At 53.7% G+C, this 136225-nt stretch overlaps 6 protein-coding genes and 1 long non-coding RNA gene across 13 annotated transcripts in view; 6 read left to right on the top strand and 1 right to left on the bottom strand.

Moving 5' to 3' along the window:
* SLC43A3 (solute carrier family 43 member 3) overlaps positions 1 to 18134 on the top strand; it is a 22145-nt gene extending 4011 nt beyond the window's left edge. For both annotated transcript variants that reach the window (XM_072790849.1, XM_072790850.1), the window contains exons 4-13: positions 4600 to 4646; positions 5787 to 5863; positions 6084 to 6176; positions 8498 to 8637; positions 9916 to 10013; positions 10986 to 11159; positions 11376 to 11495; positions 15763 to 15949; positions 16560 to 16683; positions 17486 to 18134. In XM_072790849.1, the coding sequence (XP_072646950.1) occupies positions 4600 to 4646; positions 5787 to 5863; positions 6084 to 6176; positions 8498 to 8637; positions 9916 to 10013; positions 10986 to 11159; positions 11376 to 11495; positions 15763 to 15949; positions 16560 to 16683; positions 17486 to 17587 (1162 nt within the window). In that variant the 3' untranslated portion in view covers positions 17588 to 18134. The remainder of the gene's footprint in view (positions 1 to 4599; positions 4647 to 5786; positions 5864 to 6083; positions 6177 to 8497; positions 8638 to 9915; positions 10014 to 10985; positions 11160 to 11375; positions 11496 to 15762; positions 15950 to 16559; positions 16684 to 17485) is intronic.
* A 12547-nt stretch (positions 18135 to 30681) lies between these two features.
* Positions 30682 to 33789, top strand: PRG2 (proteoglycan 2, pro eosinophil major basic protein). The gene is made up of 6 exons (XM_072790846.1): positions 30682 to 30791; positions 31317 to 31386; positions 32010 to 32326; positions 32649 to 32780; positions 33272 to 33383; positions 33620 to 33789. The coding sequence occupies exons 2-6, from the start codon at positions 31329 to 31331 to the stop codon at positions 33676 to 33678; spliced, it is 678 nt and encodes a 225-aa protein (XP_072646947.1). The 5' UTR covers positions 30682 to 30791; positions 31317 to 31328; the 3' UTR covers positions 33679 to 33789.
* Positions 33790 to 39116: 5327 nt separating this feature from the next.
* LOC140612776 (proteoglycan 3-like) lies at positions 39117 to 42799 on the top strand. The gene is made up of 5 exons (XM_072790847.1): positions 39117 to 39247; positions 39695 to 40008; positions 40663 to 40794; positions 41864 to 41975; positions 42741 to 42799. The coding sequence occupies exons 1-5, from the start codon at positions 39187 to 39189 to the stop codon at positions 42797 to 42799; spliced, it is 678 nt and encodes a 225-aa protein (XP_072646948.1). The 5' UTR covers positions 39117 to 39186.
* A 2553-nt stretch (positions 42800 to 45352) lies between these two features.
* On the bottom strand, positions 45353 to 74491 carry P2RX3 (purinergic receptor P2X 3). 3 transcript variants are annotated; one of them, XR_012013917.1, is made up of 13 exons: positions 74322 to 74491; positions 65983 to 66118; positions 65476 to 65547; positions 65194 to 65257; positions 64392 to 64485; positions 64011 to 64088; positions 63047 to 63188; positions 62427 to 62563; positions 48968 to 49061; positions 48661 to 48726; positions 47961 to 48038; positions 46824 to 47513; positions 45353 to 45704 (listed from the first exon to the last, which is right to left on the bottom strand). XR_012013917.1 is itself a non-coding variant. In XM_072790844.1 (12 exons), exons 1-12 carry the CDS (start codon positions 74456 to 74458, stop codon positions 47400 to 47402), a joined length of 1212 nt encoding a protein of 403 aa, XP_072646945.1. In that variant the 5' UTR covers positions 74459 to 74491; the 3' UTR covers positions 46802 to 47399. The 3 variants fall into 3 exon arrangements, 2 of the variants coding, with proteins under 2 accessions (XP_072646945.1, XP_072646946.1); XM_072790844.1 differs by lacking the exon at positions 45353 to 45704 and having other exon boundaries at positions 46802 to 47513; XM_072790845.1 differs by lacking the exons at positions 45353 to 45704; positions 74322 to 74491 and adding an exon at positions 73041 to 74236 and having other exon boundaries at positions 46802 to 47513.
* A 782-nt stretch (positions 74492 to 75273) lies between these two features.
* On the top strand, positions 75274 to 85151 carry SSRP1 (structure specific recognition protein 1). 3 transcript variants are annotated; one of them, XM_072790841.1, is made up of 17 exons: positions 75274 to 75438; positions 75933 to 76068; positions 77001 to 77186; positions 77739 to 77844; positions 78103 to 78293; positions 78406 to 78636; positions 78770 to 78873; positions 78976 to 79104; positions 79377 to 79598; positions 80320 to 80392; positions 80804 to 80942; positions 81074 to 81119; positions 82764 to 82893; positions 83276 to 83446; positions 83614 to 83702; positions 84221 to 84407; positions 84659 to 85151. In XM_072790841.1, exons 2-17 carry the CDS (start codon positions 76015 to 76017, stop codon positions 84728 to 84730), a joined length of 2130 nt encoding a protein of 709 aa, XP_072646942.1. In that variant the 5' UTR covers positions 75274 to 75438; positions 75933 to 76014; the 3' UTR covers positions 84731 to 85151. The 3 variants fall into 3 exon arrangements, with proteins under 3 accessions (XP_072646942.1, XP_072646943.1, XP_072646944.1); XM_072790842.1 differs by lacking the exon at positions 75274 to 75438 and adding an exon at positions 75581 to 75830; XM_072790843.1 differs by lacking the exon at positions 75274 to 75438 and adding an exon at positions 75608 to 75721.
* Positions 85152 to 86180: 1029 nt separating this feature from the next.
* TNKS1BP1 (tankyrase 1 binding protein 1) lies at positions 86181 to 110672 on the top strand. Of its 2 annotated transcripts, none has more exons than XM_072790840.1 (12): positions 86181 to 86289; positions 89250 to 89358; positions 90425 to 91061; positions 92406 to 92475; positions 96612 to 98015; positions 99972 to 102106; positions 107651 to 108017; positions 108252 to 108402; positions 108498 to 108634; positions 109392 to 109549; positions 109644 to 109716; positions 110233 to 110672. In XM_072790840.1, exons 2-11 carry the CDS (start codon positions 89265 to 89267, stop codon positions 109702 to 109704), a joined length of 5214 nt encoding a protein of 1737 aa, XP_072646941.1. In that variant the 5' UTR covers positions 86181 to 86289; positions 89250 to 89264; the 3' UTR covers positions 109705 to 109716; positions 110233 to 110672. The 2 variants fall into 2 exon arrangements, with proteins under 2 accessions (XP_072646941.1, XP_072646939.1); XM_072790838.1 differs by lacking the exon at positions 86181 to 86289 and adding an exon at positions 88784 to 88924.
* Positions 110673 to 127074: 16402 nt separating this feature from the next.
* Positions 127075 to 132312, top strand: LOC140613441 (uncharacterized). The gene is made up of 3 exons (XR_012014478.1): positions 127075 to 127157; positions 130976 to 131123; positions 131240 to 132312. It is a non-coding gene; the product is annotated as an uncharacterized lncRNA (long non-coding RNA).
* Positions 132313 to 136225: the final 3913 nt, after the last annotated feature.

Below are 136225 nucleotides of genomic sequence, written 5' to 3'. Positions count from 1 at the left end.
CAGTCCATTCAGCCCCCTGAGCTGATCTGTTTTTAACTTTCTGGATCAGCGTGGTGGCCTTCCAAACAGGGTGGTGGTGTCCACTCGCCTTGGAGGATGGCCAAGGAGCTCTGTATTGGTCAATCGAGGATTCCTTATAGGGACGCTGTCCAAGTGACGGTAGAATTCCAGAGTCAGTCCTAGGGGATGAAAGCCTCCCCATTCATGGTGTCTCCTCCTTGCAACCCCCACCCCTCCCCGCAACATGATCCTGTCTAACCATTGCTATTTTTAGCATGGAATTCTTCTGGGGATTGCCATCGCCATTAGAGCATTTCTCCGATATCATCCTAGACATTGTGAGTCTTTCATGTTTGAAGATCATTTTATGTACTTCAGTTATCTGTGTGGATTCAATTAATGTCCAATAGCAAGACAGTAAATGCCCCGGAAATGGGAATGGTCTTGTCCAGGCTACCTGCAGTTGCTGGGAGGTGACTGCAAACTTTTGCCATAAGGCCCAGTTTGGGCTCCCCAGAGGGTTATGGTGCCGAGAGTTCGTCCCTTACCAGCATTCTGGCTTCTTTTCCACTTTGCCTGGGCTCACTGGTCTCCCTGGTCTCACTGGCTCCCATTTCACAAGTCCAGTTGACACGCAGGGCAGATTTACCCGCCTCCTGTCCCACAGTGCTAGCTGGGAGGTGTCCATCCCCATACAGAGTTGTGCAGCCAAGAGGCAGCCCCCTCCCACGGCCTCTTCAATTGTACCAGTTCTCCTATAAACGTTTCCCTTTCTTCCAGTAACCCTGACCTTCCTTTTTTTTTTTTTTAAGATTTTTATTTATTAGAGAGAGAGAGAGAGAGAGAGCGAGCAAGGGGCAGGGGGATGGGCAGAGGGAGAGGGACGAGCAGACTCCCCGCTGAGCAGGGAGCCAGAGGACATGGGGCTCGATCCTGGGACCCTGAGATCATGATCTGAGCTGAAGGCAGAGGCCTAACTGGCTGAGCCCCCTGGGCGCCCCCACCCTGACCCTCATACCAGCAGCCTCCTCAGGAGTGGGCAGCAAGGGGTTTCTACCATCAGGGGAAGTGTTCTGGGCCAGACGGGGTGTCTAGTTTCATGAAACATCAGGGGAAGGAGACAACTTCTTTCTGGGGAGCTTGTCTCAATCTTCCGGCTTCCAAAAACCAGGAAGATTCATCCTGCCTGAAGCCAGCGTCTGGGCTATTCCAGGGAGTTTGGTCCCCTGGTCAAGGAGCCCTGGAAACTTCGCCACCTGCTGCCCGTTTTGCCCACTCCGGTGCAGAAGGCTCTGGGCCAAGGTGAGGGGTAGTGTCAAGGGAGCCCAGCCTCCTGGCAGCCTCAAAGCTGATGAATCTGCCCAACTGCTGGCCCCAGCAATTGCTGGTTGGGTTTCTCATTGTGATCTCTCTGTCTTCTGGCTTTTAACTTTTTTTTTTTTTTTTTTTAAATGGGGACAAACAGACTGGGTTTGGTTGCTAGCACTTTAATGCTGTGGGTGGGCAGGTGTCCCCTTGGCCCACCCAGCCTTCGGCAGTGCTGTATTTAACACTTTTTTATTTTTTTAATAAACCCGATAGCTGTCCATTTCATTTATCCCACATCTCTATAACCATCTGGAGATTTCTACCCAGTGGGGATGAACCCTCCACTCTCCTCTGTTTCCTCTCTGTTCCGCTCCCATCAATAGTTATTCACCTTGTTCTTTAATAACCATTGAAAAGTTTCTACCCTCCTGAGACCAGTCTCTTGCCTGTCCCCATTCTTTTGTTAATTAACATAATATAATTATTAGCATCTCTAAGACCCAGGAGGGGAAACTGAGCCAGCAAATTCAGTAAGCCTTCCCAAACTGTTTTTTTCCCTTTTGTGGCAGTGGGTTTTAATGGGGTGCCTGCATGTAAGGGCCCCCTTCGCCACAGCATCTCCTGTGACCTGGGCGCAGGTCGGCGTCAAGCCGGGTGCACAGGGCTGGTGTGCAAAGCGTCCAGGCTGCTCCACCTGGGAAGTTCCCTTTGGAGGGGGACGTGGACCTTACAGTGGCTGCAGTCCAGGCCAAGTGTAACCTGTGTGTGTGTGTGTGTGGATCACGCGCGGCCATGTGTGACTGTTGCATAGTGAGCTCCAGGTCCTGCATCAACCCAGATGAGCTCGGCACTCCGCAGCGTTCAGAACCCGAGACACAGCCCCCAAAGTGGCCACTGTCCCCCTCTGTCACAGGAAGGGTTCTCTGGGAAGCTGAGGATATCCATTCACAAAACCAAAATGTAGCAGCACCTCACCATCCACCCCCGCCGTCCCCGGGTTCAGTTTCATCCTCCCACACTGACTACCTCCTTGGGGACCAGAAGTCTTAGAGACACTTTCTGTTGCTCCTGCCTGTTTTCCCCTTGGGGGTGACTTCGAGGGTAATGGCCAAAGCCCAGACTAACCCAGGTCTGACCTTGGTCTAGCATGCATGTCTGACCCGGCGCTCTCTTTTATTTTATTTTATTTTATTTTATTTATTTTATTTTATTTTATTTTATTTTATTTTTTTATTTTTTTTAATTTATTTTTTATTGGTGTTCAATTTACTAACATACAGAATAACCCCCAGTGCCCGTCACCCATTTACTCCCACCCCCCGCCCTCCTCCCCTTCCACCACCCCTAGTTCGTTTCCCAGAGTTAGGAGTCTTTATGTTCTGTCTCCCTTTCTGATATTTCCCACACATTTCTTCCCCCTTCCCTTATATTCCCTTTCACTATTATTTATATTCCCCAAATGAATGAGAACATATAATGTTTGTCCTTCTCCGACTGACTCACTTCACTCAGCATAATACCCTCCAGTTCCATCCACGTTGAAGCAAATGGTGGGTATTTGTCATTTCTAATAGCTGAGTAATCGCGGTGACCTTGAGCTTGTATCTTTTGGCATTTGCTTATTAGTTTGCACTTCTGTGGATCCCCTGGACCCACTTCCTGGGAGGTGGATCCATTTCTGATTTCCAAACCGGTGACTTTTCCCTCTAGTGGATGGTGGCCGTGCACCTGCTGCCCCACCCGATGGGTCACCACATGGCCACCCAGGAGCCAGGGGCTCTTCATCCCCTTTCTCTTCTCGAAGCACATGCCTCTTTGAGCCTGAGCCATTCTAGCAAATCCCACTTTACTGACTCCAACAATATTGGGAAATCCTACATATCTCCTCTTGCAGTTCTCCTTGACTTTCTTTAAAAAATTTTTTTATTCCTTTTAAAAATAATTTTTTTTTTTTTTTAATAATTTTTAATTTATTTATTCATGAGAGATAGAGAGAGACAGAGACAGAGACACAGGCAGAAGGAGAAGTAGGCTCCATGCAGGGAGCCCAACATGGGACTCGATCCCAGGTCTCCAGGATCATGCTGTGGGTTGAAGGCAGCGCTAAACCGCTGAGCCACCTGGGCTGCCCTCTCCTTGAGGGCAGAAGACTGCCCTCAAGTAGAGAAGACTCTACTTCTGACATATCCACTCGCCACATGTGCGTGGAGTCTCCCCACCCCACGCAGTTCTGTGACACCAGCTGGGTGTCCCGCAGTGCAACTCAGTTCTGATGCCTTCTACCAGGAGAGAGATCTCAGATCCTACAGGTTGAGGGCTGGATCCCATGAGACGGCCCCCACTTCAGATGCCAGTCACAGGTGGTAGGTCCTCAGGTTACCCACAACTTTGGTCTGGCTTGGCTACAAACCTGAAGTTCCCATGACCTCCTTTCCCTTGGATTGGATTATTTTCTAGAACAACTCACAGAACTCAAGGAAACATTTGCTTGTGTTTACCAGTCTGTTAAAGGATATGATAAAGGATACAGATAAGTAGCCAGATGAGGAGATATGTAGAGTGAAGTCTGGGAAGGGTCAGTGCATAGGACTAAACCTTTTGTCCTGGTGGCGTCTGGGGTATATCATCCTCCTGGTATGTGGTTGTATACACCAGCCTGGAAGCTGTCCTCAGGTAGGCTTGATCAGTTATTAACCATTTCCAGCCTCTTTCCCTTTTGCAAAAGTGGGGGTGGGTGGGCTGGAAATTCCAAGTTTCTAATTGTGGCTAGGTCTTTCTGGTGATGGGCCTAATCAGGAGCCATCCAGGAGCCCAGAGTCACCTGATCAGAACAAAGATGCTCTTAGTGCTCTTATCACTGAAGACTTTACAGGAGTTTCAGGAGCCTTCTGTCAGGCACTGGGGACAAGGGGCAAACAGATATTTCCTATTATAAATCAGAATATCACACTTGGGCACTGCTTCTATTACCCCATGCCTTGGGAGATTCCCAAACTGTTAAGAGGTCCCCATAACCTTGGAATTGCAGTCCTGACATCACAGCACCCTGGGATTTCTACATCTGTCCAATCATTTCCTTTTCTAGAAAAGGCTGCCAAGGCCCAGAGAAGGGCAGTGCCTTACCCGAGGCCACACAGCGAGGATGAATTAGAACTCAAAGCTTTGCTTTGTAGACCAGGCACTAATCCCTTTCTCCAAGGAATTGGCTGTTGGGACCCCAAGTGGGAGCGCCTTGGCTCTATCTGCTCTGCCCTTTTGACAACATTTTCCATCTCCCGTTGTATGTTTCAGATTTCTGTACACCACCGCCACACTCACCATAGCCTTCACCTCCGCAGGTGAGTGCTGTCAGGTGGGTGGGAGGGACACAAGGCAGGGGCACCTGGTAGTGAGGCAGGTGCAGAGGTGATGGGCAGGACACCCTGACCCCCACCATTGTTCAGAGATCCCCAGGCTTTGAGCTTGAGAGAATCTTTGGGGGAGTTGTTGCTAGTCGGTGAAACCAGTGTAGTTACTGAGAAATGCAAAAAATGACAGTGAAGGGGTTGCTTCAGAGAGAATTTATTCAAAAGCTTACATCCTTCCTTTTGTATGTGTTAACGTGTTCTCTTTTTAAAAATTTTTTTTATGTGTTCTCTTTTTAAAAGCAGAATCATAGTATGAAGGATGGTTGTTTTTGAAACTATACTCAATTAGTGGGGCAAAAGTCGACAGTCCTATTGCAGTCGAAAGTTTTCGTTTCAAATATTACTGGTTCATGAACGTGGAAATCTCTCAAAGTCTGGGAATTTCAGCCCGGTTCATTCTCCTCCTTCCATTGTGTAGAGAAGACGGGCGGGAGGAGATGCCTTGCCAAGACCCACAGTGGGGAGCGTTCTTTCCTGGTGTCTTGGTTCCACTGGCCAAGCATGGTTCCTGGCACAGAGGAGGTGCTCTGAGTTTAATGGACCAGGGAAACACAATCCATGGCTGTTTCTTGCTCGGATCTCACAGCACCCCATGAGATAGGAAGAGCAAGGACTGTTATTCCCATTTAACAGACGAGGTGACCGAGTCACAGACTCAGAATCCAGCTCAAAGTCCTGCAGTGCTTGGGGCGGAAGCCAGGCTTCCCTCCCAGACGGTGTCAAGCATGAACGGAGGGGCTGCTTGTGGTTTAGTGAGGAGAGGCAGCAGTGGCTTCACTTTGAGTCTTGCCTCTCCCTGTGGACATGCAGGCCTGCTGTGGACCGAGGAGCGCCTATGGGGGGGAGGAAGGTGGTTCAGGAGACTTCTGTAGGGTCCCCCTGCAGGGACATTTGGCGTAGCCCTGACTACTCTCTTAAGGTCCTCAAAGGATGCTAGAAGGCTGGCGAGAACTGGGGCCAGATAGAATCCCAGGATTGTTGGAATTTGGGAGCCGGTGGGAGCCAGAGTGTGGGGCTCCGTGTTTGGGTTCCACTAGGACTCCACCCCTTCTCTGTCTCTGATTGTCCCAGACTCGGCCCTGCTGCTCTTCCTGGCCATGCCCATGCTCACCGTCGGAGGCATCCTGTTTCTCATCACCAATCTGCAGGTAGGAGCCCACCCTGACCCCAGGCACCAGGCTGGAGGTAGGGGCGGGTGGAGGGAGGGAGAAGCACTGCTCTGCATCGGCTACCTCCAGTGGGGCTGGCTTGAGCCAGGGCCGCAGCTCCTCGGATGAGGTGGGTCTGCGTACAATGAGGGCCCGGCCCATGCCCCGTGGACAGGAAGTACTGTCTCAGGAAGAAGTGAATGACTCCTGTGTTCTCCAGGTTGGGAACCTCTTTGGCAAACACCGCTCGACCATCATCACCCTCTACAACGGGGCGTTTGACTCCTCCTCGGCGGTCTTCCTTGTCATCAAGGTAAGAAACACCAGCGAGCAGCATTTATCACCCGCTTCTGTGTGGCAGGCACTTGTCTTGTGAACTTCGCCTGATTTCTTTCCTTTAGCCCTCCTGCAGCTAGTAAACATGACACTTGAACTTGAGCCCAGGCCTGTCTGGCTCTGGAGCCTCTCCTGGTAGTGATGAAGCTCTTTACTTCTAAGTAGGATTTTTGGGGAGAGGTTGTGATGCCCTCAGGCCAGTGTTGGGCGGAGGCTGGGAGCCCCTTGGGGTGGAGTGTTTGTGCCTGTGAGCTTCTGGTCTGGACAGGAAGGTGAGAGGTGGCCAGTGGGAGCAACAGAAGCAGACACAGAGGCCTCTCCAGCTCTCCTCAGGGCTGATGTGGGGGGTGAGGGTCCCAGTGCTATTAGTGGCCACCTGACAGCCATTCCACCTTCTTTGTTGCTCATCATTCCATCTGGAGGTGCTCAGCCCAGAGGATGAATCTTGAATGATCTAAGCCAACTGGGGCAATCCCTGCCCCCTTTGTTAGTGATGGGTAAAGGTGGTCATGTTATTCAGTCCTTGTTAATGAGATGAAAAGGGGATCCCTGGGTGGCGCAGCGGTTTGGCGCCTGTCTTTGGCCCAGGGCGTGATCCTGGAGACCCGGGATCGAATCCCACATCAGGCTCCCGGTGCATGGAGCCTGCTTCTCCCTCTGCCTGTCTCTCTGAGCCTCTCTCTCTCTCTCTGTGTGACTATCACAAAAAAAAAAAAATGAGATGAAAGGTGTGTATCCTAGAAGAGTTCAGGGAACATTTTTCCCTCCCTGATAGAAGGTGAGAACAGAGCAGAAAGAAAGCCTTTCTCCTTGTTCCCCCTTCCCATTTTTTTCTTTTTGAATGTTGTGGTGGGAAGATGTGATAGTTGGAGTCATGGTAGCCATGCTGTGATTATGAGGCCACCAGCTGCAGGACACTAAGGATGACTGTGGAAGGAATGAAGAGAGTATGGGTCCTTGACACCCGAAGGTGCCCAACTTGGGACTTCCCTCCAGGCTTTGTGTTAGGTCAGAGGAGGCTGGCACAGCCCATGGGCTATGGGGGGGAGAAGAGGATCTCTGGGAGTCACTACCAGACCTGAGACTAGCTAGCTTAGTCCCATAAACACCTTGGCTTAAAGGGCCATCCCGAGACTGAGCCCCAGGGGTACTTACTAAGCCTCTCTACCACTGATACCAGAGCCCCTTTCCTGGTTCCCTCTCCTTCCCCTGGATATGCCTCCCTTTCTCTCTTGTCTCCTTAGTGTTGGAAAGAGTGACAGTGTCAGAGCAGAATCTTAGTTCTTAGTTTATTCCGACTTTTCTGCTGCTGACCCTGACCTTGAGCAGTTGGTTGCATGTCTCTGGACCTCACTTTGATCCTCTGTAAAAGGAGGAGGTAGGCTAGATCAATGGTTTTCAAACTGGGTGTCAAGGAACCTTGAGGGGTTCTCTGGGGTATTATGTTGGTCCCCAAAGAGAATGAGAGGGAAGATGACTGGGTCGCTCCCTGCTGATGTGTTTCATAGGCTGAATTTCTGTGTGAAGTTTTGTTTGAGAAGAAGGCCTTGGCTGCTGTTAAAAAAAAATAAGATGAAAAAGCAGTGGGCTGGCAGGTCTCGGAGAAGCCACATGAGGAGAGTCTATAAGGCTGGGGGGATGGGTGACACGATGCTCACCTCCCCCTCCCCGCACCCCCCTGTCCATTGCTGACTGAGCTGTGGGGTGAGCTTGAACGTGTGTGTGTCAGGAATCCTTGATCAGCGTTCAGGATGGAGGGCGGGAGCCTGTCACAGGCTGGGGGGTCCAGTCCCTGCTTCTTACACAGACTTTTCTGTTGGGTAAAATACAGAGAACATAAAATTTACCATCTGAACTACTTTTAAGGGTACAGTTTAGTGGATTAAGGTCCTTCACATTGTTGTGCAACCATGACCCCTATCCATCTCCAGGACTGTTTACAACCTCGCAAAACAGAAACTCAGTGCCCATTAAACAGTGACTTCCTGTCCCCCCACCCCAGCCCCCCGCAAGCACTGTTCTGTTTTCTGTTTCTATGACTTGGACTGCTCTGCAGAAGCGTGCAGTGTTGATCCCTTCGTGCCTGGCTAATGTCCTCAAATTTATCCCTGTCATAACCTGTGCAGGACTCCCCTCCTCTCTCAGGAATGGCATCCCATTGCCCCAGTTCATTTCCCCATTTATCTGCAAATGGACCTTTGGTTTGCTTCTGCCTTTTGGATGTTGGGAATCATGTTGCCACAAACAGGGCTGTTGTGCTGAGGTTTTTGTTTTTGTTTTTCCCTCCTCCTCCCACAGCTACTTTATGAACAGGGTGTCAGCCTCCGGGCTTCTTTCATCTTCATTTCGGTCTGCAGTGCCTGGCATGTTGGGCGCACTTTCCTCCTGATGCCCCGAGGCCACATCCCCTATCCGTTGCCCCCCAACTACAGTTATGGGTAAGGACTGGGATCTGGTGACTGTGAACCAGAGCCCTCCACCTGACATGTGGTGGGAAGCCAGGGGTGGGACATATGCTGTGCTAGCAGAGCAGAGGAAACCCATCACAGGGCGGGAGGACCAGGCTGTGGGTGTATCAGCTAGCTGTTGCTGCGTAACAAACAACCCCAAAAGTCAGTGGTCAGAAACATGAACCATTTATTGTTTTTCATGAGTCTGTGGGTAGCTGGCTGGTTCTGCTGATCAGGGATGGGTTTGGAGGGCGTGGCCAGGGCTCTCCTGCCTCTGGTTGTCTGCTGAGCTGGTGTGGGCTGGCTACGGCAGGGGCTGGCTGGTGAGGATGGCATCCCTCACATGGGGTGTGTCTGGCAGTCACTCAGGGTGACAAAGATATCTGAGTCACAGGGCTCTTGTCCTCCAGTAGGCTAGCACCGGGGCTCTAAGAAGCGGTGCAGATGTGCACAGTGTTTCTCAGAATTGGCCCAGTTCTGCTGCGTTGTCCTGGCAGAAACAGCTCACAAGCTAGCCCAGATGCAGGGGTGGGAGGACCGGTCAGAGCTGCAGGATCCCATTGCAGAGGTTGGAGAACAGGGGAGGTGAAGCAATGTGACCGGTTTTGCAGTCAGCACCATGGGGGGTGGGGAGGCATTGATGTGTTGCTCGCTTACTGTTTGGCCGTGTGCCCTCTGATTTCATTGCACAATTATCCTCTCAGATGAATATCCTTGTCTCTGTTTTCCAAATGAGAAAAAGAGGCTCAGCAGGGCTCAGTCTGAGCCATGTCTCCATAGCTAGGGGGAGGCAGAGCTGGGATGCGAACCTGGGCCTGGCCAACTCTTCCCACGTTTCTGGTGGTTCCCAAACTTTGCTGCATAAAAGAATCACTAGAGAGCTTTAAAGAATATGGAAGCTTGGTCGGGGGGAGGCACCTGGGTGTCTCAGATGGTTGGGCGTCTGACTCTTGATTTCGGCTCAGGTCATGAGATGAAGCTCCGTGTCGGGCTCTCTGCTCAGCGAGGAGTCTCCTTCTCCCGCTGCCCCTCCCCCTGCTCCTGTTCTCTCTCTAAAATAAATAAATCTTAAAAAATATATATATAGAAGCCTGGCTCCTGTGCCCAGACATTCTGATTTCACTGGTCTGGGCTGTGGCCTGGGCATGAGGGCTGTTGAAAGGTGTCTCCAGGTGACCTCTGGGAGCCCCTGTGCTGTCCCCTGTGGCCTGCATCTCGGACTCAGCTCACAGTGCTCGGCTTGGGCTGGGGGCTTTTTGTCCATAGCCTGTGCTCCGGGAAGGACACCACGGCGAGAGAGAACAGCACAGCCGAGTCCGAGAAGCTGGAGATGGGGTCCAAGGAGGTGCCTCCAGCAAAGGAAGGTGAGCCCCGCTAGCTTCCCCATCCACCCTTCAGCGTCTGACTTCTCCCCGAACCGCCCCCTAGAGTCCAGGTTCTCTGCCACCGCAGCTGCCCTGGGGATGCAGAGTCAGGCAAAGGCCATCGGAGGACCCACAGGGTCTCCTCGACCCCCTACCCACCCTTTTCTGGAGGGTCCACAGAGGGTCGGGACTTCTGTATCTTCACTCTCCGTCCCTCCTTTTTCTCTCCTCGGCTTATCATACCCGCTCCCCATGCCCTGCCTCCTTTCCCTCCTCTGTCTGTTCTGGGTCTGTGGTTACACATGTCACAAACCCACTGCTGGCAAGGTCCAAGCAAGAACAGGGTTCTGGGAAGCTCACAAAAATCAAAGGAAACATGCACTTGCTGGGCCCCAGGAAAGAGAAGGACCTGGATGCCTCAGGGGACCCCAGACTAGACATAACAGCCGGTCTGTGTCCCAGGGAATGTGATCAAACCGGTCAGCCCTGGATGAGGAACAGGACATGTCATTCACGTCCCACCTGGACTCTGAGCAAGGAGTCAGGCTGCGGTTTCTAGAACCGACTCAGGATCCTGGTATGGACGGCAAGGGACGGGGCGTGGAGCAGCTGAGACAGTGAGCGGGCTGCACTAACACTCCCCTCACCTCCAACGTCCGCATTCTCTTCTCCTTGTCCTTCTCTCCACCGTCCTGGTTGAGAAAGTGCTGCTACAAGCAGTGTCACTGAGTCCAAGCTGTGAAAGACAGATGGGGTGTCAGCAGACAGGAGGACCTGGGTCCTTCAGGCTGGTGGGGCCGCGTAACCAAGCTGTAGAGGTAGGACAAGCTGGGTACAGGCAGCTCTGAGAACACACCATATGCGGTCTGGGAGGCAAGAGGAGGTGAGCTCGCTCCATAGAGGACGGTCCTGTGAGCCTTCTACACTCCCCTACTTCTTGGTACTCACGCCCAGATCCTTCCTCCCCATCAGAGACCCCAGGACCAGAGCAGCAGCAGGAGCCCCGCTCTTTCTGGAGCTATGCCCTTTCACAGCGCTTTGCCTGGCACCTGGTGTGGCTGTCCCTGATACAGTTGTGGCACTACCTCTTCATCGGCACCCTCAACTCTCTGCTCACCAACCTGGCCGGGGGTGACAGAGCACTAGGTATGTGGTGGGGCGGCCTACCTTTGCATCCCAGCTGGGCACTCGGAACCATGAGGCCGGGGTTCTGAGCGCAGCAGGGCTGTGTGGTCTGGAGGAAGGTCTGAGCAGAGGTTCGGGGAGGAGAGACAGGCAGGGCAAGGGCGGGCTGGGAGAGTCCTCCCCTGGAAGGCAGTGCTGGAAATTTCTTACCACCTAGCTCCCCTTTGCCCTCTGCAGTCAGCACCTACACAAATGCCTTCGCCATCACTCAGTTCTTTGGGGTGCTGTGTGCGCCCTGGAATGGCCTGCTCATGGACCGGCTCAAGCAGAAGTACCAGAAGGAAGCGAAAAGCACAGGTGAGGCCTGGGGCACAGAGGGTTGGGGGACCAGGAGGGGAGGAACCTTCATTCACAGCCAGAGCCACTTTCTCTTTTGTTCTTGATCCATTCTATGTGCATCCATCCACCCATCCACCCATCCACCCACCCAACCATCCACCCACCTGTCTACCCATTCACCCACCTGTCCACCCACCTGGCCACCCATCTGTCCACCCGTCTACCCATCTGTCCACCCATCCACCCATCTATTCACCCACCCATCCATCCATCCACCCATCCATCCACTCACCCGTCCACCAGTCCACCCACCTGTCCACCCATTCACCCATCTACTCATCCACCTAGCCGTCCACCTATTCATCCTTCCACCTATCCACCAATCCATCCACCATCCATCCACCATTCATCCACCCATCCACCCACCCGTCCACTCACCTGTCCATCCACCATCCACCTACCCGTCCACCCACCTGTCCCTGTCCACCTGTCCATCCATCCATCCATCCATCCACCATCCACCCACCCATCCCTTCATCCATCCATCCATCCATCCATTCATCCACCCACCCGTCTACCCATCCATCCACTGTCCATCCACCTGTCCACCCATCCGTCCACATGTCCATCCATCCATCTGTCCATCCATCTGTCCATCCATTCATCCATCCATCCACTCATCCACCTATCCTCCATCCATCCATCCATCCATCCATCCATCCATCCATCCACTAGTCACTGAGTGTCAGTTACGTGCCAGCCATAGTTCCAGACTCCACCATGGACCGGACGGCTAGGTCCTTGCTCTCACACCTTTCTCAGTCTAGAGAACAGAGAAGGACAAGTCATCAGGCATCACCATCTGCGAAGTCAGCTCACAGGGGGTGATGGGGACACAAAAAAAGGGGCATTTCACCTTTTTTTTGGTGAGGATGGCCTTGATGTTCTGGAAGGCTTCCTGGAGGAAGTGGCTTCAAAGTGGAGGCCTGAGGGATGAGCAAGAAGTGGGGAGATGAAGAGGAGGGCCCAAGAATATAGTGGGGTCAGGGTGGTGAGGAGCGAGCTAGAGTGAGGAATCTGAGGAATCCCAGACAGGAATTTGGGCTGGACTGGGGTGCAGAGGAGACAGTGCTGAAGTGGGGAGAGGAGGGAAGGGGCAGAGGCAGCCGTGCCTGTGCCTCGGAGAGTGGACATGACCCTCGGACCTGCCTGGTTGAACAGAGGGGCCCTGAGGTCGCCCCTTCCCCGGCGCTGCTGCTCCTACCCCTACTGGGGTATTTTAAGACAGATTGCAGGCATCAGACAATTTCATCTGTAAATACTTCAGTCTGTGTCTCTCACAAATAAGGCCCTTCTTATTTAAACATCACCATCATATCATTATCACCCCAAAAACCAGTAATTTCTTTTTTTAAAGAGATTTTATTTATTTATTCATGAGAGACACACAGAGAGAGGCAGAGACACAGGCAGAAGGAGGAGCAGGCTCCCTGTGGGGAGCCTGATAGGGGACTCCATCCCAGCACCCCAGGATCACGCTCTGAGCCAAAGGCAGAAGCTCAAACACTAAGCCACCCAGGTGTCCTCAAAACCAGTAATTTCCTAATACCGTCTAACCTGCCGTTCAGATTTCCCCAGTTGTCTCAGAAACTACTTTTCATGGTGAGTCTGTTCCCACGAGGATGCACACAGGGTCTACACTGTGGATTTGACTGCGGGCCTTCCTAGATCTTCAATCTCTGTGTCCCTTCTCCTCCCCCCTACCTTTTGTTTTTCTGGTGGTTTATTTGTTGAAGAAACTGGGTCATTTGTTCTGTCAGATTTCTCCCAGATTGGGTTTGACATCCTTGGGTGTCACTTAAAAATGTTTCTGATTGGGTATTTCCCGTAAACAGGCAGATTGGAGGCTTGAGGAGACGCAGTTGAGTATTTTTTGGCGAGCGCGCCTCGGAGGTGGAGCGGCGGGCGTCCTCTGGCTCTGGGCGGTGGGGCCCCCGGCACCAGCTGTCCCTGTGCTTACGATGTTAGGATTGATTAGTGGGTCCAGACGCTGTCAGTCTGATCCACTCGGTACAGAGTTTCCCATCAGCTGCACGGGTAATGATTTTAGTAGCTCTGGGTGATCACTGCTGGGATCCATTATTTCATTAGGGTTGCAAAATGGACATTTGTCTCTTTCTGTCTTTCCTTCTGCTTTTAATTGCTAGAGTTCCTCTAGAAAGAAAAGCTTTCCCTCATTGACTACCTTATGCCCTGAAATAAGTGCTTGGTTTTTTTCTTTCTTTTTTTTTTTTTTTTTTTGTTTTTTTTCTTCCATGTGCCAGTTTCAGAATGACTCGGTGCTTTAGCAACCTCCAGGGGGGATGACTTGTCGTTTTTCTTTTACTTAATTTAATTGATTTACTTTTTCATGTCGTTTCTCTTTATTGTTATTCTTTTTGCTGTTTTAAGATTTATTTATTTTAGAGAGGGAGGCAGCATGTGAGTGTGGGGAGGGGAGGGTGGAGAGAGGGGGAGAGAGAGAGAGTCTCAAGCAGACTCCACGCTGAGTGTAGAGTCCCTCGGCCTGGATCTCATGACCCCAAGATCATCATGATCTGAGCAGAAACCCAAGAGTTAGACAATTAACAGACTGAACCACCCTGGTGTCCCCTCACGTTGTTTCTCTTTTAAAGTCTCATTATATATATATTTGATGGGTTCCAATCCATTTCCATCTCGAATCTTCTATGTGCTCAAATCAATCCATCTTTGGTTATTGGGAACTTTACTGATGGAGAATTGGCGTGCTTTAACACAACGCCATCAAGTTTAGAGAATGTCTTATTTGTCTCATTTTCCAGCACAGTGAGATGTTCGGGGCTGTTTCAAGGGGTATATTTCCTGCCCTGGAACAGCTGTTTCTCCAAGTAATCCTGGGCCTTTAAGTCAGAAATGGTATTTAAAGACTGCAATCTTGGGATGCCTGGGTGGCTCAGTGGTTGAGCGTCTGCCTTTCACTCAGGGCATGAACCCGCAGTCCCAGGATCGAGTCCTGCATCAGGCTCCCTGCATGAAGCCTGCTTCTCCCTCTGCCTGTGTCTCTGTGTCTCTCATGAATAAATAAATAAAATCTTAAAAAAAATAAAGACTGCAATCTGGATGCCAGGGTGTCTAATTCTCTTGGGTCATCTCTGCTTTTAGGCCTTGGATAGAGGTAAGATTACTGGTATTTTATTTTATTAAGATTTTTATGTATTTGAGAGAGAGAGCACAAGCCAGGGGAGTAGCATAGGGAGAGGGAGAAGCAGACTCCAAGGAGCAGGGAGCCTGATGTGGGGCTTCATCCCAAGACCTGGGATCATGACCTGAGCTGAAGGCAGACCTAAGCAATTGAGCCCAAGATGTACTGATTTTTCTTTTCTTTTCTTTATTTTATTTTTAAAAGATTTAATTTATTTATTCATGAGAGAGAGAGAGAGAGAGAGAGAGAGGCAGGCAGAAACACAGGCAGAGAGAGAAGCAGGCTCCATGCAGGGAGCCCAACGTGAGACTAGATCCTGGGTCTCCAGGATCAGGCCCTCGGCTGAAGGCGACGCTAAACGGCTGAGCCGCCTGGGCTGCCCTGTACTGATATTTTAAATCCGAGTTTATTTCCTTGGCTTTATATCTGTGTCTCCTTTCCTCTGAAGATAGTAGTCCCTAACAGTGCTGTATACACACGCTGTGTGTAGGTATGCTATATGCCGCACACGATGTACACGTACAGGTATCTAGTATTTTAAAAATGTATTTACTGCAGGATGTCTGGCTTCCAGTATTGATACTATTAGTAACAATGTTATTGCTGCAGGCCACAGTGAAGGCTGGCTGTCCTTCCCTCCCTTCCTCTTTGGTGTGGCTGCAGATCCATGTTGGTGCAGCTTGGCCTGAGTGGCGGCTGGTTGGGGGCTGTTTGCGGTCTCCTGCCCCCCCCCCCCCACCTCCAGCGCTCCGCAGCATACCTGGCTGCGGGCTGGAGGGGCCAGAGCATGTGGCCAGTGGTAGGAGGCCATTGTCACACATTGTCACAACCCAGGCGTGCACTGGTGGAGACCTGCGGCTGGCTGAGTGGGGAGGGTGGAGAGCGGTGGATGCATTTGAATGGCATTTAGGGGGTAGATGATCCACCGTTTGGTGCGGATAGGAGATGAGCGTGTGGGAGGCTGGGATTCTGCTGGGAGGGTCGGTGGACGGTGGCTCAGCCCCTTCTATCTGCCCTCCGCCGTGCTCGCCTCCACGCAGCCCCTTCTTCCCTTTGGACCAGGGTCCTCGGCCATGACGGTGGCCCTCCGCTCGGCGGTGCCTTCTCTGGCCCTGACGTCCCTGCTGTGCCTGGGCTTCGCCCTCTGTGCCTCGGTGCCCGTGCTGCCCCTCCAGTACGTCACGTTCATCCTGCAAGTGATCAGCCGCTCCTTCCTGTACGGGGGCAATGCTGCCTTCCTCACCCTCGCGTAAGTGGGCCTGGGCTGCCTGACCCCACCGGGGACACGCTGGCACGAAGGGACGTGCACGGGAGGTAAAGAAGTCAGGAGGTGAGGATGGGCCTGCAGTGCTCCAGTGAGGGAGGCAGGGTCCTGGAGCAGGTGTAGACAGTGAGGTAGAGGCAGAGGCTGGCGGGAGGGATAGAACATTCACCAACTTGAGGCTTCGTAGGGGCCCTCCTCTCGGCCTCTCCTATCTCCCTGGTGAACTCCTATTCAGCCTCCAAGGCCCACTTCTGGTTCAGCTGTCCCAGGGAGAGCCAGAAAGAGTCTTCCTTCTTTGTGCTCTCGGCGCTCTGTTCTTGCTTCCGTTTGCTGTGTCCTCATGGTCCAGCACAGTGATTGGCTCATTGTCCGTCTTTTCTTTGAGACCTCTCCAGGCCCACCTGTGTCGGGGTCTCCGCACAGTGCCTTCTCTGTACTCTGTGGCTCGAGCAAAGGTGGAGGGGGAAGGGCTGTGTGGGAGGGTGAAGCCAGGCCTAGGATGGGGGACCTGGGAGCAAGGGGCTGACACAGGCCCTCCATGGCCGGGCCCCTCCTGGAGGGAGCTCACTGGAACCCGGTTTGCCTCTCTCCCCAGTTTCCCTTCGGAGCACTTTGGGAAGCTCTTTGGGCTGGTGATGGCCTTATCAGCCATTGTCTCTCTGCTCCAGTTCCCTATCTTCACCTTCATCAAGGGTCCCCTGCAGAATGACCCGCTTTACGTGAGTACTTGGGTGCTGGGGGTGTGGCCCTGGCCTTGGACCAGAGAGGACATCCGGATTGGGGTGGCTCAGTGGGGCCCCAGCAGGGGGCGCCCCAAATCTGGCTGAGATGGTTCCTGCAGGACTATTTCTGCACCTGGGTACATCCTTGGTCTGATTTCTCAAACTGGGGTAAGCAGAGTACCCTGCGTAATGGCCAGGGTACTCGAAACTGCAGGACTAGCATGGCATGGCTTCCAAGAGAGTCCACAGGATTAGAGGTTCGGGGAGAAAATATTTATATATAAATATATATATTTTTGTTGTTGTTGTTAAGGATTTTATTTATTCACGAGAGACAGAGAGAGAGAGAGAGAGAGAGACATAGGCAGAAGGAGAAGCAGGTCCTCAATCCCAAGACCCTAGGGTCACACCCTGAGCCAAAGGCAGATGCTCAACCACTGAGCCATCCAGGCGCCCCAGGGAGAAAATATTTATTATGTGTGTGGAAACAAATGGACATCCTCTGGAGGAGGATGTAAAATTCTCACAAATTCCAAAGGAGAATCTAAGACTTTAAAGACGTTTCCTGCCTGCAGTGAGTGCTCTCAAGACCTCTGTTTCTTCATCTAGGAAATGGGCACAGTACTCCTCTCCTGCCCTGCTCTGCAGGGCAGAATGAACAATAACTGAGGTGTTGCCCCGGGGCACTCTGAGTGTCTGAGGAGAAAGTAGAGGCCACTCCTGGTGGAATTCTGGCCGCTTTGTGGGTGGTGGCTGCGGTTCAGAGTTCTGGACCTCACCTGCCCCCTCCCACCCTCAGGTGAACGTGACGCTGGTGCTTGCCACTGTCTTGACCTTCGTCCATCCCTTTATGGTGTACTGGGAGTGCCGGCGGGAAAGGAGCCCTCGTGCAACTGCCTAGCTCAGAAGCTCTGCTTTCCAGCCGAGAGGACGCTGTCTTTGCTCATCCTTCCCCACCCGTGAGGACCCCACATCCAGGAGCACTTGGCCTGCCTGGGCTTCTTGTATTAATTAGCCATTACTTTTTCTTTTCTTTGAAAAAAAAAAAAAAAGACCTAGTTAACAGCTAGGTGACACTTGGGTTAGCAAGAAAAGACGCTCAGGTGCCACGATCATTGCTGTCATATAGACCCGGAGCAAAGGCCCGTGGAGGGTCTTAGTTTCGGAGCAGGAAACACGTGACATTGGTAGACACTTGGTTTCAGGGGAGGTGATGTGATGAGGGGGGAAGTATGTCACCTACTTCTTTGGACCTCTTTGGCTGTGATGCCTGTGTGTGCTGAGCCCCTCGTGCCGGGTAAGCTTCCAGGTGAAGAGTGGGGTTGTCATGACCTTGGCTATGACGCCCAGCATTTCGAGGTGGCTCCCTCTATTCTTTACTTTGGGCATCATAGAAAACGTGTCTCTGGGGGATTAATCTTAGAGAAAAATAAAGCCTTTCTGCTGAAGGTGTGGCTCTCTAGGCTTTGGGCTGTGTGTATGCGTGTGCCTGTGTGCGTGCCTGAGTGTGTGCGCGCACACGCCTGAGTGTATGTGTGCACGTGTGCGCAAGTACGTGTGTGTGCCTGTGCACATGCCTAAGTGTGTGTGTGCATGCACATGCACCTGAACGTGTGTGTGCATGCTTTGAGTGTGTGTGCGTGCATATGCCTGAGTGTGTACGTGCACACGCCTGAGTGTGTCTGTGCATGTAGGTATGTGTGTGCCTGTACACTCATCTGAGTGTGTGTGTGTGTGTGTGTGCATGCTTGTACATCCCTGAGGGTGCTCCAGCCTGGGAGTGGATGTGGGAGCGGAGCGGAGAAATCTGGCTGTAGCACCCTGGGTGTGGCTGCTGGACCCAGAGAGGGAGCAGGAGCCCTCAGACCTGTATCTGCTCACCTGGTCCCAGGCCAGGGGCTCGAGACCACCCCCCTCCCTCCATTCCTGTGCCACCTCTTCCTCCCTGCACCCCCCACTTCAACCCCCATCTGAGAGCCCTGCAAGGAATCAGAAGGCCCCTGTGAGTCTCAGGTCTGCCTCTCAGCAGCTGGGCAGGTCCCGTAACCCCCATGAATCACAATTTCCTCACCTGCAAAGTGCAGTTCATCATTTCTATCCCTGAGAGCAGTTGTGAGAATTTAAAGTAATTGCTGCTAAAAATAAAAAAATAAAGTAATTGCTGCTGCCTAGCACCTGGTGAGAATGCATGAGCATTTGTTCCGTTATTTACTCATGACCAGAAAGGAGAGGGGTAGCAAGGGTGGAGGTGATGGGCTGGGAGGGAGACAGGGTAGGTGGGCGAGACGGGAGAGTTTGGAACACACTAGCTGTATTGTTCCACTGAGCCAGGAGAGGCCAGGGAGGGGGAGGGCTGGCCGGCAGATGGATTGCTTGGTTCGTTCGTTCATTCATTCATTCATTCATTCATTCATTCATTCATTCATTCAACAAATGTTTCTTTAATGGCTGCGGTGCATCAGGCTGTATCCTAGGTGCTGGGGATACAAAGATGCATAAGAGTCTAAAGCCAGCTCTGCTGTAAACAGCAGAAGGATAATTTCCAGGGGCCTGGGAACCTGGGTCTGAAGACAGACACCACAGTGCTACTGGATGGCTTTTACCTTGTTATCTTGCTCAGAACTTTCCATGGCTTCTGCTGCCCACAGGACACAGCTCAGACTCCAGCCCGGTGTGTAGGCTCCCGCTGTGTGATTCTACTGTCTCCCCCTGTTCTTCCCCTGCCACGTTTAGGAGGACAGAACTCATCCCCGTGACCCAGGTGCCTGGTCTCTGGGTCTGTGAGCACACCAGTTCCTCTGCGTAGGCTTGCCTCATCTCTGCCAGGGCCATCTGCCTGGTCCCCTGGGGTCCTGCTCAAAATATCGTCTCTTTTGAAAATCTTATCTTGGGACACCTGGGTGGCTCAGCAGTTGAGCGCCTGCCTTTGGGCCAGGGCATGGTTCTGGGGACCCAGGATAGAGTCCCACATCGGGCTCCCTGCATGGAGCCTGCTTCTCCCTCTGCTTCTCTCTCTCTCTCTCTCTGTCTCTCATGAATAAATACATGAAATCTTATAAAAATTAAAAAAAAATAAAAATCTTTCCTTGGGCTCTCCAGCAGCCCTGTGTTCCCAGCACTGGATTGTACCCTTCCTGGTGACAAGCACCTGTCTCCTTGCATGATGACCTCTCATCACCTGGGCAATGAGCCCCACACGGTGGCCACCCAGCTCGTTGACTAATGCATGGCCCAAGCCAGCTATGGCTTGTTCAGTGAACCGTCACTGAAGGAGAGGATTCTTTCTTCTCCTGGCCTCAGAGCCAACTGGAAGGAGAGAGCAGAGCACATGGGTTTAGGGAGAAGCTGTGGTGTGGTGGGAAGATCGTGGATGGGTGGGTGGGGGGCTAGGCCAACCCATTTTTAATTCTTGCTCTGTCACCAGTGGGACTTTGGATGAGCCACTTCACCTCTACATCTTGGTGTGTTTATCAGTGTGATGGGAGAAACAGCTCTGCCTCCCTGCGCTGTCGTAAGGGTTAGAAATTAGGTCAAGTGCCTAGCATGTGGCAGGCGCTCAACGATCACTGCTATCGTTACAGGACTATATTAAATTCAGGAAGGATGCCTGGTGTCCATCACCGGTGAATGGAAAAATAAAATGTGGTATATGCATATAATGGAATATTGCTCATCATTAAAGAGGAATGAAACAGATACACACTTCAACCATGAAAACAAAAGAACCGGTCTCAGGAGACCCGCAGAGCATGACCCCCATTCGTATGTGAAATGTCCCAATAGGCGAGTCTATAGAGGCAGAAAGTGGATTGGTGAGTGCTTAGGGCTGGGCGAAGAGTAGTGACTGCCAGCGGCTGAGGGGGTTCTTCTAAGGGAGGTGACAGTTTTCTAAAATTGATAGTGGTGATGGTTGTACAGCTCTGAATATACTGAAAACAGTTGAGTTGTACACTTTAAATAGGTGATTTATGCGGTATGTGCGTTTTATCTCCAGCTGTTATTAAAAAAAAAAAAAGGTGTCTGGATTCCCAGGACATGCAGAGAACATTTCTATCCAGAGAGAGTCAGAGACGATTTCTGGGGAAAATGAGTAAGTGGGAGAAGCGGCCTAAGGGCACAGCCTCAAAGTTCTGTAGCTGTTGCCCCCTTCCCGCAACTTCTTCCTCAAATGGGACCAACCGCTCTTTCAAAGGAAGAAGTGAGCAACCCAGGGGTTTCACAAGTTTTGATTTCACTCAGCCACAGGCTCCTGGGGCCACCCGGCTTCAGGGGAGAGGGGCTGAGGCACACGTGCCCTGACCTCGGGCTGTGGCACCGAGCCTGGGGCAGGGGGCACCTCCGTTAGGAGAGCACCTGCCGTGCACAGAACAGCCGACGGCGTGGGTTAGGAACCTTCTCCTTTCACTGGCCCCGTTTGACAAACGAGGAACGTCAGGCTCTACCGAGTGGCCAGTCGTGTCCAAGGTCATTCAAACGAGCACATCGTGGAGCGGGTATTTAAATCCAGATCTGACCCCTAAGGTCACGTTCACTTTAGATGTTGCCTTTCCTTTACATCCCTTCTTACGTAGGAAACATCCAGCGGGTGTAAGACAGATCAGAACAGGGGATCCCTGGGTGGCTCAGTGATTTAGCACCTGCCTTTGGCCCAGGGCGTGATCCTGGAGTCCCAGGACCGAGTCCCGCATCAGACTCCCTGCAAGGAGCCTGCTTCTCCCCGTGCCTGTGTGTCTGCCCCCCGCCCCCTCTCTGTGTGTGTCTCTCACTGATAAATAAACTCTTAAAAAAAAAAAAAAAGATCGGAATATAAAGCGCCTGAGAAAGGTATTGTGAACTGCACGACTCAAGAATGGCACGGCTAGCGTCCCCAGCACGTGACTATGTACGTGCGTGCCCCTTTTGTGGCTGTGTCGCATCTTAGTTATCGCCCGCCCACCCGGTCCTGGACGGTTGTGCCTCACTCTCCCCCTCTGCTGCCTGAGCCGGGGTCTCAATGGCAGTGAACCACGACAGCAGCCCAGGTCAGCAGACAGAGGTTGGAAGTAATAGTAGAGCTCAGGGCCAGATGTCACTTTGGGAGTTTCTAAAGAGTGACACCACCTCCGTTCCTCGTTGTCCATCAACCTGGTGCCAACTGTTCTTTAGCTAAAGGCGTTGGCTGCCAGCTTCTCTGGATGAGAAGCTCGGAGCCATGACCCCTCTTCCTGCCAGCCCCCAGGGGGAGGATGCTTCCCAAACGCCCTGGGCGGGACTCCAGGAGACAGTGTCTTTCCTCTAATGTCTCTGGGATGACACTTCCATCTGGGTTTCAAGGCACACAGTCCTTGTTTGACGACAACAAGGAGTCCAGAGGTGGGACGCGCCTGATGGCTCACGCACCTGCCACAGGCTGCATCCTACTGGCCACCATGAGTCACGCAGGACCAGCTGCCGCCTGGCTAAGCCCAGGACCACAGCTTTTGGTCATGCTGGCTGCTCTCCACAGCTTTTGATTTTTTTTTTCTAACCCCAAGCATGTGCTCATGGGTCCCTCATCATTCTGTTTCCTGGGCCCAGTGTTCCCTCCCAGGCCCCAGGTGGACTTGTGTGGTGGGCACATGGGAAAGGCTCTGGGCCTCCCAGGCACTGGCTAGCCGTGAGACCTTGAAGATCCTAAACCCTGCAGACCCTCAGTTCCCCACCTGCAGTGGAGACGGGAAGCACCGGGGCGCCTGTGGGAGGCCTGGAGGGAACATGGGGGATAATAGAAGGCATAGGCTTGGCCTCTGCTGTTTGGACTGTCCACGACCAGCTTCCAGCCCCTCCCCACACGAGCTCTGGGACTTAGATTCATGATGCCTCAATTTCTTCATCTGTAAAATGAGGTAACAATGGGACTATATCACCGAGTTGTAAGGATTATGTGGGTTCATGAATGCAAACCGTCTAGCATGCAGCAGGGCTGCCTGGCTAGCTTCAGGTGCCGCTGGTAACGCCTGTGAGTGCCGGTGGGGGACGGGGGGTATGGGGAGGGCAGAGCAAGGAGGATCCGGGGTTCATTCCTGCTGGGGTCAGCCTGTCACCAGCCGTGGTTCAGGACAGGAAACGCCCTGCGAGCCTTTGCCCAGGCCGGTGTCTGCCTCACAAAACAATACAGATTTCCTTGTATTGTGTAGAATGAGATTTCAGAGACAAAAAAAAAAAAAAAGACTATCCCATTATCCAAAATCTTAAGCCAAAGTCAATGAAAAATATTAATCTTTATGTTCAATGTTTGCAATAGACGTTATTCCTCCAGCAGTGAGGGCAAAAATGCCAGCTGCCAGGGGCGGAGCTGTGTATTTCTTCCTGAGCCTGGGGACTCGGGGCCAGAGACGGTGGGGGCCAGGGGAGAGTGTGGACAGACAGCGTGCACCCTTCCCGCAGTGCCAGGCAGGGTGCCTGAGCCGGGCCCAGCCTCTCATGCCTGTTTCCTCACTGCAACGGGGCTCTAGTGCCCACCCCAGGGAGTGGTGAGGACCCACGAGGTTCCATGAGAGAAGTCCTTGGCCCCAGCACACAATAGGTCTTCATAAACAGCTGCTGTTAATTCTTATATTAAGTGCAAAGTCATGCTAAAAGCTGAGGGTACTGTTTATTTAGTTATTTATTTATTTTTTAGAGAGGGAGAGAGCAGGGGAGGAGGGGGCAGAGGGAGAGGGAGAGACAGAGTCTGAAGCAGGCTCCACGCCCAGGGCAGAGCCTGATGCAGGGCTCCATCCCACGGCCCTGAGATCATGACCTGAGCCGAAATCAAGACTGGGATGCTTAACCAATGGAGCCCCCAGGTGCCCCCGCCGACATGCACTATTTTAAAACCAAAATGGTGGGGTGTCTGGGGGCTCCATCGGTTAAGCATCTGCCCTCGGCTTAGGTCAGGATCCCAGAATCCTGGTATCGAGCCCCACATTGGGCTCTCTGTTCAGCACGGAGTCTCTTTCTCCCTCTGCTGCTCCTCCTGCTTATGCTCTCTCTCTCTTTCTCTGTTGAATAAATAAATCAAATCTTAAAAAACAACAAAACGATTTAATTCTCCTTGTTTGGAGCGAGTGCAACCCAACCACAGTTAGCTCCACAGTTTACTGCTCTGCTGGCTCAGCTCCACCTGCCTTCCTCTCCAGCAGGTGACCTCGACAGGGCTGCACGGTACCAGGCGCCTGGCCCGCCCAGAGCTCCCCACGGCTGCAATGCAACACGTGGACTAAAAAGAGAATTAACTGGGAACTCCGTGCGGGCAGAAAGTGTACCTTGTAATGTCCACTGTAACCCCGGGGCTTTGCACCCTACCCTGCTGTAGGATGGGAACTCAAGAAATACCAGATATATATGAAAGAGTGAAAGAGACACGCAGACAGGGGAGAGACACACCGACAGGGACAGAGAAAGACACACGTGCACATATGCATGCACAGACCGGGAGGGAGAGCAAGAAGGAAGGACGGAAGGAGCTGCCTCCACCTCCCAGACTCAGACTCTGTCCCCACTCACGGGGACTTGCTTGCAGAAGCTGTAGGATAACTTGAACCAGGAGGCCTCGGAGAGGTGTGGGGTGATTTCTGGGGCTGTTGTATTGGGGGAGGGAAGGAGAGGCGGACAGGTGGAGTCAGAATGTGGTCCCCTTTCTGCTGGCCGGGAGAGGATGGCCTATCTTGGAGGAAAGCCTGAGGCCCGCTGCTCCCTTCCCCTGCTGTTGCCTCGTTTGTCTCCAGGAGTTGACGGCAGGAGCTGCTGCTGAGATACTGGGTGTGTGGCCAGCCTGGTGCAAGACCAGTAAACCTGAAAGCTGCGGGCAATGGCCTCTCCCATTCGTGGCCTCCTGCCGGGTGAGCACTCTGGACAGACCCGCCTCCCTCGTTGTGTCTGGGAAGGCACCCCGTCTTCCACCCCCAGGCCCTTCCCACCCAATGAACTTCAATCACAATCACCATCTCTATCTTAGGTCTGAGCTCCCAGCTGGAGAGAGAGCGAAGCTGCTGTTTGGGGTTCCAGGTGCTCTTGGCTTGGGTCCTCTTGGTGGGCTGTGTGTCTGTCCCACACAGTGAGGAGCACACGAAAGATGCTCAGAAAGCTCTCCTTGAGGATGGCGGGAGACTTAGACTTCCTTTTCAAGCTGCCATCATTTGCTACCACGTGAAATTTGGGCCATCCTTTCACCTTTCCAAGACTGTCTTTCTCGGTCCCTAAAATGAGGATACTGTTTAGGGTTGCTGTTCATTGAGGACCTAGCAGGTGCCAGGCACCTCCTGGACTCTTGCACGACCACCTTCCTGGTTAGGCTTCTCCAGACCCCGTAAGGTTGTCATCCCTAACTTAGCTCACGGATGAGCAAATGGAGATGGGGGAAATGAGGAATCTGCTTGTCCAGGGAGCACACCCCCATCCTTCCCGTCTCCTCACCTGCCCCACTCACAACCTTACAGGGCTGCCTTGAGCACCGTGCACACTGGGGAATGAGCGGGCGTGCTTTGAGGTAGTTGCTCACTGCCACAGAGGCTGAGTATGGATGGGAGGAGTGCAGGCTCTCTGCTCAAATCCTGTTTTTGTTTTTAAGATTTTATTTATTTATTCATGAAAGACACACAGAGAGAGAGGCAGAGACACAGGCAGAGGGAGAAGCAGGCTCCATGCAGGGAGCCCCATGCAGGACTGGATCCTGGGTCTCCAGGATCAGGCCCTGGGCCGAAGGCGGCACCAAACCGCTGAGCCACCCAGGCGTCCCTCAAATCCTTGTTTTTATGCTTACCTGAGAAGTACCCATTCTGAGCCTCAGTCTTTTTGTCTATGATTTATGGATGACGGTGGTGTCTGCCTCACAGGATCGTAGATGAGATTAAATGACAGCGAGTGCATAACACCTGTAGCCCATGGGAAGTGCCTCCTGACTTAGCTGGTGCCGTTGTAATGGTTATTAGAATTCCTGCCTAGGGTCTTGTTTCAAGGAGTCTGTGCCCTGCTCAGTCTGTGGAGATCTTAAACAAGAATTGCTTTCCTTCACTCATTCACCTCGCTGGAAAATACGAATTGAGCCCCCAGCACGTGTCCATATAACTGCACAGGTACCAGAGATACGCAGGTGAGCGTGCCTTGGTCTGCTGAGGAAACAAAGCAAGATGAGAGTTGCAGTGAGATGGGATGGGGCTGGGATACAAAGAGATTGAGCCCCATTAGGCTCCCTTCTACCTCTTCCTGGGAGAATCAGGGCAGGCTTCATAGGGGAGGCAATCCTTGGTCTAAAGGTAGACAACAAGTAGGGGAGGCACAGTGGTTAGGGAGGAACAGGCATTCTTGGATGCAAAAGTCTGACGCCAGAGAGATCACATGTGACAGGGAAACACCAGGGAGCCTCTGGACAGTGTATCAGGGGCAGGGAGAGGTGGTAAGGCTGGGGGCAGGGAAAGTAATTTGGAGCCATTGAAACAATCCAGGTGAAAAATGGTTAGTAGGTGATTGGGAGAGTGGCAGATGGGGCAGACGGGTGGTGCTGAGGTTTGATGAGACGCTGAAGAAAGAGATGGCCCACGCTGGGTCCTAGCCTGGGGGTCTGGATGCAAGGGGGTGGTTTCTCCTGAGAAAGTGACCACGGGGGAGGGGCAGGGTTGTGTGTGTGTGTGTGTGTGTGTGTGGCGGGGGGTGAATTCATTCTGGCATGTGTTGAATTTGCGATGCTTATGAGACATTCAGGTCAGGAACTCGTTGGGTGGCCATATATGTGAATCTGTGGCAGTGGCCAGACCTGGTGAGGAGCAGGGCTGGAGCTGGAGTGCTCGGTGCATATTTGATAGCTTGAGACAGGGACATAGATGAGATAGCCCATGGAAAGTGTGTAGAGTTAGAAAAGAAGGCAAACATTGCCAATATTTAACTTTCTGGGAGAGGGAGAGGAGCCCACCAGCAGAAACTGGGAAGGAAAGTTGCTAAGACAGTTTTTGAGAAGAAGAAAGTGGAGCGGTGTCATGTACCATAGAGGCCAAGTGGGATAAGAACCTCTTCCAGGATGCCCTCTCTGCCCACCCTCCGGTAGCACTGAACATGTGTAACTCCCAGTTTGTGTAAGTTCTGTGCTTCTAAGTGTCTTGCTTTATTGACTAATAGGCTCAACACAGTGTTTTGTTTTATTAACTAATAGGCTCATTCTGTTTGTCTTGCTGTCTTAGCTACATTAAGCCAGAGATGATCTCTGAGTATTTGGTGAATAAATGAGTGTGAGTGAACGAATGAATACATACACGAATGTCACAGAACACAGAGCCTGGCTCAGGGTTGTGCCCATGGCAGGTAGAGGTCAGAATGTTAGGTATACACGGAGCAGAATCCAACTGGACTTTCTCCATGTGTAAAGTTCAAGTTGATGGATTAATGGGACGTGTAATTGGAAAACTCCTTCCATGATCTGAGTAGAGTTCTAGGCAGTAAATGAGAAAGACAAAGTCCCTGTTCTTGTGGAACTTACTTCCTACTGGAGGAGACAGACCATAGACAAGAAACCAAGAGAGAAGCAAGATCGTGTGATTTTGGTAAATGCTTAGATGGCAATAATGGAACAATGTGGAACGAAATAACTTGAGGTGAAAGTAGGATGGGGGAGAGTGTTTCTTTAGAAAGCATTCTCGAGGAGGCTTCTCCGGGGAGATGGCCCTTGAGCTGAGGCCTGATAGACAGAAGGAGCCAGTGTGAGGCCTCAAACTTGGCTGATGGAGCAGAAACCAGCATGACAAGGGTCTCTCACACCAGTGAGGTCGGGCAGGTAGACAAGAGCCACACCACCACTTGCAGGCAGTGGGAATGAGTTTGGATTCATTGTTAGTGCAGAAGGAGGACACAGAACAGGGATCATTGGAATGCCGGGCTCTTGTGTATGTCATCCAACGTGGTGGCATGGGCTAGGGTGGTGAGCAGCAGACATGGAGGGATGTAGGTGGACTAGTGAGATCCTGAAGAGTGGCGAGTGGAGTGGAGGAGCCATGCAGCCTACCCTGCAGCAAGTGTCTAGAAGGGGAGGTGCCTGGAGGGGATGGAGGGGAGTCTCTTGAGGGAGCAGGAAGAGCAATGAATCTGGGAATGGGGACATCTGAGCCCAACCTGGGGCACTCCCCGTGGCTGAGACGTGGACACTGGACTGGGTCATTGCCAAGGGCCCTTTCGGCTCTAGCATTCTTGGTCCCTGTCAATCACTGGGACATCCAAACAGGGAAGTGTCAGAGCAGCTGCTGTTGAGGCTGATTTCACAGAGCAACGGCCTGGGTCCCTATCTCCCGGGTGCTCAGCCCTGGGACGATGTTATAGACCTATCTCCATCTCTTATCTGCCCCACAGGGATGTTGGCCAAGCCCAGTTATCAGGCAGTTGGTTAGCCCAAGAGGTCTAGCTCCTGGAGGACATCACTCCTGTGGGGGCAGAGCTTCGAACAAACTAGAAGGGACTTCCCAGCCTGTTATGGTTTAAAGGGAGAAGTGCGGGGGGGACCTCCGGCCTGGACTGAACCTCTCTTTCTGTGTCCATATTTCCTGACCTGCTGACCCTGGATTCTTTTCCAGGAGGTCCTCAAGCCCATTCCTTTAGGACACCCCCCTGTGCCAACCCCCGACCACCAATGGCACTAACTGTAAATTTCATCTTGGGAAGGAGTGGGTCTTGATGCTCCACAACATCTTCTTATTACTCTTCTATGCTGTATGACAAATTGACACAAATTTAGCAACATTTGTAGCTTGCGAGGCAGGGGGAGAATGCACTGGTCAGAAGGCCCTAAGTGGGCCTCATGTGGGTTCAGGTCAACCTAAATTATGTCATTGGCACCAAATATGGACACTGGTCTCTTGAGAGTTTGATTAATGTGGGTCAGTCCCAAAGACCTGCATCACTTCTAGACCTAGTAACGCGAGTAGCTGTCATTTATTGAGCAGTGACTAAATGCCAGTTCCTGTGCTAAATGCTGCATTAGTCAGGGCTCTTCATGGCAGGCAGACATACCTCTCCCTGGCTGATCTGAGCAGAAAAATGAGTTTATTAAAAGGGAACGAGTTAGCTCATACAATTAAAGGAAAGGCTAGAGAACCAGAGCCAAAACCAGGCCACAAGATGGGTGTGGAGAGGCGCCGGCTGCTGCTGCTGCTGCTGCTGTGATTCAGGCTCTGTGGCTGGCAGTGTAGTGCCTGGACCCTGGATCCCTCTTCCAGTGCTGCCACCCCAGGAACTGGGTCTCACCATTGCACCACGAGGGAGAGGTCTTCTTGGTCATGAGCTCCAGATTCGAAGTCGTGGCTGGGTGGTCCCATTCGATAGAGCCTAGTCATATGCCTGAGCTGCAAAGGAGGCTGGGAATCTATCTGGCACTTTCTTTTCAAGAATGAGAGGCTTGCCCCCTCCCCCAAGATTCACAGGAAGTGGAATTCTAGAAACCAGGAGGCAGTGAGGGGGCTGGGTAGCTCGCAGCATGTCTGCGACACATACACACTACCTCATTTGTTCCTTCTGACTACCCTGTAAGGTAGATATAGTTACCCCCACTTTATAAACAATGATCATGAGGTATACAGAGAAGTTAAGGAACGTGTCCAGGGTCGCACAGCTATGGAACGGCAGACCCTAGATTCGTACTTGGACTGACTCCAGCACCCACAACCCCATCCACTGCTCTAACCCCTCACTGGATGTTGATGAAATGGAATTTCTAGGGTCACTAAGCTGTGGATTTCAGGCCCCGGATTGTGTGACCCAAAGGAGAGACTTCCCTCTCAGTTGAGGTACCTGAGCAGCAACTGGCCTCCAAGAATCGGCTCGATCCTGTCATCGTCTCACTCTAATAGCCTTGTCCAACATGTGAAGTGGCCTTGCAGGGAGGGCCTGGGGCTGGGGGTGAGCAGAATGCAGCTCAAAGCTCCTTGATAGGCTGTTTTTGAGTTATTTCCTGACTCCTGCATTCTATTCCCTTAAGTCAGTGGACATGGTGGGAAGGATATCTCCATTTTTTGGCTCAAGGTGGGATGTACTCAGGGCACCTGGGTGGCCCAGTCGGTCAAATGACTTGATTTGGGCTCTAGTTGTGATCTTGGGGTCCTGGGATTGAGCCTCGTGTTGGGCTCCGTGCTCAGTGGGGAGTCTGCTTCTCTCCCTCTGCCCGTTCCTCTGCTCTTACGTACACAAATAAAATAAATCTTAAAAAAAAAAAAAGATAGGTTGTGCTCCTCCATGTTTTCCTCACCCCTTTCCAATGTGTACTCTGTTAACTTTAGTTGTGCAAGAGAGGACACTGTCCCCAGCTTAGGCCAAGGTCATTCTATCGCCACACCTTTGCTCATGTCCAGAACACTCTGTGTCCTTCCCTTTTGTTCACCATCCATCTATCCGGAAGAGAGTCAGCTCCTTGTTTTCATGGAGATTTTTGTTTCTAAAAATGGCAAAGTGGGACGCCTGGGTGGCTTAGCAGTTGAACATCTGCCTTCGGCCCAGGGCATGATCCTGGAGACCCTGGGGTCGAGTCCCACATTGGGCTCCCTGCATGGAGCCTGCTTCTCCCTCTGCCTGTGTCTCTGCCTGCCTCTCTCTGTGTCTCTCATGAATAAATAAATAAAATCTAAAAAAAAATGGCAAAGTGATACACAATCTTGTAAAAATATTCTTACTTATAGGTGCTTTTATTTCCAAAGGAGAGTCTCCAAAGAGTGAAATTGAGCAAGTGATATATGCACCTTTAATCTTAATAGAAATTGACAGATTTATTTCCCAAATGTCTGCAGCAGTTCACATTCCCATGGGTGAAGCAGGAGAGCTGTGCATTTTGGAAAAGCTCCCAGGGAGATTCTGAAGTGCAGCCCAGGTAAGAACCCCCCAGTTCAGAGCAGTCCCACAGTGGCCCCCAGGCTCCTGAAAGGGGTGTCAGAAGAGAATCTGGAAGTGAATGAGTGGGCTCTCTAGGGAAGTGAGGAAACACTTCTTATCAGCCCTCTCATATCCCTCGGGCTGGGGCAAACCCTCCTGTCTCTGGGGAACTTCCTCCAAGACTCTTCTATAAAATGTAACTATGATATGGAGCAAAGGAGAGTCTGAGCTTTGTGAATTTCTCAGGACCCAGGAGGACCTCTGAGTGGGTAAGTGCTTTCCCTGTTGCAGTGGAGCTGACTTTGGGTAAGTGTTCACTCTCTGGGGAGACAAGTGGTCTAGGCTGAGAAGTTAGGGAGGGCTAGCTGGGACTGTGTGTGGCTTCCAGGAGTCAGCAGGGATGAGACTTCCCATCCCTGCCTTTCATACTCCTTCTGAGGCATGTGAAAGCTCTCCCTGGCTGGGGAAAGCATGGCAGTGTGTGTGACTTTCAGAGCTTTGAGCAAGGGACATGCTCCCTAAGCACTATGTGCTCCTGGAAAGGCCAACCAACACTGATTCTCAGTTCTCTCTTGTTTCACAGACTCTGAAGGGCCTGTTAAGTATAAACATATAAAGTTAGTACTCCCTTCTTCATGTGAGGCCCATAGGAAAACCAGCCTTGGCTACGTGTCCATTCAGAAAGGGTCCCAGCATCCTGGGGCTTCAGGGGCTTCTTGTCATGCCTTCTCTTTCTCTACCCCACTCCCAAGGTGTGTGACTATGTGTGTGACACACTGTATTCTTCATTGCAGGACAAAGCCAAGATGAAAGTCCCCCTACTTCTGGCTCTTCTATTTGGGGTAGTTTCAACTCTTCATCTGAGTAAGTCTCTTTGGCCTTCAGTCTTTGTCTGCTTTGCTCTTTCCTAGGGTAGATGGGGCTAGAGACATAGAGCCACTTCCTTCTGTGGCCTTCCCCTACATCAAGATCTTTGCACACCTAGAGAAGAGAAGCAGAGGCTCTAGAGCCAGGAGCTGAAGGGACTCCTCAGGACATCTGTGTCTACGGTCTCAATTCCATCATGACATTCTCATTGTTGTCCTTTCTGTGTAATACCAATGATGAATATAATCATAGCTTCCTTCTACTTTGAGCTCACTGAGTGTGTCATGCTGAGTATTTTCTATACATTATCGCCTTTAAACATCATAGCATCCCCCTGAGGTATATGGTATCATGTACCCATATCAGACACGAAAATATAAACCTCGTAGGTGATGGGCCCAGTACCCAAACCCACAGCTGCCTGAATCCTTGCTCTTAACACCGTGACCTCTTGTGGGTGTTTTGTGTGGGGGAGGTGTCTCCTGTTGGATGGGTTCCAGGTTCCTCTCTTTCCAGGAGTGAATGCTCTGCCGCCTGGGGCCAGGCGGACGCTGTCCGTGGTGCTGGGGAGGAACAGGGGTAGATGTGAGGAGGGCACTTTAGGCCTTTCTCCCTGCTAGGGACTGTGAAATCTAACTCTGAGAGCTTCTTGGGAGATGAGATCACGCCTCAGGATGGGGAGATGCCAGAAAATGAGCCAAAGGAGGCCCCTACGGGGGAGCTGACGCTGCTGGAGGAAAAAGAGGAGGGGTACTCTGGAACGGAAGATGACCCTGAGGAGGAGGGAGCTGTAGAGTGTGACTCAGCCCTGGATAAGGAGGAGGACTTTCAGTGCCCTAAAGAAGAGGACATAGTGAGACTGGAGGGCCGCCCTGGGTGCAAAAACTGTCCACGTTTCCTCCTGGTGAGGCATTTCAGGACATTTAATCAAGCTCAGGTGAGTGGTCTGAGGCTGAAGCTGGGGGTGGGGTTGGGGATGATGTCTCCAGCCTCTGCATCACTATTTGCCTCACTGAAGAGCCCCAGCGGGGGAGGGGGGGTATTGGGGAGGGGGGCTGGGGCCCGCACAGGTGTCAAGGTAAGAGGGGAGAGGCATGTAGAAACAGAAGTGGCATTTTGACCTCCAGCCTTGAAATGGCCGTGGAGGTGGGCATGGGGGTGGAGAAGATGAATTTTGGTGGTTTAGAGACCCGAGACTAAGGTCACATGAATTCCTTTGAGGGGGCACTCCATTCTTTCTCTTTTATCCTGCCCTGCAGCATGTTTGCCAGAGGTGCTACAGAGGCAACCTCGCCTCCATCCACAGTGCCAGCTCAAATTGCCAGATTCAGAACACAGTCAGATGTCTCAACCAGGGCCAAGTCTGGATTGGAGGCACGGTCAGAGGCTGGGTAAGAGGTGTTCTAGCTCTAAGTGGGGAGCACTCTTAACCCCAGCCAGTGCTCACCTTGCTGCAGATCTGTCTGTGCTTCCCCTCCGATCCTCCAAAGAACTGGGGACAGACAGACAGCTCGGGCAAGACACCCAGGAGGCTGCCTAGGCCCTGGGAGGAGCCAAGGATTTGGGGCCAAGTTCTGCTCAGCCTCTGACTCACACCCTATATGACTTGGGTGAGACCATGAGCCTGGCTCCGCCTCTCTAGGCTGGGGCTGGAGGTCCTTCTTGCTTCTTGTTAAAGCCAGAAGGATGTGCGTGTCCCTGCCATGCATAGAATGTGATGATGAAGATCACTGTGGAACAGCACTGCAGTTGACCAGGACAGTGTCCATCATGGCCCAATAGTCAAAGGCATATGCCTGGTGGGATAGTTTTAGCTCCGCCTATCTACTTTCCCTTTGCCACCAGCACCCCTCTCTTGCCCCGACCACCTCTTCTGCTCTAGGGTCCCTTCAGACGATTCTTCTGGGTTGATGGCAGTGGCTGGAACTATGCAACCTGGGCTGCTGGCCAACCTTCATTCTGTGGTGGCAGATGTGTGTCCTTCTGTACCCAAGGTGAGGTGGGAGTGAGGATGAGGGATGGGAAGGCTGGGTGGGAGGGGGCCCTAGGAGGGCCTCATGGAAGGGGTGCTTGGAGGGGACTGCACCCCCATGGGAAGGGCCTGCTGAGTCTTGAGACTCCTCGCTGGAGGCAGGAGTGGGTTGGGGTGGGGTAGGGGTTGGGGGAGGCCTTTCTGTGGCTGAGTCAAGGGGAACCAGAGGCTTAAGTCCCCTTCTTGTTGTCTTCACAGGAGGCCGCTGGCGTATAAATAGATGTGGAAGGCGGCTCCCCTTCATCTGTGCCTACTAAACTGGACCCAGCCAGGAGTCCAGAGCACCGGCTCCTGGGTAGCTGCCTCCTCTCCCCACGTGCTGTCCCTGCTTCTAGCCCCCAGCAATAAAACTGCTTTCCTGAAACTGACTTCTTTTTTCCTCTGGTCATCACTTTCTCTGCTTAGCCCCACCCATGAACTTTCTGCCCTACGATGACCGCCCCTCCCCACTCCACTGTCTCTCAGAACAAGGAGGCTGGAACATGGGGTGGGATCCATGGGGCCTTCCTGAGGATGGAAGAATGGATTCACTTAGCTCTTTTTACACAACATCCAATTACTGGCGCCTGCATAGCAGGTGCTATCAGGACCCCACCAGTTCCTTCATTGCAGGTGGACTCTCTATGTCCCCCATGCTTGCACTGCCACACCTAAGGGCCTTTTTTCCTTCCCACAGACTGTGGCTGCCTGAATGAGCCAGAGAAGTAACATGTCCCTGGAATAGCCCACAACTCACAGGAGTGGGAGTAAGAGTGCCTCAGTCCCCTGCCCTCACAATGAACTAATCCTAAGGCATGTATTGGGCATTGTTTCCAAGGGTTTCCCAGTGGGATTAACTTCTAGTTGTCCGCTGAGGCAGCTGGCTTTGTAGCACCCATGTTTTGGGCTGTTTTTCTCATCCATCTGAATTCTCCTCTTCCTTACAAATGTCCTTGCACCTCCCAAATAAGTTACTTGCACTCAAATCTTTGTCTCAGGGCCTATATCTGGGGAAACTCAGTATAAGACAACATGCTATTTGTCCAACTCTATATAAAGACGTGGACACATAAGACACAGGTTCCTGCCATTCAGGAACATATGGTTGTTTATAATTGAAGCACAACAGCAGCTACTAATTTTTACTGCTTATTGCACACTCACCAGGTACCCCCTGCTGTGGCAGGCACTTTAGAGAGATGACCTTGTGTGATCAAGAATTATTACCCCAGGGCAGCCCGGGTGGCTCAGTGGTTTAGTGCCGCTGTCAGTCCAGGACCTGATCCTGGAGACCCAGCGTCGAGTCCCATGTTGGGCTCCCTGCATGGAGCCTGCTTCTCCCTCTGCCTGTGTTTCTGCCTCTCTCTCTCTCTCTCTCTCTCTCTCTCTCTCTCTCTCCCTGTGTCTCTCATGAATAAATAAATAAAATCTTAAAAAAAAAGAATTATTACCCCATTTTACAAAACCAGGCTCAGAGAAATAATGGCTGATGCAAAGATTTGCCCAAACATCCGAATGTGGCTGATGTTGTGACTTGGCTATCTGTTCCAGAGAGTGCTCTTTCAATCATTAGGATCCTGTGGCTGGTAGCACTGGCTGCTTCCAGGACATGGTGGTCTAGGGATGGAGCATAGTGGAGAGGCAAGACACACTCCCTTACCCCTGGGTTCATCTTGAAGCATAGGACTCCAACCCAGCTGGACATGAGGGAATCCCAATCGGAAGTGGCATTCCGAATCCTTGCTCCACCAAGGAGGTGAGCAGAAAGTAAGGAGTCAATGCCCTAAAGCCCCCATTCCTCCTGGATTCCTCATATACAGAGAATTACAGGTGGCTCTAGAGTCCTAGAGGAAAATCAAGAACCTTAATATGTTTTGAGAGTGGCCCAGATTGGAGAAGCCATTTGCTCAAGGTTACACAGCTAATGGAGAAAGACAAATCCAGCTGAAGCCCACTGTAACTGCTGTTCTATGACAGTCTGCTGACTTCAAAGATGGTGGAATTCTGGAAACAGTCTTCCAGGTTCAGCCTTGGGCCGGGTGCTCTGGCCGATGCTACTGAAGTAGAACTTTCACTTCTTGTCCTCATCAACTATATTCTGCTGTGGGAAGGCATGGCTTCCCCTTATTCCAAAATATGTAATAAAGAGTAACAGTCTTTCCCATTTATTAAGCATTTACTAAGTGCCAGGCTTTATGCTAAGTGGTAAGTGGACTTTGTCTTGTTCCTCGTAAGTCTCTTCTGTTGGGGCTGTGTGTTGTGACAGAAGCAGGTCTTCTAGTCCACAGAGATCCTCTGTAGGGGGATTAATGTCAAGAAAGAGCCATGAAAGAGCCTTTGGGTGCCTGGAAACATTCTGTGTCTTGACCTGGGCATGATCCCACGGGTATATTCACTCTGTAAAAGTCCCCTGAGCACTCCACTCTCTAGTACACTTTATTGGATGCATGTTATATGTCCACAAGGAGAGTTTTTAAAAAGTAAAAATAAAATAAGAGGACTGGCTTTACATCCCCAAATATGGATTTGTGTGTCATTTTCCATCTTCAACAAGATGCTAACTCAGCTCTGTAAAGCTAACTTGCATCATTTGAGAATCCCTGGAGTTCCTTGTACTGTGCAAAGCATAGAGCAGGAGCTCAATCAACATTCAGTGCTTATCTGTTGGTTGGGGTCACATTTCCAGTCCTGGTTTCCTGATAAGCGCCACCTCCCAACTCCATATGCCAGGCCCTGTTCTGGGAGTTTTATTCATTAGATAGAGGTGCTGTCATGAGCCTTCGCTTTCAGATGAGAAAACAGAGCCACGGAAGGGCTGGCTTTGGGCTCATGATTCCATGACACACCACACTAAACTGCCCTTCAAGAGAGAGAGACCCACCCTCTGCACAATGTGGAACTGGGCTGAATCTTGAGATGAGAGGCAGTGTCTGAAACCCCTGTGAATATAAATGCAAACAGTAAGGCAGAGGATTAGAGCCTCATGGATGCTGAACACGTTGGCACCACTGGCTAGAATGTCTGAGGCTAATCCAGTTGGGCATATCAAAGAAAGCAAGGATGTGGGAGTCAGACAAGGGTCACACATGCCAATCCTTGCCAGTTGCGTCTACTTGGGCAAGTCATTCAACCTCTCTGAGCTCATGCAGTAGATATATAGACTAGAGATGACAATACCTAATTTGCAGGATGATTTTAAGACTTAAGTAAGTAGAATCGCGGGTATAAAAGCCTTGAGGAAATGCAGTGTTTTGTTCATGGTGGACAAAATATTATTTTTTAACAAGGCAAACCTCACTGTGGTCACTGAAGAGGTAATTGAAGTCAATGGACTGTCTGCCCAGGGTTTGTATGTAAAGAAAATGGGGGAGAACACAGAGAGGGGCGAGTTGTAGAGAAGGGAGGTCCGAGAGAGGAAGCAGAGGGAAGGCAGCTATGGGACACAGCTAAGAAGCTGGAAGACCTTGGGTTTAGGCTTGTCTCTCACTTGCTATATCTCAAGCCCTCTGAGCCGTCATTCCTTCAGCTATGTTGGTTAAAGGTGCTAGCTGACTTTACTGGTCACCCCAAAGGGTGCAATGATATCTCTGGCTGGGCCCTGGGATGGGCAAGAAAAATGGGGAGGGGGTCCAGCCCTTCCACTGAAGAGATCACAAGTTCAAAATCTGGAGATGGGGTTTTGGGAGCTTGGAACTGGCCCAGCCCCCAGGCCCCGAATTAGGAAGAGAAGCTAAGAGTCAAGTCTGTTGGGCCAGGGAGATAATGGGCAGGGCTGTTACTCTGCAATCGGGTGCAGAAATGAACCCTCAGACACTTCTCCATTTGCGGGTATTCTTGAGACAGCAGAGGAGGGGAGGGCCCAGGCCTTTTCACCTTCTGGGCTACCTGTTCCTGGTGCTCTGTGTACTGGAGGGCTGGACTGGAATCTGAGAATCAAATATGCACACTCATGAGGATGTGGCTAGGATGGCACAGAGTTGAAACACCCACCCCGACAAGTCCTCTAGCCCTTGGTGGTGATATCCAGCAAAATCAGGGCTCAGCACTTGCTGGTCTCTCCTTGGATTGCAGTGAATTTGGCCAGAGCTTGATTGATTAAAATTTTGCTATTTTGTTCATCATGGGGTTTTGCATTTATTTTGATTTTTAAGAGAGATTACATTAAAATACTGTTTCTCTTGACTATTGTTTCTCTTGACTACTCTTGCCCTCTTAAATTTTACAACTGAGACAAATGCCTTGCTCATATCCTCCCAGTCCCGACCCTGGTGGTGGTAGAGAGCTGGTAGGAGATAGGGAGTAAGGATGGGTTGAAGGGTGGCCCAGAGTGTCTGCATCCTTCATGACTCTGCATGAAGTTTCCCATTCCAGCTGCTGCCTCCTGGCCAGAAGATATGCCTTGAGATTGGAAACAAATGGCATGTTCTAGATCAGTGATCCTCAGCTGGGGCAATTTAGCTCCCCAGAAGACATGTGGGAATGTGGGAAGACGTTTTTGATCATCATGACTGGGGGAGGTGCTACTGACATCTAGTGGGTAGTGGCCAGGGAGGCTGCTAAACTTATTACAATGCACAGGACAGCCTCCCCCACAGCAAAGATTATTTCACTCCAAATAGCAACAGCGCAAAAGTTGAGAACCTTGATCTAGATCCACAGCATAAAAGAATGAGCATAATTTTTTACATATTAGAGATGAGAAAGAGAGGGAGAGAAGGCAAGAAAGTGAAGGAGAGAGAGAGACAGAGATGGAGAGTCAGAGAGAGAGAAGAGTTTTGAGCCAAAAAGACTTAGAAATACCCGTTCTCCTAATTCCTGTGCAACCTTGGCAAGCTGTTTTCCCTCTCTAAATCTCATTTTTTCCCATCTGTGAAGTAAGGATAACCATACCTTCTCATGGTATGAAGGTGAGGAATGGAATCAGGGATGTGATGCATGTAAGTACCTGGTCTAGATAAGCACTCAGGAGGGCTGAGGCTCCCCTGGACTCCTATCTACTCCCCACATGGTCTCCCAAAGACCTGGGATTCCCCCTCCCTCATTAGCTGGGGTATTGACCAGAAGGCTGCTCCTGGCATTAAGGAGTATTTTTCAGGCTGGGACACTTTAGAGACAGTAATAATGCCTGTACTGGGGTCTTTCTGAGCACACCAGCGTGTCTGGGTGCCCACATATGAAGTGGGCCCCAGGAGGCAAGTCTCTGCAATCCCAGCAGACAGCAGAGCTCAAGGGTGGGGGACTGAGCAAGACTTTTATTGGCTCCTCTGCTCCTCACCCCAGCCTGGGGTAATCATCCTGGTCACTTCCCACTTCCCCAGAAGCCCAGTATAAGAGCTGCCTCTGGGGCGCAGTAGTCAGACACACTGACAGAGGAGGCCTCAGACTCCTGAAGGTGAGTTCTTGGCTCAATATGGCACGGACCTTGGAAGCCTGTCCTCAGGACTATATTGACCACCATCCTTTCCCCTCATCCCCCACTGTGAATGAAAGTGCTCTGACCCTGAGCAGGCCTATTCCTGCAGGCCAAGGGTCTGAGCTAAGGGCTATCCCAGGGAACTGTGATGGGGCTTTCAGGAAAAAGGGACTTTTGTCCCATGTCCTTTTCCTAATTCTCTAGCTTGGGGTCTGTTCACTGGGGAGGAAGGAGTGCTCTAATCAATACTTTGCCCCTTAATCAAGCAGTTAAACAGCATTTCATACACTGTGTACCAGGGGCTGCGCAGACACACAGGACACCCACGAGGAGGGAAGGTGGAGCTGTGTCCCTGTCCGAAGCCTGAGTGGAAATGAAAGATCCCCTCCTCCTGCTCCTTCTCCTGCTGGGGACAGTTGCTGCTTTCCATCCAGGTAAGCCTCCTCTTCCCATCTCCCCTACATTTCTATTTTCTCCTCTTTCTTGCACCTTTTTTTTGCCTCATGGGGCCAGAGCCACAGTTGCCCCCCTTCAGTTGACCCAGCTCATCTCTGATTAAATTTCTCAAGGGCTTGGAACTGTGACCCAAACTTTCTGTCAGGGCTAGTCCACAGGAAAACCCACCCACCTGTGAAGATGAAACGCTTTTCTCACAGGTGCCTCCTCCTATCCCCACAGTACACACCCACGGGGTCAGCCAGAAGTCAGGATCTCATCCATTTGTGCCTATAATCCAAGTGTTATCACCTCACCCAATGCCAAGGAGATCCTTCCAGGATTGGCTCCAGATGGCAGCACTAGGAAGGCCGTGAGAGCTGTCCATGGTCCTGGAAGAAGGGAGGCCCCTGACCTGATGATAGCAGGTTATCTCTTCTTCCCAGGGAATGATGCCCCCAGTCTGGAAAGCCAAGAGACACAGGCAGAGCTGAGTCAGAATCTGGAATGTTCAGGGGAGCAGGAGGGAGACTCGGCCCTGACCCCGGAGGTGATTCAGTCAGAGGAAGAGGAGGCCAAGCCTTCCAGCTATTGGGACACATTTCAGGATGAGGAGGCCATGGATTCTGACCCAGCTGCTCTAGACAAGGACTTGCAGTGCCCCAAAGAAGAGGACATAGTTCAAATTCCAGGCAGTCCTGGGTGCAAGACTTGCCGCTTCCTATTGGTGCGGAACCCCGAGAGATTTAAGAACGCTCAGGTAAGTGGCAGGGGGCTACCGTGGAGGACTGGGGGTGGGGAGGAGAAGACACTGGATTCAACTTTCTCCTCCCTTTTAGATTAGTGGTTCTCAAAGCCTAGTGTGCATCGGGATCTCCTGTAGGTCTTGTTAAAATACATTTCTGGCTTTACAAATCTGGGGTGGGACCTGAGAGTTGGCATTTATAACGATTCCCAGCTAACGTTGGTATTGTTGGTCGGGGGACTGCACTATGAGATGCTGGATGAAAGGCTTTGGTATTGGATATACCTGTTCAATCCTGGATCTGCCTTTCACTGACTGTGTTATTGGGAAAGTTACTTCACTTTTGGGGGCTTCTGAGTCTTCGTTTGTAAATGGAGATATACAGTACCAACCTGTTAGGGTTGTTAGAGTTGAGGATTAAATGAGATAATACACAGAAGTATTTGGAATAGTCCCTGGGTCACTAAAACTCTCAGCAAATGGTTGCTATGATTATTCCAAGTATTATTGGCTTTTGCAGAAAGTTCCTGACCACAGAGAAGGGAGTGCAAGATGGGATTGAGAGGGTCTCTGATTTCTGAGCAAAGGGATAAGAGGCTCTCTCTTGGAGACTCAGAGACTTGAGAGAAACCAGCAAATTCTCTACCCTACTTTTTCTTCTTTCTGCAGAATGTCTGCAGAAGGTGCTACAGAGGCAGCCTCATCTCCATACACAACTACAATTTAGATTATTGCATCCTATGCACGGCCAGAGGAGTCAACCAAGGGCAGGTCTGGATCGGAGGCAGACTCTCGGGCTCGGTAAGTGAGGCAGCAACCACCCTGGGGACAGGAAGCTCTCTCTGACTGCCTCCAAGGAGCCCCTGCTGGCAGCTCAGCAGCCCAAGCCAGCTTCAAGCAGTGGGCAGTGCTGTGCTGGAGCTGGCTTGGACCTGGTTGGGAGGACTGTCAATTGTGGGCATCTCATCCTAGCCTCATGTTCAGTGACTTAATGCCTGTGACTTGAAATCTGCCCCAGTGGATGTATGCACACCAAGGAAATGGGCGATTGTTGTAAACCAGCGTTCCTCCCTCCCTCTGTATTCTCATCTTCTCCCAGAGCTGGCTGTCGAACATTTCCCAGCACATCACTGGAGTCAGGAGATAGGCTCCATGCTCAGCTTAGTTACCTACTAGCTGAATGATTTCTTTGGGGTCTCTGTTTCTTCATCTCTAAAATGGAGCCCTTCGGGATCCCTGGGTGGCGCAGCGGTTTGATGCCTGCCTTTGGCCCAGGGCGCGATCCTGGAGACCCGGGATCGAATCCCACATCAGGCTCCCGGTGCATGGAGCCTGCTTCTCCCTCTGCCTATGTCTCTGCCTCTCTCTCTCTGTGACTATCATAAATAAATAAAAATTAAAAAAAGTTTAAAAAAATAAAATAAAATGGAGCCCTTCCCTCAAGGTAGCTCTGGGATTATGATGAATAAGTGCCATTACATTTGCTGCTCGAGGGTGGTCCATGGGCCAGTAGTATCAGCACACCGGCACACCGGGTGGCTTGTTAGAAAGGCCCAATCTTGGGCCCCACCCCAGAGCTCCTGAATTAGAATCTGCATTTTTAAAAAGTCCCCAGGAGATCCGTGTGCACAGTAATGTTTGGGAAGCCCGCTGTGTGTGATGGCTGGGAGTGTTGGCTGCTCTCGCATTGTCATTGTGTACAAACTTTCAGGGATGGGTCTCGGGCATATGTGGCTCCTAGCTGGGTGGGCAGTGAGAATTTTTTAACATTATTTTGTTAAAAAATCACATATTCAGTAAGCATTTTCTGGGGCCCCTGGAGCTGTCTCCCTGGACCTCTGCCCTCTGACCCAGCCTGTCACTTCTTCAGTTCCTGCACCGGAGATTTCGGTGGGTTGATGGGAGCAGATGGAATTTTGGATTCTGGGCCCCAGGGCAGCGTGTGTATGGGCGAGGCAACTGTGTGGCCCTGCGCACCAGAGGTGAGAGGGACTGGGACTGGGGCAGGGGGCAGGGGTGGCAGGGAGACTCTTACATACTGTCCCCTTGAGTTACTTGAACACACCTCCCCAAACTCACACCTTCCCCCTACTGGAGAAGCCATGTCCTCTGTGAGGAGGGCTGAAATGTAGAGATTCCTCTGAGAAATCCAGGTGCTGGGGTGCCTGTATAGGAGCTAGGCTGGGGGCCTGGGGGCATGGGGGCTTGGGGGCTGCTTTCCTTCCTATGATATGAGGGCCATGAGGAGTGACTGATGTGATAGGTGAGAGTAGCAGATGTGAATGTAAGGTATGGGTGAGGGATGAAGGAAAGACGTGGGAATTAAGCGGGCTGATAGGTAATTCACCAGCTTTGAACAGCATGGATGCCAGATGTGAGGGAGCTAGCACCATGGCTAAGACCATCTGTGCTGGAGTAAGACTGCTGCCAACCACACCCAGCTCTGCCTCTTGCAGGCTGAGACCCAGGCAAGTTATTACCCCCACTATCCCTCAGTTTCCCCATCTGTGAAATGGGGATGATGATAACACCTACTTGTTGGGATCATTGTGAAGATCAAGTGCAATAGCCCACGTGAAACTTAGCAAGCACACTGCCTCCTTGGGGAAGAGCCGGATGCCCCTTAGCTGCCCAGGGAACACATGGGAAGCACGGCTGGCAATCCTGACCACTGCCAGCCTGAGGAGGACAGGAGGGCCACACGCCACACAGGCTGCAGCTGACAACACTGTGCTCTCCACTACTAGGGGGACACTGGAAGTGGACCCCATGCAAAAGGCGTCTGCCCTTCGTCTGCTCCTTCTAAGTCCATGGCGCAGAGTCCCTGCCTCGGAGCCCCTTCCCTTTGCACCCCCCTTGGCTGCCGCCAGACCCCAGGCTTGGTCCCCCTGCTTCATCTGGCCATAAATCCAGACTTCCCATAGCATTTCCTGACTCGGTCTCCTTATTGCGCCCTTCACAGTCTTGGGAGGACTGCCAGTGGGGGGTGGGAAGCTGCAGGGCAGGCCCAGGAAGTGCAGCTGGAGCAACGGGGTGCCAGATGGGCTCCCCCTCGCCCTCCTCTGCCCCGGGCAGAGGCACCTGGGAAACGCCTCATTGGTGGGTGGTGCCCTCCTGCTTTGGCTCCTGTATAGGGGGCAGGGTGGGGGGGAGTGGGGCGCCTTTCCAACGTGGAGGCGACATTGCCTGTTCAAGACTTGCAGTGTGTATGGGGGTGTAGTGAGATCCCGTGTGGGCGGGGCAAGTCTAGGGCACATGTGCCTCCAGCCCTGGGTTTTCCTGGCCTCTCAGATACTGGTCCCCGTTTTCTATTCTCCCAGCCACCAGTGGGTGAGTTCAAAGTCCCCAGCTTCTGAACTGTGTTCCTCACTCCATTCTGAGGTGTGATCCCCACCCCAATTCCTTCTCTCTCCACCCCCCATCCCCAGGTTATCTCCCCAGAGGGATCACATTCCCAGGATGGAGCTACCTCTCACCAGGATGGCCTTGGGGCAAAAGTTACCGCATCTGGTAGCAGTGTGGCTCCAGTCCTGATCCTACAGCCCCAGGCCCCAGGCCCCAGGCCCCAAGCCCTGGGCCCCTGCTGTGTTCCCTCAGCCCACTTTGCCAGGCCCTGGGGCCACTGACAGAGAACGCTACTGTGGCCCTCTGTTCCAGGCAGGATGCTGGGCTCCAGGAAGGATCTGGGGTTGATGAATAGGAAGCTTGGACCTAAGACTGGATATTAAGAGGGCAGAGAGCCCTGGGTTGTTGGGGGTGGGGTGGGGATGCAGAGGGAGAGAGAGATGGAGGCACAGAGGTAGATGATATATACTTCTTGAGAGTGAGTCTTACATGGGGCACAGGGAGAATGTACAAGTATTTTTGCGAGTGCACACGTACACGTGTGTATATGGATCTTGGTGTGTACCGGAGTGAATCTTTGTATACTTGTACATATCTGTGTATCTGTGAATCCATATTTGTAAATATGCATAAATCTGTATGAGTCAGTATGTATCTGTGTGTTGCGTGTGTGCACATCTTAAACATCTCTGTGTATTTACGGATATGCCTGGATGTCGGTGTATGTCTGTATAGCGCTGCCCCCTCACATGCCTGAATCTGCGGGCACGTGAATATGTGTGTACCTGTGTGTCTTTGGCCAGCACATTTGTGAGTGTGCATATACGTGTGTGTCTGGCATACATGTGTACAGATCTACGTCTAGTATATGTACATGCATGTATCTGTTCGGGCATGTGGTGAGATGCAGGGTTTCAGGAACAAAAAGAACAGTATTCTCAGAGGGGCCTTGCTGCTAAAGATGCCAGAGTTAATGAAACAGGATGGGAATGGAGACCCCGGGGTGGGGCAAGTAGGTGGTAAAAAGGCAGGAGACAAATCCCTTGACCGTGAGCAGACCCCTGGCAACAGCATGAGGGGCCTGGGCGTAGCAATGAACGTGACCAATGCTGGGCCCAGGGACTGCCTCTAGGCGTCTGTCCATCTGTCTTGGGTGGACACTGGGCTGGGAAACTAATCACAGCATGTTGGTCTTCCCAGGAGCAAAAAAATGGGACTGTCTGGGGGGTCAGACCTCCCAACATCCCTCCCCCCCTGCCTGTTCCTTCCCTGCAGACTTTAATGAGCTAATTCTTAATGCTCTGCTTCTAAAAGAACAGTGGAATCCGGCTGTGGTGGTGGGAGGATGGTCCGTGAGGGAAGATCTGCATAGGGAGCTCTGGGGCTGGAATTTGGGCTGAATGGCTCCTTTTTATCAGCCTCCACTTATCTCCTGGATGGGGAATGAGCTGTGGCCAACACCAGTGGCCCGCTATCTGGCCACCCAATGCAAGAGATAGAGGGAGGGGAATGGAGCGGGGCTCAGACCCCTCCAGGCTGCCGCTTGCTTGAGGCAGAACAGGGTAGATAAGATATCCCTTAAATGTTCAGCACTGTCAGTTATTGGGCCTCCACTTCAACCATTATACTTTCACATCTTTGGCTGTTTAATTAAGGCCTTTCAGTCTTGAATAGCCCTTGATTAGAAAGCTAATACTCTTGGGAGAAGGAACTCCTGAGGATGTTATCTATTAAAACCCCTGGGAGGTTGATGGGTAACTTGTCAAGAACAAGGTTTTTTGAGAAGGAACACAGATGGGAAGGGTGTGTGTACCTGTGCGTGGCCGTGGGCTGGGGGGATTGTGGAGAAGAGGGGACTAGCACGGCAGAGAGTGTTGTGTGAACCTCTTCCCGAGGACCCAGGATGACTGTCCCCTTCACTGTTGCCATGAAGTTGGGCTCTGCAGTGCACTGTGGTTGCAAGTGCTGTAAGCCTCTTGGGGGGGGGGGCGCTCCACGCATTGCTCAGCAGGGCTAAGTCATCACTAAACGTTAGCTTTTATGCTGAGTGATTAAAGACACAACAGCCCATTTAGCGAGTATGGGCTCCAGCTCAAACTGCCCCGGATTCCAGATCTCTTTTTCCATCCAATAGGATTAGTGACAAGCCTCGGCAACCGTACCAGGATTCACGTGTGGTGGCGTTGGTGACTGTGCCGATCCGCCACCAGGCAGCAGGGCCCGGCCAGCTGCTGTTACTACCGCAGACGACAGCCGTCAATCTAGCGCACAGAAGCCGCGGCTGGGTTCCTGGTGGCTCGCATGGCGGGCTCACTGTCCCCAGTTTGCACACTTGCTGGCAGGCCCAAGAGGAGAGGCTGCTGCACCTGCGGAAGGACCACCCCAGTCCGCAGGAATGGGGGGGGAGGGGGGGCGGGGGGCGGTGTCCTGTGCAGGGGGCATCCCTGTGATTCCTGCTGGGGATGCCTGTGGGTCTCCCCTGGGTGCAGAACGCCGCCTCCAGTCATGTCTCTGCTGCTCAGATCTCCGGACACTGCCCCATGCCCGAGGCCACCTCTGGGCAGCTGTGATCCCACCAGCTTGAGGATGGGGATGGGTGGAAGCCAAGTGGGGGAAGGGGTGACGGGCCACGTGTGAGGGAATCTGACGCCTTCTCCCCTGGAGGGGGGATCACTGGGATCAGGCCTTTGCAAGTGCCCACTGTTCCCAAACTAGGCCCTTCCAAGTGGCTCCCAAAGCTGTCCCCGCCCCCTGCCATCTCTCTGCCCCTTTATGGGCCCCTCCTAATACCTAATTTTGTATTATTTTAAAAAGAAGCCCCAAATTGTGTAACCTTCAGGCTTCCGGAGACCTGGACCCACTCCTGAGCTCTGCCCTGGGGAGGTTCCGGGGCCTCTCACCAGAGGAGAGCCCAGAAAGGGGAGGGGACGCCAGGCTGACAGAGGTGCGGGGGGACTTGATGCTCCCCTGCCTCCTCCTCTCAGTGCCAGGACACCCGGGTCCTCTTGGCCACTAATTGTGGGACACCAGACATTTCCCTTCCCTCGCCTCAGACTGCTCATCTGTAAATAGGAGAGTGCGATGAGAGGGTTTCTAGCATTGGAAGACACCCATGAGGACCCCGTGGGGGTGGCCTGGCTGGCCAGCTGCTCAAGAGGCAATGGGCCTCATTAGAGCCTGTTCACCAGTGTCGCAAGGGGTCACTGCCCACTGAGAAAAGAGCCCTGGGCCTGGGAATCACACTGCATCCTAGGGGGGCCTAATTCCACTCCTGGGGTGGGGGTGCCCAGACATGTGTGAGTATGTGGGGGTCCCAGAGGGAGAACAGAATGGCCCTCCCCTGGTTGAGGACTGAACTAAGTCATGTCTCCTGGGTTCTTCTGAACTGGGGATCCACCCAAGTCAGAGAAAGGGACCCTGCACCACTGTCTAGCTGGTCTCCCCCAGACTGGGGCCTGGGTTCCTGTGGAAAGCATGGGGCTTACTCTTTATTAGCTGCACCTAATCCTGGTCACTGTGGGGAAGGCTGAAGCAGCAGGGGCAGATGCCCCCCGGGAGTTCACTCTTCTTTTGTTGGGTGTGGGTGACGTCGTCAGATCTGAGTTCAAATCCCAGCTCTCTTGCGGCCTGGCTGTGTGGCCTTGGGCAAATGACTCAACCTCTCTGGAACTCAGTTTATCTTCAAAACAGGGAAACTAATATCTACCTCATTATTCTAAGGGTTAAATGAGCTAAGGTGTGTGACACTGCCTGGCACGGGGTAGTGCCTGGCGGCCACTTGTCATGACTATTATGCTCTCTACTCTTTAGCAGGGGGACAGTACATGTGCTGCTGCCCTGGGGGTTCCGGGAAGCAGACAGGGGCGAGGCAAAGGGCGAGGGAGAGATGGGGGTCTTAGCAGGTACCCCTGTCTGCTAGACACTGGGAGGCCCAGACACCTGGGTCCAGTGTGGCTTCATGGGGTGAGCAGCAGAAATGAAAGCCCCTTCCCTTGCCCAGGTGGGGTGCCCTATGGGGAGGCCCGGAGCCCAAGGGTGAGAATGGGGCCCCAGAAGAGGCCTTAGTGGCCGATGGAGTAGGCCCCCGAGTCCGTGGATTGCTTCTCCTCGGTGGTCTGGTCACTGGGGTACACGGGGTTGGCCGAGGCAGTGACCTTCAGTGTTGTCTCGTCCACCTGCAGGTGGAAGGGGTGGCATGATCGTGCTTTAACTGCAGGCACGACCCCCACCCCCGTCCCAACAGGGGTCTCTGCTTGGGCTCAGGGCCTCCTTGTCAGGGAGCCACAGCCAGTCTGTGAGATCCCAGCAGTCTTTCCATGCACCTCAAGGGCAAACAGAAATCTGAGCTAACCCAATAGCAGGACTTGTCCCACCTCAGAAATGGAGAGGGGACATGAGTGGATGGGGGTGTCGACAGTGGTGACCCACAGAGTCCCCACAGAGCCCATTCTTGGCCAAATACCTCTCTCTGGGCTCCCACTTTGCATGGAGGCCCCATGAACTCCCCTTATGAAGCCCCCAGAGGGGGAGCCTCTGGGAGTCCCCAGGGTCCAGCGCCCCTCCCTGCCCTGTCGGCTACCTCTCATGCCCCTCTGCCTGCCGCCCCCTCCCCTCCAGCTCACCTCCTCAAACTTCTTGGCTTTGTACTGGTCAGCCCCCTTGAGGAAGTTGAGTAGGATGATGTCGCAGAGGACAGTCCCCTGGAGGAGGAGAGGCAGGGTGGGCTCAGTGTGGCAGGAAGTGAGGGGCTCAGGTGGCTGCTGAGCCGCCTGGGCAGTGGGTAGGACTGTCCTCAGGCAGACAGCAGGCCAGGGCTTGGGGTGAGTCCTCCAAAGACACCTGATGTTTCCACTTGGAAAAATGTCCAAGGACTTTGGAGAATGTCTTCGTCACCTACCTCTCTGGCTCTTGGCAGTGACCGCAGACCAAAGTGCAGAGAGAGGACTTGGTGGGAGAAGAGGTGGGTGAGAGGGTAGATGTCCCTGGGAGCAGGGCTCTGGTCTTTAGGTCGTTGGAACCCTGGAGTCTCCTCCCTCCCCTTCATACTGGGGAGCAGGAATTTGTACAAACTCAGGTGGAGCCTCCTGCAAATGGGGAGTCTGCTTCGGGAGGTAATGAGCTCTCCCCGGGTGGAGATGCTCACTCAAGGACCGACCTGGCAGGGAACTGGTGAGGGAGACTGAGGCACCTGGCAAGAGGTCAGGCTTTACATTCTAGGCAGAAACAGGGCTTCCCTGGGCCACTTCCCAGCCACCCACCCCCAGCTGGGGGCCCACCTTGACTGGCCTCCTGTCTGAGCCTGGGGAGGGGGGCTAAACTCACCACTCCCACGGAGGTGAAGGCTGCCACGGAGCTGATGATGGTGGGGATGATGTTGAACTTGCCAGCCTGCAAGCACAAAGACCGAGGCTGAACGTGGACTCCCAGCCAGAGACGGTGGAGCAGGAGGCCCCAGCCCTTCACTGTACCAGTGAAGAGACGAGGCATGTGACCAGCTGAGGCCCTCAGAGCTGCTCAGTGGCAGGACCTCACCCCCTGACTGGAGGCTCTTGAGGACCCAAAACTGGCCTGGGTTCCGCACTCCCCCACCACCGCCCCGTCCCCCCATCCACCCCACCCAAGGACTCACGTTCCCGTACACCAGCACATCAAAGCGGATGCCAAAAGCCTTCAGGAGGGTGCGGTACTCACTGCCATTCTCCATCTTGTAGTACTTGGCAAACCTGGAAGCCAGAAGCAGAAGGTGGGTCCCACTGAGGGCTCCTACCTGAAGTTTCAGGGTCCTTCAGAGCCCATAACCCCCACTTACTAAACAACTCTGACCGATGGTTTGCTGGACACCTGCCACAGGCCTCCCCATGTGGTTAGCCGACGCTCTGCGCAGACATCACCTTGAGGGCTCGTTACACAGGCAGATCCCCAGGCCCAGCCTGAACCTGTACAGTCCGCATCTCTGTGGGTGGGGCTCTGAACTCTGCCTTCTAAGTAATTTCCCTAGATGATTCTGATGCATGCAAAAGTCTGAGTCCCGCTGGACTCCAAGTCTCTTCGGTGTTATTTGTTCGGGTACCCCAGGCCCCAGCTCGCTGCAGATGCGCCCCTCCCCAAAGGTTTCTCAGCCTACTTGGGTTCAAAGCCTGGATCGCCACTTACCAGTGGTGCAGACTTGGGCCAGTTACTCAGCCTCCCTGAGATAAATAACATTTTTTTCTTTTATTATTGAGAATGATATGGAAGTCCTGCTTCACAGGGCTGCTGAGAATTGAGGGAAAGCTCACACACCGGGGATCTAGAACAGTGCCTGGAACACGGTAAGCACCCAGGGAGTGCTCGCTGGTGTTGGCTGTTATTATTGCTGAATAAAGACATTTGCATTTGTAGAGCAGTTTCAAAAAGCCCTTCCAGACACCTCATGTCATTTCACTCTCATCACAGACCTGCGGGATAGGGATGTGACGGCTCTATTTTTCAAGTGAGGGTCTGGGGGTTAAGTGACTTGTCCAGGGTCACCCAGCTGGCTGAGACTGAATGCTAGATTTCCCTAAAACTATATTCTCTCCCCCTTCTACGCCGGGGCTGCTGGGGACAGATTAGAACAATCACCTTCAAAATGGGGTCACAAGTGCCTCACCGTGGAGATACCCAGGGAGGGGAAGGGACCGCCAGTGGTTTCGTGGTCATTAAGCATGCAAATTGCATGTGTCTAAAGCCAGTGCGTGCCCCCTCCAGCTCGGCCCAGTGTAGGCAAAACCCTAGTATCAGCAAAGTGTAATTTCTCAGGGCTACCGTGGACCCACGGCAGTAAAACGGGCTCCTGGGTCCCAGAAGCACAGGGAAGGTTAAGTGAGATGATGGGGCAAAGGGGCTCAGAAAACCCCCCTAACTGTGTAGGGTTGATGTGGGTCTTATTTGGTGCCGGCCGGCTCCCCACCAGTGTTTCTGACCCCCAGTTTCCTAGGCCTCTCCCAGAGAGAGGAGTCTGAGAAACTCCTTCCCCCGTTCCATGGCTGCGTGACGCCGCTCCCAGGGAAAGTGCATATGGGAAAATGGGCCCAGAGACGGAAATGCTCGACCCAAGTACACAGATAGCAGAGGGAGCACAGGCATGGGAGCAAGATCATTTTGGGGAAGAGTCATCTAAATGCATAAAATGTCAGCCAGTGTCTGCTCTGGCTGTGTGGAGCTCTGGAGTTGGGCAGAAACGAGTCCAGATTCTTGCTCCAACCCTTGCTGGTAGTGCGGCCTCTCTTTGTGACTCAGCCCTTAGGGTTTCTCTGTCCATGTCTATGAAACGGGGGTGCTCATGCCTCCCCCCACCCCCTGCCACGCACAGATCTGTTAGCGAGACAGGTAAGCACCGAGACCCATCCTTCGAGACGGGCACTGTCACCAGCCCCGTGCTGGACATTTTGCCTGTCGCTCCACACCTGTTCTCTGCCCACGCTCCTCTGCAGGGCCTGGGAGCCAGGCCTGCAGGCACTGCCTCCGCCAAGCTCTCTGCCTCTGGCTCCCGGGGGTTATGCAGTGGGAGGCATCCACGGGCGATCAGAGGGCAGCGTCAGGAAGGTGTCCAGGCTGCATGTTTTCGGGTGTGCCTCCGCCTAGGCAGGGCCGAGCGTGTGCGCCCCGGTGGTGCACCTGTTGCCTCAGGCCTGAAAGTAAGGCTGAAAACTGCTCAGTGAGGGAGAGCTTCCCTGGGGATCCCGACCTGGGAAGGTGTGTCCCGTGGACTTGGCAGCCGAGGGCAGAGGCAGGGGGTGCAGAGGAGACAGGATGATCTTCTCAAGACTGAGACCCACAGGAAAAATAGGAGTGGCCCCAGGAAGGAGGCTGAGAGAAGCCCAGCTACCTAAGCCTGAGAAGCAAAGACTCGGAGGACCCACTGCAACGAGGTGGCGAGTTATGGTCTGGGCGGTGGCGGCAGAAGGCTTCCCAGACCAAGGCACAACGGAGTGGGTCGGGCTGTACCAGCAGGAGATTGAAAAGCTCGACACCAGAAAGGAAGTCACTCATATGATGACGAGGACACCCAAGAACACGGCTCTCCAAGGAGGCCTCTCAGGGGACTGTAAAGAAGTTTCGAAAAGGAGCATCTGGACTGGACAGAAGGAAGTCCTCAGGGTGGCATGTTCAGGTTGGCCTGAGGCTACATACAGACTGCCACGGTTTCCACACCCATGATTACAGAGCACCGGGAAAAGAAGCAAATCTCTCAATACGAGCATCTCATGCCGTTAATCTCACAAAGGTGGCACGCGGACCCATTTTATAGATGGGAAGACGGAGGAGAAGGTGACTTGCCTGAGCCAGGATCCCAGTCTCTGCCCTTAACCCTGAACGTGCTGCTGCCTCTGGGCTCCGGGTGGCCGGTAAGGACACTGGCAGCCCTGGAGCCAGACCTCAGAGCCCTTCCTTGTTCTGTTCACATCACTGAGAACTCAGCTTCCCTGTCTGCGAGATGTGGCAGCCGATGTCTACGGGGGCAGGGGTGGGAGGGTGGGTCACAGATGCTTGGGGCCAGGCAGAGGCTGGGACCGTGCTCCCGAAGTCTGCGTTCCGGCCTGAGGCTGCAGCCAAGAAAAATGCTCTCGCCTCGACTTGGAGAACAAAAAGTCAGCATCCTGGGCACTGTGTTCAAAGCGAAGCCTGGCTAAATTTATCTTGGGAAGGAATGTGAAGGAACAGGGAGAAAAACCAAAGCGGACTTGGTTTTTCTCCAGCACCTGCCTTCCAAGAGGCAATAAGTATGATAAAATCATTATCTCACCAACCACCCACCCTCGGAGGAGGGTTGGCAGGGACTGGTTCTCTTCCTGGGTGGGAGGGAGGAGGAGGAGGAGGGCTCAGGGAGGGGGTGCCCGGAGTCCTGACTGCTGCACTCGTGTGCGGCTGGTGAGGGCCACGGAATCTGGCCCAACCCCATGGCGACGGGGCCTGGGTTGTCTCTTCTGTGGGCCCATACAGACCGTCACTAGACTATACTGCTCACCCCCTTGCAGTGAGCGAGGTGGGCCCTTGACTAGTTCTGGCCAGTGCGATGTGAAGGGAAGTGAGGTCCGCCTGTCGCCTGTGGGCCGAGGTGTCAGAGCTGGGTGTCTTGTACAGCCTCCCTGTCCTCATGGCCACTTCCTCAGGAGCTCTGGGTGAACTCGGGCCCTAGGGGAGACTGATTCAGTAGGCAACGGGAACCCAGCACCTCAGTGCCCCACCTCCAGCAGCTACACGAACATTTGTGTGAATCCTCTGAGCTAAAGGGGTTGTTTGTTACAGCAGCTAGCAATGCTTACCCTGACTGTTACAAACAGTCCTAATTGTCTAGCCGAGAAGCCTGAGATTCAGGGAGGAGACATTCTCAATCAAAGGACAAAGAACGAGCTAAAATTGGGGAGTTTTTCAAGATGAGCCAGAGAGAGGGCAAGTTCCCATGAGTTCACAATTCTAGGATGATTCTCTAGAAGAGTCGTGGAGGCCTGGGTGTGGTTCTGTTATCTTCAATTAGTTTTTCCACCCTGGACAAGCAACGCCTCTCTGAGTTTTCTACCTCAACTGGGTGGTGAGATTAGAAAGAGCCACAGGGAGGATGGATGAGATAATGTTGATATATAGAAAGTCCCTAAAACTTGTCTCTTTCTTTTCCCAGGATCACAATAAATGAAATTCTGCCTACAGTCTCCTTAGCCGCTGCAGTGTCCTGCCTCCTGGAGAGAATCACATCCACCATGAGAACAGCCAGTGGATACTGAGCACTTACTACATGGCGGCCCTGTGCCAAGGGCTTTATTTATACCTACTACCTCTTTGCAGACCCAGCCCCATGGAATCTTTGTTGCTCTTCCCATTTTACAGATGAAGAACCAGGATCATACAGATTAAGCAATTTGTCTGAGGTCCCCAAACCAACAGTCAGTGACCAAACCTGGGATTTGAACTCAGGCAGTCCAGGGCCAGAGCTTACCCTCTGAGCCAGCATTCTAGATTGTTCTTTTTGATGCCCAATTTCTGGGAGGTCCTGGCTAATTTCTTTCAGTTCTCCAGCCAGGGGCCCTTTTGCCTTGGCCAGATGAGTCCCGACACCCAGCGTCGCTGGCTGGGAGTAGAACGGGAAGGGCTATGGAGTGTGGGAAGAAGGATCCCCGGCCTCCTCATCTGAAAAGGGGATGATGAGCTGAGCTATACCATGGCCAGCCCTGGTTTCTCCCAAGTCCTCCGCTTCCTACCTTTCCAGATTTGGTTTCCTTGGCTGGGAATGCGGTCGATGAGAACAATGCCACCAGCACCCAGCCCGGCCCAGTCCACCTTCCTCACCTCAAGTGCCAGCCACGCCCCACGGCCCACTTTCTTGTGTTTCCTGAACACACGTCACAGACACCGACCTCTTGCCTTTGTCTGTGCTCGTCCCCCCTCCTCCCTTGCCCCCCTTGCAGGCTCCTATGCACCTACCTGGCCCAGCAGATGTCTAGAGCACAACAGCCTTAGCTATGCCAGGCACTGTGCTCAGCACTGCTGACTCCTTGGCAAGCTCTGCTCTCATCAGAGGGGGAGAAATATTAATAACCACTCACTCTCATCAATAGCTAAGATCTGACCTAAGGACCGAAGAGGAGAGAGCAGCATTCGACGAGCACACTTAGTGAAGACAATCTGACCTGGGCTGGCGGGTCAAGGAAGGCTGCATGTAAAGTGTGGTTACAGTCTCGGCCCAAGGATGGAGAGTTGAAAGGTGAGACGGCTAGAGGTGGGGGCAGCCGTCCAGGCTGAGGGAGCTGCAAGCCCTCTCACGGGCAAGGAGCTGGGTGGGCTGCAGGACAGGGGAGGGTGGAAGTGGATCCACGGCATCCCGGCTGACAGAGCCAGTGCCTGCATCTCTTTCCATGTCCACCTCGGGGCATGTCATGCCTGTAGCTTGACCAGGGAGGTGTGTTTCCACCACAGAAATTGGCAAACACCATGACCCGGGTGTCTCCTTTGTCTGTCTGATTTCTTTTTCTCCAGAGCTGGTTTCTCAGTGTGGGGCAGAGGCCACCTGTCCTGCCTCCACCTGGCCCAAGCCTCCACCTCAGCACCTGTGCACCAGACAGCACTTAACAGTTTGGACTGTGCGCCGGTTCTCGCTGTTGGCCTTTGCCTGCCTCCCTAGGGAAGGAATGAGGCCTGCTTGCTGAAAGCATCAATGAGATCCTGAGATTCCTGACGTCTCCCAGGTTGAGTTAAGCACTGTTGGCCTCCGGGTTTCCTCCTCCTGACTTGGCTTCTCTAAATCCTCGCATTCTTTGGATGGAGCCAGTATAAGGCAGTCGCATCAGGCTGTTTCTCTCCCAAACAGAAAGCATTTAGATCTGGCAGGTGGGAGAGTAGGTGCTATTGGTGGGAACCGGCCCCTGTGGAGGGGAAACAGGGTACGGGGGGCGTGGGGACAATCGAGACATGATATGTGTGCAGCACTTCCTCCTGCTGAGTGCTGGGCTGGAGGCTTGTACCTGTTACCTCATTTAGGCTTCACAGTGATGGCCAGGTCGTACAGCTGTTGGCCGAAGGGCTTTGAAATGAGACAGTCCTGGGTTCGAACGGTGGCTCCAAATTAGCTGACATCAGCCGAGGTAAAGCCCTGAGCCTCAGTCTCCCCAGATGTGAAATGGGGGTACTAGTGATGGCCACGGGCTGTGACAGAGGATTCTGTGAGCTGCAGAGCTTTCAGTGCACGGCACCTGGTACTGCCCTGGCAGGTGGCTGTTGAAGCTCCTGGGCCTGCCAGGGGCACAGCTAGGAACTGTACTCTCATGCCAACCCCTGCTGCTCCCCTGACAGACGAGCCAGAAAGGACACTTCACGGCAGCCACAGTGGGCAGGGACGTGTGGCGCTGGGACCATGGGTACGCACAGTGGGCGAGAGAACCACGCCTGCCACCTGCAGCCACTGGGCCCAGGAGGGGTGGGCACAGGGCAGGCTGAAGCTTCTCTGGTGGGCCCAGCTGCGAGGAGCATTGGAAGGGGGTGGATAGGTCCTGGTGTGCTCACCATCCTCCACTCTGACTCCCACAGGCCCCTTCCAGCCTTTCTTTCTGCTTGGCACGGGGCTTTGGTAAATGGGGGCACTGGGGGGTGCAGAAAGGGTGAGAAGGTGGCAGGTATTTACCCACTACTTCCCTGTGTGGCTGTGCTTCTGTCCGTGGCTGTGCTGCTCCCATCAGGGACCCCAGCTCTCAGCCAGGCTCCTGCTCCTCCCACTGGGGCTGTGGGGCTTGCGGTGGGAACGGCTTCCCACTCTGTTGGCTCCTGAGCGTCTCAGGGCAGGTCTCAGCAACCTTGTTGTGTGTGTTTCTTCACAGTCCCCCGCCGGGGATGCATTCCCACCCGGACCCTCCTGGAGACACCCGTCCTGTGACCAGACAGGACGACCCCCAGCAGAGCACCGAATCCAACAAGCTGAGGCCTGACGGGGCTGAGGCACGTGTGCGTGTGTGTGTACACGTGATCTCTCATGCCACGAGCAGCGATAGATAAAGGATGCGTAAGTACAAACACCAATTACCGTGATAAATCATTTGTCAGATGCGTGTCTGCCGGGCAGTGTGGAAGCTACGCTCCAATGTGACAGGCCTATAAATAATAGTGCACGCGTCAGCGGCCCGTTTCCCAAGCCTTCCCCCAGACACCCACATGCACTCCTTCAGACTGTTAGAGCTTGAAGGGACCTCCTCACCTTGAAGCAGCCCGTTTCACGGAAGAGGAAACTGAGGCCCACGGAGGGGCCGGGACTTGCTGAAAACCACACTGAGCATTTATCCGCAGCGAGGCCTGAACCACAGCCTCCTGACCCGAAGCCAGGGCCCTGTCTGCTTCAGCTTTGCTTCATCTTCATTCTGGTTGGCTTGCTCCAGCACAAATTATTTTCCGCATAAATATTTTGTTGCTTGGGTTCAGGGCTATCCGTCCCACGTGATCACAGGAACTGGCCTCGTTCACGTTTGTATCAGCCACAAAGCCTGATGTAATCTGGAACTGGAAGAGATCTCCGGGGCCCTCCCTTCGTTAGCCCTGAGGTTTGCTGCCGGGGCCTGGATCTCCCCAGAGAGGGGCAAGGCGCCACCCCTGCCTGGGGGAGCAGCTGGATGTGAGCCTCAGGAGGGAGGCCCGGGGCCTCAGGAGCATCCCCCGCGCCGGGCTGACGTTTGCAGGCGGTCCACACGCATCTGCTGAATGGAGAAGGCTTTTCTCACAAAGTATGAATCCCTTGGAAGCTCTCAGACATCTGTTTAGAAACGATCTCGTAGAGTGACGGAAATCCCTTGGTACAGCAGGGACACTAAGTGTTAGAGCCGCAGGGAAAACAGCAACAAAGTTTGCCGGGATCCCGGTTGGACTCAGTGAGGGAAAACTTGGGCCGGGGATCTGAGTGTCTGAGTGAAGGAACTGGTGTTCTCGGCGAAGCTTTTGCCTGGCGAGAAGTGATTTTGCCAGCTGAGAAATACTTTTACAGTTGACTTTCTACTGATAGGAAAATATCTGCTGGCAGGCTCATTGCGTGGGGGTGGGGCGACATCCTTGGAGCAGGCTGGGGCGCCTTCCCTTAGAGGGGACCCCGAGCCATAGCGACTTACTCAGATCCCGGGGACCTAGTCAGCCTCAGGGGCGGACGTTTTAAATGGTGGTTGGTTGTTGACCTTTTTAAACATATTACTTTTAATACATCTTGAATGAGGTGGGGAAAGATCAATGGACGTGGAGCTGGAAGGTGTACCTGACAGCCAGGTGGCTATCGCTGCTTGTCCTGGGAGTGACCTTTTTGGCCTCAGTTTCCTTGGCTGTGATGGGGTGTCACCGGGCTTACAGGGGCCTTGCAGTTACCAGCATAGGCTCTGGAGGCTGTTGGAATTTGAAATCCCAGCCAGCACCGTTTGCTGTGTGGCTTCAGCAGGTCACCAAACCTCTGAGTGTCAGTTGCCGCAGCAGCAGCTGGAAGATTCTTTCCCTTCCTTTCCCTTCCGAGGTGATGAGATAATTTGCAAAGAGCACGTGTTGAGTCCCTGGCTCCCAAGCACTCAATGAGGGTTAGCTGCTGTTTCCCACCAAAAACGCTGGTTTGTCGTGAGGACAGGCTAGACATGAAAATTATAAAAGGCTGAATATATTCAGGATCGCTCTGATGGCCTCTCCTCCCACCTCAACCTCAAGAAAGAGGAAGACGGATCTTAGCGACTGCAAAGCAACATACACCCCTGTCGGAGGGGCCTTCAAGCCTCTCTGTGGAGATGAGGGAGGATGGCTGCTTTTTAACACATATTCTATGGCTTTTGGAAGGAGAGAGATCCAGATTGCAGAAAGAATGATCAAAGCCAAGGGCGCGCTTTCGATTCCGTCTCTGTCAATTGGCCTAAGATCTTGCTGAACTGCACGTTTCTGCGTGGAAGCGGAGCGGGCGCCAAATTTCAGAGCTCCAGGAAAGCTGCTGTGGGTACATTTCCAACACGAAACCATCACTAGAAACACCTACAGCACGAGGAACATCTAGCAGCTGAACAAGTGTTTTTCGTCCCAGACACCAAGATAGGAAATCCAAAACTGCCTGGCCTTTTAGTAGCAAAGCTGCCTTAGCAGGGCTCAGGGTGGGAAATAAGAATCAGACATCGCTGGACCCACTGTTCTGCTCCTGTGCCATCACCCCAGCCATCACTGCTGGGTCTGTCTCTTCCCCTTGCTCCTTTGTTGCAAACGATGTGGCGGTGGAAGGTGTGCTAGAAACAGCGGCTATGCAGCGGGGCCCTGGGTTTGAGTCCCGTGTCCCTCTGAATTAAGCCGCGTAATCTTGGGCAAGGCTCCATCTTTAGGAGCCTACTATGGGGGTGTGGGTGTGGGAGCTGTGAACCTGTCCAAATAGGCGTGAAAAGGCTTTGCAAACTGACCTGGAGGGGCTCTCCATCTGAGGTCTGGGGATGGGCTTTTAGAGATCTCCAAAGTCTTCAAATTCTATGCTTCCTAAATGCAGAGAAAAAACACTGGAGGGAAAGCCCACTAAACGGTCCAAGATGTTAACTTCCATGGAGGGGAGGAAGACTGGAGGAGGGAAAGGGAGTCTCCACATCATTACTCGTATGCATCCGTATCGCTGGGATTTATTACTCTGACGATGTATTTATATCTTATTTGTAGAAATAAGTTTTTTTTTTTTGAATGAAGATGCCTGCCAAAGTGCTCATGTCTATGATTATGTGCATCTTACTGGGCATTTATTTGGTCCATGAGTTCATCGGGGGCATAGAAAGGGTTAGAGACCTCCAAGTGCTCACGAAGGACACCCTCCTCCCCGCCGGTCCATGCTCCTGCCTTCCCCACCCTGCCCGGGGCTGCCTCCATTGGCGGTCTGTCCAGGTCACAGTGCCTGTCACCACAGCGGTGTCTCCAGGTTCCAGTAACTGCTTCCTGCCCTCGCCCCTTCAGACCTGGGCCGTCACCAATGTCCTGTTACTGGTCCCAGGCCCTGCGCTACCCTTCATGGTTTCCCTGCCCACACCTTTGAAACAGTCCCTTTATTAAACTCTCCTCAAATTACCCAGTCTGTGTGCGCCATCTGTTTCCTGCTGGGACCCTGACTGCTACAGTATTTTTAATCTGTCTTTGTACCATCTCTGCCCGTACACTCACACGTCTTCGCATACATTCCCTGACACCCTCACGCACGCTCCACACGCAGGCACACACCACACTTACACACTCACCCACAGACTTGCACTCATCCCCTCACAAACACACTCACTCGTTCAAAGACTTGCACAACATTCACATTCACATGCACCACCGGCCGCTCCCAGCACCCCAGGGAGATTTTAACCCTCTGGTTAAAATCCTGCTCCCGTGAATGGAAGGTCCACCTGTAATGGGAGACATCACCGATGCGTCACTGAATTGTGACTCTTGCCAGTTCTTCTTCTTTTTCTTTAGAAATGCTGTTCTTGGCCTACTACTAATCCGGATGGACCCACCAATGCCACACTCTCAATGTACTTGGAAAGAGGCTTTGTAAAAGTACCAACTGAAAGTGGCTCCTGGAGAGGTTAGCCATACAGAATAGATATAGGATTAATAGCAAAATCTCTCCACCAAGTTTCAGGTAGGGACAGAGGGCAACTTGAGGAGATCATACACAAAAAAGATTAATTTAGATGGACGGCACCAGGTAATATGGGTGGAAGTTGAAGGGAGACACATTCTGGCTCAATACAAGGTCATCTTTCCAATAATGGGAGCTGTCAAGGGGAGACGGGCCATCTTGTGAAGAAGGGCCATGTCACAGCGAGACTGATGCAGAAAGAGCTGGCACAAAGGACCTCAAAGTCTCCCTAGATGCCCCTGTAACCTTGGGCAAGTCACTTCCCCTCTGAAATTTCCACTTCCTCACTTGTTAAATGGCCACCTCAGTCTAGGGGTACCCAAGGGGTCCTCGACGACTACGAATCCTCTACATCTCTGATCCTACAGGCAAAGAGCTGCAAGAAGTGGGAAGGGGGGCGCATTTGGAAAGGAGCTGCAGAAGTAATTAGTGATGGAAATGCGAATCTCTAGCTGCCTCCCGTCTGAGTGTGCAGATTAAAAAACAAGGCTGACTCTTGGCTGAATGACTGCGTTCCCTCCAGAGCAAATGGCAGCAGTAGGATGTTGAAAAAAATCTGGCCTCTGTTAGAGAGGAAGCAGCAGACCAATTTGGGAGACAAAGGGCCAGACCCTGAATTGTGCCTCGGGCAGCCAGCTTGTCCTTTAGGGTCTATGGGCCTCAGCTTGTTGGTTTTTTAAGTAAGGATGAAAGTTATCAGCCACATGGGCATGTGGGCATGCCTTTTTTTTTTTTTTTTTTTTTCCTTCGGATTAAGACATAAGAAAGTCCCTAGCCTTTTTGGCTGCATGGAAATCATCCAAGAAAATGTGTTTGGGTCCCAGTTCCCATGTCTACTGGCCATGTGACCTTGGGAAGCTGGTTTCACCCTGTCAAGTCTTTTTGTTTTCTCATCTGCGGAGGGGATTGCGGCATGTATTCCACAGAATGGGTAAGGGACAAGGCGCCAAAGCACACGAAACACCTGGCACACAGAGTGGCGAGGATCGTGCCCACAAAGAAGGAGATTTGTGGGATATTAAGTCTGACTATCATCAGAAACTGCAGTGTGGCCTGTGCTGAACCTGGTTGTGACCTTTATTCTCTGCAGCCTCTGCAACATGAGGGTGGTGGGTGGGCACCCAAGGGAGGGATCTGAGGGAGCTTGGGCAGAGTCCTCAACTTTGTCAGGGATCCCAGATATTCCCCCATCCCAGGGCTATTCTTTGGGCCCTCTGGAAATTCTTTTAAACTACAGGGTGATGGGGGGCGGTGTCAAAATAAGCCACTTTGCCCATTCTTACTCTGGCCTAGTGGTCTTGGTGAGGGGGTTAGTTATCTGGGGTCCACACTTCTCAGCTCCCATAGTCCCCTGGGAGTTAGGCTCACAGGGTTCTTAGACATCCTTGGAACTGTCTGCCCAAATACAATCTAAGCTGATTTAGGACCGGGTCCCCCTCAGGTCCTGCTGTGTAGGGGTGGCGGTGGTGGGCCCAGTAAGGCGAATTGGGGTGGAGAGGCAGCCAAAGCACAGGACTCCACACCATTCCTTCTCTAAATGAAAGAGCTTGTTATAGGGGCACCTGGGTGGCTCAGTGGTTGGAGTCTTCATAATAGTTACATCCTTCATAAGCTCTCCTGCCAAGTAAGTTATTTGGGAAACTCAAGAATTCCCACTGGCCACAGGGAAGTTATGAAGATGAAAACTTTGCATTTTAGATCCTGAGAATTTTATTAATATGTTGCTATTTTAAGCCACCATACAAATATCCTTTGTATTGATTTCTGTGCGATGTACCCACTGAATAAATATGCCAATTTCTGCCAGGGAGCCGAACAGTATTTTTAACCTACTTTAAAATATGTGTTGTTTCCTATGGTTTTTTAAAGTTTGGAGTTGATTATGAAAGCACTTTCAATTTTAAAAAATTCTTCTTTCCAGAGAATATACATATATATTTTAAACTATTAAATATAAAGTGTAATGGGATGTAGTTTCAGATGCAGTTTTGAAACCACAATAAAGGTAAAGAAGAAAAAAAGAAAGGTAAAATGAATTTTTTTTTGCTGTTGTGTGCCATTATATTGGAAAACACCACCACCACCACCACAAAGAAAGTTCAAGTAATAATTCTTTGAATATATAACTGAAATATATTCTTACGTGTACTTTCCCCCCTCATCACTGCCTATTTAGCCAGTGTAGACTGTTTAGTGTATGACACTGTTAATGTAATCAGGGCCCTACTAGAAGTTTCAGTGTCTTCACAAATCAAGGGGAAAAAACAAGCAGAGGGCTGAAGCTTTTCACACCTTGGCTATGGATCCTCATGATAATGACACGATTGCCATTTCGTAGACTGGGGTAGATCAAGGGCTCATTCAGGGGCTTTCGTTTGGTTCCAAATAGTTAGCCCTGGGTTATTCTCTTTCCCTTTTTTCAAAACGGGTGATTGGTGGGGGCTTTGGGGAGAGATTCCTTATGTCTCAGGGCCATTGGGAATATAAACCGGATGATATTTAAAGACTGGTTGGAAGTCTGGGTTGGAACAGCATGGAAGCACTGAAGGCCATGGTGGTTGTTATTTGTGACTCAGAAGAAACTTCCTGGTGATGAACAGAAATACAAAGTTTCCATCTTGTAAACTGATACCACTGTTGCCTTTGCTTTGTGGATGGAGAAGAGAAGCCTTAGAAAATCCAGGCACAGGAGAAGGGCTGCCCTGGGAGCTCCTGGGGCACCTTACAGCTTCAGAGCCAGAGCTAAGAAGGGCTCAGCATCATAGGACGCATGTTCTGGGAGACCTTGGTCACGAGGTCTGACTGCTGACCTGGCCTATGATTAGAAAGTCCTTCCCAATTTTGAGCCCAAACCGGCCAGGGGGATGCATGAGGCCTTTTCTTCCTGGTAGGCTTTGCGGCTGCTGGAGGTGTGACTCTTTGGAGCAGCCTGTGCTCCTCCTCCCCACATCCAGGAAACCCGTCCCAGGAAACCCAGCATTACCTAAAGTTGTAGCCTGGGGACACGCTGCTCTTCTCCGAAACGCCATCCAGCCGGGTGAAGGAGTATTTGGGGATGCACTGGTCCCAGGCCCTGTCCAGGTCACACACCCAACCGATCTTAATACCGAGGACTCCACCCTGTGGAAAGGCGCCAGCTGTGAGGAGGATGCGCTGTCTCCATGGCCTGCCAGGGTGGGGACTGGGGGTGGTGACACACAGACACCAAATTCTTCCCATCGTCTAGGTGGAGGGAAAGTGATTTGCTCCCCTGGGGTTGCTTAGGAAACAAAGTGCTGCAGTCTGGGGTGTGGACCTTTGAGTCTCTAAGTCCTGCTTTTATTTTGCGTCCTTTAGCAGCGATCCAGGATCCCTTAGCCATTGGCGGGGGGCGGGGGGGGGGATGCTTTTTCAGGGCGCTAAGGTGAAGCGTGAAGGCCCGGAGGGGAGACGGAGGCTCGGCGCCCCGCAGCCCTGGGGCGGGAGACCGCGCTGAGGCTGCAAGCCCAGTGCAGGCCCGCATACGGCTCTGCTCCGAGGTGGCGCTGCCTGGCCACGGCGCCCTTCCCAGCCCTTCCACCCTCCGCTGGCTAAGCGGCCCCCGGCGCTTCCTTGGGTCCTCACCGTCCTGGCCAGTTTGGCGAAATCCTGCCCCGCAAACTTGACCACGTCCCCCACCCGCAAGATGGGGCAGAAGGGGGCCTTGTCAGGGTGGAAGCGGCACGTCTTCATGTCGGCTGCGGTCAGGTTGGGAAGGAGGTTGCCCCTGCGGAGGAGGAGAGGACAGAAGCAGGGTAAGGGGATGGAGGAGCGAAGACAGGTGCGCACGAGTGTCCCTAGCCTTCCCGGTCCAGGTGGGAGGACCCGGGAGCTGGTGTCTCGGACATTCCAGGTGGGAGGACCCGAGAGCTGTGTCTTGGACACTCCAGGTGGGAGGACCCGGAGCTGATGTCTTGGACACTCGCGGGCTCCGGCACCTCGTCCCTGCATCTCCTTGCAACCCCGTCCCCTTCCCTCCGTATTAGGGTTGAGTATACTTGTGTCTGCTAGCCCCTGGCTCCCAGTCTGGGTGAGGGGGGCGCCCAGGGGGCAGGAGTCACGCCTGATTTCTCTGGCACCTCTGTGGTGCCTGGTGTCACCCTCTCTCTGCGTATGCTCGATGTCCACCAAGGACTTGCCAGATGAAGGAGTCATAGAAGTCCTGACTGGCCAGTGGAGAAGGGACACCGCCCTTGGGCTTGAGGTGGGAGGGAAGAAGTGGGATGGGTGCCTTGGGCCCCAACCTTCGGAGGCATCGGGGCTCCAGGCCCAGGCTGAGCCTGTCCCTCACCCGCCTCAAGCAGAACTCCCATCTGGGTTCTGAGCCCCAAGGTGGGAGGCTGGCAGAGAGGTGGACCTCAGAGCCCACCTAACACTTGGTGTTCAAGACCAGCTTGGAGATTGGGAACAGGAGCCCTAGGGAGATGGGAAGAGGGCAGGAAAGCACAGAGAACTGTGTGGATGGGCTTCTCCACCCCTCTGAAAACAGGCTGGCAGGGTGGGGTGGATATACCCTGCTTTCTGCTTTAGGGAGGGAGCTGGGACTCACTTCTCAAAGTTGAAGAGGGGGAACCGGATGCTGTTCTTGATGAAAATGGTGAAGTTCTCGGCTTCCATCATGACAGGCCTGTGGGTGAGAGCAAGGAGGCCCTGGCTTCTTGGGAAGAGGAAGGGGAAGCAAGGGGTTTCCCCCCGAGGGACCACCTCTCCCCGTGGATGTTTCCCACCAGACACCTGGTCACAGCCTCTCTGGAGCCCAGGGCTGGAGGGTGGGGGGAGGTAGGAGAGGTGGGGGCAAGGTGCCATCCTGAGGCCACTTCCCCAGGGGCCTAGGAGCGGACACCGCTGGGGGTGCCCACGAGACCCTGTGCAGGCTCAGAGATGCAGAGCTGCGCCTATGGGCAAAGCAGAGCTGGGGTGGGGGCCTCACATTTCCACCGTGTCCACCTCGGTGGGGCACCAGCCCTGGATCTCACAGGTCCGGAGCGTAGAGCTGTAGTTCACGCAGCGGCCCGTGAGGATCCCTGTGAGGGGGAGCCACCGGGCTGGGTGCCTGCCTGGCCCTTTGCTACCCCCTTAGCCCACCCCATCTCTCATTGGAGACCACCTCCATTCCGGGACCCCGCAGGTGGAGGGGAAATACAGGGAGGTCAAGGGAGGTGGGCCTGTGGTACAGGAGCCCTGCCCAACTCTCCCTCCTCTCCTCCTGAGCTCTAGACCAGGCCAAGGGGAGGAGACAGCCTTCCTCTGATACGTCCCAGGCCCAGCCACCCCAGCCACCCCGGGGGCCCTGTTTCCTTGCTCCCCAGGCAAAGAGTGCCTTCCTTACCTCTGGGTCTTTGCAGCAACTGTTCCTTCTGCCTAGAATGTTCTTTTTAAAGCCCTCCTAGTTGGCAGCTGCCAACTCTTTCCCATCCTTCAGAGCCCATCTAAAATGTCACTGCCTCCAGGAAGCCATTTGGAGCCACCTACCTGGAAGCACTGTCTCTCCCTTCCCCAGCTAGCTCCCTGCTGTTCCTCCCCGACAGCACTTGCTCCCTCCCAGGGCACCTGTCTGTCACCAGCATCCCTGGGCTGTGGGCTCCCCTGGGGGCAGCCCCCATTGAGTCTGACACACAGTGAGCACCAGTACAGGCCAGTTCCCACTCTTTCTCCCTCATGGGGGATGTGCTGTCCTCCAGGGTCCCACGAACACTCTGGGGGCGCGAGGGGGTGGGAAGGGCTGCACTCACCCCCACCCGGGAAGCGCTGAGGCCCACACTGGCTGTCCGACACACAGCGATACTTCTCCTCGCTCTGTGGGGAGACAGGTCTGCAGGTGGGTGTAGGGCCCTGAGCTGGCCCCGGATGAGCCCCTTGGCTCCCAGCGCTCCCCCATAACCAGGGGCCTTTGGGAGGTGGCAGGGGCTGGACCACGGACCTCTGCCTACACTCGTGCCCCTCCCTGCCACCCCTCCGCACCCCCACGGTTTCCTTCCTTGATGTGCTTCATCCACACTCCCTCCTCCCCTCACCTCTGGGCAGAATCCTTGCATCTGGTTTTCGGTGACTATCATCTTGGTGATGATGACAAAGACAGAGGTGCCCTTGGTGGGAGAAGGGAGAGGAAAAAATGCACCAGTGGCAGCCCATGAGGTGAGTTGTACTGTTATCCCCACTCTACGGATGGGGACACTGAGACATAGGGTAAGAGATGAGGCCAAGGTATAAGGGTTAACCAAGGGCAGAGGGGGGTTCAAGTCAGGTCCTACCACCCACCTTGCCTCTCTTGTTCCCTCTGTGTGTGTCCTGCTGATCTGCAGGCTGAGTGTGGGAGGGCCGGAGGGGACCCTGCTGTCCTGCTGCCTAGTGATGCACTCTGGAGGGCAGCCGCCCTTCCCCCCCACCCTGTACCTCCCAGCCACTGGGGAAGGGGTTTGCTGGTCCCTGATGCCACACAACCTGGGATCTCACTGGCACTCTCCTTGCCTTGGCCCAGCATCTGGGCAACCACGTAGCGCCCTGGGGTAGGGGGGCCGTACCTGGGGTGGGGTCACATAATCAGACACGTCCATGACTCTGTTGGCATAGCGTCCAAAGCCTTTTACTTTGGTGACAACCGAGGACTCGATGGCTGTGTCCCGCACCTGGTAAGCCTTCTCGTGCAAGAAAACCCACCTGGGCAGGAGAGCAGGGATGGAGAATGAGAGAGAGAGAGAGAGAGAGAAAGAGAGAGAGAGAGAGAGAGAGAGGTCTAGGCCCGTGGTGCAGAGGCCGGAGGGCTTTCCTGCCCCCACGGTAGACCGGCCACACTGGGTGTCTGGCCAGGGGAAGGCCTTTGCTGGAGGGGAGGGACCTCCCCTGGGTTAGCTTACATTGGTGTTTGTCCATCTTTCCCATTTCCTGCTTTCCGAACATGTTTAGACTTTTTTCCCCTAACCCCCCCAACATGAAATTTTAATACTACAGATATCAGCTTATGTGCTGTATGTACATTTGTGTTTTACATATGAGAAGAGTGAGATTTTTTGTAATCCCTCAAGAACAGATTTTCACACCCTTGAGGGCGACATCGCCCCTCTGCCAACGCACTGTCCTTTGCGCGGACCCCCAGGCCACCTCTTTGGCAAGCAGCGGGAGAGAGGACCCGCAGAAGGTCCTAGGCCTCTGGCCCTGAGCATCCCAGGCTTTGCTGGGGGAGGGGGGTGTCCCAAGTGCAGTCACATAGTAGTAGTTCAGTAAACAAATCAGTGAAGGCATCCGGGAGCTGAGCCGGGTGCTTGGCAGGGGCTGCATCTGTGCCGGCGCCAGGTGAGAGGCGGGAGGAGGCAGGAGCAGCGGCTGCCCAACCCTCCCGGCAGGTGAACGGGAGTCGGGGCGCTGGCCTGGGCAGCAGGGCTATTCCTTGGGCTGTGCTGCCACCCCGTGGACGTTTACCTCTGCCTCCCTCCTGCCGCACGCCTGCCCTCCCGCGGAACCAGGAGGGAGGGCCTCCTTACTTCCTTCCACTCGCACCCCCTCCCCGCTCGGCAGCCCTTCCCCAGCAGCGAGAAGAGCCTCTCCGGGCCTGCGAGGGGCCGCCTTTCCCATCACAGCCCTCCAGGCTACAGCCACCCGCCGTCTCAATAGCACATTTCCACCCTGCGACCCGTCCCGTTAGCTCCAGGCAGCAGATGCTGCTGCGGTTCCCAGTCCCCAAGGTGCGCCTGAGAGGAGGCCACCAGGTGGGTTTGGGAGATGCCGCGCCCTCTTGATTTTGGAGAAACACCGGTGACGTTTTGTGGAATCCAGGAGCGCACTTTGGGAAATGCTGGGCCAGGGTCATTTTCTGCCTGCCAACCAGGGAGGCACAAGGTTGAGGACGAGCCGCAGGAAGGTGCTGGAGACCAAGTAGTGGAGAGAACACAAAGCTGGGGGAGCTTGGGGCTGGGAAGCTGACCTGAGGACTTCTAAGGAGGGAGTTAGGACTTCAAGCCCAGGAGCTTTCCAACCCCAGAAAGTTGCCCAAGAGCGGGCTGCCTGCAGGAGGTGGGGAGCTCCACGTGCCGGGGAAGACTCAAGGACACGCGTTCAGGTGGGGAGCGGTTGGACTGGATGACCTCTGGAGTCCCCGCAGAGGGGAACAGCTCCCAGGTCATGGGGGGGGGTCACAGCCACTTGTGGAACGGGCACCCCTCTGTCATGTTCATGTGCACACAGGCTGACACTCGCAGGAGATTCTGTTGGGTGTTCCGCGAGAGGGCTGGGAGTATCCCATCGTGAGGCTCTTGAATTCCCCAATGTTCTCTCCAGTGGGACAGGAGGGGAGGAGTCACAGCCGGTGGCAAGTGGCTCCTAACCTGTCCCCCATTTTATTCAGAGCAGGCCGCGTCCTGAGGCACGCACCATTAGGAACAGTTCACAGGCTTCTGTGAGGCTCTTATGAACACCTCGCTGGTGTGGACGCGCCTGTGGTGCCGAGTGCTTTATTTTCCTAGCACTTTTCTCCTTTTTTTTTTTTTTTGGAAGGGGAGGGGTTTTGTCAAGGTCTCCTAAGGATGCATGGCTCACATAGAAATCTCATCCACCTTCCTACATCCAAATGAGTATTACTAGCTCCCGGGGGGGTCACCCTGTGCAGTGGAGGGCATGAGGCCAAGGGCCCAAACTCCCTGCTTCCAGCTGAGCGCCCCTCTGTCCCCAGCACAAGCCACAGTTGCAATCCGCCCTCTGGAGCCTCAGTGTGCCTGGCCACAGAACGCACACATCTCTTAAGGAGGGATGGAATGCCGTGGTTTCCTAAGGTCCCTTACCCTGTTGTTAAAGTCCAGGAACTCTTGCAGATGAGAAGCGGGCTGCAGATTATTATCACCAGACCAACATAGCCCGCTAAGTGCTCTCTGTGGTAAGGGTTCCTAGAGTCCTTAGCACAACCCCGTGAGACACCTCTGTTGTCATCCTTATGTTGCAGATAAGGAAACAGAGGCACAGAGTGCTGTGCTGACTTGCCAAGCTGGTACGTGGGTTCCAACCGTGGACATCCTGCTCAGAACCACCTCGCGCCTTGACCCGGATCCTGGTCCCGGTGGTGCTGGCCCTGCCTGTCACTAGGGAGCACATCTCCAGCCCTGGGAAAGTCTCAGGAGGAAGGGCCATAGGGTTCGGGAAGACCAAGGAACCTCTCCTTCCTCCTCCTTCAACGCTCCTCCTTGTGCCCAGTGGGTAGGAGAGGCCACATCAGAATTTCTCAGAGTTAAATAATAAGCGGAAGAATTTCAGTGGCCCCTTGGGGCCCAAGGACGTCACTGGGGCAGCTCAAAATAAGGGAATGCTTCATTTCCAGAATAGAGGGGCTGAGTCTGTCTCCAGAGGCCAGGGCTGAGGAGATGGGGCAGGACCAAGTCTTCAATTCTTGGCATTTACTCTGCTGCTCTGACTTATTTTTTTCTCGTGTTCCTGGTTTATTATTTATAGAGCGGAAGGCGGGTGGCAGCTCCTTGGCAGGTGGGATATGCAGGAAGGAGGCCAGCACCCTTCTGTCCACCCCCAAGGAGTCAGGGAGGAGGCTGGGGAGGGGGCGTGCGGAGTGTGTGCTGTGTGTGCCAGGAGGCGAGGGGCCTCTGAGGAAGGTGTGAGCCTGATGGCGGGGAAGCAGGAGGTGTGTTGGGGAATCTGGGGAAATGATGATAGTTGCCGCCTGTTAGTTGGTCTCCCGTTGCAGGCAAGGCACTCGGCATGTTAGTCCTCCTTGCTGCACTCCGAAACCCACTTTCCAGATACAAGGACTGAGACTTAGAGACATGAGGTGACCCGTCAATGCCCTGCTCCTAGCCAATGTCACAGTGAGGCTTCCAAGCAGGGGGTCCTCCTCCTTCCATGGTCTCTCCATCATGGGGCTGCAGATGGGGGCGGGTAGCGGAGATAAGAGTGAATGCTGCTCCTCTCTGCATCTGTAATATGGGGGGGGGTTCCAATAGGTCTTCCCACCACCCTTGTCGCCGAGTGTCCCATGGGGCGCCTCAGGGTGCCATCCTGGGCTGAGGCGATGGGGCGGTGGGCCAAGAAGGTGGGATTCCAGGCCCCTCCCCTGAAACCAGAGCAGCTCCCCTGTGTAACTGCCTTATGTATTGAGCTTCTTTATAGGATTCAAAACGAGGCTTGGGGCCCCTGGGTGGCTCAGTAGGTTGGGCGTCTGACTCTTGATTTCGGCTCAGGTTCTGATCTCAGGGCCGTGGGATCGAGCCCCACATCTGGCTCATGCTCAGCATGGAGATTGCTTGTCCCTCTCCCTCTGCTCCTCCCCTTGCTCTTCCAACCAACCAAATAAATAAATAAATAAATAAATAAATAAATAAATAAAAATTTAAAAAAGATTCAAAATGAGGCTGAGTATTATGAACCAAATGGGACAACTATGCAAATAGTGAGTCTGTGGATTGGGCCTTGCAGGGGGAGGATGGGACAGGGAGGGCAGGGCTGTGAGGAAGCCGAGGCACCATCAGGCACCGCAGGTTCTTCTGATGACAGAGCATCAGACGGCCAGGAATGTCCCTCTGTCAGGAGGTGGCTTCCTTCAAGGACCCTGCAAACCAGCTCAGGCCATCAGTCAGCAGTTCAGGAAACTCAGTAAACTCAGTTCCCAGGGGTCTCCTATTTTGTCCTCAGCTCCCATAGGATCCCCAGAAGAGACTGGCTCTTCAGGAGTCCCACCGCACTGAGGAGACTGGGGTCACCACCTAGATCCAGGGAAAGCCATGAGAGAAACACCACTGGCCTCTCTGTGTACCTGGACGGGTAAAGGACACCAGGGATGAAGTGGGGTCAACTCCAGAAGGCAGCTGAGGCTGGAGCAGGGGTGAGAGCACGTGTGGACACGACTAGCTGGTGTGCTGCTGTAAATGCATGAGAGAAACAGTTGGCTCATGGAACACGTGTCCTAGTAGGGCTGTGCATCGGGTCTACCTCACGGGGATCATACGGAAGACATTCAAGTGCTACTTAATATCACAGCGTCACAAATCCTTCTCAATTCTACTGAGTCAGGCCCTCATCATCTCTCTCAACAAGCCCGCACCACCCTTCACAGGGTATCCTGCCTCCACTCCTACCCACTTCCATCCCTTGGTGAGTTAGCCAGAGCGATCTTTCCAACTCAGATCTCATCATCTGTCTTTCTCTGGCTCTTCCTCTCTCCTTACCTGCTTCCCCCCTCACACACACACACACACACACACACACACACACAGTTCCTATCCCATCCTTTGCTCCTGGTAAAAGTGAAAGCTCTGAGGGCTTCTGAGGTCTGGCTGGGTCTGTGATCCTACCCCCATCTTACACCACCCTTGGCTTTACTCCCTCTGCTCTGCTGTGGCCATACAGACCTTCTTTTCCTCTCCCCATTTGCCTGGCTCTTTCCCTTCGCAGAGCTGGTGTATCTGCCTCGAACCCTCTTCCTTCCCTTTCTTTTCCTGGGTTGCTCATACTCATCCTTCAAATCTCGGCTTGGGCAGCACGTCTCCAGGAAACCTTGTCTTAGGTCCCCGACTGGGTCAAACACCTCCATACCAGCAGCTCTCCTGGCACTCCCTGTGCATGTCTCCTTCAAATCTTGAGCCACTGTTAAACTGTACATTTGTTTGTGGACATGGTTTGATTTATGCTCATCGCTTGCATCGCAAGCTCCGCGAGGCTGAGGGTGCTGTCTGCTTTTGCCCGTGTTCTATGCTTGGTGCACAGTGCCTGGCATGAAGAAATGCTCGAGGAATTTCTGCTAAATCAAAGACAATGGATTCGTGAAGTCCTAATGGTGCACGGGCTCATGTGCACAGAGATGGGGCTCAGGCCAGGGGGCCGGGCTACAAGCTGCGAGGATGTAACTGGAAGGAGCCTCTCCGTGGGGACCTGTCAGGCTGGGAGATGGATGGGGTTGGATATGGAGACGCCAAAGAGCCTCTCATGCTTGTTCCTGCAGGCCGGGCTCCAGCCCCAAGGATCAGGGCATCAGATCATATCACGGTGAGGGAGGGACAGGGGCAGTGGCAGAGCAGAGCAGGCGGGTCCAGGAGCCACTGTCTACCTTCCATCAACCTTCTGCCCGAAGCCAACAGAGCCAGAAATGTGCTGAGGCAGCCTTTGGACTCACCGGGACCACCACACGGTCTCGCGGCTCTAAACAGTTATAGCCTCGCTTATACGCGTGAACGCAGAACATTTAGGAGTCAGCTCCTAGCCAGGCTCTGGAGATGAGGACACGGCATGTTTGCAAACATTCCAGCTCACACAACCTCGAAGCTGGAAGTAGACTTCAAGGCCAAAGCTCGAATCTCTTCTCTCACATCCCTGAGAGGAGCACCGGCTGCGTGGCCTTGCCTCCAGCAGCCACGTAAACGAGTCCACTGGCTCCCGCAAATCACGCAGGGCAAAAAAAAAAAAAAAAAAAAAATTCCCTTAATCCATACATGCCCACTTTTCCACGCACATACCACTCCGACCCTTCAGGCAAGGGGGCCCATGCACACGCAGCTCTGGCCCACACGCACGCACACCGGATGTCTTCTTGGACTGGTTTGAATTAACTCATGACAGCCGTCAGTGGTTTGCTCTCTCACACACACAGAACCATTGTCTCAAGGGATGGCGTGAGACTAGAGGCAGGCGCACTGGGAAAGAAAGATCTAGAGGCTTCTGCCTGTCGTTTCTGGCGTCCAGCAGTGTGTGCAAATGACCACAAGGAAAGAACCTGTGTTCCCCCCCTCCCCACCGGCCATTGTCTCCTCCATGGCCCTTGGCACACACACACGTGTGTGTATGTGTGGGGGGTGGACGCCTCTGAAGGTGGGTGCCGAGAGGGGGTGTTCAGACCACCGGCTCTCAAGCAACTCCTGGGATGGGTTATATGGCGCAAAGTTAGGCAGCAGCAGAGAATTCACGCTTTCTGACAAAGAGGAGTGTTTCTGGATTCATGAGGAGGGACCCGGTATCGTGTTCAGAAAAGCCACCTTTCCCCCGAGCTGCTCTTCCCTTGAGTGTTATCTGTGCCCTCGTCTCTCCCCCTGCCCAGGGCGCAGACATCCTGCTTTGTCCTCCCCTCCAAGAGCAAGGGCTTCTCCCCTTGCCCCCTTCTTTCACCAACTCCTCAAGCCAGGAGGGAAATCCCTCATTCCAAAGTGGTCTAGTTCTGTCCTTCCCACCTCACCGTTGACCTGGTCACCCCATCCCCATCTCCCTTGTGTCGGTGTCTTCTCTTCCCCTTTTCTGTGCTCCCTCTTCTTTTTTGAGACCCCAAAGCATTGGTTAGGGAGAATGGGAAGGCGTGAGGGTGGTCTGTTCTCTGGTGGGAGCAGGAAAGGAAGGAGAGAGGGTCACCTGGGACGTCTCCTGGCTGAGGGTGGCACTGGGGCAAGAACTCCACTTCTTGGGGTGTGTGCCTGGAAACCACTCTCTGACTCCAGAGGATTTACTGGGGAAGAGGACTAATCTGGGGACCAGATCCCTGACTCCGTAGAAAAGACTGTTTCTTCCAAGAGAGGAAAGGCTCAGGCAGCTGGACAGCAACAGTGAGCGGACACCAGGCAGCAGCACCCCACCACCCTGCTAGGACCCAAAGGGCCACAGGACTCACCCCACAAAGTAGGAGATGATCAAAAGCTGGACTGCCCGGTTGATGACCCCAATGGTCCAGCTCTTCACAACCACCGACTTGGTGGTCTCGTAGGTGAAGAAATCTGACACGCAGTTCATACTGAGAGAGCGCTCGGGGGCCACTCAGGAGGGACCCAGTGGTGGCCTCAGGAGGGACAGGTCCTCGGGACAGGGAGACAGAGCTCAAAGCCTGGAGGGAACCGCTTGGAGGGGAGCCTGGTCCTTTAAGTCAGGAGACCCTAGCGCAGCGCCCAGGCTCTCTCTGCTCTTGACACCCTGGGCTGCCAAGAGTCCAAGGCCAGGGCGGGGGACCCCCTTTTTGTTCGTCTCCACCCCACTCCCCTGTGATGTCACGGCAGGGGTGGGGTCTCCAATCCCCGCTCCTGATTGCCTAGGATGCAGCTGGCTAGGGCCCTCTGGGAGTCATGTTTTATCTGCACTCTGTCTACCCTTTCTGTTCCGTGCTGCATCTTCCTCCCTGCTCACCAGCCGCCTCACGCTCTCCTTAAAGCCCCCTGCAGTGTCCCAGCCCCAGCCACTGAACTGCCTTCCCCAGGCTGAGTGCCTGCCTCATTCGTGACTCTTCCCAAAGCCACGCAATTCAGTGGCCATCCGCTCCCTTTCTGAGTCGTCTCCAATACCGTGGGTCAGGGGGAAGGGTCTCTTGAATATTTCTCTGGATCTCCTGGGAGGGAGTCGTAGAGTTCATGTCCCTAACTCAGGTTGGCAGTGGCTGAGCTCGCCCCGCAGCATAGCGTCAACCACATTGGAGTGTTTGCTTTTATTTTGCTTTGTTTTCCTGTGAGTTTCCTTAACTGAATCGTTTGTTAGATAACATGCTCCTGGGAGGCTGGGGCTGTTTCTGTCTTGTTCACTAGTTTTCTAAAATCCTAGAACCGGGTGGGGGTTCGGGCCATATTGAACGTATGCTGCTGGACAGGGCTGCGTGGCCGTTTCCCGGAGGTTAGGGTCACGAGTTCAGGGAGCAGCAGTGCATGCCCGCTGCCTCTCAGGCCAGCGTCGGGTTAGCAAGCTGGCGGAACCAAGTCAGATTGTCAGGAAGTCTTGGACTTAAATATTCTGTCCTAATGTCTTCACGTAGGACAGGTGCCACCAGTCATTCTGGATGTAGACTCATCGTGATTAGGGCAGAGGAGAGCTGGACCGGGTGGGGTAATAAAGAGATTTGGGGGCCCTGGGCAAATCCTCTTTGGGCCTCAGTATTCTGATCTGCAAAGGAGGTAGGAGTGGACATACTCACCATTTCTCCCAGGCCTGGCCTCCTCTGATTTTATAAGATGTGCCATCACGCTGATGCCGAGATCCTCCCTCTGCCATCCACGCTGGTGGGGACCCCTTTCTACCATCCACGCTGCTGTGGGGACCCCCCTCTGCCATCCACGCCGGTGTGTGGGGACCCCCCCTGCCATCCACGCTGGTGCGGGCACCGGGGACGCCCCCCACCCACACTGGTGCGGGGCCCCCCTCTACCATCCACGCTGCTGTGGGGACCCCCCTCTGCCATCCACGCCAGTGCGGGGACCCCCCTGCCATCCACGCTGATGCGGGGACCCCCCTGCCATCCACGCTGATGCGGGGAACCCCCCCCTCTGCCATCCACACTGATGCGGGGACCCCCTCTGCCATCCACTTCGGTGCGGGGACCCCCCCCGCCATCCACACTGATGCGGGGACCCCCCGCCATCCACTTCGGTGCGGGCACCGGGTCCCCCCCTGCCATCCGGCAGGTCTGACCGTGACCCCCCCCCGCCCCCGCCCCGCCCCCCGCGGACCCCGCCGGCCACCACCCCTACATGGACTGCGGGCTTCGGGAGGGAAGTTTTGGGTGCGGACAGAGAAGCCCTTTCAAAGAGCATCCGGTGCCGTGTGGCGGGAGGACGGGGCAGTCACTGCGACACCGACACCGCGGCCCCCTGCTCCCCAGGACCGTCCCGGGCGGGACGCGGGAAAGGCGCACGCAGGCGTCCGCGGGAGGTCAGACGGGAGACAAGTGCACGGCTTCTCCCCAGGACCCCGTCCTCCCCTCAACAGGTGTGACTTTTAAAGAAGGAGCCCTACGCGCCGGCACCTCCGCCTCGGGGTCCCCGCAGGGTGCACCGCACGCGGCCCCCCCCAGGTCCTCCAGGCCGGCTGGCGCTCTAGGCGGCCGCCTCGCAGGCGGGCCGGGCTCGCGTCTCTCTAGCTCGCTCGCTCTCTCTATGGTCCCTGCACCGCTTCCGGTGGCGGGCCTCGGGGCCGCGCACGCGGGAAAACCTTCCCGAGCGTCCCCCCGACCCCCTGTCCCCGCCCCCCCTCCCGCGTCCCCCAGCGCGCCCACCGCCCGCACCTGGGCCGTCGCGAGGCTGCCGCTCGAGGAGGTGGGTGGTCGCCGCCGCGTGCCCCGGGAGGCTGCGGGCCTCGCTCCCCCCCGCGGGCCGCCCGTGATGGGCCGTTCCGCGTTCGAATCCACGGGCGGCGGGCGAATCCATTTTAGGGGGCGGGGGGGGGCTTGGGCCCGGGGCCGCGGCGCGGCGGGAGCGCCGGGAGGGAAGCCTTGCCCTCGGAGCCGGGTCGCGAGCCGCAGAGGTGCAGCCCCCGGGGTTCCGCTGCTCGTTGCCATGGCGCCCGCTGGAGCGCCCCGAGCCGGCGTCTGGTCCCGCTGTAAGCGCGACTCCGGGCCGGGTTCCCCAGCCGCGGCTGGGCCTGGCTCCTGGAGGTTTGCAGGGCCTGCCGTGGGGTCCCTGGGAGACGAGATCCGGACACATCCCAGGTGCAGCCGGGCCTTGCCACCTGGCTCCATCCACGGGCTCAGGGAGGTGCTGCCTTTGATGTTTGTCTACCCACTCTCCCACCCCCCCCTTCTTGAATTCAGATTCCCAACCTGCTGAGTATCTGCACACCCACCCAGGAGTTGGGGCCCAGCTCCCAGTTGAGGCCAACAGGGGCTGATCAGAATGGCGGAAACACTGGAGTTCAACGACGTCTATCAGGAGGTGAAAGGCTCCATGGTAAGAAGGGCTTGGGCTTTTCGATAGGCTGAGAGATGGAAGGAGAGTAGGCTTTTTATCCATTATCCATGATGCTGCTATTTTGGAAAAGGAGTCCGAGTGGAATGTGTAGTTGGGTGTTTTCCCCAACAAAAGGCAATGCCTGCAGATCTCCCTACCGGGTCCAGTGGGGTCACGTGGCCAAAAACCCGTTGTAAGTCGAAAATACTGTTTGAGCAAAAAAAAAAAAAAAAAAAAAATCACAGTAATGTTTCTAACCCGATGAACAGGGCAGGTTAGTCTTACCCACTTTAAACAGGCCCAGAGTGTTTACGTTGGCGTGCGCTTCGGCGCAACCATCACAAGGTTTATTTTATGATTGAGTTTGGACACCTCATGTGGTTTATGAAATACCATCCTGAGAGTGAAACAGAATGAGTAGGGAATGGTTGGGTATCGGTTGTGGCCTGGTGGTGATCAACCCGGGTGACTGTGTGGCTGGCTGGGAGCTATGGTTCACTACCACTGCACCAGCGTCCTGAGGGGATTATATACCACCTGCTGCTAGCTCAGGAAAAGATACAGATTCAAATTATGGTTTCTGTTCGTTGCATATCGTTTCCACACCGTCATAAAGTTGAAAGGTTGTAAGTTGAGCCACCGTTATTCAAAAAGCATCTGTGTAGGAGTTAGAGGATTGCAGACTTTGAAAGGGACCGTCGTCGTGCGCTCCATTCCCCACTGCAGACTAAGGACCTGGTTACCAGGGTTTGGTTTTAGGATCCAGATTTCCAGGTTACTTTTTTTCTTCTTTCTGACCCTCACCCTTGCCAGCTGTTGGTCCTGTATCTGGATCTGGCCAGCCCGGTGTAGGTAGGTGTTGGGTGGGACTGTCTGTGCCCCGGACACAGTGTGTATTGTACCCTTGCATTTGGGCCTGTTTTTTCCAACAGAACGATGGTCGGCTAAGGTTGAGCCGCCAGGGTATCATCTTCAAGAACAGTAAGACGGGCAAAGTGGATAACATCCAGGCTGGGGAGCTGACGGAAGGCATCTGGCGCCGAGTCGCCCTGGGCCATGGACTTAAACTGCTTACAAAGAATGGCCACGTCTACAAGTATGACGGCTTCCGAGAATCGGTGAGGTGTCCTGTGGCCATAAACCCCCGTTTACTGTGCCACGTTGTTTATTTTTAATCTAGAAAGAGTTGGGGCTCCTTTGATGGCCGTGTAATTGCTAATTTTGGCTCCTTAGAGCAGGGCCATTGCGGCCATGAAGCACGGTTCAGCTTTGGATGTCTTGTGCTTTGACTCCAGAAGATTTTCTGTTATTGTGATGTTTTGGTGGTTTCTGCTCATTGCCTTTATCCAGATTCAGAGTCTTGGTACTTTAGTTTGAGTTTTTTTGTTTTAATGTTTCGACATGTTTGAGTTAAAGACAGTACTGCATTTGAATTTCACTTTCATCAAAGCACTGCCCACACAAAGTCAGAGAGCACGGTGAGGCACATAACCAGGAATGTCATTTCCATACTTTCCTCCTCCCCTGCTCTGACATCCAGTCCCCAGCAACAGCTTCTTTCAACAGTGGGTTTGCTGAAGGTATATCGGGGCAGTTTGTCAGAGAGAATCCCAGAATGTGTTAAGGCCACTGGGGCTTACAGGGATTGCTCTCTCCCCCTCTGCCCACAGGAGTTTGAGAAACTCTCTGATTTCTTCAAAACTCACTATCGCCTTGAGCTGATGGAGAAGGACCTCTGTGTGAAAGGCTGGAACTGGGGAACTGTGAAGTTTGGTGGTGAGTCCTGGGTAGACTGAAGTTTTCAGGAGAAGGTTGGATGAAGAGTTTCAGCCTTTACCTTGTTATGCTCTTTTTGTGCTACTGTTTCTGATTTCCTGTCAGTTTGTAACTCATCGCCTAGTTACTGAGGACTGGTAGCAGATGAGGCCTGGTCTTGCGGGTGCAGTGTGACCAAATAGCCCAGTGTCTGGCGGGAGCATTGTTTTTGCAGACTTGAGGGAAGAAACTTGTGGTCGCTAAGCCCTTTCCCCGCAGGACAGCTGCTCTCCTTTGACATCGGTGACCAGCCGGTCTTCGAGATACCGCTCAGCAATGTGTCCCAGTGCACCACTGGCAAGAATGAGGTGACGCTGGAATTCCACCAGAATGATGACGCTGAGGTGTCTCTCATGGAAGTGCGCTTCTATGTGCCTCCCACCCAGGAGGATGGCGTGGACCCAGTTGAGGTGAGGCCTCCCCTGCTCGCCTTGAGAGCAGATGGTGCTGAGCAGGCCCCGGCTGGCCCAGGGGTGCAGCAGGATCCCCACTGCCTGACTACCAGTGTGTACACTTTTGCAGGCCTTTGCCCAGAATGTGCTGTCTAAGGCGGATGTGATCCAGGCCACTGGAGACGCCATTTGCATCTTCCGGGAGCTTCAGTGTCTGACTCCCCGAGGCCGTTACGACATTCGGATCTACCCCACCTTTCTGCACTTGCATGGCAAGACCTTTGACTACAAGATCCCCTATACCACGGTGCTGCGTCTCTTTTTGCTGCCCCACAAAGACCAGCGCCAGATGTTCTTTGTGGTAAGCAGAAAGCCCCGGGGGTGGATCGTCCTGGTTTTTGCATAGTAGATAGGTCTTGCTGGTGTTTGGTTAATCAGCAGTTCTTGTGGAACACTGACTGGTGTGAAACCTGATGTCGCCTCTTCCTTACCAGATCAGCCTAGATCCTCCCATCAAGCAGGGCCAAACCCGTTACCACTTCTTGATACTTCTCTTCTCCAAGGATGAGGACATTTCCTTGACTCTCAACATGAACGAGTGAGTGTATCCCTGAACTCATGTCCTTCCACTGTCCAGGCAGGAGAGCAGTGGCCCTTAGAAGGCAGCAGCGCGTGTGAACTCGTCCTCCTCTCTTTGTAGGGAAGAAGTGGAGAAACGCTTTGAGGGGCGGCTCACTAAGAACATGTCGGGATCGCTATACGAGATGGTCAGCCGGGTCATGAAGGCGCTGGTCAACCGCAAGATCACAGTGCCAGGCAACTTCCAAGGGTGAGAGTGTCGGCCTGGGGTCCTGGCCTGCCTGGGGGGGCGCTTTGCTGTGTCTCCCTGGTAAACCCCTCCTGGGCTGGGAATGCAATCTCCTAGAGGTCTAGTTGGGCCACAGCACGATGGGTGTCAGCTGTCTCCATTAGAGCAACTTAGTGAAGTTTACTCACATGAGGGCCCGAGCACACATGTGTCACTGCTGAGGGCGGGGCCTTTGACTCTATGCCACCTGCTCCTGAGGTGGGCACTGACTAGGCTCCCCGCATCTTCCATAGGCACTCGGGGGCCCAGTGTATCACCTGCTCCTACAAGGCGAGCTCGGGACTGCTCTACCCCCTGGAGCGGGGCTTCATCTACGTTCACAAGCCACCTGTGCACATCCGCTTCGATGAGATCTCCTTTGTCAACTTTGCCCGTGGTACCACCACCACTCGTTCCTTTGACTTTGAAATCGAGACCAAGCAGGGCACCCAGTATACCTTCAGTAGCATTGAGAGGTGAGAGCTGCCAGTTACTTTCTGGGCATCCTGGGCCTGTCTCCATCTCTCTCGGGAAGCTGGCATGGCCTGGGGTAATCTCTGTGCTGTGACTTTTCCCTAACATTTCAAGCCTTGAGCAGAATTTTTCTTCTGCTTCCTTGGGATCTGGTTCTTCTTGGAGTGCTCAGCCTTTGAAAGCCTCTCCCTTTTTTTCTGTACTTAAATTGTTTCCCATAGTATGTGCTCAGTACCAGCTCTTCTCCTCCACTCCTCCCATGATGGAAATGCTATCTCTCCTTTTCCTGGAATGAGCTCTGTGCCCGAGAAAACAGCAGCTAATGTTTATTGAGTGCTCACTATGGGCTAAATGTCTTCCAAACATCTTCCCACCTCATCCTTCTGACAGCCCTTGTGAAGTACGAAATTCAGAGTAGCACAAAGGTGAAAATGTCCCTTTCCCTGATATTCTCCCCCTACTTTGGGCATATCCAGTGAATAGAAACACACCCTCCCCACCTTCTCTTTCTCAGACCCTTGAGACTGCAGGTTCCTTTCAAGACTGGTGTCTGACTCTTCCTTACCGCTGTCCTCTGGGGCTCTCTGAGCTGTTAGCTTGGATAATGTGGTCAGCAGCTGCAGGCCCCACAGCCTTTCCCTGCCTGTGGGTGTCAGAACAGCGTGCGGCCCACCCTGGCATGGGCCCTGCATGTCTAGTAATGTGGTGCATCTCACCTCACAGGGAGGAGTATGGGAAGCTGTTTGATTTTGTCAACGCCAAAAAACTCAACATCAAAAACCGAGGATTAAAAGAGGTACCCGTGCGAGTGGGAAGAATGAGCCTCTTCTGTTCTTTCAGGGGTGGAGGGAGCAGGGATTCTTCTGCCTTCTTTTTCACTCTCTGTTTTCTTCTTACCCTTATAGAAAAAAGAGGTGCGTGTGACCCTCCCCCCTTCCCGGTGCAGGTTTCCTCAGCATGACCTTAGCTCAGTCTCGGCCGCCCCTCAGGAGCCCCCAGTGGGGCTGGGAGAGGGAGGGGCTTGGACTAACCCAGCTGGCAGGACGTCCTCGGGCACAGGCCCTGCACGCCGCTGTGTGTGGACAATCCAGCCCCAGGGTCTTCTGGGAGCTGATCTTACTCACAGGCATGGGGGAGTGCTTTTGAGTGTGCAGGGCTTCTGGCACCAGGGTGAATTGGCCCTAACTCACATCTTTTCCCTGGCTAGGGCATGAACCCAAGCTACGATGAATACGCCGACTCTGATGAGGACCAGCACGATGCCTACTTGGAGCGGATGAAGGAGGAGGGCAAGATCCGGGAAGAGAATGCCAACGACAGCAGCGATGACTCAGGAGAAGAAACCGGTAGGTTAGCCTTGGCAGTGCCGGGGCACGAGGGCAGTCAGGCTGTTGCCTGAGGCCAGAGCTGGGCGTCTGGGTAAAGGGGCAGGATCTCCATTTGGGGCAAAACTGATGCATCCTATGTTCTTTTTCAGATGAGTCATTCAATCCAGGTGAAGAGGAGGAAGACGTGGCAGAGGAGTGAGTTTTGGTTCTACTCATAGGGGTGAGGTAGAGGCCTGTGATCTTAAGGGACCACAAGATCTCTAGACATTTCTCATGTCCCAACATTAGCTACTGACCCACAGTGGAAAAGTGACCTCCATTGAGGTGGTACATGGACATGCTTTGGAAATTGTCAAGGGTTTTGCAGGTACAAGGCACATGGTAAGCCAAAAGAGCAGTGGGGAGAAAATGGGAATAAGAACCAGTGCCTGCACATATACTAACTAGGAGTTTCGGGGTGAGTCATTGAATCTCTGTGTCCTCACGTAGAACCTCATGTGGTCCCCTGTGCTGTACTGATCAAGACTCTTGATTGCCAACCTCAGAAATGTGGCTCAAACGGACTTTAGCTTAAAAGGGAGTTTTAGAAGTTCATGGAACTGGAGAGTCCAGGGATATAAGTGGCTTCAGGTACCTAGATCCAGATACTCAAAAGTTGTGGGGAATCTTTTATTTCTTCTGTTTTTTTATTTTTTTTATTTTTTATTTTTAGATAGGTTTGGCCTCCGCAGTGTCACATGACCCTCAGAAAGCTCTGGGCAGGCTTAATCCTATTGGTTTAACACCCAGAACTGCCTCTTCTCTCAGGGCAGTGAACAGCATGGTTCCTGCCACCTTCTGAGTTATTAGGGGGTGAGCTGTGTTAAAACTAGGCATGTACCCATGCTTAAAGCCTGTTGGAGTGAGCCCCTCCTGAATGGGGGCAAGGTGGTTCGCACAGAAAATTGGGATTTTCTTTACCCAGAAAAATTGGGAATGAATGTTGGGCAGCCAAAAACCCAGTAGATTTATAGTATGTATATGTATTTATATACATAGTATACATATTTAGGAGTGGGTGGTTCTGCTTGCCACATACTTATAAAGGTCAGTGAGCAGACACTTGCAAAAATCCCTTGAAAATTGGCACCATATAGGTATAAGGTAGGTCTGTCTATCTTCTGAGGAGTTCCATGCGTATTGGATAGAACTTAATTATATGTGTATGGATGGACTTGGGTTGAGGTCAGTTTTTGTTTTTCCTTTTCCTTTTTTTTTTTTTTTTTTTTTTAAGTATTCTCTACACCCAATGTGGGGCTTGAACCAAAACCCTGAGGTCAAGAGCTGCATGGTCTTCCGAATGAGCTAGCCAGGTTCCCCTAAATTTTATTTAAGTTATCTTTAAAAAAACTTTCCTTTTTCTGTAGTAATTATCTCTTTATCAGAAAAAGACTCTAGAATGGATTAAAACAACTAACTCAGAGGAAGTGGTGAAGAGTGGTTAGGGCGTGTTCTGGGCAAGATAAGACTGGGTGCCTGTCTCCAAGAGTATGGCGATGGAGTGAGACATGGGTCAGACCATGAGCAAAGAGCGCAGCTGAAGCCTATTCGTTATTTTATGTCCCCTTGGTTGACTGATGCCAGGGATAGGTGTGCAGAAGAGGCCAGGTGTGGGGAGGGGACAGCTGGAACCACTCCAGCTGAGAGGAGGAAGCAGGGTGGGGACCATTGGGGGGCAGGCTGTCCTGCAGCCCTGCCTTCCCCTTTCTGCATGGGTAGCTTCAGACTCCTTTCCCTCCTGTCCTGAGGCCTTGGGGTGCTGTCCTTCCTCCCAGGTCTAAGCGTCCCTCTCCTTGGCAGGTTTGACAGCAACGCCTCAGCCAGCTCCTCTAGTAATGAGGGTGACAGTGACCGTGATGAGAAGAAACGGAAGCAGCTTAAAAAGGCCAAGATGGCCAAGGACCGCAAGAGCCGCAAGAAGCCTGTGGAGGTGCACATTCAGAATGGGAGGCTGTGGGGGAAGCCATTCCTTTTACCTTCTTTTGTCCACCACCTGTAGGGTGTGTCACAGTGGTCCTGGGGCTGCTTGTTGTAGCCAATAAAGATGGCCTGGGGAAGTATGTCCCTGGAAAGTTTGCTCTCTGGCCTTTGGGCTGATTAGCTTCTGAGAGATCAGAATTAGGAGCCTGGCTTCTGTCCTAGGAGCCCAAGACAGGGGGCCCCTAGGGAGCGAGGCAGTGGGTGTAGGGCGAGTCTAGCGTTATGCTTACTTATTAGTTCTCTCATTTTTCTCCTCAAGCAGGTGATCTAAATAATTTGTTTTGGGGGCCTGTGAGAAATAGATGGCTGAAGGCATTTGGGTTTTCATGTAGGTGAAGAAGGGCAAAGACCCCAATGCCCCCAAGAGGCCGATGTCTGCCTACATGCTATGGCTCAATGCCAGCCGAGAGAAGATCAAGGCCGACCATCCCGGCATCAGCATCACTGATCTTTCCAAGAAGGCAGGCGAGATCTGGAAGGGAATGTCCAAAGAGAAGAAGGAGGTGAATGGCTGCAGAGATGAGGGGTGGCATCCTTGTAACTGATACAGGGGGCAGGGACGAGCTGTCAGTGGACCTTTTCTATATAGATTTTACCACCATCAGGGAAGAGGGCTCATTCTTCTCTTCGTGTGTGTGTGTGTGTGTGTGTGTGTGTGTGTGTGAGACAGGAGTGGGATCGCAAAGCTGAGGACGCCAGGAGGGAATATGAAAAAGCCATGAAAGAATATGAAGGGGGCCGGGGTGAGTCTTCCAAGAGGTAAGTGTTGGGAACAAAATGGCCCAGTAAGTGCTTTTTTTGGCATCTATTTTTGCGGGTCCATGTTGAGAATTGGGGTGTTAAAGATAATAGATAGGCTCTGATTGCAGTAGGCAGTGCTTCTCAGGTCTGGGTAGGCAACTGCCCAATATGGTAATGTGCTGGGGAATTCCAGAGCTCACTGGATAAATGGGGCCCTTTTCCTAGAGGGTTAGTTTTACTTGAAAGTGTGGGGGAATAAATAAATATGATGGAGCAGAATTCACATGAAGTTTTAGAGATAAGCAGGATATGTACAAGGTCTGCAATGTGCTCCAGGCTGTGGCCCGTGATTCTTGTGGTTATTTACTTACGGGGCTCTTCCTTGGGCACTTGGGGCTCACCTGGCTGGCTGTTTGCACTTACAGTGAGATGGGCGGTGTGGCTGGGAGTGAGAAAAGCCCTGTTAAAGTTAGGGGTGGATTGGCTTTGATGGGTGAACCTGAAGGCCCAGGCCCTTTTCCCTCTTGCTGCTATAGGGACAAGTCAAAGAAAAAGAAGAAAGTAAAGGTGAAGATGGAAAAGAAATCAACGCCCTCGAGGGGCTCATCATCCAAGTCCTCATCAAGGCAGCTAAGTGAGAGCTTCAAGAGCAAAGAGTTTGTGTCCAGTGATGAGAGTTCTTCCGGAGAGAACAAGAGCAAAAAGAAGAGAAGGCGGAGTGAGGTGCGGCAAGAGTTTAGGGGTGAGGGGCCTTGAGGCAGAGGGGTGGATGTCTGAGGGCCAGGGGCTGTGGTAGGTCTGTGAGAGTAGTGAGTTGGAGTGGAAAGGTGCAGTTCTCAGGTTCTGAAGGCGAGTGCTGCAGTGGGGGGTTGGGGGTGGGTAGGGAATTAGGGATCCTTCACCACTGAAAAGTGGCTCCCTGGGAGGGCAACCAGGACTCTAAACCTTTCCCTTAAGAGACCTTTGATTTTCAGGACTCTGAAGAAGAGGAGCTGGCCAGCACCCCCCCCAGCTCAGAAGACTCGGCATCAGGATCTGATGAGTAGAGAGGAAGAAAATTCTCTCTCCTTGGGCTTGCCCTGTCACAACCTGCAGTCTCTCCACCCGTGTTTTGGTACCAGTTTCTCATGAAATGCAGCCCTTGGATTTTGTGCCATCTTGACAAGCTCTCCTGGTGACACGCACTTCACCGGGGCAGCAGGGGAGGTGTCCTCCTCTCTACTGCTTCTCAAGGATGGCTCTTGATAACTTGGGGAGAGATTGGGTGGGGCAGTGCAGTGCAGGGTGGAATCCTGAGCCTGCTCCTGCGACCTTAGGGATACGGCTGCTGCTTCTCCTGTTCAGGTTGCTGCAGCAGGGGTCAGGTGAGGGCAGGCCATAGCTCCTAACGGGGCCTATTTCTACTTTTATTTTGTATTTCTGGTCTGTGAAAAATCAACATTTAATAAAGGGAACTGACTTTGGAAACCATGTGCTAATGCCTTCTCTGTAGCCCTGCTGCTGTACACAGGCGCCCGTGGTCCGGGGGTGGTGGTTGCCGTACTGTTGTGATTGGGCCGGGCCCTGCTGGCCAGCCGGGAAGCAAGCCTCCAGGTACATCCTGTTCTGTTCCCGGTTGGACGGGCATTGGTTTTCACTCTCTCCTGCGGGGATGGGCCACCTGAGAGTCTAGAAACCAGAGCTGATCTGATTAGGAAGTCACTCTCACAGTTTCACTCCATTAGCCCCGCTGAGGGGAGGCAGCCTCTGGCTCAGTCCTTCATCACCCGAGTCAAGGGTCTTCCATGGCTTTAGATAATGGAATAAGGATTGACCGGGCTGCGCGCAGCGGGGGCGACGGAAACCCGAGAGCGGAGAGCGGAGGGCGGTGGACGGCGAGTGGTGGGGGTGGGGGTCAGGGTGCAGCCGAGGTGTGCAGCGCGGGTGCAGCTTTTGTTCTGGTGGGGCGGTCGCGGAGCTTCCGTCCGGGAAGGGGGATAAGAGCACATAAGCGAGGGCCGGCTGGAGAGCCGGGGCCCGCGGCCGCCCCCACGGCGGCTCCACGCCTCGACCGGTACACGTGGAGCGGCCACGTTGCGCGCGTTCTCAGGTGTTCGCCGCAGGAAGCCCCTCCGGTCCGCCAGCGGCGACCTTCTTTCTCGCCGGGACTCTATGGTGCTGCAATCAGGGCCCGCGGCCCGCGGAGCCCGAGCACGAGCCCGAGCCCGAGCCGGAGCCGGCCGCCCTCAGGCCGCCTCTCTAGGCAGCCGTCTCGGTGGCCATCTCGCCCAAGCGCTCCCAGCCGCCGAGTTGCGTCAGTTTCGCCGGGGTCCGAGCCCGGGGCAGGCCCCTTATTTGCAAGACTCATAAATAATTGAGCGCCGGGGCTGCCGCTCATTTGCATACGGCTCGGCGTGCCCGGCCTGGGCTTCCCGCTCCCGGGTCCCACCGGCTCATGAATATTCACGAGGCGCGCTGGGGGCGGGGCCCTGGGCGGAGCCAGGGGCGGGGCCCCGCCGGGGCTCGCTCAGGCTTGGTCCCGCGGTGACGGCGGCGGCGGCGGCGGCGAGGACTGGCGTCGGGGCGCCGAGCCCGAGCCGCGCGGAGCCGGATCCCCGGGGAGCGCGTGAGTGCGCGGGGGCGGGCAGGAGGGCGAGGGAGGGGGCGGGGTCCGGGATGGGGGCGGGGGAGAGGCATGGAGGGAGTGGGCGCTTTCCTGCCGGGACCTCGGGTCGTGGAGGTGGTGGCGGGGGGCGGGGGGCGGGGGTCAGCGGGAAAGTTTGCAGGGGCCGGGGGCGCGGGGGGCGCGGGGGGCGCGGGGGGCGCGGGGGAGCGGGCGCGTGCGCCCGGGGGCGGTGGGTGCAGGGTCTGGAGCTCGTGCTGGCCGAGCTAGAAGAAAGGGGGGAGGGGGAGGGGGCGAGGGCTTGAGGCGGGGCCGGGGGCGGGCGGAGCTGCTGGAGGGACCCCCGCCCCCTCCCCGGCTCCCGCGGCACGCCCCCAGCCACCCCAGTCCGCCCCCACCCGGCCCGCGTCCCCAGTCCCTCGTCTGTTCGCCGGCTGCTCAGCCAGCGCACCGGTCCTCCGCTTCTGCCGCCGCCCCCTCCTCCTCCTCTCCCCTCCTCCTCCTCCTCCTCCTCCTCCTCCTCGGCGGCCGGCGTCCCCTCTGTGTCCAGGGCTCCCCACTGGGCCCCTCCAGACGGCCCCTCGCCCCGGGCTGTTCCGTCTTCCCGTTGCCCTCCCTCCTCCGGTGGTTTCCGTGCTGTCCCTGCCGACCTCTCTGGCCCCGGATCCGGCCGGAGATCCCAGGGTCCGTAGGGGCGACCCCGCTGGCGCTGAGGGCGCGCTGGGCCGCTGCCTCCCCGGGCTGGAGCTGCCCAGCCTCTCCCCAGCCCCCCTGGTGGCCTTTGCGCCCGGGGGTCGGCTGGTCCCCCGCTGACTGTTGGGGCTCAGGAGTGCTCAGTGCTGCTGCCGTTCTACAGCTTTTGGCTACGGCCTTGGTCACCTGGGTTTCCTGGCTGGGCCCTCTGAGCTTCTGTGGCCCTCAGGTGGGGAAGCCGAACCCCCCCCTTCATTGCTGCAGCCCCTCCTACTGCAGAGGTGCCCATCAGGCCCCCCAAGTGAAAGGGTTTTATGGTTCTGGGCCAATCTGTCCCCATTTCTAACCACCCACACCATGTCCCTTTTAATAATGTTCAAGGACAAGGAAACAATCTTGTGTGTTTTTAAATTTTTTTTCCCCCTGTCGTGCGCCCCTCCCCCATGCACACTCGGACTGGCTCTGCACAGTTATCACCCACCCACCGCGTGCGCTGCTCCCTTGTAGTTGGCTGACCAAGGGATTGACGGTCCTGGGTTTGTCTTTACCCTTGTCGTGTTTTCTCCCATCTTAGGAGCCAGCTGGGGCAGGGGCAAAAGTGAGGGGTGGTTGGGTTCTGCCAAGGCTGGGCCCCAGGGGTCTCCTCTCAGGATTTGGCGCTGTCTCCCCCAGGCCAGCTGGAGTGGGTGGTGAGGAAAGCAGTGCCCCTTGCAGGCGGGAGAGGGTTGGGCTGTCCTCAGGGCTGCGGGCATGCCCGGTGATGGGAAGCCTCCTCCTGCCTTAGGAATGAGAGGGGTAGGGCTCTGGAGCCTGGGGGGTCTTGTGGGTGGGATGGAGCTAGAATGGGAACTGAGGAGGTGGTGGGGTGTCTGAGGAGCAGGTGACAAGATGGGCCCGCGGGAGTGGAGGAGTGGTTTGGAGTGCTGGCAGCCTGTGGCCTGGGGAGAGGAAGAGGCAGTTAGTTACCAAGGATCTTAGCTCATTGGTGACCCTGCATGGAATCCTACTAATGCTGGCCAATATTTGCTGGATACTTTTTATGGGTTAGGCGTGCACTCTCACATAGGCCTCCCGCCAGTCTCAGGTAAAGCTGTGTTTCACATAGGGAAACTGAGCCATCGAGAAGTAAGCAGTGTGCCTAAGGTCACACAGCTAAAGAAGTGGTAGAGCCACTCAGCATTTGAATCCTGATGTGTCAGACCCCAAAGCTCCTGCTTGAGGCTTAGAGGAGGGGCATCATTCGGTCTCTGCCATAGGGCTGTGTTGCTTGGTTTAAAATTTCTTTGGCTCCCCCTCCTCAAAATCCCTGGGACCGACCCTGGGCTGCTGAGTGATGCCCAATATCCCCATTTCATAGGCTCTCCCACCCTGACTGCCTAGAAGGGGGAACCCCGGGGAGTTATTTCCCCCAAGCCACCCCACCCCCCGGATGTTCTCAAGTCCTGTCCCATTCTCCCAGCCCAGGCCTGGGCCGGCTCCTCCTTCCTCTTGGCGAGGCTCTGGAAATCCAGTGGGAGGCCATTGCTATGGCAACAGGACTAGGCCCTGGCTTTACCTCATCAAATTCCAAGCTGAAGCCAAAGCGATTGAGAAATTAAAGAAAAAAAAATGTATTCCAGATGTTTACTTTTTATTCCTTATTTTTCCGTGTTTGGATGAGACGGCTCGGAGGGAGGCGGGAGTGGGGCTGGGATGTGGAAGGAGAAAGGGGGGGGCTGAGCGGGGAGAGGGAACCACTCCCAGCTGCAGGGGGAGGGGGGAAGGAGGGAGAGCGGGAAGGGGGAGGCAGGCGGCGGGGCGGAGCCCCAGGTTGGGGAGGAGCGGGTTTTTCCCGTCTCCCATGAGGTGATTCACGGAGGGACCTCAGAGCTCGCGGCCCTCTTGCTCTGCCCCTGAGTAGACGTCTCAGGCTGGGCCGCCGGCCCCAAGGGGTGCCCTGGGAACGGTAAGTAGGGGGTCTTGGAGAGCTTGCCCCTGGGAGCAGCGGGTCCCTGCCGCTCCGGGACTTTAGGGTGAGGAGCCCGGAGTTTAGAGAGTGGTCTGGGAAGAGCGGAGGTTACAGCTGTAGGGGACCGCTCTTGACCTCCCCAACCCCCCTCCGAAGTTCCTGCTTCCTGTCCCACACTCTGCCTCTGCTGGAAGTAGGAGACTTGTGTCAGCTACGCCTACTGCCAGTGCCCAGCCCCTCTGCCTTCTCAGTCTCCCTCCCTCTTTTCCTGGGTCTCCAGCCCCCCGGCTCACAGCCCTCTGCTCTCCAACTCTTCATGCAGGGTCTGCCGCCTGTGATGAAAGTGTCCGCTCTCAGGGAAGGCACTGCCATGGCTTCCCCACCGCCCCGGGAGACGGAGGAGGAGCTGGGATCTGCTGGCTCCGAGCCAGGTACCTATGGGTGCAGGGTGGAGCAGGGTGGCTGGGAGGAGAGTGGGAGGGGCAGCAGCCGAACCCCCTGCTCTGTCTTGGAGGGGGTGGGGGAGTGAGGGCAGGAGGTACGCTGCTGGGGATGTGCAGGATGAGTTCTGAAGGTTGTCTGCTCCCGTGGAGAGCGTTCAGAAGTGTTCGAGAACCTCCATCCCCAGCACATGAGGGTGGATTGACCTTCCAGGTGAAGCGGGTTAACCCCAACCCTGGGGTTAACCGTGTGGCGTGCAGGGGAGGACGCTGAGGTCTAGGGGAGAAATGGCATACACCTGGTGGGGGGAGTTTGAACCCAGGCCTCCTGGCTCTGTCTAGACTCCTTTTTTGGGCTGAGCCCAATGAGTGGGTGATACAGGATTCAGTGAGAAGGGCCGTGGCCATGAGTAATTCTAAGTCTTTTATCTGGCATTAGAATGCCTTACGTACAAGGTAGGTTTCTGGTCTTGTTTTCTTCCTGTAGCAGATTTACTTCTCTTTGGTTTAGGTCAATAGTACATTTGCATTCCTGATCGCACACCTGATCACACACCAGACGACAGCGGGAGGGGCCTGGGTGTGCGTGGGCTGGGGGAAGGCAGTGGGGAGGCCGAGCGGGGAAGCTGAGCTGTGTTCACTCTGGGTGGTGGTGTAGCAGAGTGTCATGTCAGAGGAAAGGACAGTGGGAACATGGTGGCCTGGCTGCCCGATGTGGGCAGGCAAGCATCTGTTTATTGGTTCTTGTTCATTCATTTGTTCATTTGAGAAGAACATGTGCTGGGGTGCAAAGTGGGGTACAAGGAGAAATAAGGTGCCAGCCAGGCCCTTAAGTAGCTTTGGCTTTTAAGGGGGATTGACTAATGTTTTTGAAACTTGGAGATGGGGGAAGATGCTCCTGAGATGTGTCTGGAAAATCGGGACAGGCTTCCTGGAAGAGCTGACATTTGACTTGCACCTAGACAGATGTGAACATTCTGAGTTTTTAGGGTGGGAGATGAAGTTCTGCTTCCTGGTTCTTCTGACAGCTCCCCAACCAACCTTTTCCTTTTGGTAGGTGACCCTCGGGCCAAACCCCCCGTGAAGCCCAAACCCCGGGCCCTGCCTGCCAAGCCAGCCCTGCCTGCCAAGCCCAGCCTGCTGGTGCCTGTTGGGCCTCGACCCCCCCGGGGTCCCCTGGCTGAGCTGCCTTCTGCCCGGAAGATGAACATGCTGGCCGGACCCCAACCCTATGGTGGCAGCAAGCGTCCTCTTCCCTTTGCACCAAGGCCAGTGGCTGAGGCCTCTACTGGAGGAGAAGCCACTCGAGAGATTGGGAAAGAGGAGGCTGGGAAAGAAGAGATGCCCCCTTTGACACCCCCAGCTCGATGTGCTGCCCCAGGAGGTGTGCGGAAGGCCCCCGCCCCCTTCCGTCCAGCCTCAGAGCGCTTTGCAGCCGCCACGGTGGAAGAGATCCTGGCCAAGATGGAACAGCCTCGGAAGGAGGTCCCTGCCAGCCCTGATCGCCTCTGGGGCTCCCGCCTCACCTTCAACCATGATGGCAGCTCAAGATATGGCCCCAGGACCTATGGTGTGGCCACTACTGGTCCCAGGGATGAGGACAATGGGACCCTCTGCAGGGGATGGTCCCAGGAGGGGCCAGCCAAGTCTCCCAGCGAGTGCCAGGAAGAGCCCAGCAAGACCCCTGAGGAGAGGTGAGGCGGGGAGGCAGTCAGGAGGGCCTGTGGGTGGCTTTGCCTGGGACTGCGACCTTCACGTTTAGCTTAGTGTGCCGTGAGTGCAGGCGGACCCTGGACTAAGTCACAGAACGTTCCTTATCATCATTGGTACTCCGTTCTTTGTATGATTGTAGTGCTGTTTGCAGAGTGGACGGACGTTCACGGCAGAGTTCAAATGTTCCATAGGGAGGTTTATTTTTAGGTCTTTTTATACCGAGGGTTGAATTTTGACTCATTTAAGTGACAGCCATGCTGAGAGTATTAGACCTGTTTTAGAGATGTGGAAACTGAGTTTCTGAAGCGACTTCTCATGGTTGCTCAGCCAGTAAGAGATGGACCCGGGATTTGAATTCAGGTCTGTTTGATTCCAGAGCATGTTCTCTTCTGTGTGGCTCCCACTGTGGGTGGAGCAGTGTGCAGGTCTTGGTGGGGGGGGGGGGGCAGGATGAGTAGGGTGCAGTCTGCCCACGAGGAGGAGTCTGATAGAACAGATAAGACAGGGCACACCTTGATGCCCAGCCAGCAAGCGTCCATGCACAGAGGTCATGGCCAGGTTGGAGACTGTGCACATGCTTCGTCTCTCCAGAGCTGGTGCCCTTGTAAAGGCGGGCTGGCCAGGAGGTGCCCCTGGGGGAAGAGGCTGCCCTCCCCCTCCTGCTGCCCTGAAGGGCAGGGCTGCGGTGGTGCGGGCTGAGCCCAAGGCTGAGGGCCCCTGCCCTACCCTGCCTTCCAGCCTTGCCCTTCTCTCCCCTGCAGGTGCCTGGAGGGTAGGGGCCCCAGTTCACCCTGTTTTGTCCCAGGCCTCTGGGAGGTCACACCCTGCCCAGGCTGGTCCGCTTTCTGGTTTCCTCCCTTTCCTTGATCTAAGCAGAGCATAAGAGGAACAACTTCAACTTTGGAAAATCACTCTTCCCCCTCATCCTCCCCCTGCAATCCTTCAAGAAGCATTGGCAGGGCAGTCGGGACCAGCTGCACTCTCCCTGGCTGGAGGAGAACATTAACTCCTTAGGGGCTGGGGAAAGGGGGCGTTAACCTTTTGGGGACCACTGAGGGTCTGTGCAGGCAGGGTGCTTCGCCTAGAGGAGCAGGGCATTTAACCCTTGATGTGCAGGAAGGGAATGGGCGCTTTATCTCTGGGAGCTCCGGCATGTCTGTCCTCAGTAGTTCCAGGTGCGGCTCCTTGGTACATGGCCTGGGGGAGCCGGGTAACTTTGGGTGCCAGTAAAGTCACTCAGCAGACTCTCGAGCCACTCTCCCCGTGTCCATCGGTGACGGGCTGCTCCATTCTGTGCCTCCATTTCCTGTCTTGTTCCCTCCCAGGAGTGCCCCTTTGGACCTGGCCTTCAACGGGGACCTGGCTCAGCCGGCCGGCTCGGACCCACCTGCTGATGTGAGTTGGCCTTCCATTAAGAATCAATCATAGTTGTTTAGAGCTGGAAGGGTCACCCGCGATCCTTTGTGTTACCTCCTTGTCGTTCAGATGGGGCACTGAGGCCTGGAGAGGAGGTGATTGCCCCAGGTCTGGCCTCAGGACTCAGATTTCTGGACTCCCAGGCCAGCTTTCTTGATCACTGAGGTGCTTAGGCGTGGTTGGGGCCGTGAGACTGGTCGTTCTGAGGAATAATGACAGTGTTTCTAACAACTGCTGTAGCCGATCAGGCACCTGCCGTGCGTGGGGCACGTCCCAGGAACATTGACCTAGTCGTTGTGTTAGCTCTGGCTAGTGGCCCCTCCTGGCCCCAAGTGAGGTGTATGCATGCCGCAGCTCACAAAGGTTAGGTACCCGGGGCTGAAGCAGGATCCCAGGAGCCTGATTCCAGTGTTCTCCCTGGCTGGGCTGCCTTCGTGGGGCTCCAAAGGGGGGGAATTTCCTGTTTAATCCCCACAGCTCCCCACAGGGTGCTCAGAGGATGGTCACCTTGGCCTGCTTTCCTAAGGAATGACCTCCCTTCTTGCTCACAGAGCCCTTGCTAGCCAAAGGCTGTCCTGTCCCCCCCACAATGGAGACCTGACCACATCTCCTTGTCCATCCAGCAAATACTTACTGAGCAACTATTACAAGCTGGGTGCCAGGGACACAGCAGGGAACCAAGGGCCTACTGTCCTGCCCTCAGGGAGCTCACCTTCTGGTGCGGGGAGACAGACACAAGCACAGCTGTCCCTGCGAAGCCGCAGACCGAAGTGGGTCAGACGAGTGCGGGAGACCTATAGAGGCAGAGAGCTCTGGGCTGAGGGTAATCAGGGAGGCCTTGCCACAAGGGTAGGGGAGTGAGCTGTGTGGGTGTTTGGGGAACAGCATTTTGGGCAGAGGGAGCTGCAAGTACAAGGGACTTGGTACCTTCCCAGCTAGGAAGCCAGGACGCTTGGACTGCAGGGATAGAGAAGGGGTTGCAGCTAGTGAGGTCTGATGGGATGGGTCAGAGTGCTTGGAGCGAGCCACACAGGACACTAGAAGGACTTAGGCTTCAGTGAGGGGATGAGGCCACAGGGAGGTTTGGAGTCGCTGGCTTTGTTATAAAGAGGCATCTTGGTTGCAGGGAGCTAATAGCAGCAGGGACCAGGTGGGAGGTGATGGCGCCTGGACCCTGGGGGTCAACTCTGGGTTGGGTTTAAAGTGAAGTTGGCTGGGTTTACAGGTAGGTTGATAGAAGAGTGAGCCAGTCCAGAGTCATAGATGACAGCAGGGCTTTTGGCCTATGCAGTGGAGGGTGAGGACATGGGGACTTAGAAGGGCAAAGTGGGGGCGGGCACCTGGGTGGCTCAGTGATTGAGCTTCTGCCTTCGGCTCAGGTACTGATCCTGGAGTCCTGGGATCGAGTCCGACATCGGGCTCCTTCCAGGGAGTCTGCTTCTCCCTCTGCCTGTGTCTCTGCCTCTCTCTCTCTCTCTCTCTCTGTGTCTCTCATGAAGAAAAAAAAAAAAAAAAAAGGCGAAACAGGATCAGAGGGATATGAGGAGTTTGCTTCTGGGTTTGTTGAGTTTGAGATGCCTCTTAGACATCCAAATGGAAATATTGTGTGTGTGTGTGAGGAGGGCAGCTGGGTAGTTGTCAGTGTACAGGTGGTGGTTAAGGTGGTTAAGGTCCCCAGAGGAGCTGGGGAGGTACAGCAGGGCAGAGGGCGTAGGCCCCAGGCATAGCAGGGGTGACCTGGGGCGGGGGGGGGGGGGGGGGGGGGGGCGGCAGTCGGGGATGGTGCAGTCGTAGAGGCCACACGGAGCCAGCAGCCAGCTTCGGGGCTGGAGGAGGGCATGATCCATGGTCAGATGCTGCTGCCAGGTCAAGGCAGGTGAACCCTGGGAATGGGAGCTGGCCACAGAGAGGTCATTGGTGACCTTGACAAGAGCGTTAGCTGGCATCCTGCAGGGACAAGGCTGTTTGGAATGGGTTCACAAGAGAATGGGACGAGAGGAACTCTCTGGATAGAGAGTGAACATGGGCAACGTGTCCGGGAAACTGGGTGATAGCTTTAGAGAAAGGTGAGGTCAAGAGGTTTTTTTCCTTAAAACAGAAGAAATGAGAGCAGTTTGTGAGCTGATGGAAATGAGCCCGTAGTAAAGGAAAGATCAGCGTACAGGAGGGAGAGCGCCGAGCGAGGACAGCTCACAGGCACAGAAGGGGAGCGCGGTGCCTGGGCTCACATGCGGGGGTGGGGGGGAGGGTGGGGGGGTGTGGGGGTGGGGGGGGTGTGATGTGAGGGCTGGCAGCTGGGGGTGCTGGCAGCTGAGGGGGGTCGGCAGGTGGTGTTGGGGCTTGAGAAAACAAGATGCAAAAACATGGCCTTCGGGTGTGGGCAGGGGAGGGGAAGTTTTGGGGGACTGCTGGGCACTTGAGGCCCATCTGGGGTCCTGGAGATTCGAATATCCATCGGGCAGAGGTGAGACCAGGCATCCTGCTTGCTTGCTCCTCTCCAGCCACGTCCGGCCCCAGGTGTGGCTGTAGGGAGGTGGAGAGCTGGGACTGATGGGTTACAAAGTCAAGAGGTCCAGGAACAGAGAGCCGGGACTACACGTGTTACCCGTGTGGCCGTTGGAATCACTACAGATTATAAGGGGTGGCTAGCGCTCGGGAGGGTTGCTGTGATCCAGGAGTGAGCTCTGCAGGGGGCACGGGCAGGAGGGTTGTGGGTGCTGTGGTTTAGGGGCATGTTGTTTAAGACTGGATGATTTTGTTCTTTTTTTCCTTTAAGATTTATTTATTTGGGGCACCTGGGTGGCTCAGTTGGCTAAGTGTCAGCCCGTGTTCCTCCCTCTTCCTCCCCCCCCTTACGTCTTGCTCTCTCTCAAATAAATAAAATCTTAAAAAAAAGATTTGTTTATTTTAGACATTGAGAGAGAGGGGAGAAAGAATGTGGCGGGGGGGGGGGCAAAGGGGGAGAGAGAGGGAACCCCAAGCAGACTCCCCACTGAGTGCAGAGCCCACTGTGGGGCTGAGTCCCAGGACCCTGAGATCATGACCGGAGCCAAAATCAAGAGTCGGACGCTCAACCTATTGAGCTGCTCAGATGCCCCCAACACTGGAGTTTTGTAGACAGGAGGGAGGTTGGAGGGATGGAGGGGGCTTTGAGCAGTGAGGAAGACCTTCCCTTCCTTTGCCCAGACTGTCCCATCGGAGAGGGTGGCCGGGGAAGTGTGACCCCTGGGGAGGGCGGAGGTCAGAAAGAGCCAGGTTTCCTTCGTTGTTTAGGGACAGGCCCAGTGGAGGGGCGGATGTCAGGTGCCTGGAGTCCCCTTTGCCCCTTTCTCCCACCCCAAGCCCCCATCCCAGAGCATCCCTTATTCTGTAAGTCCTAGCCCAAGAGGCCACAAGCGCAGATCTTACTGAGTTCTGACCTGGTTCTGTGAGATGGGTGTGCAGCCCCAGCGTACAGAGGGGAGAGCCGAGGCCCCGGGAGCTCCAGCAGCCACCCTGCAGGACGGCATATGGCCGAGGAGGGGCAGGGTCCGTGACTCCAGGCCATGTGCTTTCATGTCCCTTGGTGCTCTTTGCCTGAATCTTGAGTCAAGGCCTGCCTGCTGCCTCGGGTGGTGGGTAGTGCAGGGACCTATGGATCCACAGAACGGGGGGGTGGGGGGGCTCCCTGTATCTGCTCCACCAGCCCGTGTTCTGGCACCGCATTGGGCTTGGAGATCTCTGAGGCAGCATCCCCCCCAGCAGCCCAGATGACACATCCCCCAGTTTCCTTTTCACTTTGTGAAGTCAGTGTTCTTGACCCATGTACCACGAGCTCTTTGGGCCTTAGATGAGCTCTGGGATGGGTGGGCAGGAATGATATGAGTGAGGCTGTGTGCATTTTCTGGGAGAGGGCCTGTGGTGAGGTCTGCAAACCCTAAGAAGCGTGAGGTACCCTAAATCACTTTTGGGGCCTCTCCTAGCTGTCCTGAGAGACCCGCCTTCTGAGCCCCTGTCTCCTCTTCTGGTTTGTGGAGTGAGAGTATGAGGAAGCAGCTGAGCTGGGGTCTCTGGGTTGGCAGGGGTCTCCTCCCCACCCGGGAGGCGAGTAATGGCTCTTGACCTTTCTTTTACAGATCTCCAAGCCCTGGGACCCCTCGAGTCCAGGCCCTGCCTCCGAGAATGCAGGCTCTGCTAGCCCAGGTCTCCCCACGGAAGTCTCAGGCCTGGGCCCTGGGTCTCCCCGACTTCGCTCACCCGATGAGGGGTCTCCCCGACTTCGCTCACCTGATGAGAGCTCTCCCCACCACTCTCAGCTTCCGGAAGTCCAGAGTCCCACAGTTTCTGGGCCCTCTCCCTGCCTCCCTGTGACCCCAGCATCCCCAACTGTAGCCCTGCCCGATGAGAGTCAGAGCTCCTGCTGTTCCCCGAGCTTAGGGCTTCCTGCTGTGGCAGCCCCAGAGGCCCCTGCAAATGGCAGCCTGGCCCTTGAGAGCGTCTCAGGGCACCATGGCCTGGAGAAGCCCCCAGCTACCTCTGCCCAGCCCCTGCCTGAGGGGGGTGACTTGCTGGATCTTCCTCGGACGTTTCCATCTGGGGATGTGGTAGCCAGGGGTGACCTAGACCGTCCTCCCAACAGCCTGGCTCAGCGCCGATTTTCTGAAGGTGTGCTCCGGCCGCCTGGCCAAGACCAGGAGAAGCTGGGGGGCTCACTGGCTGCTCTGCCCCAAACCCAGGGGAGCCAGTCTGCCCTGGATCGTCCCTTTGGGAGTGGGACAGAGTCCAACTGGAGCTTGTCCCAGTCCTTTGAATGGACCTTCCCTACTCGGCCTTCGGGTCTGGGGGTGTGGCGGCTGGACTCCCCCCCTCCCTCCCCCATCACTGAAGCCACTGAGGCCGCTGAGGCCGCTGAGGCTAGTGACTGGGCTGCATCCAGCAGAGAGGAAGGAGCGTCCCAGCAGGGGCGGGGGGCCCAGTCAGCTCCAGAGGGGCCAGGAAGTCCTGGTTCCCAGGTGCAAGCGGATGATCCAGGCATCTCCCCAACCCAGAAGGGTGATGGGGAGAGTCAACCTCAGTCGCCAGTTGATCCCCTCAAGCCCTTATCACCACCTGGGGGTCCACCTGGAGTGGCCTTGCTGCAGGCAGAGGAGAGATATGAGGAGCGGGAGCCCCTGGCAGGACAGGAGTCTCTGCTCCCTCTGGCCACCAGGGAGGCTGCTCTGCCCATTCTGGAGCCAGTCCTGGGGCAGCAACAGCCAGCACCCCCTGACCAGCTCTGTGTCCTCTTTGCGGATACCCTTGACCCCCAGCAGGCATTGCCTGCTGAGGAGGAGGCCATGACCTTGGCCCAGGCTGAGGCTACCCAATCCAGGACAGAAGGTCGAGACCCTTGTAGTGTGTCCCCCGAGCCTGCAGGCCCCGACAGCAGCTCCCGCTGGCTGGACGACCTCCTGGCCTCGCCACCACCTAGTGCTGGCAGCACAAGGCGGGGAGCTGGATCCGAACTGAAAGACGCACAGACCCCAGGTGCCTGCTCTGAGGTGAGGACCGATGGCACGGGGAGGCCTCGGGATGGAAGCAGAGCTTCGGTGGGCTTTCTTTCAATGTGGATTTTATGTGTCTCAAGCTCAGGATATAGCCGTGAGCAAGGCACCTGTAGCTGTGTCCCTCAGGGCTGTACAGTGTGGCAGAGCTGATGGAGGAGGGGGTGCGGGACTGGTGTGCGTTCATAACCCAGCTCCAGCTCCCACTGGCTGAGCGGCCTTGCTAACGTACCCTAACTCCTGAGCTTCACAGACCTTTCACAGTAAGAGCTTTGGCCTCTTCGGGTCTTAGTGTGGTAGAACGAGAGGTGGAAGGGGCGCAGTGCAGTGCTTGACGTGTGCTGAGCCTTAAGGCCGTCTTTGCAGATGGGATTGTGGACGCAGCGTAGCACAGCCGCTTCGCGCACAGGCTCTGGAGCCAGACTGCCTGGCTACTCTGCTGTTTGCCCACATGTGACCTGGAGCAGGTTACTTTCCTGGGCCTCGCCTTTCTCTGTCTGTAAAATGGGAGTGACAGCGATGAAGTCTCCCTCCCATGGCAAAGACTAAGGAAGTCGTGTTACCTGTAACGCACCAAGAATAGCGCGTGGCTCATCCTGAGTTTGCTGGGGGCTGGCTTTATGGATGCTGTTACCCTTGAGCTCGAGACCTGCCTTGTAGACAGGCAGCTGAGGCCCAGAGGAGGCCGAACCTCGGGCAGGGTTACCCAGCAAGCTGGCGGCTGGGCCTGGGTCAGGGTGCCAGGCCTCTGGCCAGTGCCCTTTCTGCTACCAGGCTGCTCTGAATTTAAGGGCTGGGGTCCAGGTGGCTTTTGAAATGTCTTTCAAGGCCAGCCTGGGCTGGTAGGGGCGGGGCTGGAAGGAAGGAGGAGCCAGGCGGCCCCTAGGGGCAGAGGGGTGGAGGAGGAGGAGGAGGGGGAACAGGAAGGAGTTAAGACCGCCTGGCTCCTGGTAGGTGTGTCTGTCCCGGGCTCCGGGTGACTCAACGGGCTTCTGGGCGGGGTTGCCAGAGCTGCAGCTGCCGCGGAGGGAGCGTGAGGGAGCGGGGCCAGGGCCAGGGCAAGCGGGAGCCAGAGTGGTTGGACAGGTCCGGGCGAGGGGAGCGGCCCAGCCCTGTCCCTGCGCCCGGCCGCACCCAGCAGCACCCAGCAGCACCCAGCAGCCCGGGGCGGGCCGGGGGCAGGGACCATGGCCCGGCTTGGGGACCAGGAACCCAGCACGTCTGTCTTGGAGAGGCTGTTAGCCAACGCGGCGCTGAGGGATGAGGCGGGCCGGCTCCGTGAGCCCCAGGCTCCCCCGCCTGAAGGGGTGAGTCAGGGGGTGTGGGGTGTGGGTGGGGTGCACGGAGCCCTGGGGCTGGCTCCTTTGCCTGTGGCAGAGGCTGTCCCTCCTGTGTCCTCCAGGAATAAGGCGAGGGCTACAGGGTCTTCCTGGGAAGGGCCAGGCAGAGGGTACTTTCCACAGGGAAGACGGGCTGGGAGCTTCAGGAAGGGGTGAGTGGGGCCAGGGGCAGGGTCGGACTGTTCCTTGTGCAGGGCCTTGGAGTCTTGAGCACCCCTAACAGAAGCGTACCCCTTTCACACCATTCCACCAGGCAGCCTTTCTCTTGGCGGGTAGCCAAGTGTTGCCCAAGGGCTGTAAACATGACCGTGGGTTCATTGATTGAGTGCCCCTTGCAGGCTGGGTGCTATGCTGAGGTTGGGTTTAAACGGTCTTGCTTAATTCTCCCAAACCACCCAGGCAGGGGGAATTCTTCCCATTTAAGGGTGAGGACCCTGAGGCCCAGAGTGGTTAAGTGATTTGCTCCAGGTCACACAGCTAGGATCGAAGCCCAGCCTTTCTGTAGCCAAAGTGGGCTCTGGGGTTGTGGGCTGTGCTGAGTCTCATCCTGGACTCCCACCCTGATTGGCTAAGCATTGTTTCTTCGTGTGTCTCTTTTTTTCCTGATTCCTAGGGACTCCTTGGCTGGGCCCAGAAAGATCTGCAGAGTGAATTTGGGATTACCGCAGACCCACCTCCCGGCAGTTTTAGTCCTTCCAGCTGGTCGCAAGACACTTCTCACAACTATGGCCTTGGGGGTGCAAGCCCTAGAGGGGACCCAGGCCTTGGAGGAGAGGGGGACTGGACTGACAAGCGTGGGCAGGGAGCAGGGGAAGGGAGCACCAGGGAGTGGGCCAGCAGGTGTGGCATGGGCCAGGACAGTGTGGAGGTCACCGGCCGGAATGGCAGTGGAGTGTCGGCCCCGGGGGCCCTTGCAGCCCAGGACTGGGTGATTGGAAAGCCAGCCCAGCTGGGTGCTCAGCAGAGCCAGGAGGCAGATGTTCAGGACTGGGAGTTCAGAAGGAGGGACTCCCAGGGCACCTACTCCAGCCGGGACGCGCAACTCCAAGACCAGGAATTTGGGAAGAGAGACTCGTTGGGTACTTACAGCAGTCGGGATGTAAGCCTTCAGGACTGGGAATTTGGGAAGAGAGATTCTCTGGGAGCTTATGGCAACCAGGATACAGATGAGCAGAGCCAGAACTTGGGGAAGAAGGACCTCCTTGGCAGGTATGGCAGCCAGGATGCAGACGGGCAGGACCAGGAGTTTGGGAAGAGAGAGTCTTCACGCAGCACCTATGGCAGCCGGGGCGCAGAGCAGCCGGATCAGGATTTCGGGAAGAGCGCCTGGCTGAGGGACTACAGCAGTGGCAGCTCCACGGCCCCCGGCCCCCAGGACAGAGGCTTCGGGATGAGAACCCTGAGTGCAGGCTTCAGCCCTGAGGAAGCCCAACAGCAGGATGAGGAGTTTGAGAAGAAGGTTCCGAGTGGTGGAGACAGCCCAGGCGACACCAGCAGGGACGCAGGCCAGCCCGAAGAGAGAGAGTCGGGGGGCCTGTTCAGCCCCAGCACCCCCCCGTCCCAGGACGGGCCACTGGCACAGAGAGACCAGAGCAGCTGGCATGGTGGCGGGGCTGGCCAGGAGGCTGGCGGGCAGCAGGGGAGGCAGCAGGCGGGGGGCCAGAGCCCCGGCGATGCTGGCCCGGAAGACAGGGAGGTGGGCCACCGAGGCTGGGGGGGTGACTTCGGCCTTGGCGTCATCTCCCAGCCCGAGGCCACCTTCAGCCCGGGCCAGCGAGATTGGAGCGGTGACTTCTGCACGGAGGCTTCCGAGAGAGGCCACCAGTTTGGCATCATCGGTGACGACCGGGCAAGTGGTGCTGCCCTGAGCCCTCCTGGCCAGATGGCCGGTAGCCGCTTTGTGCTTCCGGAGAAGACCTCAGCTGGGCCCGTGGACTGGAGCGACCAGCTGGGCCTCAGGAACTTGGAGGTGTCCAGCTGTGAGGGTTCTGGGGTCTCGAGTGAGGCCAGGGAGGAAGCTGTGGGACACCTGGGCTGGTCAGACAAGCTGGGCCTGAGAGATGTGGACCTGGCCGGCCGTTTGGAGGCTGGAGGGTCTGAGGAGCCCAGGGGGTTTGGAGTCGGGGAGAAGGAGGACTGGACCTCTGATGTTGGGGTGAGGGGCAGAGATCTGGCTGGTGTCGGAGAGGTAGGGGGCCCCAGCCAGGCCAGAGAGAGTGGCGTGGGGCAGACTGACTGGTCTGGTGTGGAAGCCGGAGAGTTCCTTAAATCAAGGGAGCGTGGGGTGGGGCAGGCCGACTGGACGCCAGATCTCGGGCTGAGAAGCATGGGCCCGGGGGCAGGCTGCAGCCCCAGACAGCTTGGGGCCGGCCAGGTGGACTGGGGCAGCAGTCTGGGCCTGAGGAATTTGGAGGTGCCATGTGACCCAGAGTCTGGAGGTTCTCAGGACCCACGGGGATGTGGAGTGGGCCAGATGGACTGGACCCAAGACTTGGGACTCCGGGATGTGGAGCTCTCAGGGGCCCCGAGTGAAGTCAGGGAGCGTGGGGTGGGAGAGGTCAGCCAGTGCCCAGACCTAGGGCTCAGGGACAGCAGCGCCTTGTCCCCGGGCCTGGAGGCCAGAGAGCAGGGGCCTGGCGAGACAAGCGGGCCAGAGACCCAGGGTGAAGACCCCCCTGCACCTTCCCCAGAGACCTGCCCTGAGGACCCCAGGATGGAGGCTGGAGAATCCCCTGGCTTTGGAAACAGGTAAGGGAGCCCCATCCTCGTGTGGGAGGGAAGGGCTGGCAGCTTTCTAAAACATTGAGCCTTTTTCAGGAAGGAAGAAACTGCTTTCCCCGGGGAAAGGGGAGAGGAGGGTTTGGAAAATTGAGAAGGTTTGGACTGTGAATCACTGATTTTACTTTTTTAAAAAATTACTAATTTATTTTAAAGATTTTATTTATTCATGAAAGATACAGAGAGAGGCAGAGGCATAGACAGAGGGAGCCGCATGGGGGACTCGATCCCAGGACCCTGGGATCATGACCTGAGCCAAAGGCAGACACTCACCCAGTGAGCCACCCAGGCATCCCTACATTTTTTTAAATTGAAATGTGACACACATGCAGGTGATTTTTTTTTTTTTTTTGGTGACGATTGCGGTGTTTGAGGGACTGTTCGTCTGTTGCCCGTGCTTTCGGCTTCTGGGTGACGTATCGCGACTGTCCTGGAAGAATGGGTGTGGGGCCCATCTCTGAGTTCCGTTGTTGTGCACAGCACCTGTTCCCAGGTCTTGGCCCAAGGGTCTTCCCGGGCTAGGGAACGTGGATGCTTTCACGGCATTGGCAGGAGGACTGGACCCTGTGTCCAGTTGGCCTGGGCCGCTGCAGGTTAGGAGTGGAGCGGACAGAGGCGCTCATTCCTTGCAGAGACGGGGAACCTAGTGCTTCCTGCCTGCCCTGTCGTGAGGCCTGGAAGAGCAAACAGTTTAAGATCCTGAAGGTCATGGAGACCTGGCTTCTGACCCCGTGATCTTGGCCTCCGTGCACATGGTGACGGAGAGGGAACTTTCCAGAGGAATAGACCAGTAGTTTTACGAGCCAACCACAGCTTGTCCCAGGGATTTTTATGTTCTGAAAGTAGCTGACGTGATTTCACACCTGCAAGGGGTACTAAAAAGACATTGCGTCTGTTTTGTTAACATGTTCTGTTCATTGAGATGGGGTTTTCTTCTCTTGACTGCATAGAAGGTTATTTTTCTTTCTTTCCTTTTTTTTTTTTTTTTTTTTAAAGATTTTATTTATTTATTCATGAGAGAGAGAGAGGCAGAAGGAGAGGCAGGCTCCCCACAGGGAGCCCGATGTGGGACTCTGGGGTTCCGACCTGAGACCTGAGCCAAAGGCAGATGCTCAACCACTGAGCCCCCCAGGCGCCCCCAAAGGTTACCTTTCTGAAGAAGCTGGAGCTTCTCAACGGCCAGTCCCAGTCGGGGAAGAAGGGAAGGGAGGGAGGTGTTGGATGGGGGCCGTGTTGTGAGTGGAAGGGGCTGCTGGTAGTGGCAGGGGGGTTGGGGGGAGGGGAAACCTGGAATGGTCTAGAGGGAACGGTGGGGGTGGGTGGGGGTGTTGACTGATGGGATGGGGAGGCACCAGGATTCAGGAGAAGGAGGGAAAGAGAGAGGAAGGTGGGGAAGCACTGGGGTAGGGGCTGCAGGGCAGGGGTGGTTTCACAGGATGGGGAGTTGGGGGCTCCTGGGATCTTGGATGCTGTCTCTGAGCCTCACCTTCTCACGTCCCCCCCAGGAGGCTTTACGGTTCCTAGTGCCCCGGGGTTGCTCTTGGTTTCTGTCACCCACACGGCCATTCTGCCGGGCCCAGCGCTCTGCTACCCATCTTACCTCAACCTTCACAGCTGCCCCCTTCTGTGGAAAGGGATCTGTACCATGTCCAGTTTGCACGTAGACGAGGGGTGTGACCTGCTTACAGTCGCACAGTCAGCAGTGCTGCTCTCTGGCTTCGGTGTCCGCATCATAAATGCTGTCAGGTGTGGTCACAGTGCTCGGGAGTCTCAGGCTGCCCATGAGCTGGGCCCATGGCCCTCCACCCTTCCCCTCTGCCTGGGTGGCTCTTGAGAAGGGGAAAGAGGGGAGTATCTTTCCCTTGGTTCAGGAGAGGGGTGGGGGCTACTGGGGGGCCGCAGGGCCTGGATTGGGAAGAGGAAAGTAGGAGCGGAGAAGCAGGTGTCCTCAGCGCCCAGCCGGCTGAGCTTCGGGCTCTAACCTGCCTTTAAGCCGCTCTGGTGTTCTGTCTGTGTTGTCCATTTGGGAGACGTGGAGTGTTTGTGCACGAGCACGTGCTAGCCCGTGAAAGCACAGGCATGAGGAAACCTGTTCACTGCTCTGTAGCACAGGGTTTCGCAGACTTGACTCCTATCCAGGAAGTTCTGGGCATCTGACTTAGGGAAATCCTATACCCTGGAAAATTGCTCTTTGAAGGAAGTTTTGGAGGTTCCCCTGGGACGTCCTTGAGGCCAGTTCAGAGTAGTCTGGGTTTGGGTCCATCTGCCAGGTTTGAGTCCTGATTCAGCCACCACCTCTGTGACCTTGGGCAAGTTCCCTTCTCTCTGTCTCTCAGAGCCTCCTATTTCTTATGTGTACACTGGGAGTAATTTACACCCCACACTCACAGGATTGAGTCTCAGACACACATCAAGTGATAGAAAACTGCTTGGCATGTGGTAATCACTGAAAAAAATTCTTGCTAGTCATAATTGTATCCGTTTTGCAAATTTGGTTGGATCTGAGCTGTCTTGAGTGAGGCCCTTGGGGATGTTTTTGTCATTCACTCTGTGTGGGACAAAGGTACCCTTGATGGATTGCTGTCCAGCACAGTTTGACAGGACCAGAATGGGATGGCTGGGTCATAGGGGCAGCTCCTAGGTCACAGGGACAGGCCCCTCCTCTGTGTCTAGGGCCACCTTTTCCTGGTGGGAGTAGCTCTCTCGGGTCCCCCGAGAGCTCATGCACTGCCCCCTCTTCTCTGTGACCTCCTGGTCATCTCCTGCCCTTCCCCTGGGCCCCAGTGATATGGGGACCTCAGTCATTTTGGGCTGTTCATAGAATCTCCTCAGAGATCATTGAGGGCAGCTCCCTCATTTCAGTGGGTGGGGAAACTGAGGCCCAGGGAGGCAGTGTGACTTGCACAAGGTCCACGGCTGGTCATTACGGGCTCCCTCATGTTCCCTCAGGCCCCAGCCTTGTCATCCTCTCTCTGGGTGTGTTTCCTGTCTCTGGGGTCCAGGCCATCTGCTGCCCCTTTAGGCACATCATTCCAGCTGCAGGCCTGAGCCTCCTTTATTTTGGGTCTTGGAGCCTTGAATATGGGGAAGCTGGCTTTGTGCACATTGACTACATGCCCTTCCCTAGGCTCTGCCCCACAGTGGCGGTGGGGGGGTGGGGTGCAGTTGGACAGAGTCTCTTGAGGGTCAGGAGATGAGAGTCCTGACCCTCAGGAGACTCTAAGTCCAGATGACTCAGGGATGAGGGGTATAGCTGGTATAAGATGTGACAGGTCCTCAGGCCAGGAACCTGTGTTGAGGATGCTGATTATCCTGAAAGAATTAAAATTTAAAAAAATTATTTATTTAGAGACAGGGAGGGAGCAGGCATGAGCGGGGGGAGGGCAGAGGGTGCAGGGAGAGAGAGAATCCTCAAGCGGACTCCCTGCTGAGCTGGAACCTGAGGAGCCATCATGACCTGAGCCAAAATCAAGGGTTGGTCAGTCAACTGGCTGAGCCACCCAGGTGCCCCGATTATCCTAAAAATGTATCAAAACTTAGCACACAGTGGTGTGTGCTGGGCACACATTTCCTATGTGTTGCCAACAGACCCAGCAAAGTATAGGTCTTTTATTATCCCCGATTTGCAGATGAAGAAACTGAGGCTCAGAGTGGGTAAGTAGGCAGGTGGTGTACGGGCGGAGCCTGTAGCTGTGCCCACGGCAGCCCTCGGCACAGGCCTTGACCATTCTTCTCCTGCTTCCCTGCCAGGGCGGGGTCAGGTTGCAGGTGTTCTGGTGCACAGAGGCAGGAAGGCTTCTCTGGAGCTGGAGTTTAGACAGGCCGGCAAGGAGGATGCACACCATGTTCCCCAGTGCACTTCCCACCCTCCCTTCCTCGTGGCCCCCCCAAAGCCCACTCGTTCTTCCTCTGCCCTCTGCCCACGCGGCTGGGGTCCACGTGTTGGATGTGGATGTGGATCTTTCCATCCACCCATTGCTGTTCCACATCCCCTTGACTCTGCTGGCCTGCCCTCAGCCTGGTCTCTGCCCCACCCCAGGGAGAGGCGTTAGGCGGGGCCTCCTCAGGCTGGGTGGGGTGCCGCCACCGCCCCCTCCCTCCTGGCCTCCGTGATTTTAAGCTGCAGGGTGAGCTGGCTCTGGCCCCCATCCAGGGCTGCGCCATTCCCGGCCTTGCTGCACTTCTGCTGCCACCTCCGCCACCCCCCCACCCCCTGACCGTTTTTATTTCCATCTGTCAGCAGCTTGTGGAAGGACAGACTGACACACGTTCTCTCCTGCCCTCCCCGCTTCCGGCCTGGTCCTGACTCACCTGCCCTATACTCCTCCCCTTCCAGTCCCTTTGGGAACTCTCTGAGGCCTGGCTTCCGGGCACTGCCCCTGCCTGCCTTTCCCACGCCTGCCTGCCCGGCTGCTGCCTGTGTGTGTGTGTGTGTGTGTGTGTGTGTGTGTGTGTGTTGGGGTGTGGCTCTGCTGTGCTTCTGGGGGTGGGTCCTACATGTGCCTCGAGGGAAGTGTGTTGTGAGTGTGCGTAGGGTGTGTCCATATTTCAGGGGGTGGCAGCTGGCCCACACACCAGCTCCTTGTGTGAGGTATGTGAGTAAGCGTGTGTGCTGAGCCGGGTGTGTCTGTCGTGTTTTGAGGGAGCGGCGGGCCGAAGATGCACAGGCCGTATTGAGGTGCAAGGTGATCTAGCCTGTCAGTGGATGGCGAACATTTGCTAAATCCTCCTCCTGGCTGGGCCGAGCCCAGGTACCAGGGTCACAAAGGCCAAAGGGGCCGCCTTTGCCCTTGAGTGGTTCCCAGATGGGCTCTGAGGCAGGGGCTGGTGCAGGTGGGGGCCCCAGGCTCGCAGGGCTCAGGAAGGGGGGCTGTGGCTGGGGGTGGAGAGGGGCCAGCCTCAGAAGAGGAATGGACCCGTGACCGGGAGAGGAGCGCAGGGCAGTGGGGGAGCCTTCCAGGCCAGGGAACAGCTTGTGCACATACACCGCAGTCTGCAAAGACGGTGATGTGTTTGGGGGAGTCCCTGGACGTTCTGTGAGGCTGGGGTGCAGGGAGGGATGCTGCAGGGGCCAGTGCCTGGCTCGTCCCAGGGAGAGTGACCACCCAAGCAGCTGCCCCTATGAGGAGCACATGGACAGCAGTAATGATTGTGGTCAGTGCTGGGGACACGCTGGGTGCCAGGCACTGTGCTTTGTGCTGTGGTTCCCATTTCAGTCCCCAGCAACTCTTGGGAGTTAGAGGGTCCTGAGGCCTTGATGGGTGGAGGGACCTGTCCACAGCCTCAGTAAGTGGCGGACCTGGGATTTGAACCAGGCTGCCCACCTTGCCCGCTCTGTGCTGTACTGTTTGAGGCCCCGACCGTGTCCTTTCGGAAGGAAGGTGTCTGGGAAAGCATGGAGAGGCAGGAGAGGGAGAGCCTGTTGGAGGGGGGCACAATACTGGGAAGTGGGCTTTGGGGGAGGAAGATGGGGCCTCATGGGTGACCTTGTCCTCTGGTCTGTCTCCTTTGCAGTCCTGCCGGCTGCCCGGCCCGCTCCCCGCCCTCTGGCTCCCAGAGCCTGCTGGAGGACATGCTGGCCACCAGCAACTCCAGGGCGGCAGCCCGCAAGGGGTCAGCAGCCTCGGGCCCCAGGGGCCTGTTGGAGGAGGACGGAGCCACAGTGGGTGCCGACACAGGGGAGCCCCTCGAGCCTAGCGGGGCCCCTCTGCTTTCCTGGAGGCCGCAGCCTGATGGTGAGGCCAGCCAGACGGAAGAGGTGGACGGCACCTGGAGCCCTTCAGGGGTCGGGCAGGGCGCCCAGGGCCCCACACGGCCCCCTCGGCGGCCCCCTCAGGGCCCTCCGCCCCGCTCTCCCAGTCAGGACTTCTCCTTCATTGAGGTCAGTGCAGGGTGAGCCCAGGGCAGTGGTTGGGCTGTCGGGGGGCACATGGGCGATGTGGCCCGAGGCTGGTCCCTAGGGCTTCCCTGAGTGGCGTCAGCCCCCGGGGAGGGGGGGCAGGAGGCGGGCAGTGGGTGACCCTCTGAACGGGGCGCTGTAGGCTGCTGGAGGGATGCGCTGTTGAGGGTTCCCGTGGGACCGCAATGGCAGTGGTGTTGCTGTTGTCCCGACCAGGACACCGAGATCCTCGACAGCGCCATGTACCGGAGCCGAGCCAACCTGGGGCGCAAGCGTGGGCACCGGGCCCCGGCCATTCGGCCCGGGGGCACCCTGGGCCTCTCGGAGGCAGCCGACTCGGACGCACGCCTGTTCCAGGACTCTACGGGTAGGCCCCTGTCTGGTGGGGTGACGTCTGGGTCTGCGTGGGGGCGGTGCTCCGGGCTCGCCGTCGCGCTGAACCCCCGCTCTGGGCCCTTGCAGAGCCACGGGCTTCTCGGGTGCCATCCTCAGACGAGGAGGTGGTGGAGGAGCCTCAGAACCGCCGGACACGGATGTCCCTGGGCACCAAGGGGCTGAAAGTCAACCTGTTTCCTGGCCTGAGCCCGTCAGCCCTGAAGGTAGTGTCTTAATCGGCCAGCGCATCCAGCCCCTCCGGCCCCTAGCCCCCGAGTGCCTGCCTGGGGTTTCTTCTGTCCGTCCATCCATCCGTCCTTCCCTCCCTCCCATTCTCCTGTCTTCTGCTCCCCCTGAGGGCCCTGTTGGGTCCCGAGTGGGATGGGAGGAAGAACAAGGCATTCCTTCCCGTCCCAGAGTCCCAGAACCTCACAAGGCGAGGAGGACACACGCCCTGTCTCCTGTTAGCTCTGGTGAAGGGCCGAGCTGCAGGTGTGGGGTTGGGGATGTACAGATAAGGGCTGGGCCTCTTCTGGGGGTGGGGGCGGAGGGTCGGGGTGAGGTGTGACTTCTTCTGACCCACCGACCTGCCTGCTGGATGGGAGGGTGTATGGGGAAGGGCTCGTGGAAGTGCCGGATCTTAGCTTGAGGCGTGTGTAGAGCTGGCTGTGGAGGGCAGGGTGATGGGGAGGAGTTCGAGGTTCCCGAGGCAGAGGGAACCCGATGAACGGAGGCACAGGGCTCGGGAGGCACTGCCGGCTTCGCTTCATCCAGCCCAATTGTCTGGATTCAGTGGAGCAGAACCTTCACGAGGACCTTCCGTGCAGGGTGTGGCTCAGGCGACTTCCCGTCCCTCTGGGTTGAAGGACTGCAAAGGGGTCTGTGCCTAATTCTGGGGACGGCTCCTAAGAGAAGGCCTTGCCCTCTGAATCACCCTGCTCCTTCCTCTGACATCTGTCTGCACTTGGGCTCATCTCACAGGCCAAGCTGCGCCCCCGGAACCGCTCAGCTGAGGAGGGGGAGTCTGCGGAGAACAAGCCAAGCCAGAAGGAGTCCGCGGTGCAGCGTTCCAAGTCTTGCAAGGTCCCCGGGCTGGGGAAGCCCCTTGCGTTACCTCCCAAGCCAGAGAAATCCTCAGGGTAGGTGACCTCAACTGGCCTCGCTGGGTGGGCCAGAATTAACCGTGTTTATGTCCTAAGGTTTGCCTAATGACCTTTGCCCTGTGCCATCTAGGTCAGAAGGATCATCACCCAACTGGCTACAAGCCCTGAAGCTGAAGAAGAAGAAGGTCTGAGAAGTCCTCGAGGTAAGTGTGGGTTCCTGGGCTTGGCAAGACCTGCACGGGAGGGTTCAGGAGGCCCCCTGCCTTCTTCTAGGCCTTTCTGTCCCTCTTCTCTGTGAGCCTGGCAGCAGCCCAGGGGAGCCTAGCTCTAGGACCTGGTGGGTCCCTTGGTTCCCCTTAGATTTTGCCCACAGAATCCAGTGTTGTCCGGCCTGGGATGATGGGGAGGAGGGCTGCATCCTGGCTTCCTCTCTGGGCTCAAGGATGGTCCCCACGGGCCCCCAACCCCGTGCCCCAACCCTTCCTCCCTGGGCTCAAGGATGGTCCCCACGGGCCCCCAACCCCGTGGCTGGCCCAAGTGGGGTCAGCCTGCCCTTCTGGTATTTATTAGGCTCAAGGGCCCCAGGTGGGACCCTCCTCACCACGAGGCTCAGCTGGGGGAGCCAGGATGGGCAAGGGACAGGAAGCCAGAGCTGAAGTGGCTCCTCTGCCCGCCATGGTGTACCCCCTGACCCCTTCTTCCCCCTCCTCCCCTTGCAGGTCCTTCCATCTGGCAGTCTCAGGCAATGCCCATTCCTGTGGGGTCCCCGGCGAGGAGACGGCTGGAGCCCCACCAGGCCCCAGGCTGCAGCCTCTGTCCCCTCCACGTCTGAGGAGCGTCTGGGGAGGCACATTTATGCACTTTGTATCCCCCTGCCCTTCCTGACTCTCCCTCACTCCCTCCTGACCAGATTCAGGCATTAGTGGTTGAAGGTTTGGTCCCTCCTCCCTCGCTCTCGACACCCCCCTCTCTGCTTCCTCCTCCAGCCTCCCCCGGGTTTTCTTTTGATATCAATTTATAGCATTTTTTATAAAAGCCTTTGATTTTTGTAACGGGCGGAGCCCTGCCCCCGCCCAGGCCTCCCTCCGTCCTGCCAGGTGCCCCACAGAGACCAATAACATTTTGCCACTTGAAACAATAAAGTTTTTTGGGAATTGGTGCTGCCCAGGCTGTGGTGTGTGGTTGTGGCACCCCGACCCCCATGCCAGACCAGCGTTGGAAAGTGCTGGGCCTGGCCCCTGCCCACGGGAGCTCACCGTGCCACTGCCTGCTCCCTTTCCCGGTGCTCGGGGGCTCAGTGTCCCTGAGGAGGGGGTGTACTGCTGATGGGAAGCTGACTGCTGAGTCACACAACCCCCACATCTCAGGAGCTTGACACACAGGGTTATTTGCTGCTCACGGCAGTCTGGGGGGTGGGTTGGTGGTAGGGACGCTCTGCACCTCATAGTCACTTGGGAGCCAGTTCTTCCCTGCGGTGGCTTGGCTCTCTGCAGGGGCTCCGGAGTCCCCCAAGACACCCAGGGGAGAGTGGACGGAAGGTCTTTGGGGAGACCTTTCCCCAGGACCACAGGATGGGAGATTTCCATTGGCCAGAACTGAACTCAGGGCCCTTGCTAGCAGAGGGGGGGCATGGGTGGGTGGGTGGGGAGTGCCTGTGGTGGGAAATGTGGTTTAGTTGTGTGGCCACGGAAGACTGGGTGCAGGTGAAGAGTCAGCCTTCCTGCCGGTGTCTGACTTCTGTTGCTCCCTAAGGGCCCCTTTAGCCCATACATTCTGGAAGGTGCACGGGGCCCTGACCTCCTACTTGGCCTTCTTCTGTGTCATCCTGTGTTCCCCAGACTCACCAACCGCTTTCTATGAGGCTGGTTGAAGGGAGAGGCCCCTGCGGGCCTCGCCTTGATGGGGACTGAACTGAGCCGCTGAGGTCAGATACACCTGAGTTTGGAAATCATTGCATTCGCCAGAGCATCTTAGCTTTTTATTTTATTTTAGGGGAATCTAGAGGCTGTTGACCTAATTTGAGAATTTGACCAAAGCTGTGGATGCTCTAGAAAAATGCACGTATACATACCATACCCACAGCAGCCTGGAATTCCCAATGCGGACCTCCTAGAGCAGTGGTTCTTCACCTTCACCATGAGCACAGCCCCTGCGGTGCTATTTAAAAATGCACATTCCTGGGCCCCCACTAGGCTTCCAATCCAGTAGCTCTGCCCAGGAATCTGCATTTCGAGAAGCTCCCCTGAAGTAGAGGGGAAAGACAGGTGAAGGGGCCTCGGGCTGGTGCCTGGGTCTGTGCCAGGCAGCCCCCATGCCAACCCTCCCAGGGCCCAGCAGAGCCGAGCCGGCGTGAGCTTTGTCCTCTTCTCTCCCATTCTCTTTTCCTTGTAGGAGTAGGACTGGCAGGAGCCCAAGCCAAACACTTAAGACTCATTAGTGGGACAAATGGAGTCTGGGCTGTCCCAGTGCCCGGGCTCTGCTGGGAGGGAGAAGAGATGGGCCGGCTCCCAGGGAAGCAGAGCCAGATCTGGTGTGGGTGGGGGGTGTCCTCTGCTCACCCTCTGCCTGGAGAGTGGCTCAGGGCCTTTGCTGGGAGCCCAGGAGAGAGGGCAACCCACTCAGGCTTTGACCACAAAGGCAGGTGTGTGACAAATGCCACAACTGAGATGGTAACGTTCTTGTGCTGCCATTTCTCAGACCGAGCCTGGGGTTCTTGAGAGTCGCCTCAGACAGCTGGGTGGTGGTGGTCTTTTGCCTGGTTTTGGATTTTGGAGACCACTGAAAGTCACTTGGAGGCTTGCGTTGTGGGGATACTCTGGGCAATCCAGGAAGCTGATCGATTTTAGTCAAAGGTGGCTCTGAAGGCATTTTCTGAAGAGGTGAATGAGCTCTGGAAGAGTCGAGCGTACAGCCTCTCAGGCTAAAGGCAACAGCTCAATGTGTGTATGCAGGAATCCCCCCCTTTCCAGTCCTTTCCCTGCGTGTTAGGCAGCGGAGCTGTCCCTTCCCGAGAACCTTGTCCTGATTTCATCAAAGTTAGAAATGTCTCAACACTGCCTCTCCCCTCTCCCTTGCTTCTGAGGCCCTCACCAAGAGCCCGGCCGCATACAGATCGGATTCCTGATGACGGGGGAAGCCTTTGGGAACTGGACAGGAGTGGAGCCCAGGGGGTTGTCTCGCGTGGCCTCCCCTCCAGGAGCTGGAGTTGGTGTTCGGGGTCGGGCTGAGCCTGAGAACCAGCTGGCCTTCGCCGATGGTGCCCTTGGGATCTGACTGGTGATGCTGGGTGTTGGGCAGAGTCTTCTGAAGGGTTGCTGCCCACTTAGCTCTTCCTCCTTCCAGTGTCCTGTCCCCAAATGTGGTCCAGCCACGGGCCGTGGTCATTGCTGTCCCGAGGGGGTTTGAGACAGAACCCTGGATGTCCCCTTGGATGGAGCAGTAATTCCTCGTCCGACGGCCCAGAGAGACTGAAGCTGGTGGACGGGATGTCCTTAGGGCCGATTTGCCTCTAGAGTTTCACTGAGCCAGAAGCGGAGGCTCACCTGGGACAAGCCCTTTGGCCTCTGCTGCCGCTGCCCTGGCTCCCTTTTCCTCCCCGCAAGTGCTGATTGATCCAGGCAGGAAAAGCGCTGGCCGGTTTCAGAGGCACACCCCCTGCCCTGGGGGAGAGCCAGGCCCTCGGGGCTAGAGCCTCCTGAGCCCAGTGATAAAGTGGGTTTTAATCCCTGCCCGAGAAACAGCTCCAATTATACTTTTATTTACATAGGCTTTGTCTCCAAAGGGCCAAACACCCATTCATTCATTTTTTTTTAAGAAACAAAGTTTATTGAATTTTCTTCTGATGGCAAAAGCAGAACATTCATGGTTGACTACCTAGAAAACACGGAGAAGTAAGATTCAGAAAATTAGCCTGTGACATCGCCACCCAGATATACCTAGACTGCTAACATTTATCAAAAGAATACTTTTTATTTTAGGATAGATTTGGATTTATGGACACGCTGCAAAAATAGTACAGAGAATTCCACTAAACCCACGCCCAGTTTGCCCTAATTGTAATAGTTGATGTGCGTGCGGATGGTATGTTTGTTCCAACCGATGAAGAAATAGCGATGGGATTGTTAATTTATTAAAGTTCACAATTTACTCACATTTCTTAGTTTTTGCCTAGCATCGCTTTTTCTGTTCCAGGATCCCACCCAGGACACCCCATTACATTTAGTTGTCACGTCTCGTTACACTTCCTTAGACTGGGACAGTTTCTGCTTGATTTTGGTGACCTGGATGGTATAGAGGAGTCCTGGTCTGGTGTTTTGTAGCATGTCCTTCAATTTGAGAATGTCTGATGTTTCCTGATTAGAGAGGGAATATAGGTTTTCGGGAGGTAGAAGTAAAGTGCCATTCTCATTCTCTTGAAGGTACAGGCTCTCAGTATGACCTATCAGATGTTCATTTCTTTTTATTTTATTAAAAAGATTGTTTTCATTTCTTTGTAAAAATTTATTCATTTATATTGAGAGAGAGAGAGAGAGCAGGGGGAGGGGCAGAGAGAGAGAGAAGCAGACTCCCCATTGAGTGCGGAGCCTGATGTGGGGCCCAATCCCACAACCCAAGCAGAAATCAAGAGTCGTATACCCAACCGACCGAGCCACCCAGGCGCCTCTATCATTTGTTCATTTTAAGTGTGCCCCACTGGCCGAGGCAACGTCTATTAGGATTCCTCTCTGGAAAGTTATTCTGTCCCCTTGCCATGTGATACTCTTTGGAAGGAAGACCTCAGTTCTGGCATTTTCACAGATGTGCTTCCAGACTCAACCTTTGCCCTCATCCCCAGAACACAGCAAAGTTCTAATGGGCACCTGTTAACTCCTGACCCCTAAGGATCTTGCCAGGAGCTAGGGTGTGGGTTCTAGCCTTGACACTTTCATTTTCATCATTTCTGGAGCTCTTTGGGCACCAGTTACCATTTTAAATGCATCTGTGCCTCAGTCCATGAAAACCAAAATGTTGAGTACTTACTGTGTGCCAGTCCCTGTGCTAAGTGCGTTCCATCCCTTATTAATGCACAAATGACCCAGCGATGGAGATGATGCTACTGCCTTCATGTTATGGATGAGAAAGCTTTGATTTGCGGAAATGAAGTAAGTTGCCCAGAGTCATGCAGCTTTGCAAGTGGCAGAGCTGGGATGCAGACCGTGGTCTGTGACTCCAGAGCCCTGGACGAAACTGTGCTTACCTGGGCTGCTTAGGGTCAGTCACAGGGCAGGGAGGTTCAGAATGTGGGCTCACGGGTTTCTTTTTATTTATTTATTTATTTATTTATTTATTTATTTATTTATTTATTTATTTATTTTTGGGCTCACGGGTTTCAATCGTGGCTCTCCCATTTACCAGCTGTGTGGCCTTGGGTGAGTCACTTCCCATCTTCATGCCTCAGTTTTCTTATCTGTGCAGTGGGGATGATAACATCTCCCAAATGGGGCTGTCGTGAGGTGTAAATATTTTTGTAAATTTTTTTTAAAGATTTACTTATTCGTTTTTGAGAGAGAGAATGTGTGTGTGTGAGCGAGTGCATGAGCAGTGGGGAGGGGCAGCAGCAGAGGGAGAGAGAAAATTTTAAGCAAGCCCATGCCTGGTGCAGAGCCTGATATGTGGCTTGATCTCATGACCCCTGAGATCATGACCTGAGCTGAAATTAAGAATCAGATTCCCAACCAACTGAGCCACCCAGGCGCCCCAAGACTTAGATTTTTTAAAAACATGTTTGACTAAGGGTAGGCAGTCAGTGAGTGATTATTGTTATTACTATGATATTTTTTTCATTTGTCCGTCCATCCATCCATCCATCCATCCATCCATCCATCCATCCATCCAGGAAAAGCACCGCCTGCTCTGGGCCTCACATTCAGATCTATAGCGGTGTCAAACCAAAGTAGGAGTTCTCAGCCCTTTTTGGGACATAGACCCTTCTTGGCAGGCCAGTAAAATATAATACATAGGATCACGAAGGAAACTAATTATACTGAAATAAAGCTATCAAAATATCAAAAAACAATTTGTGGTGTGTTTATTTCGTAACATAAGATCTAGCGGTAGGTCCAAGCACTACTACAATTTCGAGGTGGTATTATTAACAATGTTTGAGAATACCGCAATGACTAATGAGCTATGAAGAAACCTGTCATTATTGTGAGTGACAAAGCCGTAGGTACTCCAGATTCTGCTGTGGGTTGATGTTTGTGTTCACAATAGGAAAAAAAAAAAAAAAGCTAAGTTTCAGTTAGAGGCGTGTGAGCATTTTCCCCCCTCAGTCCAAGTTCACAAATGGCTGAATTGTTAACCATGGACCCCAGATTAAGAACTGAGGTGGGGACGCCCGGGTGGCTCAGTGGTTTGGCGCCTGCCTTCGGCCTAGGGTGTGATCCTGGAGACCCAGGATGGAGTCCCATGTCGGGCTCCCTGCATGGAGCCTGCTTCTTCCTCTGCCTGTGTCTCTGCCTCTCTCTCTCTCTCTGTGTCTCTCATGAATAAATGGATAAAATCTTAAAAAAAAAAAAATTGAGGTGGAGGATGCCTGGGGTTCCTTCCAGCTCTTCCAAGTGTGACCCTGATCCTCAGGGGTCCTGTGGGAGAGGAGAGGGGGCCCTGTGCTCTGAGGATGTTGGCCCCAGGACAGACATCTCACAGGGCCTTTCAAGCCTCAGCCTGGCTTTCCTGAATTGCTCTGTTCTAGAGGTTTCAGAGACACCGGCTGGCAGCGCCTGCCCGTGGAGCCTTTGCTCTCATCGATCAATGGCTGCAACTGTAGATCTATTGACCCAGCCCTTTATTTTCGAGAAGCAACCTGCCTTTCTTTGTTAACCCCTGCCAGTCTGGCCCCAAATGGGATTCCTTCTGTGTTCCGGGCTCAGCACTAGGTCCGGTCAGGCATCAGGAAAAGGGGAGCACCCTATGGATAAAGGGCACCCACCCAAGGCCAGTGGCTATGCATCAAAATGTTTGACTCCCTGAATCAGGACAGACTTCAAGCCCCAGGCCTGCCTGAGCTTCTGATGCTGTTCTCTCCAGAATTCCAGAAGCCTCTATCCCTGCTTCACCAGGCATGTGAGTTTGGGGTCTTTTCCACCCCAGGATCCGCACATAATATCTACACCCTCCATTTCTCTCTCTCACAGACAGACAGACAGACACACACTCCTGCAGATTCACATAAGGTTAGGGCTGGTCTCAGCATGACAAGGAAACATAGACTCAAGTTTTGGGGTATTGGGTAGGTGGGAAAGGACCTCCTTCACTTAAAGTCTGCAGTTTGCAGCCCCAGCAGCCTGTGTCTTCATCACTCACAACCCATATCTGGGGGTTAAGGTTTGTTCCCCCCACTCCCCAAACCCTGGGTTTTGTTTTAGAATGAACAGTCTCTAAGGCAGTGCTAATTTCTTCTGACCTTAAAACCTTTCTTAGAATTTGTGCAGGGAGCAGGGCAGAGGCATGAAGGGGAAGCCATGGGGTCTGAGGGCCAGAGACCCTGCCAGAGCCGTGCTAAGGCCCCTCAGCAAACTCCTTGATTCAGTTCAATCCCACAGACGTGTTACTGGACCATCTATTATTCTTGCTGGGCATGTGGAGATAAAGCAGGTACAGCCCTTGTCTTGGGGTAAAAGTCTGGCAATAACCCCCAAATACGGTGTCATGGAGATTATAGTGACGACACCTGGGCAGAGCTAGACAGTGTGGAGCACTTTGCTGATGTGGGGCCTCTTGAAGGGAAATGGACTGATCAGTTAGCAGGGCATGGAAGGTGGAGTTTGTCAGAGTACAGGAGGAGGAGGGAAAGAATTGCACCCCGGGGGCGGGGGAGGGGGGTGTTGGGGGTCAGCCTGGGCAGAGCCTGGTGTGAACACCTGACACTCTCCACCAGGAGCCCTGTCTTGGCCTGCTCCGCCCACCATTACAAAACAAGACAGAGTGGCTTTAACTATGACTTTTCCCTCTTCTGGGGCTGGAAGTCCAAGGTCAAGGCACTGGCAGGTCTGTTTCCCCTGAGGCCTCTGTCCTTGGCCTGCGGATGGCTCCACCATCTCCCTGTGTCTTCACGTGGTCTTGTCTCTGAGCCTGTCTGTGTCCTAAATTCTTCTTTATAAAGACACCGGTCTTATTGGATTAGGGCCCACCCCTAGGACCTCATTTAACTTAATTACTTCCTTAAAGACCCTATCTCAGAATATAGGTATTTGTATTTGAGGCATAGGGGTTAGAGCATCATCATATGAACTTTGGTGGGGACACAGTTCAGCCGGTGATGGGAGTTGACTGCGGGACATGGAGAAATGGGCCTGGCGGGGGGCGGGCTGGGGGGGGCAGAGTCAGGTCAGGAAAGGCCTTGAATCTCGGGGTTGAGCTTCGCATTTCAGCACTTAAAGATGATAGCACCTGCTCCAGCTTCCGGAGGGGCCAGTTCAAAAACGAAAGCATCCCCATGTTCCTGTTTCCAAAGCACTGGAAATTCTGGGAGTGGTGAGATCGCTCAGGCCTACTGCCCTCAGGGCTGGTCATGGAGGCTGTGCCCCAAGGAGGGGCCGGCAGTGGCCATCTGCCCTGCTCCGTGGGAGCCCTGCCCAGCTGGGTGGGTCCCAGCATCATATCTAGTAGTAAACCTTCCTGCTTTCCAGAAACTCCCATCTGGGTGGGCAGGGATTTTCAAAGACCTCACTAATCTGAGGCTGATGGGTCACAGAGAGCTCAGCTTCCCAGGGAGGGGAGGGGAGGGGAGGGGAGGAGAGGGGAGGGCCCAGAGTTGTGCTGTCTGGGCTTTCCCCCTCAGTGGTGAGGCCTCCCAGGGTTGGGAGGCTAGGAGGTCTGTGGTCCTCCCCTGCCTCTTCCCCTGAGTGCACACCCCAGCCCCAAGCCTCACCACCCTTCTTTCCGCCTCCATGAAACAAAGGGAAATAAACTCCCGAAGGGCCTGGCCCTTCCAGCCCTGACTTTGGGATCTTGGAACTGAGAAGGAAGTAGGGGGAGAAGGACCAGAGCAGGGGGTGTGACCGTCGGGCCCCTGGGGAGAGCCTCGGGCTCCACCGGCCAGCCAGAACAGCCTGGGAATGTACTTTCCTAGGACACATGAAGCTGGCTGGGGCAGGGATGCAGGGCGAGTGCTCCTGCTGGGTAATTCTTCTCAAAATCCTTTATTGACCTGGTGTGTCCGGTACATGAATTCCATGCGTAGAGCTTGATTTTTTTTTTTTCAGGCAGGAATACATTTGTGTAACTGCCACTCAGAACCAGATACAGAACATAGCAGAGCTCAGAAGGCTCCCTTCCTCGTACCCCCTTGCACCCCATCCTCAGACAACCACTATTCTGACCATCCATTAATTTTGTCCTTGAACGTTGCATACATAGAATCACACAGTATGCGCTCTTTTTAAAAAACTGTTGAATTGAGGTTCGACATTTCAGCTTCAGCTTACAACACAGCGATTCCACAGTCCTGTACATTGTGAAATGCTCGCCATGATGACTGCAGTCACCATCTGTCACCACACAAAGCGATCATATTATTGACTATATTTCTCACGCTGTATTTTTCATCCCTGCGACTTATTCATTTTATAATTGGAAGTTTGTACCTCTGAACCCTTTCCCCTTTCACCTATTTCACCCTCTCCCTCCCCTCTGATAACCACCAATTTGTTTTCTGTTTCTATTTTGTTGTTGTTTTGTTCGTTTTTTTCAGACTCCATGTAGAGGCAAAATCATTTGATATTTTTCCTCTGTCTGACTTATTTCACTTAGCATAATACCCTCTAGATCCACCTATGTTGTTGTAAATGGCAAGGTTTCATTCTTTTTCGTGACTGGGTCATATTCTGGAGTATACATATATACATCATATCCTTTTTATTTTTATTTATTTTTTTAAAGATTTTATTTATTCATTCATGAGAGACACAGAAAGAGAGAGAGAGAGGCAGAGACACAGGCAGAGGGAGAAGTAGGCTCCACGCAGGGAGACCAACGTGGGACTCGATCCTGGGTCCCCAGGATCATGCCCTGGGCTGAAGGCAGTGCTGAACCACTGAGCCACCCGGGCTGCCCTATTTATTTTTAAAGTAAGCTTTATCCTCAAAGAGTTAAAAATAGACCTGCCCTACGACCCAGCAATTGCGCTGTTGGGGATTTACCCCAAAGATTCAGATGCAATGAAACGCCGGGACACCTGTACCCCGATGTTTCTAGCAGCAATGTCCACAATAGCCAAAGTGTGGAAGGAGCCTCGGTGTCCATCGAAGGATGAATGGATAAAGAAGCTGTGGTCTATGTATACAATGGAATATTCCTCAGCCATTAGAAATGACAAATACCCACCATTTGCTTCAACGTGGATGGAACTGGAGGGTATTATGCTGAGTGAAGTAAGTCAATCGGAGAAGGACAAACATTATATGTTCTCACTCATTTGGGGAATATAAATAATAGGGAAAGGGAATAGAAGGGAAGGGAGAAGAAATGGGTAGGAAATATCAGAAAGGGAGACAGAACATAAAGGCTCCTAACTCTGGGAAATGAACTAGGGGTGGTGGAAGGGGAGGAGGGCGGGGGGTGGGGGTGAATGGGTGACGGGCACTGAGGGGGGCACTTGACGGGATGAGCGCTGGGTGTTATTCTGTATGTTGGCAAATTGAACACCAATAAAAAATAAATTTATTATTAAAAAAAAAGTAAGCTTTATGCCCAACGTGGCACTTGAACTCATGACCCTGAGCTCAATCTTTACCTGCTCTACTGACTGAGCCAATCAGGTGCTCTTAGACCACATCTTATTTATCTCTTCATGTATGGATGGACACTTGGCAGCTTCCGTATCTTGGGTATGGTGAATAAAGCAGCTATAAACACAGGGGTGCATATATCTTTTCAGATTACTGTTTTTGTTTTCTTCAAGTAAAGACCCAAAAGTGGAATTACTGGATCATATGGTAATTCTGTTTTTTTAATGAAGATTTAACTTATTTTTTTAGGGAGAGTGTGTGTAAGCAGGGGGGCGGGCAGAGAGAGAGAGAAAGAGAGAGAGAATATCAAGTAGACTCCCCCACCAAGCCTGGGGCCCAACTCCGGGCTCGATCTCTGAGATCATGACCTGAGCCAAACCAAGAGCCAGATGTTTGACCCAGGCATGCTGATAATTCTGATTTTGATTTTTTGAGGAACCTCCACGCTGTTTTCCAGAGTGGCTGCTCCAGTTTGCATTCTCACCAACAGTGCAAGAGGAGGTTCCCCTTTCTCCACATCCTCACCAACACTTGTTTCTTGTTTTGTTCCTAATAGCTATTCTGAATTGTGGGAGGTGCTATCTCATTGTGGTTTTGATTTGCATTTCTCTGATGATGAGTGATGTTGAGCATCTTTTCATGTGTCTGTTGGCCGTCTTTGGAGAAATGTCTATTCAGGTCCTGGTATGCACTCTTTTGTGTCTGGCTTCTTTTGTTCTCTATTACACTGAGAAGTTCTCCCACTGGATTCTGTTGGAAACGGGGAAGATCCTCTTCAAAAAGTCTGTTCCATGAATGCTCCTGAGCTTGCCTCTTCCCTAAAACATGACATCCAAATTTCTTGACATTTCTCTTGTCAGGACAACTGTGCCCTTTAAGCTGGTTGGGCTTGTGACCGTCTTGATCAACAGAGCATGTGGGGAGGACACTTCGGACTTCCTAGGCTGAAGCATAAATGGTGATGCAGCTTCTGCCTGACGTGCTAGAACACTGGTGCGTGAAGCACTGGACCACCTCGGAAGACTGCTTCCTACCCTGAGGCTGCCATGTTCCGAGGAAACCAAGCTTCACGGGGAGCCTCATGTAGGCATGCTGTATTTAGCCCATCTTGAGTCTAGCCAGGGAAGACATCTGACATGTGAGGGAATGGGGGCCAGAAAATTCCAGCCTCCAGCTGTCAAATCATGCCCTGCCTCCAAATCTACCCAACTGAGGCCTCAGAGATCATGGAATAGAAACAGATCATCCCTCTGGTCACCCAGCCACACTGTGCTCTGTCCAAATCCCTGACCCATGGAATTCAGGTGCCTATTAAAATGGCTGTTGCAAGCTTGCTAAGTTTTGGGATAATTTGTTACCCCAATAATAACTAGAACATGGAGCGAGAAGTGGCTGGACCTGGGAAGGCAGAGTTAAGCCTCCTCACTGGCTGGGAATTGGCAAGAGAATCTGCTTTCCTGAGCCCTGCCATGACCTCATCCTTGCTCTTTTCTTCAGACCTCCTCTGATCTGTTTTAGGCCAGTTGTCCACTAATTCTTTCCCTCTGCCATCCCCCAAAAGCAAAAGGTATCTTCTGTAAGGGTAGGATTCCTCCTACACATCTTCAGCTCCCTATCAGAGCCTCCTGAAGAGGGGAGCATGTAGAATGCGAGTGTAGACAGTCTATGGTATGTACAAGGAAAGTGTGTAATCCAGCTCCCAGCACATTCAAGAGATGTTCGTAGCAAAAATGCTGCCATTCTCAGTGTCTTCAACAAATGGTGTTGGGAAAGTTGGACAGCTACATGCAAAAGAATGAAACTGGACCACCTTGCTACACCATATACAAAAATGATTAAAGACCTGAATGTGAGACCTGAAGCCATAAAAACCCTGGAAGAGAGCACGGGCAGTAATTTCTCTGACATCAGCCACAGCAACATTTTTCTAGATATGTCTCCTGAAGCAAGGGAAACAGAAGCAAAAATAAACTATTAGGACATCAAAATGAAGAGCTTCTGCACAGTGAAAGAAACAACAAAACTAAAAGGCAACCTACTGAATGGGAGATGATACTTGCAAGAAGATACTTGACATATCCAAGAAAAGGTTAGTATCCAAAATATATAAAGAACCGATACAACTCAACATCCAAAAAACAAATAATACAATTACAAAATGGGCAGAAGACCTGAAACAGACATTTCTCCAAAGAAGGCATCCGGATGGCCAACAGACATAAGGAAAGATGCTCAACACCACTCATCATCAGGGAAATGCAAATCAAAGCTACAACAAGATAGCACCTCACACCAGTCAGAATGGCTGGTAGGAAAAAGACAAGTGTGGATGAGGATGTGGAGAAAAGGGAACCCTCTTGTACTGCTGGTGGAAATGCAGACTGGTGCAGACACTCTGGAAAATGGTACAGATGTTCCTCAAAAAGTTAAAAATAGAATTACCCTATGATCCAGTAATTACACTACTGAGTATTTACCAAAAGGATACCAAAACAGGAATTCAAAGGGTTACATGCACCCCTATGCTTATTGCAGCATTATTTATGATAGCCAAACTATGTAGACAGCCCTAGTGTCCATGGAAAGATGAATGGATAAAGACACCATAGATGGTGGTGGCATAGATGTATCGATGTCATACACACACACACACACACACACACACGCACACACGAATATTGTTCAGCCATATGAAAGAAGGAAATCTTGCCATTTGCAACAACGTGGATGGAGCTAGAGAGTATTGTGCTAAGTGAAATACGTCAGGCAGGGAAAGACAAATACCATATGATTTCACTCGCATGTAGAATTTAAGAAACAAAACAAAGGAGCAAATGAAGAAAAAAAGAGACAGAGAAACCAAGGAACTGGCTTCTTTCACTTAGCTTAATTTTCAAGGTTCATCCGTGTTACAGCATATGTCAGCGCTCCATTCTTTGTTCTTGTCAAGTAGTATCCTCTGTACGGCTCTACGACATTGTATTTGAGAGGCACTTGGACTACCTTCATTTTTTGGTTGTTATCAGTAATGCTCATGAACACACGTATGCATGCTTTTGTGTGACATAGGGTTCATTTCTGCTGGTTTAAAAAATATTTTATTTATTTATTCATGAGAGACACACAGAGAGAGGCAAAGACACAGGCAGAGGGAGAAGCAGGCTCCCTGTAAGGAGCCCGATGTGGGACTCGATCCTGGACCTCTGGGATCACACCCTGAGCTGAAGGCAGACGCTCAACCTCTGAGCCACCCAGGCATCCCCATTTCTGCTGGGTTTATGTCAAGGAGTAGAATTGCTGGGTCATATGTGAATTTGATATTTAGCCTTTTGGGAAACTTCCAGATTGTTTCCCGGGCAATTACACCATTTTCCAGTGTTGTGAGGGTTTTGGGTTCTCTGCATCCTTGCCAACACCTGTCTTCTTGCTTCTAGCCGTCCTAGTGGGTTTAAAGTGGTATGTGTTTGTGGTTTTGCTAGGCATTTCCCTCATGGCTTATGATGTTGAGCATCCTTTTATTTGCACATTGGTCTTTTGTAATCTTCTTTGGAGAAATGTCTATTTCAAACCTTTTCTGAATTGCCAGAGTTCTTTATGTATTCTTGATACAAGTCCCTTCTTGGGGTTTGCTTTACTAATTTTTAGGAAAGGCCATTTTTTAGCTTTCCTGTTCCTGGGTTTACTGGCTGGAGAATTGTGTCAGGAACAAAACATTGGCTCATCCACAAGGCAGAACAGAAACTCCTTGGAAGCAACAGCTCACATGCATTCTTGGTGCTGGTGCAAACAGACAGGATTGTCCTGGTTCCCCTTTCCCCTCATTTCTTGTTTCTGGATCTTTGCCTCAGTCCGTGGGTCCCTAACAGTATGGGGTCGAGGCACATGTAAGAATCACCTGTGGGACTTTTGCAACTCTTACAGTCTCGTGGCTCCCTGAGCTATCCTCAGATGCACTTTCCTCTTCCATGCACCCTCACTTTCTTTTCAAGAACCACTGTCCTAAAAGGGATGCTTGGAGACAAACCCTAGCATGTCCTAAAAAGGACGCTTGGAGACAAACCCTTGAAATGGCCCCTGGGTAGCAGTAAAACTGAAATGAAGGCCCAGGGCTTGGCGTCAATGGTCAGTGCTGATCCCCAGACAAAGAAAATGGTAGGGAGGTTCCTCAAAAGTTAAACAGAGAACTATTATATGATTTAGCAATCCCACTTCTGGGTATGGAGCCAAAGGAACTGAAATCAGGATCTCAAAGAGCTATCTGAAGCCCTATGTTCATTTGCAGCCTTATTCACAAGAGCCAAAATAGAGATGCAACTGAAGTGTCCATCGATGGGCGAATGGATAAAGAAAATGTGGTATATGGGGCGCCTGAGTGGGTTAGTCTGTTAAGCATTTGACCCTTGCTTTTGGCTCAGGACATGGTCTCAGGGTTGTGAGATCAAGCCCTGCATTGGGCTCTGTGCTCAGCATGGAGTCTGCTTGAGATTCTCTCCCTCTCCCTCTGCCCTCCCCCTTGTGTGTGCTCTCTCTTTCTCAAGTAAATAAATAAATCTTGAAAAAAAAATATTATATATGTGTACAATGGATTTTTTAAAAAAAGATTTTATTTATTCATGAGACACACACAGAGAGGCAGAGACACAGGCAGAGGGAGAAGCAGGCTCCATGCAGAGAGCCCGACGTGGGACTCGATCGATCCCGGGACTCCAGGATCACGCCCTGGGCCGAAGGCAGGTGCTAAACCGCTGAGCCACCCAGGGACCCCCTGTACAATGGATATTATTCAGCCTTAAAAAAGAAGGAGATTTTTCCTCTGCCACCACAGGGATGAACCTGGAGGATGGTTTGCTAAGTGAGTAAGTTAGACACTGAAGGACAATACTACACGGTATCCCTCACATGAGGAATCTAAAAGAGTCAAACTCACAGAAGCAGAGAGTAGAATGGTGTGTGGTGGGGTGGCTGTGGGGTGGGGAGAAAGGGGGAAGTGTTCATCAAGGAGTACAAAGTTTAGATTATATGAGGTCAGTAAACCCTAGAGATCTACTGTGTGGCGCAGTACCTATAGCTGGTGATACTCTGTTGCATGCTTAAACACGTGCCGAGAGGGTAGATCTTGTATTAAGTGTTCTCATCACACACACGCACCAAATGAGGAGGGAGAAAGCTTCTGCAGGAGATGGATGTGTTTATGGCTTATGTAGGTTGTAGTGTTGATCTCATGGGTGTACACTTATTTCCAAACTCATCAAGTTGTATTGTTTAAATGTGTATGTCATTTTGTATGTCAATCACACCTAAAGTGTTTTTTTTTTTTTAAGATTTATTTATTTTAGAGAGAGAGGAGAGGGAGGTGGGGGGAAGGGACAGAGAGAGAGGGAGAGAATCTCCGGCAGACTCCCTACTGCGCATGGAGCCCCACACGGGGCTTGATCCCACCTCCCTGAGATCGTGCCCTGAGCTGAAATCAAGAGTCAGATGCTTAACTGACTGAGGCCCTGTTTTTTTTTTTTTTTTTTTTTTTTTGTGTGTGTGTGTGTGTTTAAAAAGAATCTTCTCTTCTTGTAGGAAGTGGCATGTGCAGCTGGGTTAGGGGGTCAGATTGTTCTGTGGCCGAAGCCCAGGGTGGAATGTAGTGACATGTGATCGTGCCCCGGGGGAGGAGGGATGGAATACTGATGTTGTGTTTATTCAGTGTCTACGAAGCTCTAATGTTGAGCGAGGCGTTGTGCTAAGCATTCAATATTCCTTATTTCATTAAACTTCCACCACAGCCTTATGGGTTAGGTGCTGTTCATCCTCGTTTTCCAGGTGAGGACGGGGAGCCCAGAGGGATTAACTTGCCATTTCTCACCCAGTTAGCAGGTGGTAGAGGTGGGATCCACACACAGGCTCTCTGCCTCCAGCACCTGCATTTCTCTGGTGGCTGGAGCACCCACGCTCTTGAGTCCGAGTCCTGCCAATGTCCATTTTCGCATGGTCAGTTCGCAAAGAGATTTGCACGGGAGGCCGCTGAGCTGGAGAAGAGCCCTGCGTGTGGACCCAGAAAGCTGGCGCTGAGAAGTACCCTGGCACGCACAGACTTTGTGTGACCTGGGTCGGTTACCTCATCCTTCTCTGCATTTCCTTACCAGACAATGGACATAACAGACTCACGTCACAAGGTCATTGTGAAGGTCAAATGAGATTTTGGCTGTGAGTAGGATTTGTAAATGCTAAAGTTTGGAAAGTCAGGGTTTGTTATTCTTATTACATTGTTTCCTTGATTCAGGTCAAATCCTGTCATTAGCAGCCCCAAACCTAGATAGGAGTCCTGGCCAAGTTTAAGGGGTGGCTGACTTCTGAGCAATACCCAAGACGGTAGAAACATGGCCCCGCCCCGAACTGGGGTTCAGAATTGGAGGTACTTTGGTTGGTCCCTAAATCCTACCATCCCCACTTCTCCACTACCTTTTGCTTTCGCCCCTGCTCCCATCTGTGCTGGCTGGCTATCTTTACCATTTCCGTGCCCCTTGACAGAAGCTGTGTGACAAATTTATGGCCAAGACAGGGCGTGTTCATCAAATGTTCACACACTCTTGGTTGGGGGTGGTGGTGGTCAATGAAATGTAGGCAGAAATGACATGTGTCTCTTCTAGGCAGAGGCCGTTAAGAGCTAGTGTTCCCTTGTCCCCTGTTGGATGCCATCTCTAAGGTAGAGGAAGGCTACTTGACTCACAGTGGTCTTTGTGACATGAACAGAAGTGAATCTTAATTGTAATAAGCCCCTGAGATTTGGGGGTTAATGGGTGAAGCGATGTAGCCTAGCACTGCCCCCTCCATTTCCTGCCATTGGTCCACACAGAGGAGAGGAGGGAGGACCCTATTCCCACAGAGTAAGCAGCACGAGTAAAGATGTGCCATGTTACAGGAGAAGGAGAGCATTGGTGTGGATGGACCCGAGGGTCCTTGCTCACAGAGGCCTAGAACATAGGGGTCAGGGTCACTCCCTTGAGTTCTGGCTCTGCCACGGACTGGCTGTGTGCTTTGGGCAAATTACTTCCAAGCCTTGGTTTTCTTAACTATAAATTGCAGGTGATCACAGCGCCCAGACTGGCCAGGGGGGCTGCTGTGAAGGTTGGGTGAGTGCTTGCTCAGTGCCTAAATTAGGGTTAGTGCCTGATTAAAATCAGCTGTGCTAAATCTGTCATTGTTATGCTAATGGAGGACTGGGAGGCAGATTTCAGGGCAAACTGAAGAGCTTTCCATTCTTACCCATAATCTGGAGCCTAAGATAGTAAAATGTAGGAGACAAGGACCTAGAGAGTCTTGAGGGTACCTAGAGAATGAATTCATCCACCGTCCAACAAACTAAAAAAAAAAAAAAAAAAAAAAATTCATTCTCTGAACATGAGGGGGTCTCTAACCAACAGGGCGATAGGGCCTGAACTGCTGGACTTATTGGAGAACCTTTCTTTCTTTTTTTTTTTTTTTTAAATTTATTTTTTTTTGGTGTTCAATTTACTAACATACAGAATAACCCCCAGTGCCCGTCACCCTTTCCTGTCCTGCTGCCTCCTTCAGAGGAGCTAGGAAAAATAGCAAGGCCAGGAAGGGAGCCAAGGCCAGTGACTTCTTGGTAGGAAGCAACAGGAAGCACACATCGAGGCTAAGTGCCTCTCCTAGGGGCCCTGTGTGAGGAGCTCGGTGGGGACGGGTGGTGCCACCTTTGTCCCCGGGGAATTGTGGTCTGGGGGTCTCCGGCTTGCAGTCCGCCAGGCCTGAGAAGCCAGGCGGCACTTCACTGAAGTTACATCTCAGAGGCCTGGGAGTGGGAAGTACCGCCCTGTGTCTGCAGCCACATGTCTGACAGCCTCCTGGGAGCACCGGTGAATGGGGTGGTGAAGTCCTGTCAGGGTGAAAGTGGGGTGTCTTGTCTACCCAGAATCCATTTTCCTGTCTCTTGGTTTTCTGAGCCAGCCCTAAATCTATAGGTTCAGCAGGGCTGACTCTGTGTCCAGCTCCAGGGCCTGACCATTCACAGTATCAATACTTCCAGGCTACTGTGACAGCTTCACAGCTTGTGAACTTTCATTTGAACCCTTGGGGGATAGAATCTCTCTTTTCACAGGACTCACAGGGAGGAGGCTATGGGCTCTGACCTTCTGGAAGCTCATAGGTCCAGGGAGAAAAATCTGCCTATGGCTAATATAGCAAAGCACAGTATGGATAGAACAGAGACTGCATCCCAATGCTACTGTGTGCAAGCCCCTGGACCCAACCGGGCCTGAAGGCCACCTCAATGTTTTAGTTATGTGAGAGCCCTGATTGTTACCCTTGGTTCTCCAGAAAAGCATTTTTGGCTATCTGAATCCTATTGGGGGCAGGGGAGGGGGGGAAATCTCACCACCAGGATGCATGTCCACTCTCCACTCTTGTTCTGGGTTCACAATGGGTTGCTCACTCTGTACCAGCTTGTGGGCTGGGCTCCTGGGGTAGAAACATGAATAGGACTTGAGCCTTAGCTCCAAAGGCTCAGAGTCGAGAGACGATGACAGATATAACTAGAACGGCTCAGCGTAAAATGTGCTGAGATAAAATAAAACCTGTCATGGGAACAAAGAGAAGAAAGGGAGCCTGGATCTCAGCGGGAGAGGCATGTTAAGTGAGGCTGTTGAGAGGAGGTGATATTCATCGTTTTCAACAGGTATTTATGGGGCATCTGCTCTGTGCCGTATACTCTGCTAGGCACTGGGGGTGTAAAGGACATGGTACCTGGCCTCAAGGCACTGACAGTCTGGTGGGAGCGGGGGTCCCCCAACTTCTCTGAATATCCCACGGGTACCAGACAGGATGGTGGTGCTGTCAGAGCAAATAACCAAGGAACAGGACTTGGCTTTGGGATGTAGGGGAGGTTTCTCTGAAGAGGAAGGAGGAGCAAGGACTGAGCAGGACAAGTGGGGACGGGGAGGCATCCTCGGCAAAAGGAAACAGCATCTGTGAAGGTTCCGTGGTGGGAAGGGGCAAGACAGCCAAACAGACACGACAGATTAGTGGACTGTTTAACTGTGAAGGGAGGCCCCGTGATCCGTAACGCCAACGGCTGTCAGGCTCCTGAGCGAGACAGGGTGTGTCACACGGGCTGAATCATGTCCCCCCTCGCTCCCAAATCCACATGTTGGAGCCCTAACGCCCCAGGCCTCAGAACGTGAGGAGATGGGGTCTCGGGAGAGGTAAGTACGTTACAATGGGGTCACTGAGGGTGGGCTTGAACCCAGTATGCCCGTCCTCACACGCAGGAGATATTTGGACACAGACACCTGTGGAGGGAAGACCCAGGAGGTCAGCCACCCCCGCCCCTAGCCAAGAATAGAGGTCTCAGAAAGAGCCGAGCCCGCTGACACCCCGACTTCCTCCGGCTTCTGGCCTTCAAAGCAGAAAAAACAAATTTCTGTCATTTGAATCCCCCCGTCCGTGGAATCTGCCCCGGCAGCCTGAGCAGACCGGGCAGGAGCCGCGTGGGAGGCGTGCAGAGGCACCAACGCCCTGGTCACGGCCCCCCACCGTGCGGCAGGCCCCTCTCTGCGCCCCCCCCCGTGGCCCCCCACACTCCCTGCTCCCTGAGCCCCCTGAGAGGGCGGCCTGCAGCCTTCTCCCCCTGGAAGCAGGTGACAGAGCGGGAGAGAGAGACAAGCCTTGGGAACAAAGGGGCTTTGTCCTCTTCCCGCTTCCTTCACCTGAGTTGGGATGTGGGCGAGTGAAGGGGGACATCTCTCCCACTAGGCTGGGGTCAGACGTTCTGGGTTCTCCTGACCCCACCGCCCCCTGGCTGCGTGACTTTGGAAAAGTTACCGACCCTCTCTGTGCTTCACCTTTCTCATCACGGAGACGGGAATAATGAGTTGTTGTGGAGATTCAGTGAATGTGTAGAACAGTGTCTGGCACAGAGTGAGGGCATTAGGGTTGCTCCCCTCGTGGAATCTCATTTTTTTTTTTTAAGGATATGCAGTTAATTAATTAATTAATTTATTTATTTATTTATTTATTGAGACACATACAGAGAGAGAGAGAGAGAGAGAGAGAGGCAGAGACACAGGCAGAGGGAGAAGCAGGCTCCATGCAGGGAGCCCGACGTGGGACTCGATCCCGGGTCTCCAGGATCACGCTCTAGGCTGCAGGCGGCACTAAACCGCTGCACCACTGGGGCTGCCCAGAATCTCATTCTTAACAGGAGAGAAATGTTCCCTTACCATTATTTGACATTCTCCTTGTCTCACATGTACTTCTCATTTTGGTCTATATAACAACTCCGGGAGCTTGGCCCCATGCTTCCCCATTTTATAGATGGGAAAACTGAGGATAAGGAGATGGAATAATTTGCCCAAGACTGCCAGTAGCTGTGGTGCTGGGATTCGCCTCTGTGAGTCGAACATGGGTGCTCACGCTCCTAATCACGGGGCAGTGCTGTCCAGTAGAACTTTCCATGGGGACGGAGATGTTCTGTAGCTGCCTATCCCATATAAGTAGCCCTAGAGACCTCCTTGCATGTGGCCAGGGTGACAGAGGAACTGAATGTGTAATCAAGTTAATTTATAAGTAATTACAATTAAAATCTCGATAGCTCCCTGTGGCCTTGGCTCCCGTGTTAGGCGGGCAGGGCCCTGGGCCATGGAGCCTCCAGATTGTAGCGCAGGCTCTGTTTCACGGCTTGCAGGTGAGCGAAGAGGGGATTGTCCAGACCCCTGCAGCTACCAAGCCAGGTTGCAACGCCCTGCTCCTGGCCTGAAACCCAGGCTTCCGGCCAGTTCCAGGCTCTTCCCTGCTGGGCCTGCAGAGAACAGGCTGCCCACTCCCGAGAAAAGGTCAGAGAATTTTTTTTTTTCTGTGGTGGACACCGGACCCCCGGTTTCCCTAATGGGTGGTGGGAGGGGAGGCTGAGCACCCTCCCTTGAGCTCCCCTTACTCCTCACCCTTTCAGGCCCTGAGCTCCACTGCTCCAGCAAGAGAGAGAGAAACCGGAGGGGAAGCCGAGCTCGAGCTCCTGCACTTCCTCTCTGAGCTGGAAGCTGCGCTGGCCAGCGTTCAAGACTTAATTAGCTGCAATAACTGAATAATCATCTTTAAGATGATAGTGGTAAAGCTCACGAGCATCCCGTCGCCAGCTTGACTGTGCCAAGCTGGCTGGACTGAGCAGGATGACTCAGTGCCCCATGGAGGCTCCCCTGCCTGTGATTCTCTGCGTGATGGGAGAGGTGAGGTTCAACGTCTTTGGGGGGGGCCTGCTTCCACGTCTGTGGGATGGAGACTATACCCACTGAGCAAGGCGGTTGTCAGGAGTCAGTGAGAGGCTTGGATGTCCCAGACAAAGGGACCCTGGTACTTGCTGCTGAGTGACCTTGGGCATGCCACTTCATGTCTGCAAGCCTGCTTCCTTCTCTGGAAAATGAGCACCCACCTCTGAAGACTGTCTGGGAGGCTTGAGTGGGCAGGTGTGCAAGCAGTGCTCGGCCCCAGGGCCCGGCACACAGCAGATGCTCTGCAAATATCACTTTTCCCCCTTTTTGGTTTTCTTTTGTCTTTCTGCTGGATCTTTGGAGACATTCCTCGTTTGGGATGAGAGGGAAAGACTTGGTAGGAAGTTTGGAAGGAGCTGATGTTCCAGAAACAGTTCTCTTTCCTGATACCTGTCAACACTCCTCTGGTGGTGTAGAGTTTCGGGGTGCTGGGGCCTTTGAGGTTTAGGACGAGAGCAGAAGACACAGTGTGCAAGCTCCTTTCCAGGACCCATCGTGCATGTTCTTCCCTGGAACCCGAAGGAGGGAAAGGCCTCCAGAGCCAACAAGTTCCTTCCCATAGAACTATTAGGTTGGACGATGGGAAGTGCCATTTTTCTAGGTCAAAAGTTGGCTGAATATAATAAGCAAGCCTTGTGAAATAAATAAGACCACTTCACTTGACTTTAATTAAGTCTGCATTAAGCCATGTGCTGCTTTATGCATCTATTTAAGGACGTGAGAAAAAAAAGTATAAATGTTTTAATAATGAGATTTAAATAGCCCTTCAAAGCACAAGAGGAGAGAGGCCGTCAGGCAGGATCTAACTGATTGCCAAGTAATTTATAAGAAAATGATTAATTCAGGATTTGAAAAGAGGGAGAGGCTGCTCCCGAGTAAATGGAGTGATGGGCAGGTTAGCAGACACAGCTGGGGTTTCAGTTTGTGTCTAGAGGGATGGTTAGAGCTTCAATAGGCAGAGAGAGGGGTCAGACCGATGCTTCTGGCAGAGTGGAACAGCACAACCTAGGTCCAGGGACTCCATCCCTGGGGCAGGGAGACGGTGTCTGGCAAACATGTCTGCACCTGACCCCATCCCGGTGACAGAGTGGGTACCAGTACACACTGGATAAAAGAGTGAATGGATGAGCAGATGGAAAATGTGTGGAGGTGAGTGAGCTGACCAGTCCTTTGGGGGCCAGTGGGCCAGTGGGAGATAACACTGTCAAGTTTGGTTGTGGCGGCGGGGTCGGGGGGTGTTCTGAACACAGATGAAGGAGTTTGGAAATCACTCAGAGGAGACCACCTGAGTTCTCCACTCTGAATGAATTCAGCAAATACCTATTATGTGTCACGTTAGTTCTAGAGGTGAGAGAAAAGCCTTGGAGCATCTCCTAATTTGCTGATTTTAAGGTGAGGTTGTCCTAGCAAACGGAGGCCACTCTCATTAGTCCGGATACCTTAGAGGACATTGCAGTCATGAACGACTCTGGGTTTCCGGGGGGCTTACAGCAATGCAGGCCTACCTGTTGCATGTGCTCCACCCCAGCTTGGCGGTAGCATTGCCCCACGGCATCTTCATCCCAGGACCTGGCTGAGAGGGCAGCCTATATCTGGGACAGAGGAAAATAAATCCTGGTAGGCCGCGTGCCGGGTCCCTCTGCTTCTGCTTAGGAGTGACACATTTCCTGGCTAAAGCAAATCACTGGGCTGAGCCAGATGTCAGAGGGGTGGGGAAGCCTAATTCCCCTTTCCCCAGTAAATATATTTGAATAACAAAACTACCAGTTTCTCACTGAGATTTTGTGTCAAGAAAGAGTAAGCTGGCCTGGGAGATACATAGTAGTAGGGAGAGGGATGATCTGGGGATTCATTCCTGGGTTAATCTGAGTTTTGTTTTGTTTTTTGATTTTATTTATTTATTTATTCATGAGAGACACACAGAGAGAGACAGAGACATAGGCAGAAGGAGAAGCAGGCTCCCTGCAGGGAGCTTGATGTGGGACTTGATCCCTGGATTCCAAGATCACACCCTGAGCCGCCCTGAGCCGCCCTGAGCCGAAGGCAGAGGCTCAACTGCTGAGCCACCAGGTGTCCCAATCTGAGTTTTGTGATCCTGCCCGTCACACCCCTCCTGCCTCAGGCTGAATAGAAGTCACTTTTACTTATGTAGCCAGTCTTGGCCAGATTCTGGATAGTTCTTTAGAGGGTGGGACAGGCTACCTAGTTTGGGGGACCCAGTGCCAGATGAAAACGTGGAGCCTCTTGTACAAAACTCATTAAGGGTTTCAAGGCACTTGTGTCTCTGCCTCTCTCTCTCTCACTGTGTGCCTATCATAAAAAAAAAAAAAAATTCAAGGCACTGACAGCAAAGGCAGAAAAACCACGCATGATGAAGCATTTTTGAGTGTGGGCACTGTGCAGCCGTATACAGGTCGTGCAGCCATGAAGCTGGCCCTGCGTATAGGTAACCGCTGGTTCCATCAGGTCCAGGCAGGCTACAGCTTCCCTCTCCTCAGCCTTTCACTCAGCCTTCCTCCTCTCTTTTGTGCAAAGCTGTCCATTTCTCATTGGCCTGACGACTGTTTCCTTCCCACTCCCCATGAACGCTTATTTATGTTTGAGAAGCGCTCCGTGAATTGCATGCAGGCCCAAAGGAAGAAGCAGGAAATGGATGGGGCTGGGGGCAAGAATGTGAGGCTACATCAGGGTGGTGGCATTCCTAGCAGCCCTCACCTTGCTCTCCATGGCAACTGCTTGGAGACACCATGCATCCAAACTCCATTCCCTTCAAACCCCCCGACTTGCTCCCCTTACTCCTGTTCATCCATCAGATGAGAACAGGCATCTTCTCAAACCCACTTCTTCTTCGGACCTCCCAACGGGTGGCACAGATCCCAACCCCCCAGGGAGGCAAGGCTGCTGTCCCGCTGCTGAAAGTTGATCCTCCTCTGCTTTGGATCGCTCCCTCGCCTGGCCTGTCCTTGATCCCTTTCTGCCTTCATCCGGTTCATTCCTTCTTTTGACTGGATCTTTTCTGTTGACTTTTATTTTTTGAAATAACAGCTCTGCTGAGATATACTTCACATGCCATACATATAATTGGCCTGTGTAAGTGTAACAACCTAATGGTGCTTAATGTATTCAGAGTTATGCAGTCATCTCTATTATCAATTTTAGAATGTATTTATAGCTCTGCACCCTCCCCCCGCCAGCAATTATTTCCCTTCCCACCTCCTCTCCCTGACTAGCCCTAGGCAGCCATTAATACTTCCTGTCTCTGTAGATTGGCCTATTCTACACATTTAAAATGAATGGAGTCCTACAATGTGGGATTCTTTGTTACTTTTTTCACTTAGCATAATGTTTTCAAGAATCATTCAGGTTGTAGCATATATCAATTATTTTTTTTTTTATTTTTTTTTTTTACTGCCAAATAATATTCCGTGTGTGGCTATACTACACTTTACCTGATGGACATCTGGGTTTGGATCCACTTTTTGGCTATTAGGAATAATGTTTATGTGAACATTTGTGTGCATGTTTTTGTATGGCACGTTTTCATTTCTGTTGGGTATATACCTAGGAGCAGAATTGCTGGATTATATGGTAATTCTATGTTTAACCTTTTGAAGAACCAGCAGGATGTTTTCCAAAGTGACTGCTCCATTTCCCACTCTCACCAGGAGCGTGTGAGATTTCCAATGTCTCCACATCCTTGCTAACACTTGTTATTGTCTGTTATTTTATTTTATTTTATTTTATTTTTTTTATTACAGCCCTTCTTGTGGGTATGAAATGGTATCTCACTCTGATTTTGCTTTATGGTTAATAAAGCAAATGTGATGCTTTGAATGTAATGTTAGTGATGGTTAATATGGTTAATGATATAGTTTTGGTTAATGATGTTAACCATTTTTTCACACACTTATTGGCCATTTGTATATCTTCTTCAGAAAAATATCCATTAAGATCCTTTGCCAATGGGATGCCTGAGTGGCTCAGTGGTTGAACATCTATCTGCCTTTGGCTCAGGGCCTGATCCTGGATTCCTGGGATGGAGTCCCACATCGGGCTCCTTGCATGGAGCCTGCTTCTCCTCCCTCTGCCTGTGTCTCTGCCTCTCTTTCTGTGCCTCTCATGAATAAATAAATAAAATAAAAAAAAAAGACCCTTTGCCAAATTTTTTTTTTTAAAGATTTTACTCCACACTCAATGTGAGACTTGAACTTCTAACCCCGAGATCAAGCTCCACCAACTGAGCCAGCTGGGCACCCCTTCTTTGCCAATTTTTAATTGGGTTGTCTTTTTATTATTGAGTGCTAATAATCCTTTATATATTGTAGACATAAGACCCTTATCAGATATATGGTTGTCAACATTTTCTCCTGCTCTGTGGGTTGTCTTCTTATTTTCTTGATGGTCTTCTTTGGAGCAAAATTTTCAGTTTAAATGAAGTCCAATGTATCTATTTTTTGTTGTTGCTGCTTGTGCTTTTTGATGTCATATTTAAGAAACTGTTACTTAATCCAAGGTCATGAAGACTTACGCCTATGTTTTCTTTTAAAGTTTCATGGCTTTAGTTCTTACATTTAGGTTTTGGTCCATTGTGAGTTAATTTTTGTCTATGGTGTGAGATAGGGATTCAGCATCATTCCTTTGAATGTGGATATTCAGTTGTCCTCACATTT

This window comes from Canis lupus, chromosome 21, assembly GCF_048164855.1.
Source record: "Canis lupus baileyi chromosome 21, mCanLup2.hap1, whole genome shotgun sequence".
NCBI classification, from domain to species: Eukaryota; Metazoa; Chordata; class Mammalia; order Carnivora; family Canidae; genus Canis; species Canis lupus.
Note: the sequence above shows the minus strand (reverse complement) of the source record. Positions and strands in the feature narration are given on the sequence as shown.

What these genes read in the sequence shown, in the direction of transcription:
- PRG2 (XM_072790846.1), top strand. Translation starts at nt 31,329, where the DNA reads ATGAAAGTCCCCCTACTTCTGGCTCTTCTATTTGGGGTAGTTTCAACT. An exon ending in GGACATTTAATCAAGCTCAG is followed by an intron (nt 32,327 to 32,648) that starts GTGAGTGGTCTG and finishes CCTGCCCTGCAG; the next exon opens with CATGTTTGCCAGAGGTGCTA. An exon ending in TGTGTCCTTCTGTACCCAAG is followed by an intron (nt 33,384 to 33,619) that starts GTGAGGTGGGAG and finishes TTGTCTTCACAG; the next exon opens with GAGGCCGCTGGCGTATAAAT.
- TNKS1BP1 (XM_072790840.1), top strand. Translation starts at nt 89,265, where the DNA reads ATGAAAGTGTCCGCTCTCAGGGAAGGCACTGCCATGGCTTCCCCACCG. An exon ending in GCTCGGACCCACCTGCTGAT is followed by an intron (nt 92,476 to 96,611) that starts GTGAGTTGGCCT and finishes TTTCTTTTACAG; the next exon opens with ATCTCCAAGCCCTGGGACCC. An exon ending in AAGCCAGAGAAATCCTCAGG is followed by an intron (nt 109,550 to 109,643) that starts GTAGGTGACCTC and finishes TGTGCCATCTAG; the next exon opens with GTCAGAAGGATCATCACCCA.
- LOC140612776 (XM_072790847.1), top strand. Translation starts at nt 39,187, where the DNA reads ATGAAAGATCCCCTCCTCCTGCTCCTTCTCCTGCTGGGGACAGTTGCT. An exon ending in AGTTGCTGCTTTCCATCCAG is followed by an intron (nt 39,248 to 39,694) that starts GTAAGCCTCCTC and finishes TCTTCTTCCCAG; the next exon opens with GGAATGATGCCCCCAGTCTG. An exon ending in TGTGGCCCTGCGCACCAGAG is followed by an intron (nt 41,976 to 42,740) that starts GTGAGAGGGACT and finishes CTCCACTACTAG; the next exon opens with GGGGACACTGGAAGTGGACC.
- P2RX3 (XM_072790844.1), bottom strand. Translation starts at nt 74,458, where the DNA reads ATGGCAGAGGGGGGTCCCCACAGCAGCGTGGATGGTAGAAAGGGGTCC. An exon ending in TCGCCAAACTGGCCAGGACG is followed by an intron (nt 62,564 to 63,046) that starts GTGAGGACCCAA and finishes GCCTTTCCACAG; the next exon opens with GGTGGAGTCCTCGGTATTAA. An exon ending in AAGCCAAGAAGTTTGAGGAG is followed by an intron (nt 47,514 to 47,960) that starts GTGAGCTGGAGG and finishes TTCCACCTGCAG; the next exon opens with GTGGACGAGACAACACTGAA.
- SSRP1 (XM_072790841.1), top strand. Translation starts at nt 76,015, where the DNA reads ATGGCGGAAACACTGGAGTTCAACGACGTCTATCAGGAGGTGAAAGGC. An exon ending in GGGAACTGTGAAGTTTGGTG is followed by an intron (nt 77,845 to 78,102) that starts GTGAGTCCTGGG and finishes CTTTCCCCGCAG; the next exon opens with GACAGCTGCTCTCCTTTGAC. An exon ending in TGTCCAAAGAGAAGAAGGAG is followed by an intron (nt 83,447 to 83,613) that starts GTGAATGGCTGC and finishes TGTGTGAGACAG; the next exon opens with GAGTGGGATCGCAAAGCTGA.